Source organism: Chlorocebus sabaeus, chromosome 29 (genome assembly GCF_047675955.1).
Source record: "Chlorocebus sabaeus isolate Y175 chromosome 29, mChlSab1.0.hap1, whole genome shotgun sequence".
Classification (NCBI taxonomy): domain Eukaryota; kingdom Metazoa; phylum Chordata; class Mammalia; order Primates; family Cercopithecidae; genus Chlorocebus; species Chlorocebus sabaeus.
This window is the reverse complement of record NC_132932.1, coordinates 10,957,397-11,096,437: the sequence shown is the minus strand read 5'-3', so window position 1 is coordinate 11,096,437 and position 139,041 is coordinate 10,957,397. Positions and strand designations below refer to the sequence as shown.

Genomic DNA, 139,041 nt, shown 5'->3' with positions numbered 1-139,041 from the left:
TTCTCTAGGAAGCATTTTCTTCATTTATCTTTTGGCCAACTCTAAACATCCTCTGTGTTCAGGTAGTATCTGTTATAAACATTAATTTGCACATCAATAATACTTTTGGATACTATTTAATTTCATATTTATTCCTAAAACTGCATTAAGCTATTTGATGTTCTGAGTTATCTTTGTATATCCAGAGTCAAGCAACGTGTCAGGTTCATGTTAAGCATTCACTAATCAATCAATCAATGAGTAACTAAACAGATACATAAATACATTCTCAGTTTACTGGCATATTTTTTAAGGCACACGCACTGTAAACGGATGGTAAAGCTAATCATGTTGAGCAATGCCAAAATATTCAATATCTGAGAAGAGGTGGAATTTTTCCTTTTTGTGCTCACTGGACTCCTACTGACATCAACTTCATTTTTGGATAGAGAATTTGAGTATGCATCTATGGTCCTCTACATCAGTCTCTATTTTTGCCCCAACAAGGAGTAGGATCACTGAAGGGAAGAACTCATGGAACAGTAAGAACAATATATAGAGGGCAGTTCTAAGGCTGTGTAACCCAGAGAATAAGCATTTCTCTTGTTTTCATACCCATATGGGCTAGGGCTGTGATGCTAGACTGCCTAGTGAGAAAATATTGGCGATACAGTTTTGTAAAACATCTAACAAGACTGGCCATGGTAAGGTGGCTCAAACCTGTAATCTCAGCATTTTGGTTAGTCAAGGTGGGTGGATCACTTGAGTTCACGAGTTCAAGACCAGCCTGACCAACATGGTGAAACCCCGTCTCTAAAAAAAAAAAAAATACAAAATTAGCCAGGCATGGTGGTGCATGCCTGTAATCCCAGCTACTTGGGAGGCTGAGGCAGGAGAATCGCTTGAACCCGGGAGGTGGAGGTTGCAGTGAGCCAAGATCACGCCATTGCGCCCCAGCCTGGGTGACAAGAGTGAAATAAGTAAATAAAAAAACATATAACTAAATCACTTTGTCAACTATTGAGTCTTTTTGTAAGACTAAATATTTTCTTATTGTTTTATAAACTTGAGAAATTATTGAACCTGAAAAAGAAATGACCAAGTATTAAAAGTCCCACATCTTAAAACTATAATGTGTTTTTCCTATTAAATAAACTGACAAAGGTACTGAGTTGGTCTTATGAAAGTCAATCTTCCTTGTGTTTTCTGTATATATTTCCTTAATAATTGTTCCCTGTATTTAAAGCACTCAAACCCTGCATTTCCTTTCTTCTTCTCTCTTATTAATTCCTCTCCATTGCATTCTTCCTCTAAGCTGTTTGTGCTTCTGCTGATAGACTAACTTTTAAGAGTTGGTTTTCCCATTATTATTATGACTTGCAAGATTATTATTTTCTTGTTTCCTTGCCTTATTTTATTGGTCTTTGGCCAGTTAGGTAATGTGCAAAGAAACAGTAATGATATTATTGGGCATACTGGACCATATATTTCCTTTGTCTAACCCGGAGATTTTCATAGTCTTTCAGTTATTTTCACTGATGGTAGCCTTAAGGATAGAAATGTCACCTTTAAAAATATCTCAAGGATCTAAACTGAATTCACTTTGAAACTTTATTACTGGACATGCACAAGCATGTCAAGTCCTCAATTAATAGATGAAATATTATCTCATTTTTCAGTCTTAAATGTCTTCCAAAGCATTTCATGGACATGCAAAATAGTTGGTTGATATTTTGGGGACTATCCATGGAAGTAATTGAGTGTGCTGGCTAAGAGTATTTTTTGTGCTAATTAAATATTCCAAATTTCTATCAAGATTATTGTCACCTATGTAATGGCTCATTGAGTTTACAGTCTATGCAAGTTCTCTTTCATCAGTAGTGTTAGGACATCCATTCTAGAAATGACAAATTAGAGAGCAAGCTAAAAAGATAAAAGACCTTCTGAAGATTATTTACATTTCAAATTTTTGACATGGACCGTTCTGTTCATTGATGAGATAAAGAATCTGGCCGGCTTGGAAGATTAATTTCCTTCAAAGAGTTCACTTACACTTATTTTACAAAAGTAAGGCATTGAAACTTGCGCTAAAGAATGATTTTGTCCATTTAAATGGATCTATGCAGAAAACTTAATGCCTTTCATATAGTTGGTAAATCTTATCTTTAATAGAAATTTTTATTGCATATACTAAAAATAGTTGAAACATGGACCCATAAATAAAGTTTAACATTTCTGGTATGAAAGAGAATGAGAAAGTTAACATTAGAAGTTGAGCATGCAAATAATTCATGTGTTCATTCAACAAATTATGATTAAGCAATGGCTATATGCTAGGGATTATATTGCACCATAAGTATACATTGGAGAATAAAATGGGGATTAAAAAAACTTATTTTTGCTTAGAGTATAGTTGGAAATATGAACAATAAATAAACATATATATATATGATGACTCTTGAAAAGTGTATGAGAAAATACTGACACAATACCATGAAGGAAGAGCAGAGGTAGGTGAATGGTAAAGATATTTAAACTGAGAGACAATGGAAATAAGGACTAAGCCAGGCAAAAATGGAAGGAAAGTTCAATGGAAATGGCTCTCCTACCACATGACAGAATAAAGATTCCAATCCAGATTTTCAGGCGCCAAATTCAATACCTTATTTCCCCCATTTACCCATACTACTTGGACTGTATTTTTTGCCTTAAATAATAAAGACATAGTAATCTAGATACTTTAGCCAGCAATTATTTTAAATTCTCAGTTGTTATGGTTAAACATAAAAATACAAAGAAGTCATTTTTAAATAGCAGCTCTATCTTTTTTCTTTTAGTAATCCATCCAGATTCAGTGCTAGGACATGGCTCTATGCAGCTATGACTGCAGAATTGCATGGGGTCATACTTTTAGATTGACATGAGTGGTCAAGGCAGCTGAACAACCAATTTAGTTGATTTTGGTTTAATAGCTTGACCGGTCACTGGACTGAATTGACCAGAAGGCACTGGCAAACAGAGTGAGTTATCTTTTTCTAGAAGATGCAAGCTATGCGTTGGAAGCTGATATTAACTATTTCAGATTGCATGGGTAGCTTCTGCTACTGAAGTGACAATACATTTTGAATCACCTTTATATGAAGAATGTGGTAATTTCAGAGAGATAAAGGCAATATCTGTGTTTTTACACATGCACCCCTTGGACCTTTTTGGTTGTAAATGGTAAAAATTAACCTTTAATTTAATTTAATTAAAAAAAATTAACGGTTAATTTTTAATTAAAAATTGATTAAATTAAATATTAAATTAAGCAAAATAGAAATTCATAAAAGGATATTAAATAGTTCATGTTAGGGAAGATATGAGAATAGGGCAAGAGACAAAAACACAGAACACCTAGTAACTAATCAGTGCTGTATTCAGATTGTGGAGACCTGATTGGATCAGGGTAGATTCTGAGTAGTTTGGTTACAGTGTTTCAGAGGCAGAGAGAGAGAGAGAGAGAGAGAGAGAAGCTGTATATTTCTGTTACTACTATTACTACTGCTACTACTACTACCCACTATATTAGTATATGACATTTGATGAGATCTTATTCTCTGGTGGTAAGCATGTTATGTGCCCACACAACCCGGCAGTTAGTAATACGAGTATCTCCATTTAGCATAAGAGGAAACCACAGCTTGAAGAGATTAACCTTTCACAAGGTCACATGTTTAGCACGTGGTAGAATCAGAAATACGGTCTATATAGTGTCAAAGCTGTGTTCTTAATGTCTATTCTAAATAGTTTATCCAGTCAATTTAAAATAAGAAGATGGCTGGTTAGTTAATGGCATTCAAGCAAAACTAGCCAGTAGGAGAGTTAGTTAGGTTTTTTTGTGTGTTTGTTTTCATTTGTCTCCAGGTCATTTCACTCTTTTTAGGCCTCCTATAGGCCTGTGTCAATACATGCCTACGATTCAAAATCCAATCCATGTGGTTTTCAATTTTCAATGAAATCATACCATGTACTACTAAAGACAATAAGTAATTGACCATAGGAAAAAGAGCAAAAGTTTTCCAAGAGTTGCTTTAAAGTATCAGTGAAACTCAGTTAAGAATATGCCATATACTGGTTATGTGTTGAAAGAAGCAGAATACATTTCTTGCTGTGTAAAAATTATAAACACAATTTTAGAAGTAAAAACCCTCTAAAAGACATTTTTCTTTCCATAATGTTGCCAACTCCAACATCTAGTCCTTGAAATGAGAAACACAGGTTTACTGATGACTGAATTCTGGAAAGAAAAATAGTGAAGAGGGAAATTAAAAATGGTAAATTTAATATCAGATTCATGATCAAAATCAGTTACATGAGATTTTAGCCAAAAGAATGCTGAGGTTAATAAATAGTGCTAGAAGTTCTCGTAAGCAACATGACTTCTTCACTGTACTAATTGTAAATCAGTCTTCTACTACTTATATTTAGCTTCTGGTGCAGACAGAAAGTGAAAAAACAAAATGTTTCTTACTATAAATTAATTATCCAGCAAAAATCCAAAAGGTTCAGTGCAATGGACAGGCAGAATATGAATACATTGACTTCCTCGAAGGTAAAATACATAGACAGTCTCTCTTGTTTTTGTTTTTCTTTTTTCTAAAATACACCATTCAAATAGTCAAGTAGGACATGACTGATATAAGGGATATATGCAGTTACTCATTACATTTGTTTAAAAATGTTGCTTCCATTTACCACCAATTGACGGCCCAAATTAAGATGGAAGAAGCTTACCTCTAAAATGAAAGTTATTTACATTTGTTATGTCTCACTCAAAATAAATACATACCTTCTGTCTGTGTAAAATGCAAACTAAAATCATTTAAATGAGGAAAGAAGTAGAAGTGCTGCAAATAATGTTTTGAAAAGTTCTCTGGGAAGTGGTCACAGCCTCTTGAGAACACTTTGAACCGGAGTTAAAATAAATGAGTGTGCTGTAACCTCACACAGACTCCTAATCAGATGGTCTTTGTTCTGCAGCTCATATTTTAACTAGAAGTTTGTTTCCAATACCTGCGCATATTCTTCTATTCATATGTAAATTGCATTAAAGTTGTTATTCTTTCTTCCCCAAATTCTGCTTTTAAAGTAATAATAAAATGTACGAAAGAGTAATGTGAGAGGTGGGTGCTTGTGGACACTCGAGTGTTCTGGCATTGTACCAAGCCCACAGTGGCCAACTTGAAGGAGAAGCTTGTGTCTCTCCTTCCCTTAGGGATATATCTGAACATTAAGGGGTTATCACTAGTGCTGTTATGGGCTTTAGATGTTTCCACTGATATGACATTTGGATTTCAATGGCAGTTTTATGGCTCTCTTTATAGCTGTGATCAGAGCTGAGGTGGTGTGTCCCTGGTTGCACTGCCTATCAGGTGAGGGACAATTGTCTGTTGATTCCCAGAAAGGACTGGGAGCCCAACACCCTGGTTCAGCTCCTAGCTTTGCCAGTCACCTGCTGGATGCCACTGAGTAAGTCACATAAGATTACAGGGACCTCCCTTTCTTCTGTGTGTAGACTAATTGCCTGTGGCAAATGTTGCCTGCAAATTTCAAGGGCAATTGAGTCCTGTGTGCTTCCCCACTTGACTTCTCTTTTTTCCTTCTCCTTTTTTTCCTTTCTTTTTTTTTAAGGCCATGAGTTGCCAATTTTATGTGCAATTGAGTTGTGCATACCCCAAGCTAAGTAGGGCACCTCAGTTGCACTTTAAAGCCATCAATTATAAACATATCTATGATATCTGATATCTGATGTCTTAAGGGAGTAATGCAATTCTGCTTTGATGGAGTCATTTTATAGAGTTGCTTCTTCCTATTTTTATAAGAGTGCTGTAGTTATTAGTTTAACCAAAACAGGACATTTCATTCTTGTGTGGCTTGATTTTTCAATCTCTTAAAGAATAAGGAAATAAACCACATTTATGAGTGTCTCCAGTTGTTAAAGAAGGAGAAGGGTTAGATGCAATTTCAAATGTATAAATATAGGACATTTGCAGCTCTTGCTTAGAATATGCACCGAGTTGTGTTTGCTATTTAATTATCTTATAAATTTATTTATAAGATATCTAAATCAACTACTTTCTTTCAGGGAGGGAGCTTTGTGTTAAGAGGGTCACCTGGGTTCAGACAATTATACATTTGAATACCAGCTTTGTCAACTAACAACTGTGATTTTGAGAAAGTCACTTTTCCCTTTGCCTCAGTTTCCTTTCATGGAGGAAAGTTACTTTGTCCTACACCTTAGTCTCTCAAATGGGGGAAAAAAATACTTACTTTGTAGAATTGTTATACAGATGAAATTGGATACATGAAAAACCCAGCCTCTATCCGGAGTTCAGCAAACAGTGACAGTCAATGTCCACAGTTGCTCAGAAGTTCTCATTTGGGGAAGATCGTGTGCTTAGTACCGTTGAATAAATACTAGAAGTACTCAAGGAAATTAACTAGGTTATCTAACACTAGGTTGATCAATAAAATAAATGTATATTTCAGCTTTTCAACCATATATTGAGCTCATGTAGGCAGAGTTGGTGGTTTTCATGCCGGTTGCTTTTCCTTTCCTTACCAGCACTCTCGCCCTATTAGAAATCCACAGGGGTGGCTAAATAATCCTTCCACTGACGGTGGCAAAGATCCCTCTATTAGCGCTCTGTGGAGTCCATCCATCTACTTCCTTATCGGCATTGCCTCATTCCTTCTTCAGTAGCTTCCTTTTTCGTATACTTTATATCATTTGCATAGTGTGAAATTTAACAAGTGATGTTAGAGATAATAAATCCCACAACTGCTATTTCTGTTTGAAAACCATGACACAGTGTGGTGAAAGCGCCAAATAGTCTGGGGTTTGTTCATGTTTGCAGGGCTTTTTCTTCGCATATTTTACTGTCAGTTTCTTGACATTTTTGTCAGCTCAGGACTGGAGGGCATAGGTGCTGGCGGCAGGTCTGACCACATTTTTATTCTCCATTGCATTTTCAGAGACTACGGAAAAATAAAATAAAAACTGGGGGTGGGAAGGGGGAGTGAGGAAGAAGGAGGAAGAGAGGTGACCATGTAAAAGGCAAAGCAGGACAGGGTGAGGCTGTGAAAGTCAGAATGTGTAGCTTTTCATTCTGCAGGCACTCACCAGGGAAGGTGCTCCAGGCACCCCTACCCCCACCCCACCTCCAAACCCTGAGACACAAATACGAAGAGATTTGCTATGAAAGACATGCCATTTTCTCATTTCCTCATTATAAAAGGCAGGTAGGAGGCAAATATTTGAATCTGTTTGCAGGATAATTTTTTTTTTTTCTTTTTTTTCTGACTGACTGCATTTCCGAGCTGCGGAGAAAGTGCACAAAACAGTTATTGTTTTTCCTGGAACATCACCTTTGGCTCTAATCAACTCTTATGGTTTTCTGCACTTTACAAGTGGGAGATTTTTCTCTTTTTTTATTTTTTATTGGTAGAAAAAATGTACGAGGCTCCAATGCCACTTGAACACTTTCAGGAAGTGTTCATGTAGGTGGCGTCTTTTGTCATCACCTCCCAGCATTTGCAAACAAAGAGAAAAAAAGTGAACACATTGTCATGAGCATCTATTCAGCTTAACTAGTATAATAACAACTTAAATAGCATAATAGCAACGATAACAACTGTATCACAGTACAGAAAACCATCCTCCTAAGGAAGACTTCTTACAATTTATTTTAATTTCCCTAAGAATGTATTACCGAAACTGTCCATGAAGGAATAAAAAAAGTTTTCTTATTAAATAAGTTATGATAACACGCATTTCCAAATTTAATCTAAAACGGAGTCCTTTTTTTCATCAGAATATTTATTAATATGAAAAGGGGCTACAGTTTCAATGCCAAAAGTACACAGTTTAAGAAACAGAGTTCTAATAGTTTAAATTTTTACCTTTCTGAACACATTGTTTTACTAAACAATTGTTTATTATTAAAGCTTTTACTTAGCGAATTTGGCTACTTACGTTCATTGCAAAGGAAGTTCAAGTGTTTGACAATTTCAGGGAAGGTCAAAAATTGATTTTTAAACCATTCCTAAAATATGCTGATGTTCCCTTGGATATTAGAACAAAACAAAATATTTATTATGGCTTAAAAATAGCTTAAAATAGAGCTCAAAAAAGAGAGATAATATAGAGATATAAAAATATAAATGCATATAAAATATATGCTATACAAAGAATGGAAATATAAAAATGTATAAAATAAATTTAATAGCCCACATACATAACCCCAATGATATTAAAATATAAACAAATTAAGATATGAACATAGAAGAGCCAAACAGAACAAATATCTTGGTGAACATCAGCAGATACATCAGTCATGTAGACTACTATCAGGAGAATTATTACATCAGTAAGTTCCTACTTCAACAAATTTGATACGGGTCACCAAGTGCCTTCCAAGCAGGACGCATTGATTTATACTTGCACAAAACTCTTTTTAGATGTATATGATTCTTTTTTGTTAATCTGGCCTTTCACATTTTTTCTTCTTTTCATTATTGGGCTCTAGAGGAATTTAGTTGGTCTTTTAAAATGATTGTAACAAGTTTGTTAATTAATCTGAGTAAATTGACATTATTATTGGATGACTGCTTAGGGTTAAGTGGTTGGAACAGAGACCCTATGACCTGCAAAGCCTAAACTATCTCCCAGCTGCCCCTTTACTGAAATGCTGACTCCTGCTTTAGATCATTTGTTTTTCTTCATTGTTTTTTCAATATTTATTTTCATAAGGAAAAATTATCATTTTTAATCTGAATTTTATAAATTCTCTTGTTTTAATAATTTCTGATGACTCACCTGAGATTTCTAGATATATAAGATATTACATGAAAATAATTATAATTTAACTTTTATGTTCTCATATGTATGTTTACTTCTTTCACTGTCTAGGTCTATTGATACATATATGCACATATATAATATGTTGCATTTCCTTTACATAGATATTTCTTTATATATATTTGTTTAATTCATTCCTATTTTATTAAAATACATTTTAATCAAAATGGATATTGAATGTATTCAAATGTTTTCCCACAACCATTGAGCTAGTCATATATGATGTTCTGTTTTGACCTTTAGAAGGTTGTGCATTTTATGAATAGATATCCTATTTTGGACCTCTGGGGGAGAACTTTACTTCGTTAGAATACTTTATTCTTTCAATACCCAGCTGAATTTTGGGGGTAGTATTTTGTTAAGATTTCACATCCATAGTCAAAAGCAAAATGTGTCTATATTTTTCTAGTTTTGTGGTTTGCAAATTTAGGATGTTAATGTTATGTGAGGCCGAGAAAAATAATTTGTATGTTTCCTTTTTTACCATGCTCTGGATTAATTAAGAGTATCACAATTGTTTTTTCTTGAATTATTAAAAGTATGCACCTGTGAATATATTTGGACATTTTGGTTTACTGGATATTATTATTTTAATACATCTGTCAATTTAATTCAACACTAATGGGCAAAATGTTTCTGTATTTGTAGAAAAAATATAGTGTCTCAAATTTATATTAAAACTCATCCAGTTTGTTCAGAGTGACAAATTTATTTTCATGGAATAAAATATGTAGAAAATGCTTTATTTCTCAGATTGTTAAGGGTTAAAAAAATAGCTTTCATGCATCATGGATGATATTATTTATTACACTTCAAGAAAATGAGGATGGTTACCAAAAAAGAAGGGATACAATAAAAAAAATTGTGGAAATATCCCTATAAGTTTTACTTTAAATAATTTGCAGAATCATAGCTGCCTGAAAACAGCAACTGGAAGCCAGACATGGTAATGCGTGACGGTAGTCCTGCTACTCTGACAGATGAAGATCACTGGAGCCAGGAGTTCTAGTCCAACCTGGGCAGTGTAATGAGACCTCCATCTCTGAAATAAAAGAGAAAGTATCTGGCCAAAAATAAAAAAGGAAGTCCGTGGATTTCTGGGGGAAAAATACCACAGAATTAAGTAGTAGTACAAATAATACCAAAATAGAAGTTATAAATAAGAAAGTGAAGAAGAGGTAAAAAGATATCATGAAAGAAGTCATTTTTCAAAAAAATACAAAAAGACAATTACTTAAAAATAATGAGCTAGACCATGGGATAGTTATGAAGCACACCTTAAAATAGCATAATTGTGACCATGTTATTCAAAAGGAGTGTAAGCAAAGAGAATAACTTCAGCCTAGAAATTAGGGTCATTTGTCATTTGGAAGGGCATCATAATACTGAATCAGTGGAAAAAAACATGACTCTAGCACCGTGTTGGTTCTGAAATGGACAATATTTATATACTCATAATGTGTACTAGGTTTTCAAATTTTTTGATCAGTCTACAGACAAACGAGAATGATTTATATATAGTCTGAAAGTGATTTGCCTGTGTTTTCTTGTGAAAGGGGAGAGGAATGAAGTTTATGGGGAGGAATATCCAAAGAAAGTTAGCGGCTTCCGTATCCCATCTTATACGGAAGGGAACAAAAAGATGCCTTAGGAAATAATGAAACATGAAGTAGACTTTTAAGGATGGCATTTAAAATTACAAAACAACAATGAAAGATCTAAAAGATTCAGTGTATCTGTCAAAAGTTGATGGGGTACGGAAGTGGGATATTTTACATAGGTTATATCTTCTTTCCTAGTGAGAGTAAATTATTAATGTTTGATATCGTTTGGCTGGGTCTCCACCCAAATTTCCTCTTGAATTGTGGTTCCCATAATCCCCACGTGTTGTGGAAGGGACCTGGTGGGAGGTAATTGAATCATAGTGGCAATTTCCCCCATGCTGTTCTCATAGTAATGAGTAAGTTCTCATGAGTTTTCATGGTTTTCTAAGGGACTTCCCCATTTGCTCAGTTCTCATTCTTCTTTATTCTGCCACCATGTGAAAAAGGACACGCTTGCTTCCACTACAATTGTAGGTTTCCCAAGGCCTCACCAGCCATATTAAACTGTGAGTCAGTTAAACCTCTTTCCTTTATAAATTACTCAATCTTGAGCAGTTCATTACAGCAGCATGAGAATGGACTAATGTGTGTTGCTATAAAGATACCCAAAAATGTGGAAGCAACTTCGGAACTGGGTAACAGGCAGAGCTTGCAACAGTTTGGAGGGCTCAGAAGAATATAGGAAGGTGGGGGAAAGTTTGGAACTTCTTAGAGGCTTGTTGAATGGCCTTGATCAAAAACAATGGAGTTTAGGCTGAGGTGGTCTCAGATGAAGATGAGGAACTTCCTGGGAACTGGAATAAAGGTGACTCTTGCTATATTTTAGCTAATAGACTGGTGGCATGTTGTCCCTGTTCCAGAGATCTGTAGAACTTTGAATTTGAGAGAAATTATTTAGGCTATAAGGTGGAAGGAATTTCTAAGTGGCAAAGTGTTCAAGAGGTGGCATGGGTGCTCTTAAAAGCATTCAGTTTTATACATTCATCACAAACACAGGTTTGGAATTGGAACTTATGTTTAAAAGGGAAGTGGAACATAAAAGCTTAGAAAATTTGCAGACTGACAATGTGATAGAAAAGAAAAACCCATTTTCTGGAGAGAAAGTCAAGCTGGCTGTAGAAATTTGCATAAGTAACAGGGAGCCAAGTGTTAGTCACCAAGAAAACGGGGAACATATCTCCACAGCATGCCAGAGACCTTCAGATCAGCTCTTCCTATCACAAGTCCCAAGGCATAGGAGAGAAAAATGGTTTCCTGGGCCAGGCCCAGGGCACCCCTGCTCTACACAGACTCAGGACATGGTGCCCAGCACCTCAGCTGTTTTAGCTCCAGCAGTCACTAAAAGGGGGCAAGGTACAGCCTGGGCCATTGCTTTAGAGGGTGCAAGCCCCAAGACTGGCAGCTGACACCTGGGGCTAGGCCTGCAGGTACACAGAAGTCAAGAATTGAGGTACAGGAACCTCCACCTAGATTTTAGAGGATGTATGGAAATGCATGCCAGGAAAAAGTTTGCTGCAGGGACGAAGCCCTCATGGAGAACCTCTAGTAGGGCAATGAGGAAGGGAAATGTGGGGCTGGAGCCCCCAGGCAGAGTCCACACTGCCGTATCACCTAGAGGAGCTGTGAGAAGAGGGCCACCATCCTCTAGACACAAGAATGGTAGATTCACTGATAGCTTGCACCGTGCACCTGGAAAAGCCACAGAGAATAAATGCCAGCCCATGAAAGCAGCTAGGAGGGGGACTGTACCCTGTAAAGCCACAGGAGCAGAGCTGCCCATGACTTGGTTGTCAGACATGGAGTCAAAGGAGATTCTTTTCAAGCTTTAAGATTTGACTACCCCAATGGATTTCAGACTTGCATGGGGCCTATAACCCCTTTGTTTTAACCAATTTCTCCCATTTGAAGTGAGTGTATTTGCCCAATGCCTGTAGCCCCATTGTATCTAGGAAGTAACTAACTTGCTTTTGATTTTTCAGGCTCATAAGTGAAAAAAATTTGCCTTGTCTAAGATAGGACCTTTAACTTGGACTTTTGGGTTAATGCTGGAATGAGTTGAGACTTTGTGGGACTGTTAGAAAGGCATGGTTGTTTTTTGAAACATGAGGACATGAGATATGGAAGGAGCCAGGGGTGGAATGATATAATTTGGCTGTATCCTAACCCAAATATCATCTTGAATTGCAGTTCCCATAGTTCCCATGTGTCATGGGAGAGACCTGGTGGGAGGTAATTGAATGATGGGAGAAGTTTCCCCCATGCTATTCTCATGATGGTAAGTTCTTGCAAGATCTGATGGTTTTATAAAGGGCTTCCCCATTTGCTTGGTTCTCATTCTTCTCTCTCTTGCAGCCATGTGAAGAGGGACATGTTTCCTTCCCCTATGATTGTAAGTCTTTGGATTTTGGAGGCAACACGTTCTTCATTTGGGTGTGTTACTCCAGTCCATTTATCAAGTGACCCAAAAAGCTGCCAGTTTTGAGTGGAGTCCAGAATAGAAGAAGGCTCTGCAACCAGTCCAGGCTGCTGCACAAGCTGCTGTGCCACTTGGGCCATATGACCCAGCAGATCCAATGGTGCTTGAGGTGTCAGTGGCAGATAGAAATGCTGTTTGGAGCATTTGGCAACCTCCCATAGGTAAATCATGATGAAGGCCTCTAGGATTTTGGATTAGGCCTTGCCAACTTCTGCAGATAATTACTCTCCTTTTGAGAGACAGCTCTGGGCCTGTTAGTGAGCTTTGGTAGAAACTGAACATTTGACTATGAGTCATCAAGTCATCATATGACCTGAACTGCCTATCATGAACTGGGTGCTTTCTGATCCACCTAGCCATAAAGTTGGGAGTGCACAGCAGAATTCCACCACCAAATGGAGGTGGTATATACATGATCAGGCTTGAGCAGGTCCTGAAGGCACAAGTAAGTTACATGAGGAAGTGGCTCAAATCCCCATGGTCCCCACTCCTGCCACCCTGCCTTTTCTCCCCCAGCCTGCACCCATGACCTCATGGGGAGTTCTCTATGATCAGTTGACATAGAAAGAGAAAACTAGGGCCTGGTTTAGAGATGGCTTTGCACGATATTCAGGTATCATGCTAAAGTGGACAGCTGCAGCTCTACAGCCCATTTCTAGGACATCTCTGAAGTGGCAAGGGGAAATCTACCCAGTAGGCAGAACTTCAAGCAGTACACCTGGTTGTGTATTTTGCTTGGAAGGAGAAATGACCAGATGTGTGATTACATACTGATTCATGGGCTGTAGCTAGTGGTTTGGCTGGATGGTCAGGGACTTTGAAGAAGTATGATTGGAAAATTGATGACAAAGAAATTTAGGGAACAGGTATGTGGATGGACCTCTCTGAGTGGTCAAAAACTGTGTAGATATTTGTGTCCTATGTGAGTGCTCACCAATGAGTGACCTCAGAAAGGGACGATTTTAATACTCAAGTGTATAGGATGATTAATTTTTTGGACACCACTCAGCCTCTTTCCCCAGCCACCTTTGTCATCACCCAATGGGCACATGAGCAAAGTGCCCATGACGACAAGGATGGAGGTTATGCATGGGCTAAGCAACATGGACTTCCACTCAGCAAGGCTGACCTGGCTACAGCCACCACTGAGTGTCCAATTTGCCAGCAGCAGAGACCAAAACTGATCCCTCGACATGGCACCATTCTTAGGGGGTGATCAGCAAGCTACTTGGTGGCAGGTTGAATATATTGGACCTTTTCCATCATTGAAAGGGCAATGGTTTGTCCTCACCAAATAGACACTTAGTCTGGATATGGGTTTGCCCATCCTGCATGCAATGCTTCTGCCAAGACTACTATCCATGGACTCACAGAATGCCTTATCCACCATCATGGTATTCCACACAGCATTGCCTCTAACAAAGTCACTCGTCACTCACTTTACAGCTAAAGAAGTATGACTGTGGGCTCATACTCATGGAATTCACTGGTCTTACTATGGTCCCCATCATCCTGAAACAGCTGGATTGATAGAACAGTGGAATGGCCTATTGAAGTCACAATTACAATGTCAACTAGGTGACAATACTTTGCAGGGCTGGGCAAAGTTCTCCAGGAGGCTGTGTATGCTCTGAATCAGCATCTGATATACTGTACTGTTTCTCCCATAGCTAGGATTGACTGGTCCAAGAACCAAGGGGTGGAAGAGAAAGTGACACCACTTACCACCACCCCTAGTGACCCACTAGAAAAATTCTTGCTTCCTGTTCCCATGATATTATGTTCTGCTGGCCTAGAGGTCTTAGTTCCAGAGGAAGGAATGCTGTCTCCAGGAGACACAACAATGATTCCACCAAACTGGAAGTTAAAATTGCCACTTGGCCACTTTGGGCTTCTCCTATTTCTAAATCAACAAGCAAGAAGGAAGTTACAGTGTTGTCTGGGGTGATTGACACAGACTATCAAAATGAAATCAGTTTACCACTCCATAACTGAGGTAAGGAAGGGTATGTGTGGAATACAGGAGATCCCTTAGGGTATCTCTTTGTATTACCATACTCTGTGATTAAGGTATACAGGAAACGACAACAACCCAATTCAGGCAGGACTACAAATTGCTGAGACCTTCAGGAATGAAGATTTGAGTCACTCCACCAGGTAAAACTCAAGATTTGCTGAGGTACTTGCTGAAGGCAAAGGGAATACAGAATGGGTAGTAGAAGAAGGTAGTCATCAATACCAGCTACTACCATGTGATCAGTTGCAGAAACAAGGACTGTAATTGCTGTGAGTATTTGGATTTCCTCCTTATTTTGTTAATATGTTTGTGCAGGTATGTGCTTGTATTAAGAAATGATCTTCATTTTATTTATTTTCTTTTTCCTTTATCATGTGACATAAGATTTATTGACTTCATATCAGCATTTAAGTGTTGTTAACTTCATGTGTTAGCATTTATGTTAAGAATTAGCTTTCAGCTGTACAAAGGATAGCTGTATTATGTTAGGCATAATTATGATGCCATTATTGTCTTTATTTGAAGATTATGTATGATTTCAGGAGATACGTATGGGCTCAAGTTGACAAGGGGTGGACTTGTGATGGTTAATACTGAGTGTCAACCTGATTGGATTGAAGGATGCAAAGTATTGTTCCTGGTTATGTCTGTGAGGGTTTTGCCAAAGGAGATTAACATATGAGTCAGTTGACTGGGAGAGGTAGATCCACCTTCAATCTGGGTAGACACCAGCTAATCTGCTGTCATTGTGGCCCGAATAAAGCAGGCAGAAGAATGTGGAAGGACTTGACTTGCTGAGTCTTCTGGTCTTCGTCTTTCTCCCATGCTAGATGCTTCCTGTTTCTGAGCATTGGACTCCAAGTTCTTCAGCTTTTGGACTCATAGACTTACACCAGTGGTTTTCCAGTGACTCTCAGGCCTTCGGCCGCAGATTGAAGGCTGCACTGTCAGCTTCCCTACTTTTGAGGTTTTGGGACTTGGACTGGCTTCTTTGCTCCTCAGCTTGTAGATGGTGTATCGTGCAACTTCACCTCATGATCATGTGAGCAACTACACCTTAATAAATTACTCTTTATATAAATATTTATCCTATTAGTTCTGTCTTTCTAGAGAACCCTGAATAATGCAATGTTAAAAACTGGCAAGCCAAATATTTCTGTGGATACACACTGAAGTTATGAAGGGTAGCAAATGAAGAACCAAGAACAGGAAATAATAAAGATAGCTGCTGATATGGCTTGGCTGTGTCCCCAACCAAATCTCATCTTGAATTGTAACTCCTACAATTCCCATGTGTCATGGGAGGAACCCAGTGGGAGGTGATTAAATTATGGGAGCAAGTCTTTGCTGCATTGTTCTTGTGATAGGGAATGAGTCTCATAAGATGTGATGGTTTTAAACATGGGAGTTTCCCTGCACAAGCTCTCCTTTTGCCTGCTGCCATCCATGTAAGATGCGACTTGCTTCTTCTTGGATTCCACCATGATTGTGAGGCCTCCCCAGCCATGTGAAACTGTAAGTCCATTAAACCTCTTTGTTTTATAAATTACCCAGTCTCGGGTATTTCTTTATCGACAATATGAAAATGAACTAAGACAGTAAATTGGTACCAGGAGTGGGGCACTGCCGAAAAGGTATGAAAAATATAGAAATGACTTTGGAACTGGGTAATAGGCAGAGGTTGGAACGGTTTGGAGAGCTCAGAAGAAGACAGGAAAATGTGGGAAAGTTTGGAACTCCCTAGAGATTTTTGAATTGTTTTGACCAAAATGCTGATAATTATATGGACAATGAAATCCAGGCTGAGGTAGTCTCAGATGCAGATGAGGAACTTGTTGGGAACTGGAGTAAAGGTGACATTTATTATGTTTTAGCAGAGACTGGTGGCATTTTGCCCTTGCCCTAGAGATTTGTAAAACTTTGAATTTGAAAGGATTTAGGATATCTGGTGGAAGAAATTTCTTAGCAGTTAAGCATTCAGGATATGACTTGGGTGCTCTTAAAGGCATTCAGTTTTTTTCTTTTTGTTTTGTTTGTTTGTTTTCTGAGACAGTTTTGCTCTGTTGCCCAGACTGGAGTACAGTGGTGTAATCTTGGCTCACTGCAGCCTCTGCCTCCTGGGTTCAAGTGACCATGCCTCAGCCTTCTGAGTAGCTGGGACTACAGACATGCACCACCACACCTGGCTAGTTTTTGTATTTTTAGTAGAGACAGGGTTTCACCATGTTGGCAGGGATGGTCTCGATCTTCCGACTTTGTGATCTGCCTGCCTCAGCCTCCCAAAGTGCTGGGATTACAGGCGTGAGCCACTGCACCTGGACAAAGTCATTCCATTTTAAAAGGGAAATAGAGCATAAAAGTTTGGGAAACATGCATCCTGACAATGTGATAGAAAAAAAAAAAAAAAATCCCATTTTCTGAGGAGAAATTCACGCCAGCTGCAGAAATTTGCATAAGTAATGAGGAACCTAATGTTAATTACCAAGACAATGGGGAAAATGTTTCCAGGGCATGTCAGAGACCCTTGTGGTAGTCCCTTCCATCAGAGGCCCAGAGATTTAGAAGGAAAAATTGATTTTGTGGACCAGGCCCAGGGTCCCTCTGCTTTGTGCAGTCCAGGGACTTGGTGTCCTTCATCCCAGTTACTCCAGTTGTGAATAAAAGGGGCCAAAGTAGAGGCTCAAGCTGTTGTTTGAGAGGGTGGAAGCCCCAAGCCTTAGCAGTTTCCATTTAGTGTTGAACTTGCAGGTGCACAGAAGTCAAAAATTGAAGTCTGGGAACCTCTGCTTAGCTTTCAGAGGGTATATGAAAATGTATGAATGCCCAGGTAAAAGTTTGCTGCAGGGACAGAGCCCTCATGGAGAACTTTTCCTAGGGCAGTGCAAAAGGGAAATGTGGGGTTGGAGCCCCCATACAGAGACCCTAATGGGACACCACCTAGTGGAGCTGTGAAAATGGGGCCACCATTCTCCAGACCGCAAAATGGTAGATCCACTGACAGCTTGCACCATGTGTTTCACTCAATGCCAGCTCATGAAAGCAGCCAGGAGGGAGGCTGTACCCTGCAGAGCCACAGGGGCAGAGCTGCCCATGACCATGGGATCCCACCTCTTGTATCAGCATGACATGGATATGAGGCATACAATCAGAGACGATCATTTTGGAGCTTTAATATTTGACTGCCTTTCTGGATTTTAGACTTTCATGGGGCCTGTAGCCCCTTTGTTTTGGCCCATTTCTCCCACTGGGAATGACTGTATTTACCCAATGCCTGTACTCCCACTTTATCTAGGAAGTAACTAGCTTGCTTTTGATTTTACAGGCTCATAGGTGGAAGGGACTTGCCTTGTCTCAGATGAGACATTGGAATGCAGACTTTTGAATTAATGCTGAAACTAGTTAAGACTTTGGGGGACTGCTGGGAAGACACGATTGGTTCTGAAATATGAGGACATGAGATTTGGGCAGGGCCAGGGGTGGAATGATATGGTTTGGCTGTGTCCCCCATCCCCCAAATCTCATCTTGAATTCACATGTTTCATGGGAGGGACCTGGTGGGAGGTGATTGAATCATGGGGGCTAGTCTTTCCCATGTTATTTACATGATAGTGAATAGGTCTCATGTGATCTGATGATTTTATAAAGACGAGTTCCCCTCTCTCTTTGCCTGCTGGCATCCATGTAAGACGTGACCTGCTCTTCCTTGCTTTCTGCCACGATTGTGAGGCCTCTCCAGCCATATGGAACTGTAAGTCCATTAAACCTCTGTCTTTTATAAATTGCTCAGTCTCATGTATGTCTTTATCAGAAGCAAGAAAATGGACTGGTACAGCTGCCTTAGAAAAGGAGGACTCTGGGTAGGATAAATTACTTTTGAAGAGTATAATTCCTTCCATTTTACTTGACATTTTTTTCTACCATGTTCATGTTATATAACTGTAGTAGTGTGTATATTTATGATAATTATGAAATGTGTATCCAGATAATGATCTTTTACGACTTTTTTTTTTCCCAAGAACGACAAATCCACAGATAGGGACGATTCTTTGAAATCTAAAAAATACCTAGATTATCTTGAAGACAATCTTTAGGCAAAAAATCTACACTGTCATGCAACTTTCTAAAACTTATGTTTTTTCTTTATAAAATTGTTTTTCTCATTGATATTTTGGTTTAATTAACTCAACTTCATTCAAAGCATCTGAAAATTTATTCAATGAAGTTTACCATACTGAACACAGTGTTGAATATATCTTGCCCCATAACGCTTTGAGCTATACGACCTAAATTAGGTGAGTCTTCTTAAAGGACATATAAGTGCTGGTATATTTTGCTTCTCTTGAGGAACTGATTTCTTAGGAAAAATCAAAAGCAACTCATTTAGACCACTGATTTCCAGACTTGACTGATAATGAGACTCATCTGGTGTAAAACGCACACATATGTTGTGTTCCCATGACCATGGGATCCCACCTCTTGCATCAGCATGACATGGATGTGAGGCATAGAGTTTTGTGCTCTTATAACAGAATAATCCAGACTGAGTAACGTATAATGCAAAGAAATTTATTTGGCTCAGTTCTGGAGGCTGGGAAGTCCAAGACTGAGGTTCCACATCTTGTGAGGGCCTTCCTGTTGTGTCATAACCTGCTGGAAGTCATCATGTGGCAAGAGAGAAGGCTACAGAGGGCAAGAGGAAACTCACTCCTGAGATACCAACATTAATCCATTCATGAGGCTGAAGCCCTCATGACCTAAACACCTCCCACTAGGCCCCACCTGCCAATATAGTTACACTGGGAACTAAGTATCCAACACATGAATTTTGGGAGACACAGTCAAACAGCAGCAGCTGTCTCCTGAAGTGTTTGATTGAGTAGGTCCAGGTAGAAACCCAGGAATCTCATTATTTAGAAGTCCTCCTAGAAATTCTGAGGCATATTCAGGTTGAGAGCTGTTAACTCTGCTGATCTTGTTTCTTTTTTCCTGGTCAATATGGAACTTGGGACAAAATTGACTCTTGTGCTTTAATAGATATATGTGACTCCACAACCCCTGTATCGTTTCCCCTTGACCTTGCTCTTTTAGTTTTACTTGGATATATTCTGGTCTTGATTTAACAAAAAATAAAAAGATAACTAATTGCATAAAGTTTATGAACTTTCTAAACAGGTGGCTTGTATGGAATTTGTTTTAATGTTACTTCTGAATTTTTTTTTTAATGTACTCTATTAAGTTCTGTCTGAGATGCAGGGACTTAGTAGCTGATCTTACATGTTTCACCAGGACTGTAAAGAAGACCTATGTTGTGGATATGGCATGTTGGCTATATCCCCAAGGACAGCAGTGTTTGAGAGTGGCTTCATTTACCAAGAAATATGTATCTGTGTTGTGTACACCTTGCAAAGAACAAAAACCTTAATAACGTGGAAGAGAGGCAGAGTTCTCCTGACAGGATATTCAGTGAGAATTGCATTGAGGGTAAGAGCACTTAGAGTCTTATGGTATGTTGCTAAGATGGTCTGAGTAGAGGGAAAAACTCATGTTTTGAACTTTTCTGTGGTATCTGCTTTTGGTATTGTGGACAATTTTTTAAAATGCAGATGTTGAGAAGTTACATGTCATGAAATTCTCACTTTGGCAGACTCTCAAAAGTCAGGTAGCAAAAAATTCAGGAAGTGACTGGAAGGAGTTACGCCCCTAAGACTAGCCCTGGCTTCAGAATTCTTTCTCCCTTGATCTTCAAACACAAGTTCCTTCTAATTAGTGTGTTTACAAGACATAAGGAAGAACAGAACTGATGATCAAGAATTCACCTTGATGTAGGATTGTCTAATCCACAAGAGTGGCTGGTGTTTTTTTTGTTTTGTTTTTTGTTTTCTATCTTAAAAGGCATTGGAGGTAGGAGGTAAGATGGGGGTGGCTAGGACACTTTCAAGTCCTGAAAGAAGCTGTGTGGCAAGTCAACTGGGACAATGTGAACTATTCTGGAATCACTGATCTTCAACTGGACATCAAAGGATGGCTACTAGATTTGAATGATGACTCAAGTCTTCTGCAGTCCATTAGCTATAAGACCATCAGGCAGTTGTCTTCTGAAGTATGAAGAGAAAATTAAGCATGAAAAGTTTGTTGCATGTCTTGTTTGTGTTATAACTGAGACTGAGACAAAGTGAGTTTTGTGGAGTCTTACCCTCTCTTCCCTAGTGAGCTTGGAATTGGCTATTAAAGGAAAAAACAAAGACATATTTGTCTTAGAGCTTAGAGCACTGAACAAAACAGAGAGAGAGAGAGAGAGAGAGAGAGAGAGAGTGTGTGTGTATGGGTGGGCAGTTAACTCTTTTGTGCTTCAAGGTAGCTGTTGCTATGCATTTTATATATACATACATGCTCATAGAAAGCAGCAAAAACATAATATTCATAATAAAGTGTACAGGGGAAATTGACTTTATATGTATATATATTGTGCCCAGTAGTATAGTTACAAAAAAAAAAAATAACGAGTTCATGTTTTGGCTTCTTCAATAAGAAATGCTTTCTTTCTATGTAAATCAAGGTAACAAGATCCAGATTTTTAAAAAAATGACACCACTTAGAACAAAATAGCATTTTTTTCTCACTGTTTCTAGTAATGTGTGAGGGAGGAAGCAGGGGTCCTCTTCCTGACCAAATTATATAATTACTGAAAGTGTCAATGGTAGAAGAATTCTGAAGAGGCATATGCATTTAGGAATATTTCTAAAATTTCTAACTTAAAAAAATGAAAAAGAAGAAGAAGGAGGAGGAGGAGGAGGAAGAAGAGGAGGAGAAGGAGGAGAAGGAGGAGAAGAAATTGTGAAACAAATAGGTTCTTATATCACCAAAATCCCTCCCCTCATCTCCACTTCTTTTCGTACATACCCAAATGAGAAAAAAGGTAATTTAAAGTATCCTCTAATGTTTGAAATACTAAAAACTAAGAAACTCTAAGAGAATTTAGATAAATATTTTTCTGCCTTTCATTTCCCAGATCTGTGTACTCCATACCTAATTTAAAAATTAGGTATGGAGTACCTAAAACATAAGCAAGACCTATGTGCATTATCCATTGTGAACCCTCCTCATCCTCATTCAGTCTCAGAGACCAGCATTTTCAGAAACAAATAAACCTTTAAGAAAATAAGAAGCCAGGAAGGGATGAGTAAGGGGTGTGTGTGTGTGTGTGTGTGTGTGTTTTCACATCTATAAGCAAAAGCAGCTTTCTACAACAAAAAGCAATGCAATCTTGTTGCCTTGAATGGCTATAGGGGGAAATCATCTTTTTCCCTCAAGGAGAAATTTTTAGTCACTCATCCAGTACAATAAGTGACAGTTTTTCTGTCAATGTAAGGTTTTTTTTTTGTTTTTGTTTTTTTAACTTATTACACAAAAAACCTAAAGCTTATATATTGGTAGGAATGGTCTTCTTTTCCCTTCCCCCGCAAAATTGCCCTGCCCCTCACCCCATTTAACTATGGGAATGTTAAAGACAATTACATGAACTTTATATCTGATGGCAAGATATTATATTTATTTTACATTGTCAAGAAGAATCTTTTGGTACTTTTTTCTGTTGAACCCTTAGGCCCTGTGAGAATATCCAGGTATGGGCACTCTGAGGAGCCATAGCTGACATCCTTCTTTTTTATTTTTGTTTTGTTTTGTTTTGTTTTCTACCACTTTCTCAATGAGGACAAGTCCAGGGTTATGATATACATATGTCATCACACATGTATATCACATGTACATATGATATGCATGTGCCCCCACATGTCACCTTTAGACTTCAGTAGTTATTGCCAAAGCAGGTTGATTGTTCTTCATCAGATCAGTAAGACTGAACATTAATTGACAATCATGGTATATAAAAGTTCTGATTTGCTTTGTCTATGTTCATTAACAAGGTCTTGGTCCAATAATGAGAGCTTCCATTTATTGGCAACTTGCCCTGTGCCTGGCATTGTACTCATAGCTCTCATACATTTCCCATGTAATGTTTTCAACAATGTGCAAAAAATGGTGGTTGTCCATATTTTGTAGTTAAGAAAGAGTAATTATCATTACATTTTAAATATGCAGTTTCAGCCATAATATGCATAAGAAGGGTATTAAGTTTCCACTGCCACTGTAACAAATGACCATAACTGTAGTAACTTAAACCAACCCCCATTTGTTACCTCCATCCTGTAGACCAAAAATCTGGCCAGGGCTCCCTGGGTTCTCTGCTCAGGTTGAAATAAGATGAAAATCTTGTTTCTGGGTTCTCATCTTGTTTCTGGCTGGGTTCTCAACAGGAGCTCAAAGTCTTCTTCCAAGCTTATCAAGATTTTTGACAGTATTCAATTTATTGTGGCTGTAGGGACTCATGGGGACTTACTTCTTTAAAGAGAGCAGGTGAGTATCTGTTGTCATTCAACTCAGCCAACTGATTAGGGACCTTAATTACATTTGGAAAAACCTATTTTGCTTTATAAAGAAACATAATCACTGAAATTATATTCTATCATATTCACTGTTTCTACTCCCAGTCAATTGGAAGAAGATTATAATGAGCATGTACACCAGAAAATGAGGATTTGGGGGCTCATCACAGAATTCTACCAATGCAAAGGGGGTTGCCATTTTTCCCCACTGGCAACCATATGGACATTTCCTAGAGACACTGCGAACAGTTTTATTTTAAAAAAATATTTAATAGTGTGAAATTTAATTTTTAAAACATAAATTAAAATGTTTAGCTTTATTAAGAACATTTTATTTATTTTTATCTTGATATTCATTTATGCTCATTCAGATCTTTTTATTTTTTAGATACTTTAAAAATTAGGTATGGAGTACCTAAAAAATAATTTGAGTGGTTTGATATTTTTTTACATTTCCTGATTTACATTTACTCATGTGAGAGGCTGTGCACATGGGTCCCAAGTGTCCCTACACATAATTTCTGAGTGTGTCAAACCAGAAGGCCTAACTGCCCTCCCTCTGAGTGATCCTATAGCTAGAAACATCAACAATTCAGTTAATTAAGGTCACCACAACATGAGTATCCTGCAACTTACTTCTCAAGATTGAGGCTATTTAGGATATTTTCTTACATTGTCTGCCATTTGAATATCTTTCAAATAAATTAGAAAGTAACAGACTCATCTAATTTAACAAATGGGAAAAGAACAGTCACTTCACAAGAGAGCCATGATGCAATTTATGCATCTTAAAACGGGGATATGCTATGGTTAATTAAGAAAACTAACTTCACAGCATCAAATTCCACTAATTTGGGACCCATCAAAATGTAGGTTAGGAATGCTAACATGTGACAATGCTAACAGCTGCTGAGGCTTCAGTCTACTGAGTTGATGAGTTATCTAATGTACAATGTAGAAGAACATACAGGTACTAGTTAACCTGAAGATGTATCACTTCATTTCATCTATAGTTCTCTAGCCAGGCATGGTGGCACATGCATGTAGTCCCGGCTACTTGGGAGGCTGAGGCATGAGATTCTATTGAACCTGGGAGGCAGAGGTTTCAGTGAGCTGAGATTCTGCCACTGTACTCCAGCATGGGCAACAGAGCGAGACTCTGTCTCTAAATAAATAAATATAAACATTGTAACATTAGTGATGTAGTTTGGGTAGTTGTCACCTCCAGAACTCGTATTGACATCTGCTCTCCAATGTTAGTGGTGGAGGCTAGTGGAAAGTGTTTTGATTTTAGGACAGAGCACTCACGAATGGCCTGGTGCCATTATGGCAGTAGAGTGAGTTCTTGCTCTAGTAGTCCCAGGAGAAAGGACTGTTATAAAGAAAGTGGAACTTCCCTCCCCTCTCTTGCTTCCCCTCTTGCCATGTAATCTCTGCACATGCTGGCTCCCCTTTCCCTTTCACTATGAGTGGAAGTAACCTGTGGCCCTCACCAGAAGCAGATGCTGGTGCCATGCTTCTTGCATAGCTTGCAGAACAGTGAGCCAAATAAACCTCTTTTCTTTAGTTTCTCTAACACCAGTGTCAGATGTTCCCTTACAGTAATACAAATGGCTATCAAAATTTACAGATGAATCCAGAGAAACATATGACTATTTTATGTGTTTATGTATGTCATATTCCACAAACTTGATAAAATAACTTTGTCCTCTTATGAACTAGTTATACCTGTGAAATTATACCATAAAGTAAAGAAGCAAAGTAACATGACAAAATGAGCTAACTAGTAGAGTTCTAAGGAGCTAAATTAAGCAGTAAAAAACAAAAAAATTAAATAAAGTAAGTTTCAAAAATTAGTTTTTCTTCTCTTCCATTGGAATTTCAGTTGCTTTTCTCTATGCTACTTAATTAATTTTGCTTTTATGATAATACTTTTCCCTGAGTAATAAAATGCTGGTAAGTTTGAGTCTTACTGGCAAATATGTTTGCAGCAATTCACGCAGATCATAGTTTGTGAAACATAAAACAAAGTCAACTGCAAATGAAAATTTCACTTCTCCAACTTCTTGCACAAACATATACAATCACCGTGGGGTTAAAAATATATTCCTTTTCTCACAAAGACAGCCACCCTCCTAATGTCCCATGCCCAATCAAGTTAAGAAATAAAGCCCTCTTGGGTAAATGATTGCTATGCTAATGAAATCCAGACAGGCAACTTGAAACTTGAAACAGAAAAAACAAAATTATCCAGTGGAAATCATTCATTAGCAGTCCCTGGTTCACTGAAACTAACAAAATATGGAAGAGACATGACCTGAATGTGTCACAGATGATAATGATCTTATGCCTATGCTGTACTTTCTATGCAGATGGATCCAAAACACTTTTCTGAGTGGGAAATAGACAGTTGACCATTGCCACAAATTAATAACTTCTGGAATAACTAACAGCATAGGCTGACAACTAGATTCCATTATTACCCAAGAGTTTTAAGAAACATAACAGGACTATCTCACTCCAACCTAACCAAACCACTAGAGGAATTGAATAAAAAGAATTCCCTAATAGCAATTCATGTTCACACGAGACCTAATGTTTGCCTTTAGAACCAGTTATGGAAATAACTAACAATTCCTATTCTCTCTAGTATGAACAATATCTACTTGTTGTTATTGTTGTTTTTATCTTTTAAGCTCTTTCTAGAATTCTACTTACAACAATTAAATAAACTTCCTCAGGGTGAATCAAGTAAGCAGTATCAATCCCATGCATTTTTCCATCTTGTATGAATGCTGACCTATAGCTGCTCCTTTGTTGGCAATACACACACACTATCACAGAATTGCGCTCAATCAAGGGAGTACGTTTAGACAAATTACTGAGGCAATCTCATTCTCACCTCCAAAGAGAGAGAGGAGATATAAGAACTGGTTGCATAGTTCAAAGGCATCTTTGGTCATTTTTTCTTATTAATTGACTCCTGCATACTGCTGTCTTTGCCGGCTAGCATCAATCCAACCATCTTTTGAAAACATACACCAATTGCCCTCTGTAAATTAGTGCACACATTTTAGGTGGTGTCTGATGAGACTGTTAATTAGGCGCCCTGACCTTCCTTAGGGACAGGCAGGTTCCCTTCCTAACTTAGGCCAATTGAGCACTCTTTCTTTAAAAACTTTAAACAGGGAAACAAGACTGAGAATATTTGAGGTCATTTATTGCAGCAGGGGTGCAAATCTGTTGAGTTTCTGGTACCAAAGTCCTCTGGTGCTGCTCCAGTCTGCTACTTTGCGAGTGCGATCCTTAGGTTTTTCTTTCTCTTCTGTAAGACTCTCCATACATTTCCAGTAAAAATCCTACTGCCTTAAGTTTTTCAAAGTTAATGTTGCTTTCAATCAAAAGCAAATCCAGTGTCCAAGTTCTATTTCTGCTACTCACAAAAAATACAGCTAAAAACTTCATTTCAAACTTTCAATTCGAAAGGCATTGGTTTTAAATAGACTTTTTATCGAAGTAAAACATATACAAAGAACGTGCATACATCATAAACACATAGTTTAATGATATTTTACAAATAAACTTGCATATACACCATTCAGAAGATATCAAACTTTGTTTCTCAGCATGTGATTCATTTACCAGTAGCCTTGGCATTGCCTAGGAGCTGTTATAAATGCAGAATCTTAGCTCGTACCCAGACCTATTGAATCAGAATCTTCATTTCAAAAATATTTCTAAGGAGATCTATATGTAGACTGAATTTTGAGAAGTACAGATATAGAACATGACCAATTCTCTAGAAATCTCCCTTATTAATCTACTCTGGTCACTACCTCCTCAGAAGTAGCCACTTTTTTGATTAACCATGCCTTAGTTTTGCTATGTTATTGAACTTTCTATAAAAGGATTCACGTTATCTACTTTCTGCAGGTCTGTACTCGATATTATGTTTAGAGATTCTTCCATGCTATTGCATGCAGAAGTTTGTTCTTCTTTTATTATTTTAATTGCTGCATGAACACACCACGCTTTATCTATTTCACTGTTGGTAGATATTGGGATTCTTTCATTCAGGGACTGTTATGAATAATGCTGGTAGCATCATGGCCCTTGGAAAACATATTGATGTATTTCTATTGAGTAAACTTTTAAGATTAAAATTGTAAGGTCACAGATATGTGTGCACATGTTCAGTTATAGTAGATAATGACAAAGAGTTTCCAAAGTAGTTGTACACATTTACAATCCCAACATTGGAGTATGAAAATTATAGTTGTCCTAAACGGTAACTAATAATTGACATTGTCAGATGTTGTTTGGCCAGCAAGATGTGTAGTTGACTAAGCCATTCTGGTGGTTGTGGGTTAATATCACACTGTGATTTTATTTATTCATTTATATATGGACAGAAATCATTGTACTTAGCAAGTCCATGATGTTTTGAAGCACATATACATTCTGGAATGGTTAAATGTAGTTAATTAACAAACGCATTATCTCATATAGTTATCAGTTTTATGGTGAGAGCACTAATCCACTCTCTTTGCATTTTTTATGAATACAATATATCACCATTAACTATAGTCACCTTGCTATACAATAGATCCCTTAGATTTATTTTTATCTATCTCACTGAAATTAACACATCTTTTAACCAATATCTACCCATAACCTTTCTCCTAACCACCCCAGTCTCTGGTTACCGGTATTCTACTTCTCTCTACTTCTATTATACTGTTTTAGATTCCACAGATGAATAGATCACATGTTATTGATCTTTCTGTGCCTTATTAATTTTAAGTAACATAGTGTCCCATAGGTTCATCCATGTTGCAAATAGAAAATGACAAAATTTCCTTTTTGTGTATGGCTGAATAGTATGCATTGTGTATATATACACCGTATTTTCACTATTCATTTATCCATTGATTCTGTATCTTGGCAATTGTTAATACTGCTACAACAAACATGAGAGTGCAGACATCTTTTTACAGATAATTTTTTAAAATAAGCCCTCAAAAGCACAGACAACAGAAGCAAAAATAGACAAATGAAATTGCATCAAACAAAAAAGCCTCTGAACAGCAAAAGAAAGTCAACAGAGAAAATAGACAATCTAAATAATAATATAAAATATCTGCATATTTCTTATACATTATATATATATGAAAAAGAGTTAATATCCAAATTATATTTAAAAACTCAATAGCAAAAAAAGCCTGATATTAAAAATGGGGGCAGGACCCAAACAGAATGGGAAAAAATTTTTGCAATCTATCCACATGACAAAGGGCTAATATCAAGAATCCACAAAGAACTTAAACAAATTTACAAGAAAAAAAAAGCAACGTTATCAAAAAGTGGGCAAAGGATATGAACAGATACTTCTTAAAAGAAGACAGTATGCAGCCCACAAATATATGAAAAAAAGCTCATCATCACTGGTCATTAGAGAAATGAAAATCAAAATCACAACAAGTTACCATGTCAGGCCAGTTAGAATGGCAATCATTAAAAAGTCAGGAAACAACAGATGGTGGAGAGGATGTGTAGAAATAGGAACGCTTTTATCCTGTTGGTGGGAGTGCATATTAGTTCAACTATTGTGGAAGACAGTGTGGCGATTCCTCAAGGATCTAGAACTAGAAATACCATTTGACCCGGCAATCCCGTTACTGGGTATATACCCAAATGATTATAAATCATTCTACTATAAAGTCACATGTGCACGTATGTTTATTGTGTCACTGTTCACAATAGCAAAGACTTGGAACCAACCCAAATGTCCATAAATGATAGACTGGATAAAGAAAATGTGGCACATATACACCATGGAATACTATGCAGCCATAAAAAAAAAGATGAGTTTCTGTCCTCTGCAAGGACATGGATGAAGCTGGAAACCATCATTCTTAGTGAACTAACACAGGAACAGAAAACCAAACACTGCATGTTCTCACTCATAAGTGGGAGCTGAGCAATGAGAACACATGGACACAGGGAGTGGAACATTACACACCGGGGCCTGTCAAGGGATGGGGGGTTAGGGAAGGGTAGCATTAGGAGAAATACCTAATGTGAATATTGGGTTGATGGGTGCAGCAAACCACCACGGCATGTGTATAGCTATGTAACAAACATGCCTGTTCTGCACATGTATCCCAGAACTTAATGTGTAATAATTAAAAAAATTATCACCCAGATTAATGTCATAAACCTTTCCCACTAAGTTTTCTTATACTTCTGTTAGATCAAGTTTTTTAGATTCCACAGATAAATGAAACTGCACTTTTTCTAGTAGTTTCATAGTTTCAGGTCTTACATTTATTCCTTTAATATATTTTGAGTTGATTTTTGTATATGCTGACAGATAACAGTCTAATTTCATTATTTTGCATGTGAGTATCCATTTCTCAACACCATTTATAGAATAGTCTCCCCTTTCCCCATTGTGTGTTCTTGGTGCCTACATCAAAAATCAATTGTCTTTAAATGTGTGGATTTATTTCTTAGCTCTCTATTTTGTTTCATTGGTGTATGTTTTTGTTTTTATGCCAGTACCATATTGTTTTGGTTACTATAATTTTGTAGTGTATTTTAAAGTCAAATCACGTAATGCCTCCAGCTTTGTTCTTTTGATTCAGGGTTGCTTTGACTGCTTGGGGTCTTTTGTGGTTCCATACAAATTTTATGATTTTTTTTTCTCTTTCTGTGAAGAATGTCATTGGTATTTTGATAATGATTGCATTGAATCTGTAGATTGCTTTGGGTAGTACATACATTTTAACAATAGTAATTATTCCAATCGATGAACATAGGATATTTTTCTATTTATTTGTGTCTTTTTACATTTATTTTATCAGTGTTGTATAGCTTTCAGTGTAGATTTTCTTCACACATTTGGTCAAATTCATTCCTATGTATTTTATTTTTATAGCTATTGTAAATGGAATTGTTTCATTGATTTCTTTTACAGAGAGTTTGCTATTAGTGTATAGAAACACAAGGGATTTTTTATGTTGATTTTGTATCCTGCACTTGTACTGGATTTGTGTATTAGTTTTAATAGTTTTTTGATGTAGTCTTTTGGGTTTTCTGTATAAAAGATTCTGCCATCTGCAAACAGGGACAATTTAACTTCTTGCTTTTCAATATGGATGTCTTTTAACTTTTTTTTTTTTTTTTTTTTTGCTTGATTACTGTTGCTAGGACTTCTAGTAGTATGTTAAATGAAAGTTGTGAAAGTGAATATGTTTGCCTTGTTCTAAATCTTAAAGGAAAAGTATTCAGCTTTTCCCTGTTCAAGATAATGTTAGCTGTGAGTTTGTCATATATGGCCTTTACAGTATTGAGATACATCTCTTTTATACCTAACGTGTTTCAAGTTTTTAATTATAAAATGATGTAGAATTTTGTTAAATGATTTTTCTGCATCTATTGAAATGATTATGTGGCTTTTGCCCTTGTTTTTGTTAATGTGATGTATCCTGTTTATTAAAATTGCGTATGTTATGCCATCTTTGCATCCTAGAGATGGATCCCACTTTATCATGGTGGACTTTTTTTTTCTGGACAGAATCTTGCTCTGTCCCTAGGCTGGAGTGCAGTGGCACGATCTCGGCTCACTGCAACCTTCGCCTCCCTGTTTCAAGTGATTCTCCTGCCTCAGCCTCCCGAGTAGCTTGGACTACAGGCGCACTGCTACGCTCAGCTAATTTTTGTATTTTTAGTGGAGATGGGGTTTCACCATGTTGGCCAGGATGGTCTTGATCTCTTGACCTCGTGATCCGCCTGCCTTGGCCTCCCAAAGTGCTGGGATTACAGGCGTGAGCCACCGTGTCCAGCCTAGATCTTCTTAATGTTATTTATTTTGGTAATATTTCGTTGAGGATTTTTTAATCTATATTCAAAAAGGATATTGCCATGTGTTTTCTTTCCTTGTTGTATCCTTCTCTGGTTTTATTATCAGGGTAATATTAGCCTTGTAGAATGAGTTTGGAAGTGTTCCCTTCTCCTTAATTTGTTGTAAGTGTTTGAAAAGAATTGGTATTGGTTCTTCTATAAATGTTTGTAGAATTCAGAAATGAAGCCACGAAGTCCTAGGATTTTCTTTCATGGGAAACATTCTATTACTGATTCAATCTTCTTACTTATTATTAATTTGTTCACATTTTCTATTTCCTTATAATTCAAAATTGATAGATTATATGTGCCCAATAATCCATTTCTTTGAGGTTATTCAATTTATTCGTGTATACTTGTTGATAATAGTCTTATAATTCTTTTTATTTCTACAGTTGTGATGTCTCCTTTTTAATCTCCAATTTTATTTGAATCTTCTCTCTTTTCCTTAGTATAGACAGATTTGTCAATTTTGTTTATCTTTTCAAATAACCAACTTTTTCCTCAATCTTTCATATTGTTTCATCTTTATTTACTTTATTTCCAGTCTGGTCTTAATCATATCTTTTCTTCTTATAATTTTTGGTTTAATTTGTTCTTGTTTTTCTAGTTCTTTGAGGTGAAATGTTTGATTATTTGACATTTTTCTCCTTTTTTAGATAGGCATTTATTGTTATAAACTTTTCTCTCAGTAATGTTTTTGCCATGTCCCATAGGTTTTGGTATGTTGTTATTCCTTTTTCATTTGTCTCAGTAAGTTTTTAAATTTTCCTTTAATTTCTTGATTGACCCACTGCTTAGGAGCATGTTGTTGAATTTTCTTGGTTTGTGAATTTTCTAAAGTTTCTCCTGTTATTGATTTCTAGTTCTACCATTCTGGTCAGGAAAAAAAAAAAAAAAAGAAAATCTGATTTTGATCTTAAATTTGTTAATTCTTGGGTTGTGGTCTAACACACAATGTACTCCAGAGAATGTTCCATGTGTAGTTGAAAAGAATGTATATTCTGGGGCTGTTGAATGAAACATTCAGTAAATGTTAGGTCTGTTTGGTCTTGAATACAGTTTAAATCTGATGTTTCTTTATTGATTTTCTATCTGGGTGATCTGTTTGTTGCTGAAAGGTGGGTGTTGAAATCCCCTACTATTATTGTATTCAAGTCAGTTTTTCCATTTAGACCCATTAATATTTGGTTTGTATATGTATTTGTTTCAGTGCTGGGTGCATACATAATTGTTATATCTGCTTGTTAAATTGACACCTTTATTGCTATATAATGATCTCCTTTGTCTTGTTTTACAGTTTTTGACTCGATGTCTATTTTATCTAATATAAGTAGAGCTATTCCTGCTCTCTTTTGTTTTCATTGGCATGGAGTATGTCTTTCTATCCCTTCACTTTCAGTCTACGTGTATTCTTAGCAATAAAGTGAGTTCTTTTAGGCAGCATATAGTTGGGTCTTTTATTGTTAACTATTTGGCCACTTCATATTTTTTAATTAGATAATTTAGTACATTTACATTCCAGGTAGTTATTGATAGTTAAGGACTTACTGCTGCCATTTTGTTAATTGTTTTCTAGTTATATTTCACATTCTACCTTTCTTTCATGTTGTCTTCCTTTAAGTTATTTTCTTTAGCAATATATTTTGATTCCTTGCTTTTTATTTTTAGTGTATTATAGGTCTTTGCTTTGTTGTTAATATTAGGTTGTAAGAAGCATCTTATAGTTCTAATAGGTTATAAGCTGATAGCACTTAGCTTTGATCACAAAAAAACAAAACACTACACTTTAACTTCACTCCCCTCCCCTACATTTTGACATTTTGGTGTCATAATTTGTATCTTTTTATATTGCATGCACTTTCACAAATTATTGTAGTCATTATTTCAATAGTTTTGGCTTTTAACCTTCATACTAAAGCTATCATTACATATAACAATTACACTACTATACAACAGTATTCAGAATCTGACTATGTACTTACTTGTATCAGTGAGATTTATACATCCAGATGTTTTTTACTCATTAGCATTCTTTTCTTCCAAATTGAAGAACTCCCTTTAGCATTTCCTGTTAGAAAGGTCTAAAGGTGACAAACTTCCTCAGCATTTGTCTAGAAAAGTCTTTATTCTCACTCATTTCTGAAGAAAAGATTTGCTGGGTACAATATTATTAGTTGGTAGCTTTTTCCCTTTAGCATTTTAAATATATCATTCTCTTTAGTTTCTGATTTGTAAGGTTTCAGCTGAGATGTCTGCTGCTAGGCATGTTGGAGTTCCATTATATGTGATTTGCTTATGTTATTTGCTTCTTTTCTCTTTATACTTTTAGGATGCTCTCCTTAACTTTGATCTTTGAAAATTTGGTTATAATATATATTGAGATAGTCTTATTTGAATTGAATCTGATTGGTGACTGTTGACCTTCTTGTAGCTGAATATTTACCAGGTTTGAAACATTTTTTGTTATTATTTCTTTAAAGAACTTTTCTACCTCTTTCTCTTTCTTTACTCCTTCTTGAACTCTAATAACTAATATATTTCCTTTTTTAAAGCTATCTCGTCAATCCTGTCAGAGTTCTTTATTCCTTTTCATTATTTTTTCTTTATTCTTCTTTGTACGTGTATTTTCAAATAACCTGTCTTTGCATTCAGGTTCTTTCTTTTGCTAGATCAGTTCTGCTGTTAATGCTTTCCACTGTATTTTTTATTTATTTTATCTTTCATCTCTATAATATCTGTTTAAATCTTTTATTATTTTAATTTTTCTGTTACATATCTCTAATAAATTTCTAGGTTGTTTCTCTGTATCTTCTTGAAGTATACTGACCTTCTTTAAAACAGAAATGTTGAATTCTTTGTCAGGCAGTACATTCATCTCTGTCCCTTCAGGGTCAGTCACTGGCTTCATATTTTTTTTCTTGTGATATCATGTTTCCCTGATTGTTCTTAATCCTTGTGGTCATATGTCAGTGTCTTCACCTTAAAGAAATAGGTATTTATTATAGTCTTTTTAGTCTGGCTTTGTCTGAGGATGTTTTTCAACAGTAAGCCTAGCAGAAATTCTAAGCAGACTGTTATAATTTCTAAGCCCAAGACTGCTGCAGTGTTAGTGGGTACCCTAAGACCAGGATTACCACAGTCAAAGTAGCCAGGATTGGAGTTCCCTGAACTCCAGGCCTGCTGCAGCACCTTGTAGGAATCCCATAGCCATCAAGGGACACCCAAAACCCGCAGCCAATGAGGCCTGCCTATCTCTGAGGTTTATCCAGAACCTAAGACCACAGCAGTTGGCCAGTGGCGATACAGTTCAAAACTTGAATGCATTTTGGTGAGGTTCACCTAGTACTAGGGCAGGTCTAGAGGCTCAGTCCATCAATACTGGTCTGGAGTCAGAGGCCATGGTTGGGTTGTGTGTGTGTGTGTGTGTGTGTGTGTGTGTGTGTGTGTTTTCCCGATTTTTACTGTCGTAGGCCTGGTATTGGGATCCAAGGCAATGTCCTATGCGTATTTTCCTTCCAAAGTGGAAAGCATCTCTCTCCATGCTGTGCCACCTAAGGTTAAAGGAAGGGTAACTTGAGTACTGTAAAACTCCTTTTCACACTCTTCAGTGAATCTTTTCTCATTATTGTGCTATAACCAGGTACAGTGATCTCTCACATGGTTTCCTCGGCTCCTGGAAAGTATTTATGTGCATATATAGTTGACCAAATTGATTTTTCTGCTCATGTACAATCATCAGAGAACTTTATTCTGCCATCTTGCTCTACCGTCTGTCCCACCATTGTGGTTTTTATTTCTATCTCCCAATTGACTAAAGCTATTGATAACTTTCCAAATGAATTTGTCATTTGGATATCCTCTTTTGTGAAATGACTGTTTAAGTCTCTTGCCGAATTATTAAATTAGGTTAGTCCATCTTTTTCTTATCAATTTTTAGAAAAATTTTCTAACATCTGTAATTTAGACTTTATCATAACAAAGACTCTCTCTTTTGATCAAACTTATATCAACCTCCTTGAGTCTTCTTTCTCTCTAGGCTCTGTTTTGAGGATCTGTCCTAAGACTTCTTAGTCCAATTTTAGCAAAAATTCTCCTAAGTATATAAATCCTCCATTTACGATATCTAATCAAATTCCTTATCTCCCACTCTCAATATCTTATCACTTGGCCTCCCTTCTGCAAACATTGTCAATCCAGTTTAGCCAGAATTCTCTATCAGTTTTTATGTTTATTCTTAGAGTTTGTACATCTAATGACACCCACCTTGGTCCTTAGCTATAAACTTTCATATTTCCTTGTATTAGAAGTTAAGCCCAATCTCTCACTCCTACCGCAAAATCTCATTGTAATAGTCCCTCTAGATAAAGTCTGCCTTGCCATCTTTAACAAATGCTATAAATATCTTTTTCTTTAACAGTCGGATATATGCTTTCTTATATCTTCACCCACTCTGTGGCTTGGCTTAATAAATAGAACTTTTAAATTTCAATAATATTCACTTATCAATCATTTTCTTTATGTTTTATTGCTATTTATGTTCTCTTTACAAAGCGATGGCCAGTACAATCCCAGTCTATTTTCCTTTTGTATAGTGGAAGATAGAGAAAATCTGGAAGATAGTAAGTCTTCCAGTCTGGGAAGATAACATGTTTAGCTAAAAAGTATAATTTTTACTTACATCGATATTACTGGTAAAAAGAATAAACTACATTTGTTGCAATCTCTAATGATAAAATGGAGATTCTTCATCTAGATACCTGTGATTCTAGAAATAATACAGAGCCAACCTACCCAAATTATGAAACTACAAGCAAAATCTGCTATGTTTACATTACAAGTGGTTTATCAAACCATGGTGTTATGAGTTGAGAACAATTCTGGTTAGTGGAGACAAGAAGTTAATATTCATAGATTTCTAACTAGGAATTTTCCTTCACTCACATTACACTTGAACAATAAAATTAGGCAACTGCTGAAACAAAGGAATCAATGGCTAGTTTTACCTTTAAAGTGTAGATTGGTACAATTACCTAATCCAAGTAAACACATGGCACTGCTTGGATTAAAAAAAAACTCATATTTTCAAATCTTTATTATGTACCTACAGTGTGTCAGACACACACACACATAACATACATACATTAAGCTACTGAGGTGATTATTCTTTCCTACAGACCACATGCCATCAGGAGTGTCTTCCATGACATGGGAGAGAAGAAGAAACATCATACACCATTCCTCCTATGAGGTCAGTAGAGGCAATGCTGAAAAACAATAATGCAGCCAAGACTTTCTCACATCCTACAAGGAAAAACAAATTAAAATGGAATGTTTTCTTTGCTCTAGTGTATATTGATTTTAAAAATACATATTTTATTGTGAACAGCAGTATAGAAAATAGACACTCTCCATTAAACATCTTTTCACAGAAAACACTTTATATCATATTATTGTACTTAACTTGACGTCAAAGAATTGAGATGGGTGGCATTATTCCTGTTTCACAGATAAGACAACCAGAGGGCAGGAAAAATTGAACAAACAATATGGCTTAAATCGCACAGCTAGGAAGAGACCCCCTCCACCCCCACCCTGACTTGGAGGGTGTGACCTTTCTCCACAATTTCTCTTCTAGTTGGACTATTTTCTTCACTGGATTTAGATCTTTGCCTAAGACGCTGAACACTCCACACCCACCATTGTCCACTCTTCCAATAGAGCATTTCCATTAGTCTGTCCACCACAGCCATTGAAGAACACTGAGAAGCACCCAGATTCAGCAGAATTCAGAGCAGGGGCTGGTGTGACTAGGGAGCTGCAGAGAAAATCTTTCTACAATTCCTTATGCAGTTGGTGGTGTGCCTGAACATATTTCTTAGTTTTGCCCACTCTACCTTTAAGGTCTTTGCCTTGCTTTTAGGTTGCATCATTTGGTTTGCTTATGGAAAAATATTCCATTACATTGGCTCTATTCAATCGGAATCTCCAGGACAAAACATTCTTTGTTCAATAAGGAATTAAATACAGACCATAAGAGCCTTTAAACTTGAGGAAGTCCTGAAACACTGGTTTTAATAATTATGTCCTGTGTGAATAATGAACACACCTGGACTACACCAGACCATATTTCATAAAGGGTCCTATTGTAGTTTCACTGTCTTTGTATAAAAATGAATCATAATCTGGAGTATGAAATAGTGAGAGGAGGGGATTATGGTGGAAACGACACAGGCCCTGCCATCAGATCGCCATCCGTGTTCCAGGCATGCCTTTACTTGCTGAGAAATCTCAGGCAAGTCACTCATGGCACTTGAATCTCAGTTTTTGTTTCTCTGTAGGGTGATAATGGTACTACAAGAACATGTGGTGAGCAATAAAGATGATATATAAAAATACTATGCTGGCATTTCTCTTTTTAAAGACAAACTTCCTGAGGTAAGCAACCGTAGTGTCAAGACACTATGCAAGGGGATTAAATCTTGTCCAGGAGTTTGTCCATCTCCACGTACAGATCAAGCAAAACCGGCATCATGAAGAATCCAGATGGTGTGTGAAAAATAGCTCAGGGAGATATGAGATAAATGATATTTAGATGAACAAGCAGTTAGGCTCATGTCAGAGCATGAAATCAAGTCAGTCCTGTGAGAGGATGGGGGAAGACCATGCAAGTTGCCAAACACGGAATTCAGGAAGTGGAACCCAAGTAAAAAGCCTAATTTGTTACCAGGTTTGAATGTAAATGCTGTGGGCTCCATAACCAAAGAGAATCAGCATCCTCTCTCATACTGCATTGAGGAAAACAACCAGCGCAGCCAGGGTTAGGACTGAAGCATTGCCCCAGCAGCAAAGCAACAAAAAGCAACAAAATGGAAGAATTGTGAAACCAAAAGCTAAATCGCTAGCTGCATTCTTTGGGTAATCTAGATTTATTAGGTTGGTGAGAAGGTGACGGCGATTTTTGTCATTGAAAGTAATGGCAAACACAGCAATCCACTTTTGCACCAATCTAATAGGATAGTTCTCTTTTTAAATATTTTAAGAGACTTACCATGTACTCGAGGATGTAGCCTTCTCCAAGTTAACCATTTTTAGTTTCTGTAATTTGGCCTCATCTTGTGGTTCTGAGTGGCCATTATAGTTACGTTCTTCTGGACATGCCATAATTTATCAGTTTTCAATCTTTAAGTAAAGAGATGTGACCCCTGTGCTATTCCTCTGTATTTCTGGAAGCCATACTTGGTAAAACTCTAAATTGCCTTGGCAAGAGGGGCAACTTAGATCACAAGGTATGCCCAGCCCACCCCCATCTGTTGTTAAGCTCTATCTCTGACCTGCATTTGTGTACTGGTTCACCTGCAAATCTCAGCCTCAGACTTTTTGTGTACATCTAGAAAACGTAGTCTAAAATATTTTAAAAGATTTTCCTGTAAAGACAGAAAAAAAACCCTTTCCATTAGTATTTCTTGTGTCTAATCCATCCAGTCAAGTTGCCAGATTTCTGACTAGGCTCATTAATTTACTTAATTATTAGATTTTATAAATAATTGAACCCTCAATTTAAAAAGCCTCAGGGCATAGCTCAATAAAAGCTTACATTAAAATATCAATGAGCAGCTGCAATAATAACAAAAATAAAACCTATCTGCATAAAACTGCTTACTTTGTCCACGACTTTGTCTGGACAGACCAATTTATAAGAACAAGTTTAGCCTCCTGTAATTAAATAAACTTGTCAGAGCTCCCGTAAGCCTGGCATGCATGGGTTTAATAGACATGTTTTCTGTTGACATGTATTGCCTCTAATATCTTAAAGTAAAAATTGGGAAAGTGCTGAGCCTTTTCTGGAGGGCACTGGTTTAGACATTGTGCCCCTTAGGGGTTAAGCCTAATGGCATCACAAGTCTTTGAGTAGGTCACATAATTTATCATGACCATAATTTTCAAACTTTAAGGTAACGATATTGGAGTCGATTTTTTTCCATCTGAAAAATTCTGAGTCTATGAGAAATGGCATCAATGAGTTAATAATACCAACCACTCAAAATTTTGTTGATATTTTATATCTTGGATATTATTCACTGCAGCTGGATATTCAATTTGTTTTCCAGACTTTAGAATCATGTCACCATTAGCAGTTTATATTCATTTAGAATCCATAGGCCCGAAGTGATTTATGGAATTTTACGGAACACAGAGAAGATGTGATCCTTGCCCTTGATGTACTTACAGCAGAACTTTTGTTTTGCTGTACACTCAATTATAATAACAGACTCCTTTTCCATATGCAGAAATATCTCCCAGAAATAATTAGCTGCAGACACAAAACAATTAGTTGGTTGCAACCTCATAAAATGTGGTTGTTGGTTAATTGGCTCATATTCACATTATGATATTTGCATCTACCACCTCACCACCTGCAAAATTTTAGCTCACAAAAATAGAAATGAGGTTTCAAAAATATGCCCTGGCAAGTGTAGTCTAAATAGTCAATGTGACCTGAATTTTCTATGGACATTCTTAATAGCACTCAAAAATGTTCAAGCATATGGAAACGTAAAATGTTAATTTCTAGACCAAAAACTCTTTTTCAGGAAGAAATATAATAAATACCAAGGGCTTAGAGCAACACCCAGTCATCGCCTCAATTTTCTGTCTAAACCTACTTTTCTCTGTGGGTTCATTTTCTCAGGACTTTTACACCTGAAGGCACTGGGTTGTACTTTCTTTTTAGTTTCTTAACACCTTGCCTATGGTAGGGCCCATGCAAGGTGAGGAGGCTACGCATCAGTAAAGCATATTTGTTTTGAGTAGATTGTTTCCCTTTTCATCCTAGTTTGAACTAAATTCTTCATTTTCTCTCAAAATCTCGCACTATTATATATTAGAACTACCATATACTAATTACTTCTAGTCTGAGAATCCAAAACACATTTTTCCCCTTTAATCTGCATTGCACAATTTGAAACCAGAATCCTGCCACTTAGGTTTAATCGATTAAGTTAACCAACCAGCCCCTTGATATATCCATTTAAATGAAAAAGGGCAAAAAGTGCGCAGAAAGCTGAAACAGTTACAAAAGAGATACCTTGGTCAAGACTCTTATGGACTGGCATCTATCTCAGCCATGACTGGCATTAACATTACTAACCACACCTCTAGAATTCAAAATTACTCAGTGTGGAAGTTCCCACATCAGAGGAAAATAAGGGGAAAAACTTAAACGTTTCCAGACATTTTCAGGTCTGGAATCAGTTCTGCCAAAGCAGGGAGCTTTGCCTGTTTAAGAAACAAGGGGTCTTCACAGCATCTTCCCTAACATTTTCCTGTATGAAGACTGCCTGATATTGGCTTTAAAACCCTTTGACATGTTGCTTAAACTGCTGCAGCTGGTGTTTTCAACACCTATTTTTTCATCAACTCTTTGACTTTTAGCCATTGACTTTCGCCAGTTTTGATAACATCAGGTGACATCTGTGCCCTGTTGAGAACTGAAGCTGCTTATCGGAAACCTGGGTAGCTTTAGTGCCTTGCTACACGAAGAAGTTCACTTCAAAGGTTGAAGAGTAGGAGAAAATGTGTTAGGAGGAAAAGATGGAAGACAAAAGAGAGGAGAAAAGACGAGGAGAGGAGGAGGGAAGAGGAAAGGGGGCAAGAAGAGGGAGAGACAGAAAGAGGAGTAGAGAGATGGCAAAGAAGCAAAAAATATAAAAGTGTGACTGTGGAGTATATCACCCGATTCAGCCAGCCCAAGTCTGTTTTGTTTTGTTTTACTCAATCTAAATACCTTATTCCAGTTTTCCCAAAGCAATGTTTTGGGGGAGGGAGGGAAAAAGAAAAGAAAGAAGAAAAAAAGCAAAAGGAAAGATCTTTGAATATCAGAGAATGCCAATATGGCCTAAGCCAGATGCAGAGGGAATAGATGAAAGCCCAGCTCAGATCAATATGCCACAGCTGGCGTTAAAAATGAATTTAGAGGAGGCTACCTGGGCAGCTGTCCTGGAACTCTAATACCAAGTTTCATTTACCCTTTACAGACCAGAGAACACTGCACTGGTGCAGAAAGAATGATGCTTTCAGACAGTAGCAGACATATTCCATGCTTTCTTAATTGCAAAGTTAAGATTCTTTAAACATATTATGAAATAGATCTAAATTAGATATACTCAGATTTGCAATTAAAACATCTTTTGAGAAGTATGAGGAAAAAAGCTAAGAGATTTGTTTGTGTAGTGTTAGAGAAGAAAAAAAGTTGAAAATCATTTCTCTTAATTATTTTTAGAAAATACAATGGCAGAACCCTCTTTGCCAAAGGGAGGGAATGTGTGATTTGTAAATAGCTAAACTTTTAACGGAGGTGGGATCTGGGTTTCTACTTTATTTCCAATTATAACTTTGTAACATATTATCTATGGAAGTGTAATAACTTGGAAAATCAAAGCAATACATAAAGGTTTATAAAATTAAAATTAAATTCTAGTTTGGAATCCTGACCACATATATGTTTCTCCTCTACTTTCTAAATATCCAATAAACGATGGTAAAGGATAATAAAGAATATAAATACAAATAAATCTACAAAACCCATAATCATCAGAAAACCAGAGATTTTGCCACATTTCTGGAAGGAGAAAGTGTATAGGAGAGTGTTGCCCTGTGAAGTCAACCAGGAAGACACAGCTGTGAGGGTAGACGGGACTAATGAGGGGAGGGGCTGCCAGGCTAGCTGGTGCACTCCAGAGAGGTTCTAGTATTATACTGTGAGAAAGAAGTAAGCCTGAAAGAGAGAGATTAAGTGAAGATCAACAGGTAACACCTCCATCCCAGCAAGCATGATTACTAGTAACCTGTTGTTTACTCCAGGTTTAAATAAAATAAAATAAAATAAAATAAAAAACATATAGTCATTCCTTAAAGAAATTTAACTATCTGGAGAGAATCTGGGACCTGGAGAAGGTTTAGAATTACAGAAGAATGCCTTTCTTGTAGTATTTAGGGGTCTGTGTCCATGACTCTAAATCAAAGTCTATCTATCAACAATACTTACCTATATGCTCTGAGCCTCACATCAAACTTATTCATTCCTCATTCTTGAATGGGAACAGATATGTATCTCCAGAGTTGAGGAATATTTTGGCATGAATAGAAACAAAGACAGAAAGCAAAAACAAAAGAAAACAAAAACCATGAAGAATCAAACAGAATTAAAAACAAACAGGATTTTAAGAAAGCAGGTAAAAGAGAAAAACTCGTATTTATTGTCCTTGGAGAAATGTAAGAAGATACTGTATTTGTCAAACAAGAGCAGTCTACCATGAAAACTGAACTATTGGAGAGCCAGAAGAGTTTCCAGGAATTTAAGTTATAATTGTAGGAAAAAAAAAGAGGAGAAAAAAATTGAAAAAATAACATCTGTCTCAGAACGTGCAGCACAAAATGTGAAAAGGCAAAATGTTAAAGAAAAAATAAGAAACAAAAAAGTGAACTCCAAAAGTTCCGTATCTAGTTAATATTAGAATAATAAAGAACAGAACAAATGAGGCAGGAGACAGTTGCCAAATCAATAGAAAGACTGACTACACTGCATGCAGGAAGGCACACAATTTCCACATGAAAATGCCTGGCAAGGGCCAAAGAAGAGTCATGAAAATGAAGCAAAACATTAATGTGAAATTGCATAACCTTAGATATTAAAAAGGAAGATCTTAAAAGTTACGAGACTGGGGAAAATAGCTTATGTAAAGATATGGAAGGAGGAGGAGGAGGAGAAGGAAGATAAGGAGGAAGAGGAGGAAGAGGAGGAGAAAGGAAAGGAAAAGAAATGATTATTATTATTATTATGAAATGAAAATTCATCCTGCCAATAGTAGAAGCAAATAAATTTGGCACAAGTTAAGTCATTATTCCTAGATCTCACACTTGTAAGCGATGAAAGTTGCTGGAAACATATCTTTTAAAGATCATTGTAAAAAGCAATATAGTAAGGGGTTGTATTATGGAGATGATGAATTTTCTCTTCCAGTTGAATAAAAACTGTATTTGGTAAGTTGCAGTTTAGGATAAAATTACAGTGACATCACTCAATGCATTAAAAAAAAATCTGTATCTGAACTATTAAAAACACAAATGATTCTGAACACAGTCTTTGATGACTTCCCAGATGGTTCCAGAGAAGATGGCAGTGAATGTGGAGACTCTGAGAAGAATTATCCCATAGACACAAGAAAGTAAGAAAATATTTCTAAGTTAACAATATGTACATATTATACACATTCCTATATTTTTACAGTACAAAGTTACTAATTTAAATATAACAGGTAGCCAGTCAAATATTTTACAATACATCATAAACATATATATTTAAGTTAGCCAACTACTCTATGAAAAGCACTCTTCACTTGGAAAAAGTATAGAATCTGCAATGATTCTAGATGCAATAGAATCATGTTATTGATCTTCATAAAGTAAAAGTAATAGTAGAGCTGACCAAAGTTGAAAAGTAGATCGGGGAAGAAGAGGTAAAAGTAGAAAAATAAGATGCGAAGGTTCAGTTTTGTTAAGTAGAACTACAGAAAGATCAACTACAAGTAGAGCACAAATGAAATTCTTACCTATCATAATAGGAATTCAGTAGATAATTTTCAAGTTGCTAAGTGAAAAAATAGAAATGACATGTTAGTCAATAATTCGGAGGCAAGAACCTTTAGAATTTTAATGAAAATGGATAGAAGTGATTGTTTCTCTGAAGAGAGAATGTACTTGGAGAATTGTGGTGTTACTCTTGAGTGTTCCTCATTAAAACTAACATAGTTTAAACTTCATAGATTATATACAAATATACCTGAGTAATTCATCTTTATTATATATGAGAATTTGGTGTTATTGACATGCTTCGTTTATAGAGAGGAAATTGAAATTCACAGAATTTGAATAACTGCTTGGGTTCACAGTCTTTTCAGTGGGAGAAAAGATGTTTATAACCAGATCTTCCAAATGTCATACTCTTTGGAAATCTCAAAATAGGAGTGGATACTAAATAATATTTTTTCCAAAATGTTTCCAATCTCCTGTCATGAATGTATAGAATGTATTTTAATCCAGGTATTGGCAAACGTTTTTCTTGTAAAAGGCCGATTTTTTACTTTGTCAGCTACATGATCTTTGTAGAAATTACTCAACTCTCCCATTGTAGTGTAGCAGCAAGAAGACAATATGTAATTGGATGAGCATGGTCTGGTTTGGCTTATGGGCTACAGTTTGCCAAGCCTTGGATCAATAAATTAATTATTTCTCTCTTTTAATTTTTATTTCTAGTTTCACTTTTGGGGGCAAAGACGGCTATGCGATATTTTCACTGAGCCTATTCTGTAATTTTCCTCTAACCCTGTATTAGTCCGTTCTGACACTGCTGTGAAGAACTACCTGAGACTGTGTAATTTATTTTAATAAAAGAGGTTTAATCATCTCAAGCTGTCCAGGCTTCTGCTTCTGGGTAGACCTCAGGAAATTTACAACCAGGGTGGAAGGCAAAAGGGAGGCAAGCACATCTTCACATGGCAGAGAAGAGAGACAGAGAAGTGGAAAGTGCTACACACTTTCAAACAACCAGTTCTCTTGAGAACTCTATCACAAGAACAGCAACGGGGAAGTCCGCCCCTAGGATTCAATCACCTCCTACCAGGCCCCTCCTGCAACACTGAAAATTTCAATTCTCTATGAGATTTGGTTGGGGACACATAGCCAAACTATATCGTTCTGCCTCAGTCCCTCCCAAATCTCATGTCCCTCTCACATTTTCAAACACAATCATGCCTTTCCAATGGTTGCTCCAAAGTCTTAATTCATTCCAGCACTAACTCAAAAGTCCAAGTCCAAAGTCTCATCTGAGATAAGACAAGTCCCTTCCACCTATGAACCTTTAAAATAAAAAACAAGTTAGCTACTTCCAAGATACAATGGGAGTACAGGCATTTGGTAAATGCTACCAATCCAAAAGGAAGAAACTGGCCAAACCAAAGGGCCTCCAGGGCCCACAATAGTCCAAAACCCAGCAGGGCAGTCATTAAATCTTAAAACTCCAAAATAATCTCCTTTGACTCCATGTCTCACATCCAGGACACACTGATTCAAGTGGTGAGCTCCCAAGGCCTTGGGAAGCTCCACCCCTGTGGCTCTGCAAGGTATAGTCTCAGCAGCTATATTCACAGGCTGGTGTTGAGTGCCTGCAGCTTTTCTAGGTGCACAGTGCAAGCTGTCAGTGGATCTACCATTCTGAGGTTTGGAGGATGGTGGCCTTCTTCTCATAGCTCCACCAGGTGGTTCTCCAATGGGGACTCTTTGTTGGGGTTCCAACCTCACATTTCTCCTTCACACTACCCTAGTAGAGGTTCTACATGAGGACTCCACCCTCAAAGCAGACTTCTGCCTGGACTTTGCTATCTGTATCACTATCAGCATTTTGGTCACAACCACTCAACAAGTCTCTGGGAAGTTCCAAACTTTCCCTCATCTTTCTGTCTTCTTCTGAGCCCTCCAAACTGTTCCAACATTTGCCCATTACCCAGTTCCAAAGTTGCTTCCACATTTTCAGGTATCTTTATAGGAATGCCCCTCTTCTTTGGTACCAATTTTCTATATTAGTCTATTCTCACACTGCTATAAAGAACTGACTGAGACTGGGTAATTTGCTGAAAAAAGGAAATTTAATTAGTTCATGATTTCTGCAGGCTATTTAGGCTTCTGCTTCTGGGGATACCTCAGGAAACTTACAATCATGGCAAAAGGTGAAGGAGAAGCAAGTACATCTTCATGTGGCTGGCGAGAGAGAGTAAAAGAGTGAAGGGGGATGTTCTACATGCTTTCAAACAACCAGAACTTGTGAGAACTCTATCACAAGAACAGCAAGGGGGAAGTCTGGCCCCATGATTCAATCACCTCCCACCAGGACCCTCCTGAACATCAAAGATTACAATTTTATGTGAGATTTGGGTGGAGACACACAGCCAAACCATATCAAACCCCTTCCATTATTACATGCAAGAAAGTAAGACCACAAAACAACACAGGTGTCCCTTCCACTTATTCACTTTCTTCCCCATAACTTGGCTTTGCATCTCATAAACTCTGAGAATTACATATCATTTTTATTTATTGGGGTGGATGGGTTCTTTTGCATATTACTTATTTCATTAAGCCAAATCAGAGTAAAAATACTACATCACTATTTTCAATGCTCAGAGTAGTGAGGCAGTGTTATCCATCAGTCTAGGGACTCTGTGGTACTTAGTGAAGATCATGCAGGGTGAGTAATACCCAGGATGCATGCATGAGACACAAATGGAGGCTAGCAGCAAGAATTAGAGCCAGGAAGGGGCTGTTCATTTGATTGCTTGACAAGTAATGATTCATTTGAGATGACAGAATTGAGGCATATGAAGAACCCAATATATAAGTAGATTTTTGGAATACCATCGAAGTAAAGTAGAAAAAGATATCTATGCTGTGACAATCAGTGGCAGGAAAACTGAAGTATATTTTCTTCCTGCAGAAGAATCAGCTCTTTATTTTTCTATCCAGGTTCTCTATGCTAAGATTCAAATCTCTGAGACAGAGAATTCCATTGGTATAGCCACTGCCCACACCTTGGGCCAAGAAGAATAGATACAGACTCTTCACCACTCTTGGACTCTATGCAGTAGGGCTAAGAATTTCTTCAAAGGAAAATCAAGGTGCTACTACCAGACAAACAAAAAATAGATGGTTGGCAGGCAAAAACAAATGATGTCTACTATAGTTTAGATTCACAGTATCAAATTTCTGAAAATGTAAACATATGCTCATTCCAATAGTCTGTGTGTCTCGTTAGGTAAAAATAAGCAGGCCATTGTTTTCATGTCATGTAAAGAGACCCTTCTCCAAATATAATCTTAATTTTCATCAATATCATTCCTTTTTTCCTTTCTTTGTTCTGTTCATCATTCTTTTATTTTGCTTCCTTTTTTGCACCGAAATTTTCTTTCAAGTGTTCTTTTTTTAGTTTCTTTGATCTGATTGATAAAGTTTTTAACGCTATGGAACTCAAGGCTTTTATGTGGAAAAAAGCGCATACTTAACAATGTCACCACAGTCCAATCTGCTATTCCATATCTTTGTATCAAAGTGGAAAAACAGCTGACCTAACTGAGTCTTGTTTCCAAGCAGAATTAAAGTCACATACACATTGAACTGAATATACATGTTCAAATTTTAGATAAAAATTATGAGGTTATAACAATGAATGTGTTAGTTTTTTAAAGTTTGCAGCAGAGACAACCTACTGACAACATGGCACTTAAATATATGATGATTTGTGAAGGTCAGTAGAATGCATGCTCCTGCTCATATTTACCTCATTGGGATCGGTTCAGTTCCAGAGCTATAACCACAAAGTTTCAAGATATGAATGGAAACTAAATTTTCTAAATTTATTTTCTTCTTGAAAAATGTTTGAAATCCAGATTATTGAAATTTATTTGGGTGTATTAGCTACATGAAGAGATAGGTAGACTTGTTGCATTCTTCGAAGAAAAAAGTGCTGTATTCATACTTTTAAAAAACTTTGGCCAGACGTGGTGGCTCATGCCTGTAATCCCAGCACTTTAGGAGATGAGGGCGGGTGTATGACGAGGTTCAGGAGATCAAGAGCATCCTGGCTAACATGGTGAAATCCTGTCTCTACTAAAAATACAAAAAATTAGCAGGGCATGGTGGCATGCGCCTGTAGTCCCAGCTACTTGGGGGCTGAAGTAGGAGAATTGCTTGAACCCAGGAGATGGAGGTTGCAGTGAGTTGAGATCACACCACTGCACTCCAGTTTGGGCAACAGAATGAGATTCTGTCAAAATAAAAAACAACAACAACAACAACAAAACCAACTTTAAAACTTAAAGCAATGTTTCCCTGATTGAATCCTGGGGGCAGTTAACATGTGTAAAGTGTGGGGTGCATGTGTGTGTCATTATTATTAACTTTGACAGAGACAAGTATCCTTACAATCTAACCTTAATCTCATCAAAACACTTCTATTGGCTTCTTATAATTTGTTTGTGTAAACATGTGCTATTATTTAATTGACTCTAGCACAATACTTACATTTCAGATGATAGTGCTCAACATCTGATCACTCTCTTGTATATCCAGCATTTCCTGAAAGTACCAGCCCTACTCTACCAAAGAAAGCAGTTTTGTGAATCAGTAGTTTAGAAAATATAATTTTTTATAAAATCCAGCTAACTTTACTTAGCTCATCATTTCATAGACGATTGATTGATTGATTGGTTGATTGATTGAGACAGGGTCTTGCTCTCTGGCCCAGGCTGGAGGATAGTGGTGCTATCACAGCTCACTGCAGCCTTGACCTCCTGGGCTCAAGCAATTCTCCTATCTCATCCCCCCGAGTAGCTGAGACTACAGGCATGCACCACAACACCCGGCTAATTTTTTAATTCTTTTGAAGAAATGAGGTTTTGTCATGTTGCCCTGGCTGGTCTCAAACTCCTGGGCTCAAGAAATCTGCCCACCTCTGCCTCCCAAAGTGCTGAGATTACAAGCATGAACCACCGCACCCGACCTCACAGACTTATTTATTATGGGATGTTTCTCCCCTTGTAATTCTTACTAACACATAATAATGTGTTAATATTCTTAAAAACCAAGAATTTGAATATCTCAAATATCTGTTTATTTGATAATATGTAGATGAGTAATCTCAATAACTGATCAAAATTTCTGTTTATTTTCTGAATGGCTTGGAAATGTATAAATAAAACCTTAGCCTCTTGGTTGAGAAGGCAAAATAGAACGTAGCAACAAAATTAAAATGTGAAAAAAAAGATGTGACATGGTTTTTACTTTTAGCATTCTCCATTTTGAGAGAGCAGAATTTTGTTATAATAAACATTTTCCAAATTATGTATAAAAAGATGTAGCCAAGGCAGTTTGGAGTATGACTTTGGAATTTTTGGACTTCTGATCCTGGCACTCCTGTCTGGGTTCAGAAGGTCAGAAGATACTAGAGGAGAAAGGAAAGAAAGAAGCAATGGCATCCTTATCTACTATCTTTGCTTCATAGCAGTCCTTATTTTAGGCTCATAAGCCCAAATTCAGATCACCTAACTACAGACAAAACTTAGCTGTCTGGATAGCACCACAGGTATCTGGAAAAGGTCTAAGGTTTGAAGTAACCAAATACATAGGTGTGTATGGGAGTGGTGGGGGTTTTGAGTAAGTATATAGCAAAAGCATCCCCAATGGTCCAAATAGATCCTTGGAGAAGTCAGTGGGGATACAAACATAAAAAGAACTAACGAGAGGCCAGGACACCAATTAACCAGTTCACTGATCAGAAGGCTCAGCACATTCTAGTTGTTACTATTTCCTTTAGAAAATAATTCTTTGGGGGCAAAGGAAGCAAAAATCAACAGGAAAAGGAGAAAAGAGAAAAGGCAGTATGAAGGAAGATAGTAGAATGCAACACAGAGACAATGACATTGGATACTCTTCTGAAGGTGAGCAGCATCTGACATCAGAGAAGGGAAAGGCAAAGGAGTGAACGCTTATTGAGCCTCTACAGGTTAGCGGTGCTGAAGTCAATTTTTTACTTTGTTAGGGCATTTATCTATTGTCGACAACTTGTTGAGTATTTATTTTTATTCTTACTCTACATATGAGTCAAAGCACTTACAGGTTAATTAACTTGCCTTAATTTCACATAAGTAAGTGAATTTGCAATCAGGGCCTTGTGACCCAAATGCCTACGCTCACTCCTCTATGCCGTTCAACAAAGAGAAACTAGAATATCTGGCCACAACATAAAACGGCTCTGCCTGAGTGTTAGCACAAGGCCACCCACTGGAGTTCAAGTGGGCTTTGGCTAAACACGTATCTGTTCCTTAGGGTTCCTAAGGGTATTCACATGGTATTTTGAAAGGATGTCAATCAATATAGTCCATGGGTTTAAGGTGTAAGGTGGAGAAGAGTTAGATCATTAATATTCTTGATGAAAATAGTCTTCAACATAAGGTCATTTTATGTTATTAAAAACTCAGAGAAATGTGTTAATTAGTTTTAGAATATTTTCTATAAACAGAATTACAAGTAAAACATCTTGAAATGCAAATCGTTTAAACATTCAGAATGCAGATAATTCTTTATGCAAAAATGGCACATTCTCTGTTGATGTTAGGTAAGAGAATTTATTTTTCATGTTTTTGTTTTTTGTCCTGTAAATACTATGTCTTGTCATTCATGGATAATTGATAACAAGATTGTCCACAGGGAAGACACAAGACACTTTATTTTCCCACTAACGCTATGTGAATACAGGGTTTTTGGAACCATTCCCATAGATAGTTCTTCTATCAGCAAATGCTTCTTATAGAAGAGGGAAATTTACAGAGAACAAACATCATTGGCCATTGTGTTTTCCTTAACACCATGTGCCAGATACACAAGAACTGAGTTTCCTGAAACACTGTGACAGCAAAGTTTGCTTTGCCTGTGACAAGAATGAAAGAAAATGAAAAGCAAAGAAGGAAGGAGGGAAAGAGGGGGAGAAATGGGAAAAGAAGGAAGAACACAAGGAGAGAGGAAGAGAGGGAACAAGAGAAAAGGAGAAAGAGGAAGGATGAGAGAGGGAGAGAGTGAAAGAGGGAGGGTGAGATGGAGAGAGGAAGGAAGCAGGGAGGAAGGGGGAGAAGAAGGAAGGAAGGAAGGAAGGAAGGAAGGAAGGAAGGAAGGAAGGAAGGAAGGAAGGAAGGAAGGAAGGAAGGAAGGAAGGAAGGAAAGAAGGAAGGGAGGGAGGGAGGGAGGGAGGGGAGAGAAGAGGAGGGAGGGGAGGGAAGAGGAGGGAGGGGAGATAAATTAAAGAGATGATGTAGAGAAAGAAAACTTCTCTTTTCAATAACTGGTGTTTTTGAATGAGTGAGAGTTGGCCTGATAGATGGCACTGTGCTGTGTGACCTGAGAAGTGACTAGAAGCCAGAAGAGTTGGGTTCTATTCTCTACTGTCTTAGACTCTATCACCCGAAGCAAGTCCCTTCACCTTATGCACTTTCTTTTCCAACTCAAATATGTTAATCTAGAGGAAAGCATGCTGACATAGTCTAAGAATGAGACAATGTGAACACTTGAGAAAGACCTGAAATAGTTAAAGGCATGGTCAGGCTTGGGAAAGGTTTACTGAGGCCCCATGTTTTCCCAGTGTATGACCGGCAGGCACACACCTGGGCTCGGTCAGGTTACAGCCCACTCCCTCCCACCCCAGGTCAGGCCCTGGTCGATGACAGACCTAGGACCCTCCTTAATTAGGCATACCAATCACCTAAAGCAACAAGAGAGTATTTGGGAATATTGGATGTCACTCAACCTCTCTTTAGACTTCCTTTCCCTTTAATTATTTCAAAAGAAAAACACTACCTGTTTTTTTTCTTTTTTTTTTTAAGTTAAAAATAACAAAAGCAAAGTCCCTTAAAGGAACAGATATCTGTGAAGATTAAGTAATGAATGACTGCCTGGACTTTTAACTGCCCTGTATCTGCTGCTAAAGTTGATGCTACATTGAATTTAGGCATCTCTGGATTCTTTAATCCCACCTGCTTGGCCCTACCAATGCCTCATTTGGAAAATGTCAGTGATCAGTTACCATCTGGTTTCCTGAAAAACATAAAGTTTAGAAATTCTTAGTTGATTCATTCTTACTTAAAATCATTTTGTTGCTGTTGTTGATGCTACTTCTTAAATCCAGGGAACCAGGGGCTGTTTAAAAACATGAATGCTGTTTTCCTATTCAAGGAGAGATTTTCTTCAGAAAGGTCCCTAAATCACTAATGGCTTTCAGAAATTTATGACATTCAAGAGAAAAGAGAGATACTTTCACTTATCCAATGGGAATTGTAGGTATACGGCAGGGCCTCCCTCCAGTTCAAAATTTGATGAGTCAGTTGCAAGTTTATAATCGATCTTATACAAAATGTCATGAAGATTTAAATATAAAAGAGGCCTTGCTTCTCCCCTTCATCAGAAAGTAGAGTTCAGAAGATAAACTAATGAAACTTGATTTTTTAAAAATCTCAGTTAGGGACTATTAACCTATATGAATTTCCTTTATTCACCCTCTTGTTTCATTTCGTAGATGAAGATTTCATTTGTGTATATATATTTTTAAATATATTTATATATATTTAGATATATATTTAGATATTTAGATATATTTAGATATATATTATATATTAGATACATAATAAATATTTAGATATATTTAGATATATATTATATATATTTGGATATATATTATATTTAGATATATATTTAGATACATATATTTATATATATATTTGAGATGGAATCTTGTTCTATCACCCAGGCTGGAGTGCAGTGGTGTGATCTCGGCTAACTGTAACCTCCACCTCCCGGGTTTAAGCGATTCTCCTGCCTCAGCCTCCTGAGCAGCTGGGACTACAGGCCCTGAGCAGCTGGGACTACAGGCGTGCACCACCACACCCAGCTAATTTTTGTATTTTTAGTAGATACAAGGTTTCACTATATTGGCCAGACTGGTCTCAAACTCCTGATCTCGTGATTCACCTGCCTTTGCCTCCCAAAGTGCTGGGATTATAGGCATGAACCACCATGCCTGGCCACATTAAAATATTACTGAATGGTATTTACAATATCAGCTCTAGAATATTAGTTAACACATTGCTTTATTTGAATTTTTCAACAACTCACTGATATCTGTATTGTTGTTATTAATAGCCCTATGAGGAAACAAACATTTGGGGAAGTTATGACTTGCTCAAGACCACATGGTGAAACCCATTCTACTCAAAATCTCTAGAAGCTCATTTTTCATTTGTTTGCTAGTACAGAGTCTTCGAAAGTGAAGTCTGAACTTAGTAACTCTTCTACCAGTTCTTTTACTGCTTTGCCCTTTTCAACCATCTTCTTTTTGGTACCCAGTGGCTATTTTCCAAGACATCCCTAGCCCTCTTGGCTAATATCATAACCTTTGAATTTTTACCATGCCTCCTTATTTTTGAGAATTATTTCCAATTCTCTCTTCTTTCCCTCCCTTCAAGATGACAATCATCTAACCTGAAAAACTGAACTGCACTTATATTATTATGTGACAATTGCATAATTGCCGGTCATATCCTATATTTTTGCAGTTTAGCAGAGTTCTCCTAAATAAAAATTTTAACTTAAAGAATTTAATGATGATTAGAATTAAAAATCATTAGGAGAAAGAGAAAGAGAAAGGAGGGGAGGGGAAAGGGAAAGGGAAAGGGAAAGGGAAAGGGAAAGGGAAAGGGAGGCGAGGCGAGGCGAGGCGAGGCGAGGCGAGGCGAGGCGAGGCGAGGCGAAGCCGGGCACAGTGGCTCACGCCTATAATCCCAGCACTATGGGAGGTACAAATCTCATGTCCTTCTCACATTGCAAAATACGATCCTGCCTTCCCAACCATCCCTCAACATCTTAACTCATTCCAGCATTGACTCAAAAGTCCAAAGTCTCATCTGAGACAAGGCAAATGCTTTCCACCTATGAGCCTGTAAAATCAGAAACAAGTAGTTACTTTCAAAATACAATGGAGAGGCGGGGCGCAATGGCTCATGCCTGCAATCCCAGCACTTTCGGAGGCCGAGGTGGGTGGATCACTTGAGGTCAGGAGTTCCAGACCAGCCTGGCCAACATAGTGAAACCCTGTCTCTACTTTAAAAATACAAAAATTAACTGGGCATGGTAGTGTGTGCCTGTAATCCCAGCTATGCAGGAGGCTGAGGCAGGAGTATTGCTTGAACTCGGGAGGTGGAGGTTGCAGTGAGCTGGGATTGTGCCACTGCACTCCAGCTTGGGTGACAGAGCAATACACTGTCTCAAAAAAAAAAAACCAAAAAAACAAAAAAACAAAAACAAAAAAACCCACAAAATACAATGGAGATAGAAGCATTGAGTAAACATTTCAGTTCCAAAAGGGAGAAATTGGGCGGGGACAGATACCAAAATTGTATCACACACATACACACAGATATCCGAATTATATCATACACACACATACCCCCAACATTCAAAGTGTGCTACCCCATATAGTCCTACCTCATTTCTGTGAAGATAACAGGAGTTACCTGTACCTAAATCAAAAAATAGATTCTATTCCTAAAAATAGTAGTAGGGAGATTAGGAAATCGTTTTCTAGAAGAAGAGAAGGAAATTTAAATTATTATTTTTTCCTAAGTGCAAACTAAATGGTTTCTTGTTTAATAAAGATGTCATCCCAGCACTTTGGGAGGCCGAGGTGGGCGTGGTGGCACATGCCTATAATCCCAGTTGCTGGGGAGCCTGAGGCAGGAGACTCACTGCAAGAAGAGGTTTGCAGTGAGCCAAGATCGTGCCATTGCACTCCAGCCTGGGCAACAAGAGCGAAACTCCGTCTCCAAAGAAAAATACGAAAGAAATGAAGATATCAACAGTTTGCTGTTTTATTTAAAATGTAATTAAGTAAAAAAAAAAAAAAAAAAAAAACTTAGGTCCTGGTTAATAAAATATTTCAAGTTATTGAAGTCCTATTAAAAAAATTATTTATTTTTTAACTTTTTTCTGCTTTTAGAAGTATTTTATGCTGATTTTAGATAAAAAGTATAGAAAAATATAGAAAAGAGTAATGAAGCAATACAAATTACTCATTATCTCTCCATTTAGAGTGAAAGGTCATTAATATTTTGGAGTTTGTTTTAATCTCCCTCCCATGTGTTTATGTGTGTATATTGATTTTACAGGAATAGTGACATATTTTGTCATATATGTTACCTGTTTTCATTCATAGAAAGTAATTTCATACACACTTCTTAATGCCATTTAATATCATTAAGGCAGAATATTACTGGCTATATATCAACCAGCAATAGTAGTATATGCCACCCAATTTTTGATAGCTTGCAGTGGTAACATTTTACATCAACTGGGAGAAATTGAATTAATTAAGCACTGATGATAGAAATTTTTGTCAAGGCTGTGGATAGGGTTAAGTCCTCTCCTCACATTACAGACTAAAATAAATCACTGACAATTATGGTTAAATGTAAAAGTTAAAATATAAAATATTTCCAAATATGCAATAAAGCATAAAATGTCTATCAAATTATAATTTGAAGAATATAACATTTTAATCAAATCAGGAAAAACATTTGTGACACATTAATAGCCAATATATGTAAATGGGCAATATAACATATGAAAATAATTACAAATTAGAAAAAGATTAATACTCTAAGGAAAAATTTGTAAAGCACCTTAGGAGGCAAATTTCAGAAAGGAAATGCAAAATATTCAATTTCAGTAGCAATCAAAGAAATGTACTCCTCAAATGCCATTTTCTATTCTTATTGATTTACTTTTTCTTCAAATCAAATCACCACCTGACACTATAGATATAAATACTGTTATTCTATATGTACCTTTTTCTCTTAATGCAGTACAAGTTACATACAAACTGTTGTCATTTTATTCATTGTTGTATAGCCTCAATAACAGGCCTGTTTTAAGGTATGTGTGAGTCAGCTATGACTACGTATCAAATAATCTCAGATCTTAGTGCCATGTAACAATAACTGCTTGCTTACTGTTGAGTCAGCCAGGATGGCTCAGCTTCATAGTGCAAGTTGGCTTATCGTCCTTCTGTGACCAGCAGGCAGCGTGGGGCAAGCGGTGCTTCAGGAGATGGCATAAATACAAGAAAGTATGACCAACTGTGTCCGGAGTACATTCCTTCTGGTGTGTTCATGGTCTTGTTGACTTCCGGAATGAAGCCGCAGAACTTTGCAGTGAATATTACAGCTCTTAAAGGTGGTGAAGACCCAAAGAGTGAGCGGCAGCAAGATTTACTGTGAAGACTGAAAGAACAAAGCTTCCACAGCACAGAAAAGGACCCGAATAGGTTACTGCTTCTGTCTAGGGCCGCTAGCTTTTATTCCCTTATTTGTCCCAGCCCATGTCCTGCTGATTGGTCCATTTTACCAAGTGCTGATTGGCACATTTTACAGAGCATTGATTGGTCCATTTTACAGGCTGCTGATTGGTTCATTTTACAGGATGCTGATTGGTTCATTTTACAAACCTCTAGCTAGCCACAGAGCCCTGATTGATGAGTTTTTACAGAGTGCTGATTGGCACATTTTACAAACCTCTAGCTAGCCACAGAGCGCTGATTGGTGCATTTTACAATCCTAGCTACAGAGTGCTGATTGGTGCATTTTACAATCCTCTTGTAAGACAGAAAAGTTCTCCAAGTCCCCACCTGACCCAGAAGCCCAGCTGGCTTCACCTTTCACAGTCATGAAATCTCATTTTAAGTCCCTCTTCCATATCTTCTAACTGGAAATTCATCAAAGGAAGTCACAATACCAAGCTCAAAATCAAAAGTAGGAAGCTCGAAATCAAGAGTAGGAAAGTATAAACACCTATGTATACACATACATGTACATACATGCATATATATAGAGAGAGACAGAGTGAACACGCTAAAACGAAAAGATGTTACATTTACCTATTATTAATATGCTTAATTACAATAGGCAATGCTAATGAAAATGTGCAAAAGTGAGGTTTATATCCTTCTTTGGTCCAGTAATTTATTTCTATAAAATGGACATTACAACTATAACCAGAAATGCACTTAACATTTTTTCTTTGAATGTCTATTGCAATATTATCTATATTACAAAAAATTGGAATCAATCTACCGTTATTCCGAGATGGCTCTTTCTTTTCTTACTGTATTTAATTTGACCTAACATAGTCAACATTTCTCATTATTGCATATGATTGTTTGCAACTTTGGCCAAATAATAGAAATTCATTTGTTTCCTATGAAATCTTCTACAACTATTTGAGTTCATTAATTTATAAATCATTGATAAGTACTTGATGACTTTTAAGAATAAATTAGTAATATTCCTTCTGTCCTAGAATGGATCAAATAATCAGATTTCTGGGGACAGAATGTGTCTATAAAGCTCACAACAGTTAAAAAATGCACAATGATCGATAAAGAAATATGTTCTGTATATTAAAGGATCCAAACCAAGGACAACTAACTCAACTACAAGAATCAAGGCAGAACCCTCAAGGAGGAAAAGTTCAAATCCATGCTTTGGGTCTAAATGTGATAAGAAATGGTAAACATTCACAAGGGTTAGTCAGTATCAGTAATATCAATAATACATAATACCTTTGAAAATGTCAAGGTTACATTAATGTATTTTACCCATGACTTTTGGTGGACATTTCCAACCCCACTTCTAGGGAGGGAAGGGGGTGCATTTTCTGAGTCCAAACCCTCTGGAGAAAATATGAAGTCAACTTGGTTCAGTGACTCTAAAAGGGTAGAGGGATGGATTCCAGCTACTTCTGGTTCTCGGTCCTGGTTTTACTTTCTATTTTATTGTCCCAAATAAATGAAGTACGGAGAGGAGAGGAGGGTCCATTCATTTATCAAGGTTGGTTGGGAAAAAAAAGTAATTGTAATTGAATAGTCTTCTCCTATTTCATAACATCCAAAATATAAACTGATGGAAATTACTCATTGTCAAAGGCCACTGTGAGAGGCAGAAAGCTATCAAGTAGGTGGCATGGTAAAACCACTGGAAGGCTCACAGGTATTATATTTTATTCTTTCTTTTGTTCACCCATTTATTAATTTGTTTAGCAAATATTGCAACACATATTGGAAGACAGACTCCTTAGTTTCTTAGTTTCTTTAGAATGGTTTAGTACCATAAACATATTTGTTATGATGATCAATTAACACTACATTAATATTTTCAAAGAGGGTAGTAAGCTATCCTCAAACCAAGGCCCATCCACGTCCTTGCTTAATGGGTTAGAAGCATTGCATTTGAGAAACGAGAGTTCGCTCTCCCATCACAAATAATTTAAAAGACCAAAGCAGGAATTAAGTGAATCTAAGTGTTTTCTTCTTTCTAAAAATATAAACAAATGGAGGGTCACTTAATCCGAAGCACCTGCTACTCCTTTTGATTCATTTTGGGTAAAAGTGGACTTTGAGGGATGGACCTGGAACCCTTGATTTGAGCAGCATCAGCAAAAAACCAAAACCAAAACAAAAAAACAACTTATCTTTATCTGGAATTAACTACAAATTCAATTAGAATAAAAATCTTCACCCACCCCGTAGAAAAGATTTTACACAAAGAAAAGCAGATGTTGCAACAACATTGAGAGCACTTTGCTTAGCAGTGTATGGAATTTTCCATCTTGTAAGCCCAATCACCAGTGAAAGATACACAGAGCCAGCTTCTCTAGCTCACAAAATGACTTCCACTTCCCATGCTCCTTTAATTAGATTTACTTCTTTAACCAAAGTAATATTGGGTTGAAAGAAGGAAGGGCGGGGGTGGGGGAGACTCTACCTAATACTGGCTTAGCAAGTTTAGAGAAGGATGCATGGTAAGAGGTGGAGCTCTATTTTGGGGTTATTTTACAGATAAAGCTTTTCTTATTTATTATGAGTTTGTTCTGTTAGAAAAAAAAAATGGTAATAAAATTAATTGCTAAAGGTTATGCTGAGATCATACCTTAGTTCTATTTTCAGCTTTGAACGGATTACAGGACAATGAAGCATAAATGGAAATTAGAAAAGATTTAGAACAGACGTTCTGTAGCACTTTTTCACATCGGGGTGAGAAATGTGCAGAATGGCCTATGAGGCAAGGTTATAAATAGAGAGGAACCAGGATCATGCAGGCCACACATGGGGAATAGAATGTGGGAATAGAAGGGGCCTAGAGGGGCTTCAGTGACCTCTGTTTGGTTTCTGGAAATGTTAAGCTTGTCTTTTTAAAGCCTACCTTAGTTTGTATTTGTTAACCAGAATAGAGAGAGAGCCCTAAAGACAAACCTGAGTTTTTATAAAAGAGAAACAATGAACTTACTTGCTTATAAACTTAATTGCAAGTGACCATTTACTCTTCAGGGTTGTGTCCAATACCACGTAAGGCAAAACAAATCCATATGTGGCTCAGTTTCCATTTCTTTCCGTACTAGGATATTGAAATACGCCATAGTTTTGTTCAGCTTGTTTTGTTCAGCTTCTTCTCGTTAAGGATTATGAGAGTCTCCTAACAGGTATTTGCATTTTTGTCTCCTTAACTCCATTTTGAACTAACTCATCTCCCAAAATTCAGCAAGACTGAGTTTTCTAAAAAACAAACCTGGCTGTGAAAGTCTCCTGTTTAAAATGGATAAGGCTCCTCATCTTCTTAGGGAAAAATATCCTAGCTCCTTGTTTTCTACCAAGTCTCCTTCTCTTTCCTGGATCACTTCCTGTTGCTTGTTTCCACTCTCAATCAAGTTCGTCCCACTTCCCTTGAACATGTTAAACGCTTCTTCAATTCATCATTGTCCATTCAGTTTCTTTTAAACTTTATTTATTTAATGCCTTCTATGTGTCAGGCTTTTTTTTTTTTTTTTTTTTTTTTTGAGATGGAGTGTCACTCTTTTGCCCAGGCTGGAGTGCAGTGGCATGATCTCTGCTCACTGCAGTCTCTGCCTCCCGGGTTCAAGCAATTCTCCTGCCGTAGCCTCCCAAGTAGCTGGGATCACAGGCACCCACCACCATGCCCAGCTAATTTTTGTATTTTTAGTAGAGACAGGGTTTCACCATGTTGGCCAAGCTGATCTCGAACTCCTGACCTCAGGTGATCCACCCGCCTTGACCTCCCAAAGTGTTGGGATTACAGGCGTGAGTACCAGACACTTTCACAGGCACTGGGGTAGGACAGTAAACAAAACAGGCAAAATCCCTGAACTCTTCTAGAGAAAGATGGACTCTGAAGCACATTAGGCCAATAGCAGAGCATGTGAATTGGGAAGAGTACTATGAAAACAGCAAAGATGTGAAAGAACAATGATGCTTGGACAGGGCGGTCAGCAAAGGTCTCTGTGCAAAGGCAACACTGGGTGGAGTAAAATAAGTGAGGGAGTGAGATGATGGAATGGCTGCAGCCTGGGAGCCACCTTATATCATCCATAATTTGGGGGTGCAGAATTCATCCAGAGTGGGGGCTGTCCATTGATATTTTTAAAAATCCTGTCTAGGGTATTCTAATGTTTATCTAGGAAACATACTTTCAAAGATAAAGGCTTTGGCTTCAACTCTGAGTGACGGCCATTGGGTGAAGATGTTGCATGAACTTATGCATTATATCTCCCTCTGAATGACAAGTAAAGAAGACGAAAGATGGCAAGAGTGGAAACAGGGAGACTAAATAGGAGGCTACTGCATGTGGCATGAGGAGAGATAGGAGGGTATTATTGGTTGTGATAACAAATGGTCAGTTGAGCTAAATGTTAAAGATGAAGCCCACAGGATGTCATTCTTACGTATAATGTTACTAGATCCTAGAACATTAGGTCCACTTCTATTCATTTATTCAATCAGATTTCATCAGGGCAGTTCCTTGTACTCTCCAACATAGGAGTTTGTTGTATGCCTGGCCCCTGCAGTCATCTGAGTTTGCCATGCTCTCTAGGTGCCCTGACAGCTCCACAGTGAAGTGCTTCTTTCTCTGTTATGACAACACCTTCATGCCTTGATACACCAGGAAGCATATTTTCATTTTATTGTTTTCATGTGTATCTCTCCAGATTATAGTTTGTTCAGCTTCATATCCCTGGGGTCTACCACAGAGTCATCGGCGAATGCAGGATGAAATGAATAAATGAACGAATCAACAAATGAATGAATAAACGAATAAATGAATTCTTTGTACTAGAGTCTCATAGCAAAAACCAGAAAACAGAAAACAAATTCATGCACAATGTGGAACAGTCATCTCTTTGTCAATTAAACATTTCCTAAGCCTCCTAAACTAACATAGCTGTATGTTCTCAGTAGATGACTAACATTTCCTCAATTGTAAATTGTGATAATACATGAGGTGCAATGTATTAAGAAGAAGACAACAACATCTAGGTGCAAACTCTTCTGTCTTTTCCCAGTCTAATGGCACAATATTAAGGAGGTGCTCTAAAGAGAAAGAGGACCAAGCCCTGTGGACTGATTGTCCTCTAGAAAGCAAGTAGTGCAAAGGAAAAACTGTACAGCAGGGAGGCTGGTTGTTGGTGTAGCTCATCTTTTTAAGCTGTGCACAGCAAGCAAGGGAAAGGGCACTGAAGAACCAAGATGGTAAGTTAGATTTAGCATGTTTAAGGAAAGCAGAATGAGAGGATATCTGAAGTTTCAGAGTGTTGAAGAGGTCAGGGATTAAGAATTTCCTGTAGTCTCTGAACTTGGAAACTCTTGAATGCCTGAGGAAGATATAAAACATGGGAATTCCTTTTTAGTGGTGCTTTGTTAAATATCACATACTCTGCCATTCAACTATGAAACCGTGCTTTTAAAGATTTCACAAAAAATACTAACAAATAGATTATAAAGTAAAAAATGCATTCAGCTTAGCTTAGAGCCTGGCACACAGTTAGCATTCAGCAAAGGTGAGTTCTTTCTCTTGTGGTACTTGGAGAGATAAGAAACCCTTTCTTGTATAAACAATTTGGGTGATCCTTATACTAAAATACCAGACTTCACCAATACCCACCACTACATCCCATCCACATAACAAAACTGCACTTGTCCTTCTTATGTCTACAAAAATAGAAAAAACTTTTTCTATCATTATTATTATTAAGAACAATAATAATAATAATACTGCCACAAATTATGACGGTTTTTCATAGGCTAACCTCATTCTTTTTTTTCTTTTTCTCCTAGAGACAGGGTCTTGCTCTGTTGCCCAGGCTAGAATGCAGTGACACAATCATAGCTCACAGCAGATTCAACCTCCTGTGCTCAAACAATCCTCCTGCCTCAGCCTCCAGAGCAGCTGGGACTATAGGCACACTCCACTGCACCAAGCTAATTTCCCTTTTCTAATAGTTGTTCAGACTGTAAAACTTCTACATATTTTAATACTCATTTTAACACTCATTTAGTCTTAGAGTTAAAAGAGTTAGCGCTCTTTTTTTTTTAAGATGGAGTTTCGCTGTTGTCGCCCAGGCTGGAGTGAAATGATACAATCTCAGCTCACTGCAATCTCTACTTCCCAGGTTCAAGCGATTCTCCTGCCTCAGCCTCCTGAGTAGCTGGGATTACAAGTGTGCGCCACCATGCCCAGCTAACTTTTGTGCTTTTAGTAGAGAAGGGGTTTCACCATGTTGGCCAGGCTGGTCTCAAACTCCTGATCCACCCACCTTGGCCTCCCAAAGTGCTGGGATTACATAACATTCAATTAGTCTTAGTTCTACAAGCAACCAGGTATTTCATGCCCACCACCAGTTCCTGTGTCAATGTCTCTCTAGTTGTGTTGGGAGCCTTGATCTCTAATAGACATTTTAATAAAAGTTCCTAAGAACAATAAAAAAGAAGCCCTTTCTGCTCATTATTTCACTTTTATTTCATCCTGACTGTAGTTGGTGAAATATCAGTAAGTAGGGTAACTATCATTATGCCCATTTAACTGACAAGAAAGTAAGCTCAGACTGGCTGAATACTTGTCCAGGATTACAGGAAGTTAAAGTGACAGTCAAAATTCTTTGTGTCTAAGTCCAGAGTTATGTAGCCACTGAGTTACAAGGCTTGCATAACATTTTTTGTAAATTAAACTTTCTATTTTAAGATAATTGTGGATTTATTTGCAGTTGTAAGAGAAAATGCAGAGTGATCTTTTACCCAGTTCCTTTCAATGCTAACATCTTGCAAAACTGCAGTGTAACAAACAGGATATTGACATTGCTGCGGTCAAGATAAGAAATATTTCTATCAGCACAGGGATCCTTCATGCTGCCTTTTATGGCCACTCCCTCTTTCCTCTTATCCTTCCCCCTCCTTAACCCCAGTGAATCACCATTTCTATGATCTTGTCATTCCCATCATATTATTATATAAACAAAACAATATGTAACATTTTAAAGCTCATTTTTTTTCACTCTCCTTAATTCTTTAGAGATTCATCCAAGTGGTTCCATGTATCAATTGTTTTTTTCTATTAGTATGCATGTATCAGAGTTGGTTTAATCATCTTCCCCTTGAAGGACATCTGGATTGAGTTTTTGTTTTTCTTTTTTGTCTTCAGTTCTCAAAGGTTTGACTATGAGTGTCTTGTTACGAATTTCTGTGAGTTTATCCTGTTTGGGATTCACTCAGCTTCTTAAATCTGTATATTTATGTCTTGTGCTAAATTTGAAAATATTTCAGCCATTATTTCTTAGAATGTTTTTCAGGTCTGTCATCTTCCTGTCTTCAAGGACACAGGAAACGCAAAGGTTAGTTTTTAGTTTTTTGTTTGTTTGTTCGTTTGTTTTGCTATAATCTCAAAAGTCTTTGAGATTCCTTTCATCTTTTTTTTCACTGTATTTTCTCTTGTTGTATAGATGTCCAATTTACATTGTTTCCTCCAGTTCACTGATATTCCTCTATCTCCTCCATTCTCAATGCCCATGCATTGAGATTTTTGTATTATTGTATTCTTCACTTCAAAATTTTCCATTTGACTCTTTTATCTTCTATTTTCAGTCATGACTTCCTATTTCTTTGTTGAAGCTTTTCAAATAAATTTTCATTAGCTACAAGAATGTTTTAGTTGTTCATTGGAGCATTTTTATGATGGCTGCTTTACAAGTTTTGCCAGATAATTTTAACATTTGTGTCATCTTGATGTTGGCATATATTTATTATCTTTTCTCACTTAGTTTTAGTTCTTTCTTGTTTTTGTATGAGTAATTCTCCATGGACAGTTCAGTATTATGAGACTCTGAATCTTATAGAAAACTTTTGTTTTAGCTAGCTTCATCTCACACCATCCTCACAGATGAAGGTAGGTGTCACTTCATTACTGCCAGGTGGGGCAAAAGTCCAGATTTCTTAACTCAGCTTCTGTTGACCTCTGAAAGGGGGCTCCTCATTCCTGCTAAGCAGTAGTGGGAGTTTCAGTTCCCCACTAGGTCTCCAATAAAGCAGTTATCCCTTGGTATACATGGGAATTTGCATCCCACGAATATTGTATTTGGATCTGCCTTTGGTTTTGGACACAGAACTTGTGGAAACAGAGGGCTTGTGGTAAACAGAGATTTAGATTCATATGAAGGAAATTAATTTTCAGCTCAATAAAATAAACTGCACAGGTATGCCCCCCGTACTTAGATAACTTTTGGCTTACTCTGCCTAATTAATTATGTAGATTTTAAATAAATCATTTATTTCTGAAGAAAGTGTTTTCTGACTGCCCTTAGTCAGGCAGATGTGTCTGTTCTATATTCTCACATGCTCACATGCCACCCCTTTATGACCCTTAGTATACAGACAAACTTACTTATTTGTGTGAGTCCCTAAACTAATGCCTCTTCCATTGTCTGTACCTTTCAGGACAGCAGGGGCTTTGCCTGTTTTTCTTTACTATTGTATTCCAAGTACCTAGAAGGGTATCTGAACATGCCAGGAAGTTGCTACATTTTTGTTTAACAAAATCTGCATCTAGGTGGACCTGTGAAGTTCAAACCGGTGTTGTTCAAGGGTCCACTATACTTCCCAGCATGTGAAGGATGGAAGTCCCTTGTTGCTGCTCTCCACATGGCTTCCACTGATATCACAGGGTTAGGGGGCAGGGGTAAAAGTCCCTCCTTCCTATTTAGCCTCCTCTGACACCACCTAATTAGTTTTTGTGGAATTTGGCTAGAATAGAGCGATTATTATCTAAATATTTTTCTGTCTTGCTTGGTTGCCCCTTCCATTGTCTTTGGCTAGAGACAGAGTAGGCGTTCGTTGGGGCTTTTCTTGTCTGTGCCCATTGTTGTTTTGGGGTTCTTGGTTCCTTGAGCTCTAGGTCTGAGATGTATCAGGCAAAGCTAAAAGTCAGGCAACTCACCTTGGTGTTTTCCTTGTATCCTGAGATTCCCTAGTCAGGTAGCCTTCTTCTCTCCACATTTCTGCCTTCTAATGTCTGTTTCTATAAATTATCAGTCTTATCTATACATAGAAGGAACAATAGATGAAATTATGTATACTTCATCCTTAGTATAACACTTTTAAAGAACATTTGAAAAAACAGAAATGTCAATCATAATAATATTTAATAAGAAGATAATCTGCATATCTTATTGCTACCATTTATCTTAAGGGACAAATTCTTTTTCCATGTTGATATGGAGGCTTAAACTTAATCAATATTTTCATTTGAAAAATTAATATATAGGTTATGACAAATCTAAAAATTCACCTCCAATCCCCAAAGAAGCAATTCCCTGGGCTCTTCTGTGTGTGTACTGAGGTCAATATGGCAGCACGTACTTCATGAGGCTGCTTTGTTGAGGGAATCCAGAGGAAAGACAGATCGGCCAATTTTCACATTTAATTTCCTTCTTCATGCAATTGCACAACAGCACTGAGTTCAAAACCTGCTAAGACAAATTTATACCTCACTAGCACTGTTCCATTAATTACAGAAATGGCACTTATTTTAAGCACTAAAATAATACCATCAATGAAAAGATGGACCCAGCATTTAAGAGAGTTTCTGATGATCATTCAGACCATAAAATTGTACTTTTTGTTGTTGCCATTTTTTTATTTTCCCAAAGCTTTAATATTTCTTCCTAAATCAGAATAGCCAAAAAACTTTATTTTATTTTATTTTATTTTATTTTATTTTATTTTATTTTTTTGAGATAGGGGCTCACTCTGTCATGATCTTGGCTCACTGCAATCTCTGCCTGCCAGATAGCGGTGGTGGGCGCCTGTAGTCCCAGCTACTTGGGAGGCTGAGGCAGGAGAATGGCGTGAACCTGGGAGGCGGAGCTTGCAGTGAGCCGAGATTGCGCCACTGCACTCCAGCCTGGGCGACAGAGCTAGACTCCGTCTCAAAAAAAAAAAAAAAAAAAAAAAGGGATTCTCCCATCTCAGCCTTCTGAGGAGCTGACACTACAGGTGCGTGCCACCATGTCTGGATTCTTGTATTTTTTGACAGAGACAGGATTTCATCATGTTGGCCAGGCTGGTCTCGAACTCCTGATCTCAAGTGATTCACCCGCCTCAGTCTCCCAAAGTGCTGGGATTACAGTCATGAGCCAAAGTGCCGCGCAAGAATAGCAAAACGATCTATCATGGATTTAATATAGAACATTTTTAAGTGTGGCAAAACAAGTAGATGATGGTTAAAAGGTGAGATAACCAATAGGTTGGTATGTCATGATGGCATAAACCAATCATTTTAAATGATTTTCCATACTAAATTTCCCAGATGTTGTGGCCATGAGTCAAGAAAATTTATGTCATTAATCCACTAACTAGATTTTAGTTGAGGAGCTAATTCAGAGAGCTTGGAATAAAAACTTTGAGTTGGGTTTTTGGTAACTCACATGTACTATGTTTAAATGAAATATGCTTGCTGCACCACTGACCCAAACTAGTAAGGTGCTAAGGTATTTGAGATGATTACTTATTTTACATCATCAGAAACTAAGTCCAAGGAGAAAAGGTGCCATATTTTTGCCTGCTTTTTCTTTCCTAGGGCTATCTATGCCCTTGACAAATTTGATGTTCAGAATTTTTGTCCTTTAGAAGTTTTTAGTAGAGTAACTTGAAAAACAGGTGCTCATTTAAGTGAAAACAAAATTTTATATATATATGTATATACCTATATATTGCTATATTTTTCTCTCATAAAATTAAAAATGGACATGAGGATTTTGCTTAAACATGAAAAAAATCTTTTTTTTAATGATCAAGAATTACCAAAACGATTGATATGTGTGTTTTTATTGTTTCTAAATATAATAGTGCTGCTTAAAATGGTCATGATATGTATTTACTTTAGATGACACTTTAGGTGACTTATAAAATGCACAGCTCAGACTGCATATGCATTCTGAGTTTGCATTAACATAAAAAATGTGCATTCTAATCCCACTTAGATAACAGATAAAAAGTCTACATATCAGGAGAAAACAACTAAAATGGAGATAGGAGCTTGTTTTTTGGACACCTTTTGGCAGCCACCATCACAGATTTTACAGTCTCAATTTCTCCTGCACAGATCCCACTGACAAAGGGTATTACATCTTGCTGACATCAGTGACCTGGCATCTCTGAATTATTCCCTGCTTCGGTTTACAGAGGAATAAACCGGTAATTAATTATATATCAGAACATGAGAATCGACCTGGCAATAATGTACAGGCTAAGAACGCTCTATTTACATATGTACCTTATTTAAAATATGTCTTGTTAAATAAATATTTTAAACACTTCCTTATTTAGCTTATACACTGTTTGGACTGAAGCTGCAATCCTCATTGCAAAATGTTCGAAAGAGTGAGAGAGTTGTCATAGATTTTCATCTCTGCCTGACCTGCAAAATCTCCTCTTCGTGCACGGCAGGGCATACAAAAAACCTCTTTAACGAAAACAGCAACATAAACTATCTCTATTGGCGCTGACATATACAATGAAAGTAGAAATTCCATCCTGAAAAAAATCACAAAACTTATCTTTAGGCTGAGGGGAAGTAGAACAAGAGGTACAGGCATAAATTAATCACAATCAACGTGACCACCTCAGAGAGAGGAGCTAAAAGTAAAGGAAACAAATGATTTCACAGAAAAATGTTCTCCTCGCTGTGGGTCTTGTTCCCCTTGTAAATATCCAGAATTACTTTTAAAGCGTAGCTAAAATAAAATACAGGACTTAAGACTTCCATATCTCTCAAATCAATACAGAGCCACAATTTTGAAACAATCATAATAATGAGAATACACAAGACAACTCCAATAATGTGGGAAGACAAACTTTGCAGTTCACAGGATGGCCACGCTCAGACTCAGTCAGGGTCCAAGATTCAATGTATTTCTGGGGGCTCAGAAATTAGCTTTATGTGGGAGGATATCTCCATACCTGCAATTGTTTGCTCCCTTCAGAATAGAATCCTGACCATGACGATTTCTGATCCACCAGGGGGAGCAGTTCACCAGCACAAAACAAGCCTTCCCCAAAGGAAGTCGCTGAAGGCGCCTTTTCCTCTCAATTTACACAGCTGACAACGACCCTGATTTTTATCCGTTCTCCTAGATGTGGCACTCATATACCTCACACTGATTTCAAATGCCTGACCTCATGCTGGTGGGATACGTGTTGTTCCAACACGGACACATATGCCCACGAGCATGTTTTTCTGTAGGACTTGACATTCAGTCCTTGTAATTTATAGAAATTCCTTGTTTTATTATAGGAAGTAATTTCGTCCCTGCTTCTTCACCAGCTTTTATGGACAAAACCGATAGATTTATCAAAATGCTTATTTCATACTTATTCTAGTGCAGGGATAGAGTGGAGAAGCTGATCTTTGGGGTGTGTGTAAGAAGGTGTGTGTGGGAGAGATACTCCCCCGTAAGGTCTTAAAGCCAGGCATCTACCACAGCTTGCTGATAGCACGCCTTCTTTCTCCAGCAAGCCTTTTTCCTGTCCTCAGACTAGAGCCCTGGGACTCTAGGAAGGAAAACAGCTGTCAGAAAGGCCAGTGTTGGTGATAAGCCCTTTGTGTGCAAGCTCAGACTTGAGACCAGCCTGTCCAAACAAAACAGCGGTGGACTTCAGTAGAGTTGTGTATGAGTAGAGAACCTCAAGCCTGCTGGCGAAAAAGCCAACCAGAGGAGTACACTAGCCCTTGTTTTGCAAATGGCTCCACAATCCACTGAAAGAATTTCCCGAGGGGAGCCAAGTTTTAACTTTGACGGAGCCAGTCCTTTTGGCCCCTTATCCTAAGTCTCTACTCTGGCACTTCAGCTCACTGCTCTCTGATAGTCCTTACTTCTTAAGGTGTAGACCCTGGTCAGCAGCTTTGGCATCAGCTGGGAAATTGTTAGACATGCAGAACCTCAGGCCCCATCCTGGACTTTTGGAGTCAAAATTTGCCTTTTAACAAAACCCCAGGTGACTAAAGTGCATGAAAGTTGAAACTATGCACAAAGACTCTTGTCTCTGGATAGGTCTGCTTCTATCAGGATGTAGAAAAGATGCATAGCTATGTTGTTGAAATAGAAGTCGTAGATGTCAAGATTATTACATGGCCTTGTCATATACGTAAGCAACTCTCAAAGCAGCAGGACAAAGCAGAGAATTTAGTCTTTCAAGGAAAAGTCTTGGTTCTGGAATGTAGCAGCTTTCTGGTGCCTCATTTGTGCTTCCTAGGTACTGACTCCATTGGGAAGATTAAGTGAGCAACTGACACGCAGAAGTTTCAGTTGATGCTTCTTTTCCTCTAAAATTGAGTTTTCAATCTATGAAAATCATCCAGGGATTTGGCTATTAAGATTTTTTTCTTTAACTTTACTATTTTCTGCTTTTATTATTTTTTTTGAAGGTAGGGTTTTGCTCTGTCACTCCAGCTGAAGTGCAGTGATGCAATCACAGCTCACTGCAGCAGCCTCAAATTACTGAGCCCAAACAATTCTTCTATCTCAGCTTCCCGAGTATCTCAAACTAGAGGCACACGCCAACACACACTGCTAATTTATTTTATTTTATTTTTATAGAGATGGGGATCTCACTATGTTACCCAGGCTGGTCTTGAACTGCTGGTCTCAAGTGATCCTCTAACTTCAGACTCCTGAAGTACTGGGATGACTGTCATGAGCCGCCATGCCCATCTTTGCGAATATTTTATTACTTCTGAATAAACCATGGAGAAAGAAAGAAATCTCAAGACATCCTATATATTTACTCATTAGTTGCTTTGTTTAATGGCTTTGAAGAGGAGAAAGTTGAAAGAGCTAAAATAATCATTTGAGATTTCTTATGAGATTTCAAGACCTACCCTGGACACTGTTTTATCAAGGCTAACTAAATAAGAGGAATTTATTCTAGAAAAAAGAATAAAGAATTATCTCATTTAAAATACCCCCAAAACAGCTAAATTCCAATCACACATCTGTTAATATTGTCACCTGAACACTCACAGCTGGATGGAGTTAGTGACAGGTATTTGAGTTGTCGTATTAGGACACATTGTCCGTATTTCTTTGATGAATGGGACTTAAGGAGCAATATTCTGCATTGCTCATTTTTCCTCTGGCCTTTACGCTATTCTTTTGCAAATGCTGTAATGTGATATTCTGAATTTTGGCACAAATTCATTAGAAGGCAAAACTATCCTGAATATCAACTGCTTGGTTACCAAGTTGGATGTAATCCCTTCCGAAGAAAATCAGTTATAGAAGAATTATGATATGGAGTTTATTTCCTGACAGGGTAGAGTAAAATTTAGCATGGCAGGCAAGAGGGAAGGCTGTTCTCAAATCTGATGTCCTGGTTTTGCCCAGACCTGACCAAGACATTTAAATTCTTCACACATTGAAAATTCTTCACACATCGAAGAAGCTCCTGAGTTCAGGGCCCCTCTATAAGGTCTGGGGTGGGCATGGGGCGGGGGAGGGTAAACATGCAGCTCAATGTGAACAGCGTGGGAGGGAAGACTGGCCTGCATACAGGGAGCTAATATCCAGAGAGTTTTTGACAGCTTCTCCCAAGATCTTCTTTCCTGCCCTTCCAGATGGCCTTCCTCGGACTGTTTTCCTCTCTGGGGTCTGCCATTCAATTTTCAAAGGAAATAGCGACATTCCAAGGAATAAACTAAAGAGCAGTATTTACTTGTTATTCCAGACCCACTTCAAAGGACCTACAGATTTAATAAAATATAAGCAACTTCATTATTTACTCCTCACCCATAAACCAACTTCATTGTTTGACTCAGTAGTCCAGACAATGTTGTTACTATTCAGTTTATATTCCAGAACATCACATTTTATCGGTTTCAGCTTCCAAATATTCAGCATGATGTGCCCCTACCCCAATTAATATTATAAGCTTCTGTAGAAACCTAGCAAGAGGAATGCTGAATGAATATGAATATAACTGATTTATTAAAATTTCATCTTGAATAGAGATAGAAAGAATAGGCAGAGAAAGGGAGATAAGTCTCTTCTTGATGCAGACTCATTGCCAACACCAAAAAGGGTGAGAACCTCAGGACTGGCTCAGAACCTCAGGACAAATATAGCAGCCCCAGTCAGAGCTGGCTCTGCATAGACTGGAAGTTAGAGAACATGAGGGTCTCACTTTCAGGGTGCACTGGATGAATTAGATATAACAACTCAGTGAAATGGGAGCTACTTGCTTTTAAGGACACAGATCTTCCCGTTCCTTCTGGGTTTCTTAATTTTTATAGCCATTATCAAGGGTAATAAAATTATTTTTTTCTTGTTAAGCATTAATGTAAAAGTTGAATAATTAGTATAAGTTATCACTGCTATTTTTTTAAGCCATGTAGCCACATTCACAAATATCAAAGTCCTTTGCAAGATGAAAACAACCTCAGACATGTAGGAGTGGAGTATTGCCAACATCTAGGAGAAAAAATAAAATGTCTTTCATTTTTTCATTCCATCTTGGGCCAAATTTCTTTGGAGACGGACTTTTAATGGAATGTGGTAAAAATATAAAAAGTCTGAATATCATCCATAAGTGCCTTTCATTGGTATCCCCCTGAAATGAAAGAGAGAGAGAGAGAGCAAGGGAGAGAGAGAGAGAGAGCAAGGGAGAGAGAGAGAGAGAGACAGAGAGACAGAATCATAACATTTAAAGGGTTTGGGGATGAAGCCCTTCCCTTATCTTTTAATCTTTTATCCTTATAAACATTTCCAATCTGCAAAGGAAAGAGATGAGTCCTAGAGATGATTCTCATGATCAACCTTGAGGTCAAAAAGTGGTTTTCTGTGGTTCAATTCTGTTGAATCTTATCCAGGCTTATTCGTATCTGCAATATAAGGCAAGAGAAAGAGTTTAGAAAAATGAAGGATTATCAAGAAGAAATAAAGCTTGAATTCTTAGGTAGTTTATCATCAGAGCAGAATTTTCTGATACTGGGTACATATTTCCTATGTCAGTCTTGCTCTGGAATCTTCACTTAATAATAGACCCACAGGAAGTGTCCCTTGTCAAGCTATGGTAAACAGTTAATTGTTTTTAAATCGTCTTAAACTGAGGCAACCTGGATTTCAGTTAGGTTAACTATCAACTTTTTGATAAACACTTCAAAGGAGAAACCAATGCTTTACTCTTCTGACTATCTCACTTTTCAGTTTTTGAAATTTTATCTTATTATTTTATTTTTGTGTGTGTACAAACATACCTTTGCAATAGACCACAGCAGGATCTGTCAACCTCAGCACTCTTGATATTTAGGGCTAGATAAGCCCTGGTTGTGGGGGACTATCCTGTGCATGATAGGATGTTTATCAGCATCCCTGACCTCTACCCACCAGATGCCAGTCGTCACTTCCTCCTCCCCAGTTATGAAAATTACAACTATTTGCAGACAGTGCCAAATGTCCCTGAGGGCAAAATCACCCTAGTTGAGAACCACTTCACTGCTTTTTAGCTGAGTCCATGCTGAAACATTCTGTGGCCAAGTGTCATTCTGTGGAAATGTGTATAACAACTCTTTGGTTTTAATATAATAACAATTATTATTATTAATTATTTATTATTATTAGCATGGTTGGAACTAAGTTTGTGATCTATCCTTAATAGCAAATGCTTTAGTATTTATAGGAGTCAGTCAGCTTCTAAACATATCTCAACTGGTTATGAACCAATTTGCCACCTAATTTTGGACAAGTTATGCACCTCTCTATTCCTGAGTTGTCTCATTGGTAAGACAATTATACTACTCATAATTCTGACAAGTAATAATTCAACTCATCCAAATAATAGGCTAAATGCTGCATCTGTGTGAAGGGGCTACAAGAAGCAAAACTGTACAAAATAGTAACTTAAAAAGCATATGAGAATATGTAAATATTAACTGTTAAGCATTACTGGCATAATGTACAATTGTACTTATCTCCTAAAAGGGTTAAAATGTGTCCTTACTACCAAGAAGAAACTTGGAAAATGGGAACATAACTACATAATATTCATCTCAAGAAATATCTATTATTCAATGTGTACATATTTCTAAATTCAGTTTCAAAATAATTACACTTTTCAAAATAACCTCAGATAAACAGATATTTATGCAATCTAATGTGAAGGAGATTTTCAAAATGACACTTCATGAAAAGGCAGAAGACAGGATTAAGGCGCAAGTGGAAGGATCCATTTTGCAGAGGTTAGATGTGTTCTGAGAAACAGTAAAATCAGGTAATAAAAGTAAGGATGGGGTAACACAGAGGTTGGCTTAACAAAAATAACAGAAGCTGATTCGAAGCTGGTCCTAATACTGTACCTAATTCATTCAAGTGTGCTTGGGCCTAAGCCCATCCCAGAACAGAGTGCTCTGATGTTTAATGTGTGGTACAGCAAGTAGGGCAGAAGTTGGGAACAGAACACCAACCTTACGTCTTTGTGTTTATTAAGCTGTATCGCATGACGTTCACCTCCCTAAACGGTGTGCTTGGTGTGTCATGGGATACTGTGATGTGTAAAGGAAGGTAACAGAGGTAGATTCAATCACTCCCACCAACAAAGACTTCTTTCTTAAGCCCTCTGAAAGGGTCTTTGGACACAGTTTCCTCGTGTAACAATCACTAAATCCTATTCTCTCGGAATGGTGATACGCCTTTGCTCTAGCTACCCTTTGAGTCACTTCTCCTCTTTCACTGTGTGGTAGGTGACCTATTTTACAGGACTTTCACCAAATGTTGCCCCAGTTACCTCCAAATTTAATTCTAACAAGAGCAAGGCCATCTTGTGGGAATCAAAGTACTTATCAGGAAGCCTTATGCAGGGGTATGCCCACTGATGAAAGACTGGTAGCTATGTCTGTGTTCACATCCTCTAAATTAATCCTGTGCTTTAAAATCTCTTTCATTAAAAATAAAGGCTGTAAAAATAAGATAAAACTGCTGTAACAGGCAAGCCTTGATTTCTGAATACTACAAGGTAGGACCACTTGCTCGGAGCTTGGTGAAGGCACGGCACAAAAGTGCATTAAATTCAGCTCTGACTTCATCTCAAGAACTGAAATCACTTTGTGACGCATATGTGCTGTTTCTGTGTGGTGGCTGAAAGGTGAGGTCATCTACTATCTGTAATTTCTTCATAAAAGCAAACATTTTTTACCAATTAAAACAAACTAACATCATTTTTGAATGGACAGTTGAGAACATTTGTTGATCAAATCAATATTTGTTTTTATTGATGGGTCACTGTTACAGTTGCTTAGAATTCCAAATCAAAGTTTGAAAACAAAATACCAAATATTCTGCTGTTGATTTGGGAATTAATAAAAATTAACATGAAGACTTTTGGTTCGTTTATATAATAATAACAAAATCCCAAATATGTCTCCATCACAACTATTTTACTTTCTTCCCTTGTGTAGAAATTGAACAGGTTTAAGAAACTAACAAACTCTCCCTGGCCTCTGTCTTGCCTGTGATTGGCATTTGAGGAGCCAGGTGAGCACTCATGGTGAGACAAATCTATCATTTCGCCCGGATAAAGCAACCCAAGTGTAGCTCTATGGATACGTAAGCAGTCCATAAGATTTATGTTTCCTCAAAATATCATCTTAAAGCAAGGGAATTTGTTGTTGATACACCAATAAACTTTCTTCTTATTTCAATTGAATCCGTCACCCTGGGTGTATTGATTTCAGTTTTCTTGCCCCAGCATGTTTTTTCTTTCCTTTTTGAAGTAATCCCCCTTGAAATTTGTAGTAAAAATGGAATTCATCTCGCTCCTTCCTTGGATCCACTGGTCTTGGAACTGAACTCTGCTTGCATGCAGACGTCCCAGGGCGTCAGAATTTGAACTTCTGTTTCTGGGCTGGGAACTGGATCAGTCGTATCCTAAACTAATAAATGATTCAGGGTTTGAGGAATCTTTTCTTTTTCTCTTTAAACTAATCTCAGAACAATATTCAATCGTAAGGTTGTTGTCAACAGCTTGCTCAATTTGTCCTTTTAAAGAACCATTCCTTCCTGGATTGGCCAGCTGCAGCCTCTTGACTCGAATGTGCTGCCTTGGATCTGCTCCGGAATTCAGTCTGGCCTCACATCTCAGCTGACTTTATAATTCAAATATAATTACTGATGCACATTCAAAAAACTTCAGGAAACTGTAAATGCTTATTTTAGCTTATAAAAGTGGTGATATTTATATTTGAAGAATGTTAACATGACTCTTAGAAAAATGCACATTTATCATGCTCTACCATCTAGGACTCTGTTAGCAGGTCCCGTCTGGGGATAAAGGTTTGAAGAGGGTTTTGTCTATTTATGTTGGATCTTAAAAAGCACAAAGTGCCAAAACAGGGTGTGCAATATAGTTGGTAAAAATAGGAGTCCGAAGTGTGTTTTATAATCCAAGATTTACCGTTGACTAATAGAACAACCATCCTAGTTCTTTTCTCACTCATCCCTAAATAGCTATAAGGTCTGACAGCATGTCCCAACCATCATTGGCCTCCAGTGAGAAGGAGCTACTATGGACCACAACCCACCATCCCTGGGAGTTCACATCCTAGCTTCTGGAATCATCTTCACAGCTCAGGGATTAGCATCTTGAGATTGGACTCTGGTTCATGGACGTAGCCTCCTGCCTCTCACCACCCCATATCTTCCTCTTGCCTGCTGCCTGATATTTGTCCTCATGCACCCACTGTGGTAACCCTTGGGTTGCAGGATTAAGACCAAGTACCTAAGCATAGACCTCAAGGCTCCTGACTACTCTACCCCTTCCCTTGAAGGCACTCTGTGTCTTGGTCACTCAGAGCTACCTAACTTGCCTTGTGTCTACTTTCTCCTCTCACAACTGTAAGTCTTTCCACTGTTACACTTCCAGTTGCTTTAAATTCCCTTCCCCTTTCTCAACCTGATACAGTATCCATACCCCTTAGTTTCTATAACTAGCTTTAGTTTCTATCACTAACTTAGTTCTATAACTAGCTTTTCATTGCAATAAGCCATTTCAGTCTATGGGACAGAGAGAGGAGCTGTCCTCTCATTGCTCGCTGGATCCCTTTACGTAGCTTTCACCACCCTGTGGTTATTGATTTACTCCTCTGTGTTTCCACATCCACCTCCAGGAGGCTGTGATCTTCCTAACCAGAATCCTGTTAATTTTTGTCTCCCATCCTCTATTGCTCAATAAATGTGGGAGGAATGGGGAGAGAGAGAGGAAGTGGAGAGCCCTGGAGGTCTTACAACTTCTGTTTGGAATTAACAGATCCACACAGGGCATCTTGACTCTTCTCATCACCATGCCCTACACACCATATCTGGCCCCACTCTCACGTCCTCCTGGCTTCTGCATTTCACACACCACTCTGTTGAAGCCATATAGCTACAGATCTACCTTAGGTCCTATCTTTTCCCCTCCATGGCCAGGCCCTAACTCATTGGTCCTCCAGGCCCAGCCCAGCATGTATGTGCCACTCCATCATTCCCCAGTCTTGGGTGCTACAGCCACAAGAACTTCTGGCAATTACTCTATAGATCTCTGCACGCACTTCCCACCTCATGACCTTGTATGCACGTGATGGCCACTACGTTCTTCCTCCATGCCTCCCTTGGCTAGATCCTCCTCAGCCACGGGATCTCAGTGTATAAATCACTACCCCAGAGACTTTTTTTTTTTTACTTCTCTGTTTGAAGCATTGACCTCCTTCTGTCTTTCCTTGTTAATTCTCTATAGCAGCCCTTTTGTGGACTTCTTGGCATACCACAATTTTATATCAATACTCTGGAGGTCTTTTTTTTTTTTTTTGAGACAGGGTCTCACTTTGTTGCCCAGGCTGGAGTGCAGTGGTGTCATCTCAGATTACTGCAGGCTTCTACTTCCCAGGCTCAATTGACGGCCAGGTGCGTGCCACTACATCTGGCTAATTCTTAAAATCTTTTTGTCTTACTATGTCACCCAGTCTGGTCTCTGCAGTCTCTGCAATTGTCTTAAGCAATCCTCCCACCTTTCAAAGTGCTGGGATTATAGGCATGAGCCACTGCGCCCGGCTGTGAGATGCCACTTTTAAATTTCCATGATTGAGCTATCTGAAGCAACAGTCCTTGTTTGTTCCCTGTTTGAAACTTTTCCAATTGGTTTTACTTTTTATTCTGTCTTATGGTGAAGCATTACTATTTTAATTATCAAAAATCATAATGTGGTTATAGAATCACATCTGAAATGGGCATGGAATACCAAAGAAACTGTATTTGTATGTGACAAGATTTCTTATGTTCCGCTGAGGAAGGGCATCACGTCTGTCTGCAGGGTTTTACTGTATGGGCCCTGTGTAAATAGATCTGGTTGTACTTCATTTGCAGCTGTTGGTGCTTAACAAAACTAAGATGCTCTTGAGAACACCAGATGGTCCAATCATGGAAGTTTAAAGAGTGGGTCTCCTTTGGGGGTTTTAGTGCCCATTAGAAGTTTACCTATCCCCCTTTCGTATGTGGAATTTTTATCACTATAACACAATCTAAGTAGAATCTTCATTGCTTCTTATGGGTGGACTGCAGAGGAGGGAAATAAGTCTTGATTTTACTTCTTAGTTAACTGTTATGCTGGAAGGGGGCATTTTTGCTCTTTGAAAACCTAGACTTACGATTTTCCCATTAAAAAAAAAAAGAATATTGCTTATGGCATTTTAGATCTCATGATTTTAGGATGAATTCATGAGACAATAATTCAGATTGTATATTAGAAAAATATTCGAGCTGGGAAATAGTACCTCAAGGGAAGAGGGAGATGTCCCACCGCCTGAGTCAGACTAGTTTGGATAAAACTCGGTGGGGGTGTGGGGATGGGGCAGGGAGATCAAGCCAAAGGAAACTGACTCGGTCTAACAGAACATGGTTTTTTCATCTCTAATTTCTCAGTTTGTGACTCTTGTGGGAATTTTTCAACCCATAAAAAGTGCCCTTTTTCTGTCCCTGGTAATGGCCTAATGAAATAAACACTCATAAATATATGAAGTTCCCAGAGATAAGATCTGAACATCGGACGCCTTTCACCTGGCAGTGGATGTTTTATCACCAGTGAATTGGTCATGTGACCTCTTTGAGCCTTTTTTCTCCCCTCAAACTGAAGGTCAGAATTCTTGTGATTGGGTTCTTTTAAACGTTCTGAAGCCTAAGTGCCTAGTGATTAAATAAATTTACATCTTATACACTTTTTAGCACTCAGTAAAGAGATCATGGAACTTTATCAGTTGCTCGTGATGTTCAGCTGAATCTCAGCAACTCTGGCCTAGGACAGACAGACCCTTTAGGGACAAGGCTAGAGGATCATAAACAGGAAGCAGAGGTAGACGGAGCTCCCTGGCTGTCCATGTTGAATTAAAACAACAACAAAAAACATCCAATGGCAACTGTGACATTGCCAACATTTCCTTCTGTGCAAATGGAGCTTTCTTGGTTTCAGAGTTTCCAAGCTGACTTTGTGGTCTTTTGCCAATAGGGTAAGGTAGTACTGACCTGCCCTCTTCTTTCCCTGGTAATTCTCTATAAAGATACAGGCTGAACATTATCCTAAGCCCAAGAATACAGAAACAGAAAAAACAAATATCACATGTTCTCACTTTTATAAGTAATAACTAAACTTTGGGTATGCAAGGACACAAAGTTGGGAACAATAAACAGTAGGATTTTCCAAAGCAGGGAGGCAACAGGTAGAGGGTTAAAAAACTGTCTATCAGGTACTATACTCACTACTTTGTCAATGGGATTATTAGATGCCCAAACCTAAGGATCACACAGTATACTCATGTAACAAACCTGCACATGTATCCCCTGAATATACGTTTTTACAAAAGAAAGAAAGAAGCAGGAAGGAAATAGATTAGATTTTGTTGTATGCTTTTATTTCTTAGCATCTCATAATCAGTCACAATTTTACTCAGTGTATTTTGCTCTGAAAAACATAAAAATGCAGTGGTGGTGTGTTCCTGATCTGAGCAGCCGTGAGTTCAACTTGAGAGCAATAAGGAAGGCAACCTCAAACCTCCCCTGCTATGTTGAGGGCAATGCACTCCTGAAATAGAGTGAATTAGAACTTCCCTTGCCCACTTCCTGTTCCCTAGAGCTAGCTCCCTCTTCCTAGGGAGCTGTTTGAATCCTGAAGAATGTGTGTGCTTCCCATGGCTCTTATCCTTGCTGCCTTTGAGCTAAGACGAAGCCTTCTCTCTGCTTAACAACAGTACAGAGAAAAGTCAAATAAAGTGGATGCCTGAGGACATGTGGAGAACCAGGACAGATTTGCTGTAATTTCGTACTTCCTGGTTCTATTTGTGATTCTAGACAGTATTCATGCTTCCACAAAAGTCTATGCCTTGGGATATGCATACACCTTCAATAAATCAAACACTTAAAAACGTATCTGTTTGTTCATTTGGGCATTCACTAAGTTATCCTAAATGCACTGAGTCCCCACCACAGCCCAAGAGGGCGGAGTGGCGAGAGCTCAATATGAGATCCCCATGCCCGGCTCTACTCCTTGAGACCTCAGACATCAGTTATGGGACTTTGCATGAACCTTTTAACCCCTCCAGGTCACTTTGGTTTTGGATAGAGACTGGAAGTCACATTACTTGCTTTGGGTATTTCGTGGAGGATTGTGGATCTCTGTTACTATGGAATAATGTGTATCCAAAGGTTTGGCATTATCAAATGGCCAGACATATATGTTACCATTATGGAAAGATTACTAATGAAAAGTAAATTTATAAATGGAGTAGTCAATATGCAAGGTATGGTTCTACCTCTTCCAGGCTCAGCCATCATAAAGAAGAAAAAATTCCATGTCATAGTGGTCAGAAAGGCTTTGTTAAACAGATGCAGGATTGAAGAAGGGAAAGGTGTAACCATCAGAAAGGAAAAGTATGGACACTGCCGACGAGGCTCAATCAGTAAGGTCCAAAGGACTACAGCTTAAGCATATCTCCATGACATCATTCATTTCACTGGATTTGAATTTTCCATCTTTGTGTCTACCTGTCGACTTTGTACTGATTTGTTTTCATTTCTTATTGACTTTCATTGCTCTACTGTCTGGTACATTTCTTGGCAGTACAGGTCATATGCAGGATATGTTGGACATATAGTTTTGCTCAACATGAGAATACATAAACAAAGCAATGTACCTTAGAACTGTTTCACCTCCAAAATCTCTCAGAGCTTCTGCTCTCTAACAACAATCTCCTTTCTCTTTATCACTCACAGGTGCAGGACAAATTGTTTCTCACTGTGACCTCTCTTCCACCATTTCTAGCTTTCTGGACTATGCAAATTTGCCTCTTCTCTCACCCGACAGTCAGATGTTGCATCCTTATCCCCCCTACCACCCAACTTTCCCACATCCTCGTCATTTGATCACATATCTCATATCTGTTCTCAGCTGGGATTTACCAGTCATCAAATTTCTTCATCCCATCTCTCAAGATACCTACACACGCTGAATGGGATATGGATGTCATTAATATTTCCATCGGTATCACATCCAGTTAGTTCCTGTTATAGTCCCACAGTAAAGAGTCTCAAATAAATCCCCATAACTCAACACTTTCCCATGGTCTCGGAAGGAGACCTCATTGCTGAGTTACTGAGAAGATAGTGGTCACCTAGTCTACACAACATAATGTTCATTCCTTCAATGCATGTCTGCAGGTCTTCATTAGTTGCTTCTATCTCCATGTAGTGATTTTTCTTTTCTTTTCTTTTTTCTTTTCTTTTCCTTTTGCTTTCCTTTCCTTTCCTTTCCTTTCTCTTTCTCTTTCTTTCTTTTCTTTTTCTTTCTTTCTTTCTTTCGTTTTTTCCTTCTTTCTTTCTTTCTTTCTTTCTTTCTTTCTTTCTTTCTTTCTTTCTTTCTTTCTTTCTTTCTTTCTTTCTTTCTCTTCTTTCTCTCTTTCTTTCTTTCTTTTCTCTCTTCCTTCCTTTTTTTTTTTTTGATGGAGTTTCTCTCTTCTTACTCAGGCTGGAGTGCAATGGTGCAATCTCGGCTCACTGCAACCTCCACCTCCTGGGTTTGAGCAATTCTCTTACCTCAGCCTCCCAAGTAGCTGGGATTAAAGGCACCCGCCACCATGCCCAGCTAATTTTTATATTTTTAGTAGAGATGGAGTCTCATCACATTTGCCAGGCTGGTCTCAAACTCCTTACCTCAGATGATACACCTGCCTCAGCCTTCCAAAGTGCTGGGATGACAGGCGTGAGCCACCATTCCTGGCCCACGTAGTGGTTTCTAATTCAAGGCTCTACCTCTCATCCTCAAGACCTCCCTTTCTGATTTCTTAATTTTTTCCCTTGCTGTCCCCTCAGAAGATCCAACCAGGGTACCCTGCCATCTCCAGCATTCCAAGATTCCCACTTCATTGACTCTTTTCCTCCAAGTAATTCTACTACCAGATGATGCTCCAAGAAATCTGGGCTCTGTAGTCAAATAATCTTAGGAACTATGATATACCATGTCACCATTTTGGATATTTGTAAGACAAATATAGCCAATTAAAGATAGTAAAGAACCTCATTCACTTTAGCTTTATTAAGGTATCCTAAATGGTTTATAACTTTGTCTTTTGTTTTCCTTCAAGTAACAACCATTAATGCTCTACAAAACTTTTGAGATGCAGAACTTATTTAGACTACTGCTTTAACACATAAAATGTCCACATCTCTACTATTAAAACAATTAGACTACTGCTTTAACACATAAAATGTCCACATGTCTACTATTAAAACAATAATCAAACAAGTATGACTTTCATGGTGTTGATAATCCTCAAGATTGTTTTCTCATTAATTCTTCTTACCACTATTTTTATTGAGGAGAAGTTTTTATCTCTAGTTCTCCTTCATACAATTCTCATTACTTTAGCAATCAATTAAATTTAGAGACTCAATCTATAGCTCCCAGCTCTCTCCTAAATTAAATTGCTATATTTCTGACTGTGTTCTTAATGTCTCCACCAGTTGGCTTCTTATAGCATGAGGTGCACATGTTTGTTACTAACTTATTATTGCTACTAACTACCACACCAGCCAGCTCTTAGTTGGTGGTACCAAATTCTTCTTTGTTCTTTGTCCCAGCATTAATATTTTGAACTGAATATGAAAAAGTAGGGATGCATGTTTTTTTTTCAAGCCAAATATATCTCCAGAATTGAACCATGCTCCATCATTTGCTAATTATTGAACCTCAGGATCCTTATCTGTAAAGTAATGGCAAGAACACTTATTTATAGAATAAATAATAGTGGGTGCTTCATGTGTATAGTGTATAGATATAGACATTCATGTGTATAGATATTTCCCTTTGAAATATCTCACAGTTCCATTTATTCTTTCTATTTCTCTTCTACTTCTATAGTTTAGACTCTGATAACTTAACAGCCTCAATATTTGCTTTTAGGACTTTAATATCTCACCCCTGTCCAGAACAACAATGCAGAGTTACACTATACAGTATATTGTGTGTACATATGTAACCACAAATCATTATGTTGTTATACTGTCACAATAATATCCTAAGAGAAAGACACGTATACGATAAATAGTCTTTCCATCATACAGTGTGAAAATTATGCTTTATTTCACTTGGCATTTGAAGTCATGATTTTACTTCAAGTACAACTAAATATTTGGAACAACATGGGCCTTTATAATAGAGTTTGCTAAGTGCATTTTCCACTGTCTCCTGAGAACTGAAAAAGCTGAGAAATGTAGTTTCAGACCAGAGTACATCATCCTGTCGATGTTACTGATTGTTTTACCAACTGGACTCATAGATACATGGCCAACACCCAAAGGAGGGGAGAAGAAAGTGACAGTGGCTGAGAGATATAAAATATCTCCTTCTAACTTCATAATTTGGAATTTTAAAAAATATTTATAATTTACAAGAATAAACAATGAAGTAATGGTCCGTAGGGTTCTCTGTGGCCACTTTGGACTTTGAAACACTGATGGGTCACTTTTAAGTATCTAAAGTTCAAATTCAGTTTGGATCCCAACCAAGGCATTCAAATAGATAGATGAAGTTTTTCAAACCTCCGGAGATTGGAAATGTGAGCTGGAAATCTCATGCCCCTTCATGGTATTTTTGATTCTTCTGGTTTTGGCAGAAGTGGGAAATGAAGTTTAAGTTGAGCAATTTAGATGACTAAAAATTAAACTGATAGTTGTCCAAATATGGACTTTATAGTACAGATATCCATAAAGCACACGCCTTTCCAAAGTTCATAGTTTTAGAAAATAGATAGTCTTCATTATCTGTGTTAATTTCTTTTTTAATTGTTTGTTTTGGATAGTTAATAGTAGAAGAAATTATACAGTTGACCAAGTACTTTCTCCACACACTTGTTTAACTCCCAATTATAGAAGTGGTTTGAAACACAACTCTACTACCTTATTTTTTCTTTCTGAATTTAGAAAACTAACTCTCTGTCTCTCTCTCCACCCGCCCCCCCCCCCCCCCCCCAATTCCTTAGTTATTTAAAGGGCTTAGTTCCATTGCAAGGGATAACACATCTCATTTGGTTTAGGCACATTAAGGCAGGGTCTACACAACCAGAGGTGAAATGAAACAAGACTGAAAAATATTGTTCGCCTGATTTCTGGAAAATACAGATATTGTAACGTCCGGGCAGTAGTTGGGATGACACCTTCAGGTCCATGCTATTTACTTTGGTGGCAGAGATAAACTGTAGCAAGTCAAATCAACTATTTTTTTTGTTTGATCTAAATAAGCTGAAATTGCTAAAATGTACAATGTAACACTCTCTATCATGTAACTCACAGAAAATAAATTTAATTGGATCTCAAGGACAGAAGGACACATCATCTCCAAAAGGTATATTAAGACACTCTCATCCAGGCTCCCTCTTGTAATAAGTTTGAAAACATGTGCCCTACCCTGGAGCTTCTTGTTCTTTCCATGACACCATGCTTTCATTCAAAGCAAAAGCAGCTCATGGAGGAGCAAGAACATACCATGACTGCATTCAATAAACAGGCAGAATAGGCCAGGCCCGGTGGCTCACGCCTGTAATCCCAGCACTTTGGGAGACCAAGGCGGGCAGGTCACCTGAGGTCAAGAGATTGAGACCGTCCTAGTCAACATGGTGAAACCCCATCTCTACTAAAAATACAAAAATTAGCTGGGCATGGTGGCAGGCGTCTGTAGTCCCAACTGCTCAGGAGGCTGAGGCAGGAGAATCTCTTGAACCCAGGAGGCAGAGCTTGCCGTGAGCCAAGACTGCACCACTGCACTCCAGCCTGGCGACAGAGCAAGACTCTGTCTAAACAAACAAACAAACAAATGAAAAACAAAAACAAAAAACAGGCAGGATAGTTTGTGCCAGCTACCCTTTTATTCCTACTAAGTGCAAATGTTCCTTGCACTTAATAGGTGAGCAGTAGTAGTAAATCCTTATTGAATTTAATACGTATCTTTTGGGAATCATTGTTCAAGCTTGATAGGAGAGATGAAAATGCCAACCAAGGTGAACTTACATGGTTTAATTCTTTTTGTGTCCCTACACCACCTTCCAGTCCCATCCCATAAGCTAAACACCTATACACAACAACCCAGGACAGCTTGGAAATCTTCACTGAGACAAGGGAGGGATTTATTCTCCCAACATTTAGAACATGACACAGAAGACCTGGGTTCAAATCCTGAACCTACCATTTACTAGCAGCCACATTATGGAATGTTGCTAAATTACGAAATGCTTGATGTATGCCCTCCTTCAACAAACCTTGCAGCGGCTCCAGAGAGACATGTACTGTTCAAGGCCCTAGAGATGAAGCAGACAGCAAAACATTTCCCAGATGCCAACCTGATTACGGAGTACATCAGTATTGTTGAGATGCCTCTAAATTCTCCCTTTCTCTTACTTCAAACCTACTGTCTGGGATCTCTCTCGTGAAACCTAGGGGTCTATATGGAGCAGGCATGAACCATAGATACAAATATGGTAAGAAGTTTCTCTCCTCTAGGCATTCCCAGTGTGGGAGAACCATATGCATATAATTCAGTGCAGGAATGTATTAAGACCTTTCATAGAGACACAAACCAAGCATTCTGTAGTTATATTCAGAAATATTTGAAATTTGCCTAGAGAAGTTAAAGAATAAGAAATTCATTTGTTTTATATGGGGATAAATTGAGACACAGGATGTGAAAACATATATTAATTGCATCATTGATATAAACATGTAAATATATTTTTGCTTAGTAATATATTTGAATATATATTAACAGGTATATATGATTTTCTAATATCAGATGTATCTTAAACACAGCCAAATATGTTTCAAATTCCCATTATTTGAAAGGATTAAAAAATAAACTCCAAGTTGTTCAACAAATTGAATAATTTTTATATTCTGAAACTGATAGGCCACTGCATTAAAACACTTTTGATAAGTATAATTACGTTTTCTCTGATCTTTTAGTATTCCCTTACTTGGGGATGTATGTGTGTGTGTTTTTGTGTGTGTGTTTGTGTGTGTGTGTGTTTGTGTGTTTGTGTGTGTGTGTGTGTGTTTCTGGCTTCCTTCTTTATTAAAAATCCTCATTCCTATTGTTTGTTTGCCCAATGTATGTAAACAAAAACTCTCTGGTTAAGCCCAATTAATACAATGTAGATTAACATTCATTACTCACAAATTAAAATTATTTTTCTTTCATTTCTTACTAATAGGCCAGAAAAGCAGCATTTAATCTTTTTAAACTCTTAAGTTCGCATTTCACTTGGTTTTTCATGTTAGTCTGTAATGAGTAATCCTTGTACTACAGAATGGAGGGATTCTGGAGTAAGATCCTCCAACTATTCTCCATTCCCCTAGATGCTATGGACATTTGAGTAGCCTTTTGTGCACCCCAGCAGAGGTTTTGACTCACTCCCCACTCACAGCACCATCTGAAAAACAGCAACAAAACCATAAGCACAGAGAAGTTTGACTTCTAATGCTACTGCTGAGTATTATCCTTACCCTTGGAATGTTCATTTTGACATTTTTATCCCTAAGTCATTCACTACTAATGTAAACATGAGAGCTCGTTAAAACAGTTCCCTGAGCTGCCCTGCTGGAAACTTCTTTCAGGCTGGAGTAGTCATCTCACTGCACCTTTTTCTGAGTCCTGTTTTGGTCTCTGAGACTCACTACAGCCTGACGTCTTACTGCAAGCAGTACATTTCGATATGCAGTCTCATCAAATGCTTTTCTTTGATGGTGTACAGAATCCAGCATGTTTCCTGGCTGAGAATGCTATAATATCTGCAGGGAACTTTCACAAGTTCGTTAGGCAAGACCTTCCCCATAAATCTGGCAGCTGGCTTTTCAAGGTGCTCTTTAGCTAAAACCTACTGCAAACATGTCGAGTACTTCTTTTCACACCTGATTTCTTTTCAGAGTCCATGAACTCAGCAACTGGTGAAGCCACACTTGAAAAATAATTTAATGTCACTATTCAGTTGGTTGTCAGTTACAAGGCCTGAAATTCTTCTGGGGGCATCTCAAGATGCCTCACTCTGATTCATTGTCAAGAGGCATTATGGGTAGCTGAAAGACTGAGTTTGGAGAAAAGGCTGTCTTGAGGCTCAATTCTGACTTTGCCACTGGAGACTTTGAGGGAGTTATTTAACCCCAGCAGCTCAGTTGTTCTCATATATATATATGAGATTATATATATGATATATATGTATATGAGAGATATATGAGATATATATGATATATGAGATCTATATGATATATATGTAACATAGATATATGATAGTACATGCTATATGATATATATATGATAGTACATGCTATAGTTAGTGTAGATCTAGGATTATTGTGAGGACTAAAATTATGCATAAACAGTCCAGCAGTAGTGGGTCCTTCATTAAAAAATACAAAACACAAATCTATTAAGTAAAATTTTTATAGGAATTTGCTTTTTAAATCAGCACACCTACAGTCAGTTGTTTTGCTTTAAGTTCTGTCAGCATGAGGCTTTTGGAAATGTCCCTAAAGAGCCTCTTTTCTCCTTCTATTACCTTAAAGTTTGAAGTGATAGAAAGTTTTCATTGAGAAAAGTAGGGCCAGGTTCTCAGGATGGCAATGGTTTCTACCAATCAGACCTGAAATGTATACAAGTGACACAAAATGGACTCTCATTTTACGTAATTAATTGCTCTCTATTTTAAACCTAGACTATGTGTCCAGCTTTCTTTCATTTTACACACCACTCCCTTCTTTCCAGCCATCTTTCAGTATACTAAGAATAGTCATACCCTAAACCTAAACTGAACTGGCCTTGGACTTTTTTCTTTACCCTCCACAGTCTTTTCACTGCTCTAATTCTCTATCATGCCAGAATGTTATAAAGAAGGCGTTTGTTTATTTGAACTAAGTCAATGACCTTTTCAAGCATTCTCATCATGAGTTACATATTACGTAGAGTACCTTCTGTGCATAATGAACAAATAGGATCAAATTCCAGGACTTATGGGATAAAACTAAATTTCCCCTCAGGTTGTCAACTTTTTAAGGAGATGCTCTGCAGAACAGATAATGTTGACCTGATATTATGGAGACACATCATGACAGGGTAGCATTTTGTCACAATGGTGATGTGTGAACTTCAGAAGATCTGGATTCTGAGTTTGGACACACTGCCAAGAATGTGGATTTCTTTTTAAAGCATCCAGATGTTTTATGTCTGTAGAGCTGGGCTTTTGGAAGTTGTTTATTTGTTGGTTTATATCAGGACAAGAAAGAGTACATTGCCTTCTTGAATCTCATTCAAGTCATTTCCAGAGTCTGAGAAACACACCACACCTTCAAATACCTATTCTCGATTCTTTAAATGTTTTGTGTTGGACTTTTGTTGATGGTATCAAAGCTAGATTTATTTTAAAACAAACACACATTTTATTTTAAGCAAAGTCAAAATGTTAAATGCCATTGCATACAAATTAGGGAATGGAATGGAGGACTGGAGGGATTATTAGAAACTGACTTTTTATGACCTTGATATTTCACCACAAACACCAAAGGGAAATCAACCAGGAACTTTATGTCCTTCCGCCTCTGTGTGCCTAAATATGTCACGTGTTAGAGCTGCCTCTGTCATCTGTATACAGCTGCCTCTGTGTGCAGATTCCATGATGACCATCAGTGATGGAGACTGGATTATTGAGGTGCAAGCTAATTAACTTCTGATTCGTGTTTACTATCATTTATCTAAAAGAGGTAAAGCACAGAAGATTTGGCTTCCATGGAAAGATCATGAACCACTTCACTCAGCTACCTTACTTCTGGAGAGATTTGACTAGCTTTAGGTTATAAATAGAGAAACTTAGTGTTTCCATGTGGCAATTCATGTCTCTTAAAAGCAGAGGTTTTTGACTTTGTTGACTGCTGTGTTCACAGTGCCTAGAAAAACACAGCCCATACCTGTTGCTCCTAATATATCTGCTCAATGAATGACTAAATGCTTCAGACCAGTATTATGAATTGTCTCCATTCTGAGCATGAAAATCAGATCCAGATTATCCAAATCACAAATTTTGTTGTTGTCTGTTTGTGCGTTAAGATGAAAAATAGACTTTCCCACAATGGTGAGTGAATTGTTCATAGAAATAGTTTGATGACAACGAGGAAGTACAAGTTCTGTACTTGAAACTTGGTGGCAGTGGTGAAGATGTCTCTCTCTCTCTGATGAGATCCCTGAGTGATACCATGAATTGGTATCTGCCTTCTTATGTATATTGGAATCTGTTCATACATTCAGAGTAGGCAATTTCCCAAAACGTTTTAAGCTTTTATGTGTTTCTGCTAGCTTTTTGGGACGGAGTCTTGCTCTGTCACCTAGGCTGGAGTGCAGTGGTGCAATCTCGGCTCACTGTAACCTCCATCTCCTGGGTTCAAGCGATCCTCCTGCCTCAGCCTCCCAAGTAGGTGGGATTACAGACGTGTGCCACCACGCTCAGCTAATTTTTGTATTTTTAGTAGAGACAGGGTTTCTCCATGTTGCTCAGGCTGATCTCGAACTCCTGACCTCAGATGATCTGCTCCCAAGGTGTTGGGATTACAGGCATGTGCCACTGCACTCGGCCACATTTTAAGCTTTTAAATGTTGTGATTCATTATTTAGTCCATGGGTTGTACAGAGAATAGAGCAGAGTTTGGTTCAATTATTTTGGGGTAGGAAGTAGAAGGCGCAGGAGTTCTTTATTGGTGGTGACTTCTATTTTGTATTATTAAGTAAAACTTGTAATTTGTAGTTAGAATAATAACTACTACCAGTACTGTTATAAAAACAACTACCAATCATTGTGAGTTATGTACCAGGTACTATGGCTTCACAAAGCTTTATGGGACGGGTAGTATTCTTTCGGTTCTACAAAACAGGGAACTATAATTCAAAGACTTCCACAAGAACGTAGAGCTACTAAAAAGACAGAGTTGGGATTTTAACCCAGATATGCTAGATACATGGTTTCCATAATTCTGGTTAACAAATCCTAAGTCCTGCTTTTCATTTTTGTGAATAAGTCATCAAGCATAAGAAGTTATGCCAGCCTTAATGAACTACGTTAATCTTCTCATAGGCTTCCAGAAAACAAAATAACAGAAGTGCACAGGTTACCTTAAAGGTGCACTGTTTACATCCCAGACTAAATCAGTGCTCATACAGCTGCTGAGAAAACCACATAGAGCTTGAAACAGAAAGGAGGGATCTATAATGCTACACTGTACTTAAGTTTAATATCAAATTAAGTTTTTTGTTTGTGTCTTTTTCAACCAATGATATACTTGAAGGCATGCAGTTTCCTAGGGAAACAATAATTCAAGAACTTCCAAAGTTATGCTTAGGTAATGTGTAAAGAAGACTAACAAAGAAGAGATATAACTAGAAGAGATTTTAAGAATCACTCAGCTAATCTTCCTACTTTGTGCCCTATTTGTACCAAGAGACAGGGAGGGAAATAATGTAACTATCTTGTACAGAATGACATTATATAGGCAATAGACACATTTAGGAGAGGATTACAAAAGAAATCTATGGTGTTCCTGAGTGGTACCTCACTTAGTGCCACTTTATTTTGTGCTGTCAACAATGTTGTGTAGCTAAGTTCAGCTCTCTCTCTCTCTCTCTCTCTCTCTCTATATATATATATATATATATATGAGTCAGCCACTTTCCCCATGAAGATTAAATGAGATAATGCATGTAAAAGTGTTATCTCAACCATAATGTGCCATGCAAGTATTAGATATTGTCAGGGCCCAGGAATTTATAAGAACTCTCCAGCATTCTATAAACAGGTTACAAGCCAGTGATGTAAGGCTGCCAGAACTACCGTGCAGGGCATTTGTTACATCATCAAAGAAAAAAAAATGGGCGGAGGAAGGATGAAGAGCTAATTGGTGAAAATTTTTCTAGTTCTTAGAAGATTTCACTTCTATTACTCTGAACTATTGTGTGATAAATCTTTTACTGGCTTCTGGTTTTCCATGACCTGGAAGTCAATCTTCCAGCAGACCGGAGTTGAAACTGGTAGCAGAGAAGAAGGAAAAGTTGCTCTCTCCTCTAAAGGATGTTGTCATTGGGGGGATCTTGGCATAAGAAGCACTTTTTTGAGCTTGAGGCTACCTGAAGAGTTTCCTTAATCTAACTGTGCCCAATTACTAGCAGTTTTCACAGCAGTGCGTTTCAGCAGCTTCTCAAAGAATAGAAGCAGACAGTAAAAAGAGAGGGGCCAGGATGGGTTTCAGTGGTTCATCATGAATAAGTCAGGCTTCTGGCGATCAGCAAAGGAAGAGCCTGGTTTCCATAAATCAGAGAGGTAGTTAGCAAGGGTGAGTTGGGACTTAAGGGAACTTTGCGTTGAAAGCCAAAAGACTTGTACTTGTACCTTAATTATACAACTTAGGTCCTCAAAGAAGGGTGCGACTTAGAGTAGGTGAGGCTGTTCTGTCAGTTGATCAGAGAAGAAAGCGTTGATCTTCTAGGCATAAGAAACTGAGCTTGGGTGAAGATGAAAGTATATACTCCTTTTGGGTTTCCCATTGCTCAGCAGAGCAATGGTTGTGTTGGTATTTAGCTGTCTGAAGATGTAAAGTTGTGTCTTCTATCCTGGTGGAATATTAACAATCCCTGAACCTCTCCTAATCAAGATGTCATGTGTACCCTTACATCAGATGAATTGAGCTCAACAGGTTGGTGGGTGAAACTTGGACATCTATTTTGTTTTTAATTTTATTTTTAAGTTTTCCAAGTGATTCCAATTGCAGTCAAGCTTAAGAACCACTGACTTAAAAGTTTTAAGATGGAAATTTGCAAAGGGCTGCTATTCAAATCACTGTTCCTATAGCGACATAGCTGTTTGTGATCTAAGACGACACCTGGATAAGTGTCAAAGGTCAATTATTAAGAGGGTCTGGCAGTGAAAACTGATACCATCCAGGTGGGCCTTCTAAGATAATAACTTGCTATGAAGCTTCATGTTCGTTTCCACATTAGGAATGCAGAGGCAGCATATTAGGAGGAAGCTGGCATGGTGTGATTCACAGAGCACATGCTGTAGGCTCTATTTCTTTACAGTGCACAAAGGAGCCTCAGGACAAGGCCTTCCTCACTCCTCCAAAAGCCCACGTATCAGACTAGGGGGATACTTCCTTTTGAAATGAGCCAGCTTGTCTCTGTCATTGACTGCTGCAAATGACTACTGAATTCATGTAAAGTTCATTGATGTTCCTTGTTGGGTTCGAGATTATAAATTTTTCTGCCCGACTGTCATTGGGAGTAGACTGGAAAGCTGGAGACAAAATTCCCATAGCTTTGGTAGACATGATGACTGGCATAACAAGTGGAGACTGGATAGTTCCAAAAAAACTCAGGAACTTAAGAATGTTAATATAAGGTAATGAAGGCAAGGGATGTGTGTAAGGAAGCCTATTGAAGATTCCAACAATCTTGATTATAGTTTTGTTGCTTTTTTTCATCTTTCTTTACCCCTTGTGCTAGCATCTCTGCCCAGTTCAAAAGATTATGAGAGAGACCAGCTAGAGCAGAACTGGGCAGAACCTGGAGTTTTGACCAATCACCAGGGGCTGATTTTTAAAAAGTGTGGACTTCTAGGGAAGTCCAAGGGTAGCTGACCGGTGAATAACTAAGCAACAATGCAAAATAGGACTCCAAGGCTGTCTAGCAACAGACATGGGTAGAGATCCAAGATGGAGGGCATCTGGTAAACACAGGAGGTCACATGAATCTCCAGTCTTGAGCCTTAGAAATGGAAGAGCTGGCAGGACTCTAAGAGAACCTATTGTAGGGTGCTCAGAACAGGGGTGCTATACAGGAAAACAAGACAATGAGTTGTACTTGGGCACGTGGGCAGGATGAAGCACATTAAACTGGACTAGGAGTTAAAGCCTTGTCCTATGAAATCAACCTTGAGCCCAGCCTGGAGAAATGAGAAAAGAGTTTGTCCAGGGGCCAAGGGGACTTCACGCTTGGCTGATGAACTGCTGGTCTACAGCTCCCTGAATTCCCCTTACCCAAGGTCAAGATGAGTTCCAGTCATGTCAGGGCTGGACCTGTAGGTTGGGGTTAAGTGGTTCCAGCTTCTATATAGAGGCAGGAAGCCAAAAGGATCATTACCATAAGTATTTTTTTTTTTTCAAATTCACAATTCTACTTTCCTCCCTCAACTACAATTTTGTTATATGGACATGTTCTAAGAGTATGTGCAGAGGATAAAGATTAAATAAACTTTTCCAAGTAAAACACAGTTAAAGGCTACTGCACTGTGGCCAAAAGACTTTCTGTAAAGGTCAAAAGTACTTACTGTAGAGAGCAACTAAAGGCATTTGTTGTTCTTTTATGCTCTAGAATATCTAATACTATGTAGAACACATAATATACTTTAAGTGAGTGCGTATCAATACATACAAGAAAATCGTAGCTATGAGAGAGGTGTATAATTGATATGATATTTGAAATATCACTACTGTCCCCATTCTAGCTTATTTTAAAGCGTGCACTGATTTTAATTTTTTAAGCTTCTGCAAAACTTTATTCTTGTTTTCTCTCTTTAAAATTGTAAATCTTAAATATTTAGAAGATATCTTGCTGTCATATAATATCTGATATTCACACACATGCACATAGGTACACAAATACACACAAACAGAGACTTCCAATGAGAAAACCCTGAAAAAGGAGTTTGGGGAGTGCTGTGTTAACCAACATATTGCTGAGTTAGCGACTAAATAACCAGCTACATACATCCCTTTTGTATCATCGAGTAGTGTGCATTCTTAAAGTGATAATGGAACTAAATTTGGAGAGAACAGGCCCTTAAGTTTCAATTTATTTGTTTCACAATCACAGCCTCAAACTGAAGGGAAAATTACGCTGCAGTTTGATAAATAAAGCACTATACATTCAAAAACAAAATGCAAAATGAAAACTTTTAGAACTTCAAATAATCAAGGATCTTAGATTAATTCCATCAGTGGTTGAGAGTTTTTTGTTGTTGTGAATTTGCCGGAGAATTTAGTATGAAAGCACTCTAACTAGTGTCTGATTATATCAGTGTCTCTATTTCCTTTTAGAACACACATCTGTTGTTGTGGGGGGTTTTTGGAGAGGAGAGTGTGGTTGTGGTTATTATGGAAATACGGCAAAACCAAATATTTTAAAGCAGATGAGAAGAAACCCACAAACAGTTGGCTCACAAATGTTGTAATGCTTTCCACACCCAGGCATAAAGCAAGCCACAGCGGCAGCAGCAGCAGCAGCACTCCTGGTGGCCTCTGTTTTATCTGTTTCAAACACTGGGCTGCTCCTGTTAGTTAACTGACTGGAGATTGTTTTCTCCCTTTATCCCCTCTCTCTCTTTTTAATTGTTGTTACTCTGTTTTGCCTGAAAGCTGCAGTATCTCACTGTTCATTATTCCCTGTTCAGTCAAATCCTGTCCAAAATTAACTCATTGTGTGCTGGAGTTCTTTTCAAGCTCTCTTTTCTTACAAGATGCACAAAATAGACCTCATTGGAGCTCTTTTAAGAAGTTTGCATCTCATACAGATAATTCTTTGAATTCACTCAAAGCTGACTTTACTGGGCTGTGTTTCTTTAATATTTACAACTTCTAACTAGAAATATTTCTAATTACTAATAAGAAATGGTTATGAAATTCTAAAGTTTCAACCATTTTAATCCTTTCTCTCTCTTTCTCTCTCCCTCCCTCTCTCTTAAATAAACCTAGTTCTGCAGACCCTGTTTTGACTTTAGTTTCTCTTTTTTATTTTGCTTGGAAAATTTTAAAAGAGTCTTCGAGTCTCCAAACTAAAGCTGTAAGACAGAAAAAAAAAAAAAGCCATCAGTCAGTACAGCTGGGGAACTAGTTTCTCATATCAGCATCAAATTCCAAGGTATTCAACTTGAATTAAGTGCAGCCATCAGAAAAACCATAGAAATAGGAAAGTTGCTGTTGTAAATTAATGCTTATTTGCTGTGTGCGTTAGAGTTGCTGTTTGCACCACATTTTATTGTGATGTTTTATTCTTATTCAGTGCAACAGTAATTGGGTCCTAAACATGATAAAGTATCTTAAAGGCTGCATTGGTAGCTGAGCTGCCTACAGCAGGTTTTTAACTCTAGTTAAAGAAGGTTAATCAAAGCTAATGAATCTGTTTTATCCATTGCCACGAGTTTTTAAAAAAATGTGCCAGGAGGTGACTGAACTAAAATCCGAATTGTTCAGCTGTGAACGCAAATACATTTTTAGCATAATGATTTTGCAAGCCTCTTGGATGGCCCTGGGTCCGTGGATGGCAGGTACCTGCAAGCTCTGTACTTTTCTTACCTTTCCACCACTGCTCACTCTTCTGCCATTAAAAAATATGAGCCTTATGAAAATACAGGACAGGGAATGCAATCCCACACTACAGCCTTCAGTGTGAGAATATCAAGAGACTGTTGCATTCAGAAGTTCAGAATAGCTCTGCTCTTTATAAAAGAATATGAGGAGCCCCCTAATAAGGCCAATTCATTAGAACAAGTGTTTGTTACTAAAACACACCACGCAGGACCACAGGGATCCGAGCCAGACAGCACGGCAATTAAAGTTGCCTCCCTTCCAAACGCAGGCGGCCCACCAACTCTCACCCACGAGTTCTGCTTTGTTTTCCTATTAGAAATGTGATTGAAGAATGCACATTCATAATTTGTTCATGAAGCAGAGGACAAGTAACTCTCTGGTTGCAACATCCTTTTATACACTTTAAATTGGAATTAAAAAAAAAAATTCAGGTTGCTTGTGTGTCCTTTCTAAAGGCGCGGGAGGAGCAAAACCGTCTTACTCTGGGAATATACCTTGGTGCCCAGAACACATTGCCTAGTTGCATTTGAAAAAATGCTCAGTGAGAGACCATCCTCCAAGTATCTAAAAGCACAGTGGTGGAGGGTTTTTTATTTTAATCCCAGCATTTACAGAAAACACACACACACACACACACACACACACACACACACACACACACACACAGCCTGCAGTGACACCTTTCCCCTCCCCTTTGGTGCTCTGCAGAGCTTTGGAATGAAATTCATAGCGACTCAGGACTGTTGCTGGCAAGGAAAACCCCCTGCCTATGAGACAGAAAGAGGGGCGGGGAGGGCCATTGTGGCTTTCCCTCCTGCTCTCTTTTTAAATCCAAATAATATTTGTACTTTGGGGGGAGGGTGTGAAAAAGGGATCAAGATATGAAGCAAGGCAGAACCCAAAAAGCGAGGGGGAGAATAAAGCTCAAGGAGAGAGACTAGCTTTGGTCCGAGACAGGGCCTACATCACAGGTTTCAAAAGCATCTTTTTTCAGTTTCACAAGCCACAACCCCCTTGATGAAAACTAGTTGCGAAATTCAGTGCCTGTTAGGCCTCAGCTAATTAGAAAAAATGGGCTTTTTTTTCTTTTCCTTTCTTTCTTTAGCACCTTTTCTTTCAAGCATTTAGTCTCAGGAGGGGGATCCAGGCTCTTGGCCGGGCTGTTTTGAAAACACGCCTTTGAATGCCTCTCCCTAATTCACGCCTTTTGTTTTTCAGCTTTTGTGTTTGCCAGTTTGACCATATAACGTTATACATCTGGTGTATAGCTTGTTGGGGGCTTTTTTCTCCCAGGGTTCCTATGCATTCCCTATAGGACCCTCCTGAGCTTCAATTTGAGCGATCGTGTAACATAAAGGGGGTAAAGGAGAGCCTAGGAGGCTGGGGAGTTGGGGGAAGGAGGGAGCAGGAGAGGGGAGGAGGCCCGGGGGAGACAGAGAGAGAAATGAGTGAAACATAAAAAAAAAAAAAAAAAAAAAAAAAGTTGAAAAGAATTCTTTTGCTCTCTTCTTTTCTTCTCACTGTTGCGACTGGACCCTGAGTCAGCCGGCGACAAGGCCTCGGTGGGAAAATGACGGGGCCACAGAATAGATAACTCATTGGAATTCTGGCAACATATTCGTAAATAAAACAAAAGTGGGGAGGCGGGCTGGGGGAGGGCGTGTGTTCCTGGGGAAGCGCAGAGCTGCACAGGGCAGGGCTAGGAGGACATTTCCAGGGCCGGCTCCCTGCCTTGCCTCTTGCAGGGGAAATATAAGATGGTCAAAGGAAAGGAATCCAACAGTTTTGCCCAGGCTTGTTTAGCAAAGCTCTTGCAGCTGGAGCTGTTTATTATTGCAGCTAGGAAGATGCTCTTCCAAACACACTTCCCAAGCTGAGAGAGCAGAAATCATCTATCTTATTTCTTCAGAGCCTGCACGGTCTGTGACTCAGAAAGGGGTTTCTGTTAAAAGAGGAACATACTTGAGCGTGGTTATTTTTTCCCCAGCTCCTCAAGAAGAGGCTTCCCCCAGATTTAGTTTGCAGGTATCTTTCCCAACTCTTACCTCCCATGCACACTTTTGATAAAACAGCTTGGATACCGCTTCTTGGAATGATGATACTGATGTAAGTTTCCTGACTTAAAAGCTCCCAGTCGTCTAGTGGATTTTGTTGCTACTGGTGCTCACTGATGGGTAATCTTGTGGATGAGCTCTCATCTCAATTTCCCCATCTGCAAAATGGACATATCTTAATATCAAAGTCACAATTCTTAGTTTTCACATACCCGGACGGTTCCTCTTCTAATGAGTCTATTTCATATTTTTGTTTAATATACACACTGTGTGTGTGTGTGTGTGTGTGTATCTGTGAGTACATAAAACCCATTATAAAGATACAGTGTATATTTTGGTGGTTGTGATTTTTGTATGTCATCCAACTGCTCTAGAATAACTCTGCAAGCTTGATTTTGGCTGAAAGAAAACCTAGAATAAATAGGAAGACAATATGTTTGTGGCGGTTGTTTAAAGCTAATACCAGCAGCTTTTTCTTTTCTTTACTGCTGAACAATTTCAAAAGCAATACTAGGCATGAAAGCAAAACAAACTCATTTCAGTGCAAAGCTTATGAGTTATTTGTGTTTCCCTGAATTTAAGGAGGGGGTGGATGAGTAGGAAATTTGTTTTAAATATAGAAATGGGGAAAATACAACAAACTCCACAGACTATCTTGGAAGTTCTGCAGCTTGAAGTGCAGAGTTTATATCAGATGTGATGTAACTTGTGAGTATAATTTTCAAAAATAGCTGAAGAATACACGGTGAGAAATCTTACCAAAAATATCATTTTCCCCAATATATTTGTAACTCAGGTTACCAGCTGATTAACCCCTTGAAAAGAGTTTCTCTAGGTGGAAATCTATATCCCTGTCTGTTCTTAATCAATCCAGCCACATGACCAATAACGTGGATGCAAGGGTTAACACAATTAAATTAGCAAATGTTTGGAAGGAAATGGCAAAATTGGTTTTTAAAAAGATGTTTAACAAAGACATTTTGCTGTTCCAATCAGACACATCATTATACAATAGGCTATTTTCAGGAATCTATTTTTTCCTAAATGTTAATCAGACCAGAAGAAAGCGCCTGTTAGTCCACATTGAGATATGCCGTAATTCCCTTGGAAAAGTAACTTACCTTAGGGAAATATTTTGCTTCACAGAAAAGACTGTTTATTTACTCTGAATTCTTTCCCTTGCAAGGTTGTTGTCTGGTTTTTGTTTTTGTTTAAACTGGTCTCAGAACATGGAGAAGTAGGACCATCGTCAACTGAAACAAAAACAAAACAAAACAAAAAAACCATGGACTTGAGCTAAAATTCTTAAATGAATTGTTTAGCTTCAAAATGTAAAACTGTCCCAGCAAGAATGTCACAAAGTGTAAGCACAGAAGGATCTGTATTTTACTGAAAACATTCTTTATATAACACCCAAAGAACACGAAAAGAACGAGCCACCCTTACTTATATTACAATGTCTGTATTTGTTATCTTTTCAAGTGTGCTTAACAAGTTGATACCATTTTCTAAAGGATTTTTTAGTTTGAGACTCCTAACTCATCCACCTGCTCTCCTAGGTCACAACTGTAAGTCCAGAAAAAGGCGTGCTTTATGTTTCTGTGAAAACTGGCTTTATTTCTAGTTATAAGGGAGGCTGAACTTTTAGGCAAACTTGGTGCCAGGTAGCAGCAGCAGGAGCAACGTGAAAAAGAAAAATGGCAGTTACCCACTTAAGAAAATAACATTCTGTTGATCGACAAACACTCTTTAAATTTTAGCTATTAACAGCTCTTACAGAAACAGGAACTGCCAATAACAAACTTGATTTCTAATGTCCCCAAGGTAATAATAATCCACTAATTTGACTATATCCCAGCTGGCCTATACAGCAGTTTCTATTTGTTGCGCTTTTTTTTTTTTTTTTTTTCATCAGGGAAGACTTATCTTTCTTTGGGAAAAAAAAATGCTGGGGGGTATGCTGTAAAGTTAAGAAGGAGTGTGGAGAGGAAACACATGGAAATTTAATGTGAAAGTTTCTTGTTGCAATAAAGCTGTTAGGTTTGGCATGTAGACTGTTATCAGATGGTTCCTTTGACATTACTTGAGCCTTTCAGTAAGTAAGACAAGCCTGAAGGATTAGGTTGTCAACTTCAGCCTGTCATCTTTGAGCGGAAAAAAAGAATTGCTTTTCTTTTTCTTCCTTTCTTTTTCTTTTTTTTTTTTTTTTTTTGTTTTTTTCAGGTTGCATCTTCCTTCACCAGCTTTGAGCTTTGGAGACCGCAGCAGAGGTAGTTAATAGAAGACAACCTCAGGCCCACATTGATCATGGAAGTCTAGCTTTTAAAGATAACTGAGTCAACCAAGCTGTAAGGCTAATCACCCTGTGCAAGTATGAATTTATCTAAAGAGGATTTCATGTGGAACCCCCGGAGCCGGCCGCCAAACGGATGACTGCACACTTTAAGAAAGTTCGTGGGACTTTTCCCAATCAACTGTCAGGCCACATAAAGGGTCTGGAACGTGCTGACTTAAGCAAACAATATTTAGCCATCTAAGGATACCATAAGGCCCAAGATTTTGCTTTGTTGGTGCTGACAGGAAATATTGATACGTATCAAGTAACACTCCTGATGCAAAAAGGGAGATGTGACTCCTTTCGGTACCATCTCTATTTAGGAAACTGTCTTGTGCTTTAAAAGAAAGCACAGGTGGGGGCAGGGACAATGTCAAATCCAGCACTTCACTGGGTACTTTTCCAGCTTTCCTGGGATCACAATTTCATGAAAATAGGAACTGAGCTAAAGTTGTCTCCTTAAAAAAACAAAAAACAAAAAACAAAAAACAAATGTATTGGAATTTGAATTTGCAAAATCTCAGGATGTCTAGCTGACAAGTGGACCCTGCCCATAACCCCAAAACTATTCTTTAAGTTTATTAACCTAGGAAACCTGTCACTGATTAGGTTCGGGTACATTTCTCAGCTTTTACAATAGTCTATATTAGAACTATCTGGTTACAGAGTCTAAAAAGTAAATAGAAATATGTGGCTATTAAGTCGCAAATCCCCTAAACAGGACATATGAGTCAAAACTCGATTTTTTGTGAGAAATAATGTCTGTAATCCTACTGACTCATCACTTCTAGACATTCACGGCTTTAATTACGGGGAAAAATTTTAAGTCCTATCTTGGAAAAATTTGATAGGGAACACTGGGCTGTTACCATAGAATAAAGGTTGGGTTGGAGGATTTAATTTAAAAAGGAAAAAGAAAGAACGCTATTTTATCAGAATACTCTAAACATTCTCCATCAGTAATGTTGTGCCTGAGGTGATATCCTTGAAGATGCTGGAGGTGGCGGTGTTAATGAAATACCCATTGGCATTAAATAGCATTTCTAGAATCCTGATTGTAGTGCTAGAAAAAGTGAATTCTGTAACAGCACAATAAACAAGGGGAACTGAGAAAAAAGAACCCGCTCGTTCTTTAAGGAAGATCGCTTCCAGTTAAACAAAGAAATTTAGGGTCGTCTGCTTTTCATGAAAATCACATACATATGGCCTTTGAAATTTGTCACTGAAGATGGTTTTGCTCTAAGGTAAAATTCACCACTTTATAGCTTTTCAGCTGCAAGTCTCTGGATTTTTTTCTTCTCTCTTTTGGCCTGCAGCCCAATATGAATGTATGATCACTAGCACAATAGTTAAACATCTGAGTCTTTTTGAAGTGTCTTCAATGTTACAATGATGTGATGGTTGATTGCCTAGCAGTCAGTTTAGAAAAGACTGCATTCTGCCCCCTAGTGGTAGAAATTAAAGTTTAATGGCTGCTTCATAATATATAATGCCTTTTTTCTCCCCCTCTTTTCCATACGTTAAGGATATAGAGCAGTGTGGGAATTACTGATGAGTTTTGTCATAATCAGTAAAGTGTATATTTTAAACAGGAAAATTTCTAGACTGAATGGACAGGTTTACGAGGCACAGGGTCATTTGATGTATGTTTTGTGTACTCTGCTGTGCTTTGCCAAACAATATACATTACCACTATAAACAGACATTGTCCCTAACACAGCATTCCTTCTGGGAAAATTTTGGGATTTCTTAATAGAAGCTATTAACCAAAAAGGTCATGGTGTTGCCAAAATTATACACACACACACACACACACACACACACATATTCAAAGAAAGCATGATATATTGTCAGAACTTCACGTCTCTTTTCAGATGACCATTTTTTCGTACAGGAGGCAATAAAAACAATTTGCACTAATCACACCATTTACTACTCCACAGGTCACATTCCCTTTGTGTTCAAGTTCAAAAAAACCACACACACCAAAGGTAAAGAGAGGGTTTGTGACGTCCACAAGATTTTGATGTGGGAAGCATTGATCACGTATAGCTTTTTTTTTCAGCTGACAACAAAGTAGAAGACATTTGCTTGAGTTTTTATCCTGTCCTGGGTTCTTGCTTGTTTGTTTTTCATCTTTAATGTAGAATTCATATATTGCATGCAGGCAAGCATTGGAAGGCACACAAAATCAAGAACCCATGATATAGGCATCATCCCATGAGTGTGTGTTTAGATCTTGCAGAAGTGAAACTCCATGTTGGAGGAAGACGGGACAGACTGAAGAGAAGGAGGAGGCGGCGGCGTCCGTGGAGAGTGGACAGGCGGGACAGCTGGACCATGTGTAACGTGTCAGTTTGCTTCTGTGCCACTATTGTGTTGCTGATGTTGGAATGCAGGGAAGGCGCTAGTTTATTGAATAAGGAGCCATGTAAATTCCAGCTGTCAACATGTGATCACTCCCTCGGACAAAGAGAGAGGTTTTCTCCTCACTCATATTTGATTTCTAGTCACAGCTACACATTTTCCGGAGCCCTCGTTGCCACCAGGCTACATCCGAGTAGCCTTTGGCCAGCCTTCTCTTTTCAGACTGGTTTAGTAGGATTAGTACCTGGCTTGTAAGGGTGTGTTGGCTGGCATTCAAATAACACACAGTGAGAATTAGTTCAAAAAGAATGCTATGGCTGTAGTGATAACAAATAATCAACAGTATTTTTAAAGCAGAATACTTGCTATTGTTTGATTTATTTCAGTATAAAAGGCAAATGCTTTACTCAAGAAGAATAGTCCAAAACAAAAATTCATACACTATGTAGCTTTTCTTATTGTGAGGCATGTCAACTGGGTTGTAACCATGCCAATCTATGCCTTTCTTTAAAAACTGCTCCAGGGAACCACAGGTCCGCAGAGGGACAGAGAGACGCTCACTTCTTATCTTGCTGTCTTGCTATCTAGCTCTGTACTCTCGCCATGTGGTTTGAGAGAGACTGCTGACATTTCTGAGATTTTGAGTGGGGTTCTGGGAATCTCTCTACAGACTGGAAGGGGAGGAGGAAGAGGAGACCGAGGAGCGGGAGGAGAGGAGAAAAGCATTCTCTGAGTAAGATCAACTCCAAAGCAGCTTGAGTCTCATGGGAGTTTAATTAGAGGGAAAAAATTCATCCTTGTTCACACAGGCAAAAATTATTCATATCTAGGCGATCTTGGATGCCAGTATTTTTTTTTATAATGGAAAACATAGAACATTTTGTGGTGTGTGGCAAAATCTCAGTCTTTCTCCTTGCTGCAGAATTTCATTATCTTGAAAGAACTCAAAATGCTACAACATTGGAACGGTAAGGCCCCCTTACCCAGGCACACATTGCTTTTCTGTTGCCATGATATGGCACTCCCTGTAACTCTGCCTATAATTTGCAGTAAGAGGACTTTGATGCCTCTTTAAATATATATATATGTGTGTGTCTGTGTATATATAACATATGTACGGATTATATATGTATTTCACTTTAAGTTACTCAACATAATACCTCCATAAATTTCCATAGGGATATTTTCTAGAAATACATGGTTAAACATTGGATGAAATAGAGAAATTTCTGGTGTCAGGGTTGCCTAGAAAAACTCTTTCGACCTAAAAAAAATACATTTTTTAACCTCCATTAATTTTCTAATAAAAATATTAACTCCAATTTCAAAATGATTTGGTGACATTTAGCTATATTGATTTTAAAAGATGTAAAGGTAGCTTCATATTGAAATCATTCCTTGGTCGTCAAATCATTGCCATGACCATCATCTTCATCCACTACTGAATGGTTTGCTGTTGACTAACACATGCTGTGCTCAACACAGGGAAGGGCACACAGATGTAAAAGAGGATGTTTTCCTCGCCTTGCCTGGGATTAGAGTGAGGTGAGTGAAGCCTATGAACAATTTTTTTTTTTTTTTTTTTTTTTTTTTTTTTTGTGAGATAGAGTCTTGCTCTGTCACCCAGGCTGGAGTGCAGTGGCACCATCTCAGCTCACTGCAACCTCCGCCTCCTGGGTTCAAGTGATTCTCATGCCTCAGCCTCCAGAGTAGCTGGGATTACAGGCGTGTGCCAAGATGTCTGGGTAATTTTTGCATTTTTAGTAGAGACGGGGTTTCACCATGATGGCCAGGCTGGTCTCAAACTCCTGACCTCAGGTGATCTTCCCACCTTGGCCTTCCACCGTGCTGGGATTGCAGGTGTGAACAACTATGGGGGGCCCAAACTTTGATATTTTGTTTGTCATGGATTATTTGCACTCATTTTGATTTTTCAGTATATCTCATTCAAATATTATTTATCTTGATTACTAAGATTTTTGGTGCTTCTTTAAACTCTGTACCCAGAGAAGTGCCTCACGGTCCATCCCCGCTGGCTTGCCTCACGTGGAAAGATGGAGGCTCGCTTGTTTGTTTCTGTCTGTTCAGCTTTTTTAAGATATCACAGAAAACAGTTTTAGCCAAAACATCCTTCGTGGATTCACTAAAAACACTAAATTTATAGATGGTGACTTTCCACATCCTCTCTCAAAGGCGCTTTTTGGGAGCTCCCAACACTCAAATAAAAACTCTTGCTATGTGCACTGCTATTTTTCTGTCTAGGAACTACATTTTTTCAAATTTAGGATGGAATAAAAAGCGATTTTCCTGCACACTTTTTGTCTTACGTCATTCCTCTGATGCCATCCAAGAGCCCTGGTCAAACCTCTTCCCAAGAGAGGGGTTTCTAATCCGGCCCGGGCTCCTTTGCCAGCTCTTCCAGGTAACAATCCATTTCCCTTCATCCTTCACCTGATTAACTGCCCCCATCTGCTGTGGATTCCTGTTCTTAGTCATGCATCTCTCCCCATTGCTGCCCTCTGGGCAGTGGATTTCAGGTTTCCTTGTACCGGGCAACATATGTTCTTCAACTCTGAAGCCTCATGTCAGGCACGGCCACTGCCAAGACGCTCGACGTGGCCTGCTCCAAACTTCTTCCTTGCTAATTCAGCCTAGAGAGACAGCGTGCCAGCATGGAGAATAACACTGTTAACATGTGTTTACGGGCATTAAAGCACAGCTCTACACTGTTATAAACCCCTGGCGTATTTGACCTGGAAGGAAAAAAAAAAAAAAAAAAGATCACCGTAGCACTTGCCTTTTTCAGCAGATTGTGAGTTCACTTGGACGAGTGGAAAAGACAAAGGGATGAGAGAAAGGGAGAGCAAGAGCAAGGGGAGAGAGAAATAGAGAGGAGAGGGGGTGAGAGAGAGAATATACATCTCTATTTGTACCATTTAGCAACAGAGGAAGAAATGCAGAAACCACCTCTCAAGTCAGGAGAATGCTCCAACCAGCCAGGGTGTTATAAATTAGAGCCTGTCAGTATTACAATGTATATTAATAGTCACACCTCTTTTTAATGAGTTTGGCATTGGCAGCTGAGAGGAAATACAAGTCATCATGGCTCTGCTCATGCAAACCCCGACAAAGGAATCCGTAATAAATCTTCCTAGAACAGCACTCACCATAAATATGTATCACATAAGGCATCTGTTTTACATTCTGCATATAAATCAGCATAGCGCTGAATAGCAATGAATCAGCTTCTCAATGCCTGATTTGATAACAAATCGACTTGGATCTTAGGAGAGAGAATTTACAGCCCTCACCCTCAAGACAGATAGTCAATACTTAAGACGAGTGCCAAGTTAACTTTTCTTCAGCAACCAAGTTTACAGAATGAGAGTCCTGGGGCCGGGGGTGGGAGCCCAGCGGGTGGGGCTGGACAGTTCCTGGGGGAGGGAAAGCAGTCACTCTTCCCGGGGAGAGGGGCTTTGAGGTTTGCAGCTCTGGTTTTGAAGGATGTTGTGTGGCCTATCTCTGCACTCTGCATCTGACCTTCTCTCCGCTTTGTCCCCTTTCTTGGGTCTCCCGCAGGTACAGTTTCCGCAGGCTGTGATGATGATGGAGTCATCTTGGTGGTGTCATTTGGGGCGGGGGCGGGGAGAACCCAAGGTGCCCCCCAGGCCGGGTAGGGCTTTCTCCCTGCAGCCTCTTCACCTGTCCCAACTTGGCTGGGGTGACTCCCACGACTAAGGGAGGAAGCAAAGCTATGACCCCTTTCTTTACAGACCGTTGATAATAACTTCCTGTAAAGACCTTTTATTCCAGGCTACAAAATGAGTGAACAGTATTTATGGCATTTTTCCAGTATCAGAGTGTTGATGGGATCAGGTCACAGAGGGAAACTTGAATGGCTCTTTATTGTCAGAGCACTGCCTGATGCAGACATGGCCAGCCACACAGAGATATGAAATGCTTGAAGACTGCACAGGCAGAACAGCCCCTCTAAAGTCTCTGCCAAGATAAAGGCAGCTGTTCTGGCTCACTTAGGTTGGCGGAGCAGAGAGCAGGTACCAGTTGGGCAACTGGGTGTAACCTGGGGAGGGCAGATGCTTTTTTGCAAAATTCTGAAGGCAACGTTTTATTTGCTCCTGGGTTTTTTTTTTTTGGTTTGTTTTTTTTTTTTTTGGTTTTTTTTTTCCACCTCAGCTATGGGTCATCATTTCTTTTTCTTTGCAAATACCCATCTCATTTGTAGTAGGAAGCAGCCACTTATCCTAGTGTGAGCTATGAGTCTTGTTAAACACTGCCTATCTCCTAAGGCCCAGCAGTTGTGATCTCTTTTTATAGGCTCAGCTGCTGTGGCCTTTCCAAATAAATGCCTGTTCAGTGACCCCTGTCCCCACCCCAAAGTGAGAAATGTATTTCAAAATTGCTTCAAATGCTGCCTATATTCAATGCTTTTGGATCTAACTAGATTAATTATAAAAAGCCCTCTTCCATTGGGTTTGGATAGATAACTAGAAAAATGAAGTCTGAGTTTTCACAAAATCCTCTCTAATTTAAACTAACTAATCACAAATCTACTAGCCATTATATTTTTATTCCTTACTTTAGAAGATATGCAGGTATGACTGTTCGTTGAAGAAGCTGTTGTGTTTACAGGCCTCTTAAAATTCTGATTTTATTGTTCAAAATCTCCAACTCACTCTAAAACCAATTATAATAGAAATTGCCCTGAAGTATAATCTATTTCAAGTATCAACTCACTTAACTGTTTTTCTCTTCATGGAACAATTTGGATATATGCAAATACTAGAACTAGGGGTGTTTTTTCCCCTCTGAAAGACATTTTGCAGTGTCTGGAAACTTATAAAGTTATTTTTACGTATCACAATTTGGTGGTGGTGTTGGGGGTTGCCACTGGCACCTGGGAAACACTGGATGCTCTTAAATACCCTACAATGCACAGATGGTACCTCCACTCCCATCCCCAGCCCTGCCCTCATGCAACAAAGAATGATCTGACCCAAAACGTCAATCGTGCCAAGGCTGAGAAACTCTGTGCTGGAAGAGATTGCCCCAAACTGGATTATAAAAGAACTTGAGTTGGAATCCCAGATCTGTGGCTTCTTGGCAGTGTGACCTTGAGTAAGTTACTTATCTCTCTGATCTCTTCTAAAGTGAAAAGTGATCAAACTGTCTGGGTGTGAGAAGAATATAAAAGGATATGTGTAAAATATCTGGCTAGAAATAAGTTCAATCATTACATTTCTCCCTTCTTTTCCCTAACAAAGTATAGTAAAAGGCTCTGCCTCAAAGTGAGTTCTGAGAGAAAGGAGTTTTGAAGTACTCATATTTTTCACTGGTGTGGTAATAACTCAAGAGATATATATATATATGCGTGCCAGGTAGAGTTTGGTGAACTGAACTGAAGTTGTCTTTTTGGTTTGACAGACTGCAGAAAGGATTTTAGTCCTCATTTAAAATTTTCTGTAGTAGTTCCAATGGCATCGTTAATTGTGGGTGAGATAAGCAGAAAAACTCTAGGTTTGGCAATCAGACAGACCTGGATGAAAATTGTGTGTCTCTACTTCTTGACTTTGTGATCTTGGGCACAAGGTATTCTTTCCAAGAATCAGATTTCCTCATTGGTAAAATGGGCGTCATGGCTTCTATATTTCAGATTTTTTGTTGAACAATAAATAATATAAATAAAGCAGTACCTAACACAAAGCCAAATGGTGTTCAGGATCTGCCTAAATCCCAGTAGTTTACAGTAACAGTTCGCCTTGCTTTTGTTCTTGCTCATTACAGAGATGCGAGGTAGGCCAAAGTCAAGCAAGCAAGGGCTGACTACATGGAGGCAGCAAGTCCTATGGAACAGACCAGGGAAGAGAGTTCACCTTTAAGGGAACAACCTGTTCATGGCAATCAACCCTACACATTTGTGCAAGATCTTCCAACTAGAAAAGTCTCCTAATACTCAGCCTGTGGTTTTTCAAAGAGAGGAAGTGGTCAGGTACCACATATTAACAGAAGGGCTCTGTGACAGACTGTATTTTCCAAAGATGGCTGCAACAAACTCCTATCCCAGACCACCCACTGAGAAACTCTGTAAATTAATTCAAGGTATTTTATTTTAATACAATTTTTGATTTGCTCATTCATTTCCAATTATAAATTTTATGCACGCTCCTTATAGAAAATTTGGAAAATGCCATAAAAAAGAGTTAAGATAAAAAAAATCAAGTTAGTAGTGATATTAAGATATCTTTTTGATAAATTTCTACTTTCAAATGGGTTTAGCTACACAGTTTGGATACAAAATTGTAAGTGACCACGAAGCTAAGGCTGCATCATCACATGCAAAATAAAGTGCAAATTAAAATAGTTATTGCAAAAATTTAGGCCCAGAACTTTCTGACCTACATAGTCCCTGTAATTAAGGAAAGGTGTTTAGGATAATTGCCTCCATTTACCACTGTAGTTGTTTGAGGGAATGAGGTATCAGGAATTGGCTGGCATAAATTTTCTTTTCTGATTATATAAAATGTTTAGTCAGACTATTTTTCTCAAAGTGGTTTTTTTGCTCAATGAAAAGTCATTTTTTAAAAAGTTAAATATACTTTGACTCAGTTGTCAAAAAAAATCTTCCTGTTTTCAATACCCAAATTACCAATCAATTCTATCAATTTAGTTTAAAGTAATAATAACAAAAAACCCAACACAGTCATTAATGAATTCAAACACATATTTCAAGGTATAAAATGTTCCTTGGAATTTTTCTTTCTCTTTCTTTTCTTTTTTTTTTTTTTTTTTCTGAAATGAAGTTTCACTGTGTTGCCCAGGCTGGAGTGCAGTGGTACGATCCTGGCTCACTGCAACCTCCGCCTCCTGGGTTCAAGTGATTCTCCTGCCTCAACCTCCTGAGTAGCTGAGATTACAGGTGCGTGCCACCAAGCCCAGCTAATTTTTGCGTTTTTAGTAGAGATGGGGTTTTAACATGTTGGCCAGGCTGGTCTCAAACTCCTGACCTCAAGTGATCCACTGCCTCAGCCTCCCAAAGTGCTGGGATTGCAGGTGTGAGCCACCGCGCCTGGCCAGAATTTTTCTAATAAGTGAAATTAAATATGCTGTTCATATTATGCTGCTATTCCAAATTGAATTTATAGGCGGCAAATAGAGGTGAGCCAGTCTTGGATATGCACTATATTTGCCCCCATGGTGCACGCATGTTGGTGAGTGTGGGGTGAGGAGATGGCTTGAAGGGGAAGTAGACAAGAGAGGTTGTAAATATTTTCTAATTTTTTCCCAATAATTTAGAAGATATTGCAAATATTTTCTCTTTCCAAGACTTAAGTCAGATACAAGCCCTCCCAAGGATGTGTGGAAAACAAATTTTGGGGGTGCTCCTAATTTTACCTCCTGTGTCTTATATTAAAAGATGTTGAATAAGTTTTTAGGTAGCACTCATGATTAAGAGTCACAAGGAAAATTGACTTACTATGAAATCATCAGAGGTGTAGATAATAGGTAAACAAAAACTCCCTTTGACTTGTAGTCCAATCTTGAAGGCAAATACAGATTAGAAAAAAGCAAAGCTGAAACCCTGAATGTCACAGCCACACAGAATATGGGACATAGGACCCACATGGAAAAATCAGGGATCCCAGGGACAGGCAGGAGGTGGACTGGATGTAGTAACTATAATCTGGTGAGGAAGGGAGAGAAAGACTTTTGCCAGGAAACGATGGACTGCCAAGGAATGCAGAGTGAGGCATTTCCTAGCTCTGCAGACTAGCAGGACTAAGGGTTTCCTACTGGTACACTGTCCACATTCCTAAGCCCACATTTCCATTGTCTGTTTACTTAGGGGTTTTCTGTTTGATTGTTTGCTCGTGTATTTGTTTCTTACCTTCAAAATGACCAACTTGAGAGCAGACTGCCATTCTACTAGTCACATTATGCAAAAAGTAAGTGGATCAAAGCACAGGGACCATCTACATTGCAAAACAAAGTCCTTGGTTCATTCAGAGTTGGTTAATTTTCTCAGCGCTTTTCTCCCCCTGGTGGTGTCGAACAATTTTCTTTATATCTATCCTCACTTCCAATATGCTTGTTTTTAAGATCGTAATTTGTTGATGTGTGGTTGTTTGCCAAGACCTGTCTTAGGGTCTGTGAAACACTAAAGTGTATATAATAGGAAAATCCTCAAGCTTCGTTTCAAAGATATATGCTACCTTGACATGTAGCATTTTGTATTTGACAAAAATGCAACAGATCTGCATAATCTAGACAAATAATGAAATCTTGTAATTTGCAGCAACCTGGATGGAACCGGAGGCCATGATGTTAAATGAAATAAGCCAAACACAGAGAGGCAGATATCACATGATCTCATTCATATGTGGGAACTAAAAAAGTGCATCTCATGAAGACAGAGTAGAATGGTGGTTACCAGGGGCTTGGAAGGGTAAAGAGGGATGGAAGGACGATGGGAAAAGCAACCGAACATAAATACTGAACCCTACACTGAAAAATGGTAAAGATGGTAAACTATATCTGTATATTTTATCTCAATAAAAAGTCTAAGATATTAAAAATAGTCTGGGCACAGCGGCTCATGCCTGTAATCCCAGCACATTGGGAGGTCGAGGCGGGTGGATCACGAGGTTGGGAACTCAAGGTCAGCTTGGCCAACATGGCGAAACCCCGTCTCTACTAAAAATGCAAAAATTAGCCAGGTGTGGCGGCAGGCGCCTGTAATTCCAGCTACTCAGGACGCTGCGGCAGGAGAATCCCTCGAATCCGGGAGGCAGAGGTTGCAGTGAGGTGAGATTGTGCCATACCACTCCAGCCTGGGTGACAAGACCAAGACTCTGTCTCAAAAATAAATAAATAAATAAATAAATAATAAGTAACTGTGGCTGGTCTCAAGCATGAGTGGGGTAGACTAATTGGGATCTTTTTGCCAAGATGAGTATCACTGTGGGTGTGGTATGTGAAAGAAGGCTTGGTGTCCAGTTGAAACTCCTGTTCTTCTCACATCATCTGCCTCTCACTCATGCTTCCTGTTACAACAGTAACTGGGGGTGATCACAAAACAGTAGATGTATTTCCTGGTTTTTGCTGATTAGTGAGTATCTAAGAGACACTTGTAACTTCTCTGTGCTTACTCACACTCTGGGATTTCTCTCTCCATCTTGGGTAGGTAGTTCCTCTTCTTTTAAAATCATTCAAAACTATTTTCCCAACTGGCCCTATGCTTAAATAAAGCCCGTAAATGTAACTACGGTTTTCGTTCAGTAACTCAGAGTACATAATAACTACTTGATTATTTAGTTTTAACAAAAGTAGCAAATATGAAAAGATATGACTTCTTTAGGTAGCAAAGATAAACTCTTCTCCAAATGCTGCCAAGAGTAATTCTGAAGTAAGATAGAAAGGGAAGGGAGAGAAGGAAAAAGAATTTACCAAAAATAGACTTTATATATGAAAATCAGTAGATAAACATAATACCAACTTGAGAGTAGAAATAATAATAACAGTAATGACGATGGCAAATTACAAACGGATAGTACTAAATTTCCCCCCCTTTTCACCACCTTACAGGATATCCCGTCTAGCTGCAAAAACAAAACATGGAAATGAATCAGTCGATAAAGGATTTTCTCTCATTAAAGATGTTGGTGATTTTGTCCCGTGTAGGGGAAGTTGAACATTAAGGTGGATGTTCATAATCTAAAGGGACCACGGTCACTCGCTCTCCTTGCTATGGGATGCAAACTGTTCTGCATGTGATAAGAATGTCAGGCTAACGGTAAAAAAACATTTTATCTCAGTATGATAAGAAATCACGCCATAGACTGACCTAAACATTGAATTTTTTGATGATTGCCCCCACTGATAGATTTTGTTTTTCTTAGTAAATCTCAGGACATTAATATCCATGACAGTATCCATAGAAAATAAAAAACAAAATCACATAAAAATTGTGTATAATTTTTCTTAGTGGGGAAAGGGATGGAGCAAAGAGCAATAATTTTGAGGAGGTGGAACCACCAGAGAGAACAAAATAAGTTCTTATATTTAAGAGAAATTCAGAGGTCATTCAGAAACTATTATCGTGATATTTCTCATTTCAAAGAGATATAAGTTTCTCTTAAACAATTTATATTTTTTAAAAGTTTTAAAGGAAAATGAGTGAGGAGTAAAAAGTCCCTTTTATTCCCAAGGTTCATATGACCCAGAAATGAACTTCACTAAGAATCAGGTTTAAGACATTCACTTTCAAACTTTAGAAGGCCTTGAGCTTCATTTTTCCTAGAAAGATAAACTTAGTATTATACATGTTATCATCCTGTTGGGATCAAAATGGAGGATTCGCTGGGATGAAATATTAAAAGACGGAGAATGTGAAGAAAGATTTATGTAATGCTAATTTCAGGCAGCTTTCAAGGTTAATGCTTGTCCAAATTTTCATGGCCAATTCCTCTCGCCCAAGGACCACATGGGCAGCTCTGTACTGCTTGTCACTGTCATCAGCCACTTGTGTGACACGTTGGCTGCAATTCAACAGTAAAGCATGCATATTCTCTACTGAACATTTGGGGAGCCTGCAGGCAGTGAGTTGCGATGTAAATGGAAAAAAAGAAAGTCTGATCATAGTCCTCACCATCATAAGCTATCTAGGTGTCCTGCTCAGGCTTCCAATGTGGGTAGTCACACAGGCCACCCAAACTGCTGACATCCTTCATTGACCTTTTCACAGCAATTGTGAGCCTAATGACTTTGTTTTCGCGTTTTGGAACTGAACTTTACAAGGATTGCTTCCAGTCCTGGGTGGTGCTGAGAAAACTCAGCTTCACTAGAATTTGGCCGAGACCACCAGATGCGTTTCATGTGAGGGCCTTTTCCCATAATCTGACCAGAATGGTTTATGAATGTTCTGGGGAGCAGAAAGCCGGCCCCCGAGGCTGAGAAAGGGCCGTGCCCTGCTCAGTTAGGAGACCACACAGCCGTCCTCTTTCCCCTCTGAGTATTTATAGTTAAGAAACCACACCACCCCTCTCATTCGGAAGCTGAGGGTGAAAGTGGAAAAAACCAGAAACACAAATTGCATCCTACAGCTGAGAAAGCCTCACTCTTGGAAAAGCTAGAAAATAAATAAATAAAGGGGAAAATCCAAATGGGATCGCTCTTCAAACACACAAATGATCTTATGTTAACAGTTGGGATTAAACAGCTGTCTCGTGGTTATGCGATCATAACAGATGCTGTGTGCAAACGTTTCCTGCTAGCTTTGTTTTGGTTATTGCTGTTTGTGCAGTTCATTGGGCTGAATTCAGCTTAAGGGATACAGGTTTTTATTATCCTTCTGTGCTGCGCAGGCAGCTTCATCATCTCTTTAAGAGGAAAGGGGGCGTGTGAGAGGGATAGTTGGAAGGGAAATGGAGGGTGGGCTCTCCCATGTCACATTGGGAATGATGTCATATTGATGAAATTCCAACACACTGGTTTATGACCACTTTGCCGTTAAAGTGGTCCCCAGTTCATTTATGAGCTTTTTGTTGTTGTTGTTTTTTAAATTTTATTTTAGTGGAGGCTGTGTTCAGTTCTAGTGCAGTTTATGCAGCTGGAATAGAATTTATAGAATATAGAGAAAGTGTTTTCTTTCTTTTCTTTCTTGCTTTCTTTTTTTTTTTGGATGACTAACAGATTACAACGTTGTAATGATCCCTATCTTGCCTCTTTCTCCCATGCCCTCCAGAGATAAAATGTAGTGGCTGGTTTTGATTTTTCCTAGAAGTTTCATTTCATCTTAGAAGTTGGGATCGCCTTCTCTGTGTCAGCCAAGTGAAGTGGTGAACTATCACTGTTTTTGGAAATTCAAATTTGGAAGCCATTTTGGCCTGAATTATGTTACTTAGTCAAACCAAAAATATCCTCTTGGCTTAAATTCTTCAGAAAACTGCCACAATTCATAACACACTTTGCCTACCAACGGATTTAATTCTATTACTTATATCCCAGCCTTAAAAAATACAATGTAAATGGCAGAAACAGTATTTCTGCATACAAAAAGCACATGTCTACCATAAGGAGGAAGTACAGAGAACAACACGGGCCATATTTAGGGGTTCTGGCCGAAGCTCTGACTGCCTGTCACCCCCACGAGGACCTTGCTTCTCATCTATAAAAGGCTGATCATTCATGCATTCACTGGCCAGTAGCTCATCTGTGCTTTTGGAAATTTTGAATGGCGGAATGGGAGCAGATTTGATTGCTCAAAACCTTATCTTAGGAATCGTACCCTTTGAGTAGGACCATCCTAACACAGCCAAGTCTGACACCTTTACTGAAGCAGAGCTTTCTATAATGTGTAAACATATTTAAGGATCTGAACTTAAATTGCTATCTTATTCTCATTCATTCAACTCAAAGGGTTGAATGATTACTTTTCAGGTCTTAACAGCTCACAGAATGAAATTCGGCCTTGTCTGATAAGTTGTCACAGTAGTAGCATTTCTATGTTTTAAAGACATTTCAAAATAATTTCATGTACATTTAATGCTTGATCCTACTAACAGTTTCTGGAGGTATTTCTCTAATCTTACAGAAAAGCAAGTCAAGGTCCATCCTATAAGGTGAGTATCGTATCTAAGTTGTCAAGGTTTATACAGGTAGTGATAGAGCCTACATTTGAACCAATTAGGCACCAATGGCCACATGACATAGAGATTAAGAAAAGTATTTACCCACAGACCTCCTGTTGTCACTGACTTTTTGAGTTCGAGACGAGCCTGGGAAACAAAGGGAGATCTTGTCTCTACAAAAAAATAAAAGTAAAAGAAAATTAGCTAGGCATGGTAATGTGTGCTTGTAATCCCAGCTACTCAGGAGGTTGAGATGGGAGGATCCCCTGAATCCAGGAGTTTGAGGCTGCTTGCACCACTGCACTCCAGCCTGGATGACAGGGCAAGAACCCATCTCATGAAAAAACAAACAAACAAACAAAAACAAAGAAAGAAAACCCTGAATATCAGGTCCTTTTGTGGGGACAAACCTCTGGCAACCTTGTAACAAAAGGTCCTTCGAAAGAAGATATACAAATGGCAAAGTAAGCAAATGATGAGATACGATCTCACACCCACAGGATGGCTAATATCAAAAAGAAAAACACAGAAAATAACAAGGATTGGTGAATATGTGAAGAAACTGGAATTCTATAGATTCTTGGTGGGAATGTAAAATGATACAGCCACTGTGAAAAACAGTTTGGTGGTTCCTCAATATATAAAAAATAGAATTACCATATCATCCATCAATTCTACATCAATTCTACATCTGGGTATATACTTCAAAGAACTGAATAAAAGGTCCTGAAAAAATATGTTCAAATCAATGTTCACAGCAGCATAATTTATAATAGCTAAAATGTAGTAGCAACCCAGGGGTCTATTGATGGAGAAATGGATAAGCAAAATGTGTTACATGGATATTTCTTAGTTAGTTTTAGTTGCTATAACAGAATATCACAGACTGGTGGCTTACAAGCAACAGAAATTCATTCACAGTTCTGGAGGCTGGAAGTCAGAGCTCAAGCTGCCAGCATATCAGGTTCTGGTGAGGGCCCTTTACTGAATTGTAGACAGCCAAATTCTTGCTGTGTTCTCTCTTGGTTGAAAGAGAGTTAGCTATCTTTTTGGCCTCTTATAGGGCACCATCCCACTCATTAGGGCTCCACCCTCATTATCTAGTTACTTCCCAATGAACCTACCTCCAAACCATCACATTGAGATAAGAGTGTCAACACAGTAGTGTTCGGTGGACATAAATGTTCAGTCCATGGCAACATACAATGAAATGTTATTTAGCCTGAAGAAGGAAGGAAATTCTAACATATGCTACAGCACAAACTAATCTTGAGGACATTGTGCTAAATAAAATAACCTAGTCACAAAAAGACAAATATGTTATGATTCCACTTATATGAAGTACTTAAAGTAGTCAGAAGCATACTCAGCTTTTCTGCATTGTTGTATGACCAAACACTATAGTGTGCAAATTCAATACCTGTAGAAGAAGTGCAAATCAGGCCATCAGAGCAGTTTGATTTATACCCTTTCCTTGATGATTAGAAGTATCCAGGATCTTCATTCTTTTCTTTTCAAGCTTGCTACCAATTAAAATGTAAATCTCTCCAAGATAGAATGTTTTAAGCACTTTCATCGTTGAATGAATTTCAGATCCTTTAATCTTCTGCCTTTTTTGCTAAAACAAAGATTTTTAAAATATAAAAGTAATAGAGAAAAAAGGTTAATAGCTAATGGATGCCAGGATGGAGATGAACAGCCCAGTAGAAGAATAAGCACAGGTTGTGAGGAGACAGTCTACAGAAATGCCAATTTAGATGGCCCACAAGCAAATAAGATGGTCAAACTCACTTGGTGGCAGGAAAATGAAAGCACCAAAATAGTGAAGTTTCACTTTACATCCATCAAGTTGGCAATATTTTTTAAAAAGTCACCAATTGCAGGCAGAAATGTGCAGAAAAGGGTACATTCATACATCACTTGTAAAAATGTGAAGACTTTTTTTGCATTTTGGAAAAGCAATCTGATAGCATATTGTAAATTTAAAAAATATATGTGCGTATACATATATTTGTATACATACACATACATATTATATATATACATACAAATTCATATTATACACACACACGTGTGTGTGTGTATTCTTCCACTCAGCAGTTCCATTCCTAGCAATCCATCTCAAGAAGTAAAAGCCTTCCTCTTTTAGGCAATATGCAGAATGTGTGTGTGTGTGTGTGTGTGTGTGTAAAATATATATGTATGTATGTATGTATGTATTATTCAGCCTGAAATACTATAGTCAAGAGTGATATAACAAACATATATATATAGCATATAGCATTCTTCATGGGTACAAAGAAAGAAAAACTAAATCAAGCATAATACATTCATATCGTGGAATAGTATGCAATAACTAAAAAGAATAAATTAGAGCCATATCAACTGACTTAGAGAGAACTCCATGAAGAACTACTCAGTAGGAAGACACTTATATAGGAAGCATACAGCCTATTTTTGGAAAACAAGTAATCACTCACAAACATACACGCACACACACACACACCCAATCATGTACACCATCTACATCCACCCATAGAGGATCAAAGGATTACAATTGTATAAGAATGTATGTGCTTGAATATATGAAAGAATAAGCCCTGCGTAATTCATTATTTCCCTGTAGGGAGCTGGGCTGATGTGAGGTGAGAGAGCAGAGAGTGAAGTGAGTTTACAAGCTGAGTAGAGAAGGAATAACAAAAACATAGTGCCAGCGAAAAGGAAACACATTTTTGTATTTTTTTCTATATGTGGGTATAGGTATAAAGAAATTTATATTAAAATATTAATCTCCCATATGGTACTTTTTATAATTAAAAATCTTGAGGACATGAAGCTTCATGAGAGATATTGCCCCTCTTAAGACTATCATAATAGTTTTCTCCGTCAAAAACAAAAATGGAAACCTGAAATCAGTGACTTGGGTCATTCAAGTTTTGATGTGCAAAAATTTCACCGGGCCATTTCCTAGGAAACTAAGTGGTTCTCATTTCATTGTTATGTACATCTTCTAGAAAGCTGAAGAAGGAAAGAAGGTGATAGTTCATGATTAGCTGAGCATTGTTTCCTAAACATGTAGAGGTACCATCTATAATCAAGGCTGAAACTGAGCATCATTGGTTATTGTTTTAAGTAGTGGTCACGCTGAGTTATCAAGTGATACCGTGTTACACCCCTTCCTTGGTTCTGGGAGCTGTGTTAGGGGCAGCTAAGGATAGCAAGGCAGGGCCAATTGTGTATCCTGGTGGCAGAATATAGCTCTCAACACATAATACTCTAAATTGGTTTCCCAATTTGTATTTCTAAGATAGAAATCCAACTTGCAAAAGTGAAGATGGGACCGTTTTATGCCATGTAATCCCTATTCCTGATTTTTTTTTTTTTTTTTTTTCTTGAGACAGAGTCTTGCTCTTTCGCTAGGCTGGAGTGCAGGGGCGCGATCTCAGCTCATTGCAATCTCCACCTCCTGTGTTCAAGCGATTCCCCTGTCTCAGCCTCCCAAACAGCTGGGACTACAGGCATATGCCACCACGCCTAGCTAATTTTTGTATTTTTAGTAAAGACAGGGCTTCACCGTCTTCAGCAGGACGGTCTCAATCTCTTGACCTCTTGATCCGCCTGCCTTGGCCTCCCGAAGTGCTGGGATTACAGGTGTGAGCCACCGCACCCAGCCACTATTCCTAATTTCTTAACTTTGGTTCATCTCTCAGTTGGTCAGTCATAAATGTGAATTTTTTTTTCAACAATTATGGTACAAGGATGATCAGTTTTGAGATTATTTGAAAATGTGCATAGGAAGCCTTTATCTACTGGGGAAAGCTTTATTAGTGACAAAAATAGATGAGTCACTGTCAATTTTCCACAGATCTAGGTAAATGCTTCTCTATTACCTTTAGCATTTCAGCAGAAGTGTCTATGGTCAGCTCATTTTATTTTGTTACAGGTAATTTTTTTCTTTGTTTTAATAAATTTCTATATGTCTATATATTTACTTTAATAATTTAATGATCTTCTCAGCCTGCTTATCTTTTCACTGAGTTTGCTTGAAAAGCTGTGGGCCCATCTGAAATACATATCCAGATTGTTTCTAAATTCAGTAAAGTTTTCTTTAATTTTGTTTTCAACTATTGTTTCTGTTCTAGTTGTCCTGTCTTCTTCTTCCATAAACTGTATAAATTCTAAGAGTCTATCTTCATTTCGTTATCACTGTCTATATACTCTTACAAACTAATACCATATTCTTACCTTTTTTTATAGTTTTCAGTGTATGAAGTTGGTTCATGATATCACTAGTAGAATTTTCTGTCTTTCCTTTCTTCATTATAGTTCCTACTCTTGAATGTGATCAAGTTTTGCTTTAATTCTGCAATTGCATTTTAGTTTATTTTGTGTAACTGATATGATACACCACAGTTAGATACATGCAAAGCTCATAGTATCCAACTCATACTGAGCTTTGCATAGTATTTAACTCTGATGTATCACTGGTAATTACTTTATAAATCAGCATAATTTCTCTCAAACAGTCCTCATTTCCACAGATGCCAAAGCATATAATGTTATTATTTCCTGGAATGCTCCTTAAGAGATGCATTAGTTTCCTATTGCTGCTGTAACAAATTTAGTGACTTAAAACAACACACACTTATTATCTCACAGTTCTGGAGGTCAGAAGTCCTCCAGACACGGTGGCAGAGCTGTGCTTCTTTGGAAGTTCCAAGGGAGAATCTGTTTCCTTGCTTTATTCAGCTTCTAGAAGGCAAGTGCCTTTTTTGGTTCCTGGACCCACATCACTATCACTCCCACCTGTGCTTTAGTCATATCTCTTTCTTTACCTCTGATCTTTCTGGCTCCCTTTTAAAAGGACCCTTGTAAATAACTGGGCAATCCAGTATAATCTCCCATCTCAATAACCTTAATGTAATCACATTTGCAAGGTTACTTTTTGCCATGCAAGGTAACATTTTTAGGTACCCAGGAGTAGGACTTGTACATCTTTTTTTTTTTTTTTTTGGTGGTTGGTGGGGGTGGGGGCATGATTCAACCCACCACAGATAAATTTACATGCTATTATCTTTAGCTTAGTCACAGGCAGGTACATAAATGTCCGCTAGGCTTTTTATTCTAATCTCCCCTTCTAGGTTGCTTAGAATTTTTAAGGATGGTTCCTAGAAAGGGAAGCAGAAGGAACACTGTTGTTGATGGGGTTATAATACCAATTTTTCCAGGCCAAGCCAGCAAGATATTTCAACCAGATCTCACCTCCTAGCTATTTTGTTGATGGGGTTATAATACCAAATTTTTCCAGGCTAAGTCAGCAAGATATTTCAACCAGATCTCACCTCCTAGCTATTTGTCTATTGCTTTTTGCAATTGTTTCTCTCTGCCACCTGAAAATGGTAATTTTCAAACTTGTACTTGATATAGTTTGAATATGTGTCCCCACCAAATCTCATGTTGAATTGTAATCCCTCATATTGGAGGTGGGGCCTGGTGGGAGGTGTTTGGGTCATAGGGGTAGATCCCTCATGGCTTGGTGCTGTCCTTGGAATAGTGGCTGAGTTCTTGAGAGATCTGGTTGTTTAAATGTGTGGAACCTCCCCTCCTATTCTCTGTCTTTTGCTCCCTCTCTGCCACATAAGATGTTTGTTCCCCCTTCACCTTCTGCCATAATTGGAAGCTTCCTGAAGCCTTCCCAGAAACCAAGCAAATGCCAGCACCATGCTTCCTGTAAAGCCTGCAGAACTGTGAGCCAATTAAATCTCTGTTCTTATAAATTACCCAGTCTCAGGTATCTCTTTATAGCAATGCAAGAACAGCCTAACACAGTACCTAATTTTTATTTTTTATTTTTCCCGAGACGGAGTCTCGCTTTGTCGCCAGGCTGAAGTGCAGTGGCATGATCTCGGCTCACTGCAACCTCCGCCTCCCGGATTCAAACGATTCTCCTGCCTCAGTCTCATGAGTAGCCAGGACTACAGGCACACTACCTCGCCTGGCTAATTTTTTGTATTCTTAGTAGAGACGGGGTTTCACCATGTTGGCCAGGATGGTCTCCATCTCCTGACCTCGTGATCCACCCGCCTTGGCCTCCCAAAGTGCTGGGACTACAGGCGTGAGCCACTGCACCAGGCCCCACAGCAATTAATTTTAAGAAACTGACTGACTGGCTTGCATCCTGTAGTAAGCTGTATCCCCAGCTCACAATTTACTTTCCGCTGGGTCCCAAAGGGAAGGAAGCCCCTGGACAGGGTGAAGGAACACACTCCCATAGTGCTGCCCCATCGCCTGCTACGTGTGCAATCCTTTCTCCTGTTATCAGTCTCTCACTCTGGCTTTTCTCACAACTTATACTTTAGTGGTGTATTTCTGTCCTGTTACCCAGTCTATTCTCTTGGCTTTTGCTCCAGTTTCATAAACACCAAGTCTTCTTGTATTTTACTGATTGAGCCAAACTGTTCTGACTTTTTCTCTGGTTCTGACAACAGAGCATACGCCATTTATCACATTTGGCATGTAATTTTCTTTGTCCTTCAAGTTATGGTTGCTGTTGTTCCCTCTGTACTCATGCTTAACCAAAGTGCCCTCCATCCAGAACTAGTATTGAGTAGCGCACTCTGGAGCACCACTCACTCTCCACTTGGGTGCTGACTAAAATCTCTTCTCATAGCCTCAGCTGCTATCAGTTTCATGTCAATTGCCCTAGCCCAATTCCAAGTATTTAATACCAGTGATTCTGCTAGACAAAAATTGGATGTTATCCTAAGCCTACTGCCTGGTATGTGATAAATTAAATTTATACATAAAAACTACACCCCATAGAATTTACCTGCCCTGAAGGACTCTTCTTGTAGGGATCACATCTCCCACTAAGGCGATTCCCCACATCTAATGCCGCACACCTCTCCCATTACATATACTCGACAACACCTGTGTCTTTTTTTGGAAATATAGAATTCCTAGCAATGTTAAAAAGTTAACTATTAATCAAGAGGAAATAGAAGGGAGAAACTAAATTCCGAGAGCCTCAAAAATCTTGCAGGTACATAGTATGTTGTTAAACAGCCTAAAGGGTGATTCTCCTGGGAGGCAGTGGGGGTGGAGAGTTGAGAGGTGGGGCTGGAAGAGCAAAGAAAGCATCTTTTAACTTAAACTCTGATGGCACAGCACAGATGATGGATTGATTTCATCAATACTCCAGTTAGTGGAAATTGTTCCCAATTTGGCTAAAATTTGTCTATGCTAGGGTTCATTTTTTACTTTTTCCATGACTTCATGAGGGGGAAGAGTATCATTTAGATGGCATTTTAAACCAGTCTTTACACGTGATTTTTCTTCAAGGAAATGCTATGCAACACAGGAGAGGAAAGAAACATGGGACAAGCAGAAGGAGAAACACTCTGTTAGAGTGAGATAGCAGGCAGCAAGCCTTCACCAGGGAATGGCTCATGGGGTCTGAGCCTCATTATGTAAACTAGCTCAACGCACCTCGCACCTCAATAGGTGGCTTCAGATTCTGCATACTTCCAGATTTGTTTGTATTCTGGTAACGTAATTGATTTAGTTAAAGTCTCTGGGTTTTCTTAGTTCGTTCTGGCCCACCTTCCTTTCTAGGTCAAAACCCTTCTCTCCACAACCAAAGTCACTTGTTCCCAGTAATTCTATCCTCTGCTTTAACTTGAATATTACCTAGGCCTCTTTATCAAGTCCACTGTTTTCCCCAACCCTACCCCACAATGACATATTCTAAGTGTCTACTCCCTGTTTCCCAGTCGTTTCCATCTGGCTCATCTCTGGGCACTAAATGTCCTCCTAGTTGCCCCTGAAACTCTGCAGCCCTCAGGAAATCATCCTGCTCTTGCCATTAGTTCTATTAAAATCTTGTTTTTTGGTCTCCATCTTGGTTCCACTTTGTTTATTTTCAATTTTTAAATTTTATTTTATTTTTTGAGGCAGGGTCTTACTCTGTTGCCCAGGATGGAGTGCAGTGGTACAATCACAGCTCACTACAGCCTTGAACTCCTGGGCCTAAGTGATCCTTATCCTCGATCTCCTGAATAACTGAGACTATAGGTACATGCCACCATGCCCAGCTAATTTTTGTTTTGTTCTGTTTATGTAGAAACAAGGTCTTGCTGTGTTGCCCAGGCTGGTCTCAAACTGAACTCCTGGCCTCAAACAATCCTCCTGCCTCAGCCTCCCAAAGCACTGGGCTTACAGGAGTGAATAACTGTTCCAAGACTTCCTATCCTACACAGGCAGGTTCTAGTTCAATACTTGTTACAGGACCCATACATCGGACACCTTTTCTAATGACTCTTCCAAAAATCAGCTCATTTACATTGTTTGGGGTTGCTTCCTTCTGTTTTCCTCCAATAAATACACAATGTTTATGAGGGCGTTATTTATTTATTTGCTACAGTCTTCTTAGATTTTGCTTAAATTATTGAGTAAAACCAAGCCAGCCCTACCTACTGGGGAAGAAGAGGGCTTTACCCTCCCTCCCTGAGCCTGATGGATATGGAGACCCTGGCCCCTTCCCAGCCCCTGCTAGATTGGTCTCATGTGCCTCATTTTTGGCTTCTCACAGGCCCCTTCCTCAGCTTCTGTTTTTCTTGGACCTCTTCTTCCCCTAGGAACAGGATACAATCACCACAGCTCTCAGTGGGCTTGTAGTTTCCAATACTACGTTCACAAATTCTCTAATTTTATTTAATGATTTCATAAAAAAGCAATGGGGTTTAGAGTTCTTTTCAAAAGTTGTTTTGCATACCCAAGGTATGTTTGCAAAGTGTATCTGTTTCAAATAAACAGATAAAGAGCATATTCATAATAGCTACTACTAGTTTCCACCTCTTTCTTAGGTGGTAAAGAGCCCTCTGGTTCACACTGCACTCTAAGTCTCAGTTTCTGAAAGTCAAATCTCCTTAATTTTGGCATGGGGAATAAAGTCTGCCTAAACTTGCATGCTAGATGCTGAATTAAGCTACTTGGACTAAAGCCTAAAGCAGGATTCTAGGCTTGGCAAGATTTACATACACTGCCATCCAGAAACTGCTTCCTAGTTTTCCACTCAGGTACGGGTTCCTAGATCATGTACTCTAATTTAACTGTATGGAAGGGACTTCTCAAAAGCTTTCAAAGATTCTTTTCCTGAGCTCCAGATAAATGCAGAATAACATTGTCATACTTTTTGCGTGCTCTCAGACTTTCCAGAGAGTCAGAGATGGACATTTAGCAAACCACCCTCAAGGAATGTGGACTTCCCGCAACCCAGAATGATATTTCTCCAGTGGGTACAACAAGATGAAGCAGAAGCACATTCAGAAGATTATGCCACCCAGAGCTGATGTTATCCCAAAATTAGAAAATTACCCTTTTCCTAGCCTCTACAATCATCTAAATTGGCCTCTAATCATTAGAAGGAGAGATTTGGAAATCAACATAGAGTTAGTTACGATTTGTGCATTTAACAAATACTAAGCTTCTAGTCATAGCAAGCGTTTGCTAGGTACTAAGCACACATTGGTGACAAAACAGGCAGTCAAATGCTACCAGGCTTACAGGTTTAGGAAAGAGATAATACAAATAAGTTTCAAAATGTAATCTCAGCACTCTTGGAGGATGAGGCAGGCAGATTACTTGCGGTCAGGAGTTCAAGACCAGCCTGGTCAACATGGTGGAACCACGTATTTACTAAAAATACAAAAATTAGTTGGCGTGAGGTGCACGCCTGTAATCCCAGCTACTCAGAAGGCTGAGGCAGGAGAATCATTTAAACCTGGGAGGTGGGGGTTGCTGTGAACCAAGATCAGGCCACTGCACTCCAGCCTAGGTGACAGAGAGAGACTATGTCTCAAAAAAAAATATATATATAGTTGAAAGTAGTAAGTACTAGACAGCATAATACATTACAGCCCAAAAGTGGAAGCAATTTAAATGACTACCAATGAATGAATAAAAAAGCAAATGTGGTATATCCATACAATGAAATTTATATGGCAATAAAAAAGGAATGAAGTACTGATATGTGTTATCACTTATAAAATGGATGTGAAAATATGATGCTAAATGAAAGAAGCCAGCCACAAAATACCATGTATTATATGGTTCCGTTTAAATAAAATGTTCAGTAAGGCAAATCTATAGAGATAAGAAGTAGATTAGTGATTGTTCGGGTCTACTGGGGAATGAAGAGTGACTCCAAATGGCCATGAGGGAAATGTTCTAAAATTGAGTTGTGGGCCGGGCGCGGTGGCTCAAGCCTGTAATCCCAGCACTTTGGGAGGCCGAGACGGGCGGATCACGAGGTCAGGAGATCGAGACCATCCTGGTTAACACGGTGAAACCCCGTCTCTACTAAAAAATACAAAAAAACTAGCCGGGCGAGGTGGCGGGCACCTGTAGTCCCAGCTACTCGGGAGGCTGAGGCAGGAGAATGGCGTAAACCCGGGAGGCGGAGCTTGCAGTGAGCCGAGATTGCGCCACTGCACTCCAGCCTGGGCGACAGAGCGAGACTCTGTCTCAAAAAAAAAAAAAAAAAATTGAGTTGTGGTGATGGCTGCATATCTCAGTAAATTTATTAAAATATAAAAACATCAAGGGTTTGCTTAAAACAGATGAATTTTATGGTAAATAAATAATATCTCAATAAAGTGGTTAAAATATTTAAAAATCAATTAAGCCAATAAACCCCAGAAATTATTACTTGAAAAATAATGATTATTGCTCTAGAGGAATAAAAGACCAGGGAGTTGTGCAGGATTAGTACACATAGGTGTGTGTCTCCTTAGGCAAGGTGGCCAGTGAAGGTTTTGCAGAGGCAATACAATTTAACAGGGGGCCTGAATGGAGAGAAAGAGCCATTCACAAGAACTGACATGGGGAGAGACTACTAGACAGAAGGACTAGCTTGCACAAAGGTCCTGGGGTAAGAAATACTTTGGTCTTTGGGAGGAACTTAAAGAAAACCTGTGTGAGGGATAATGATGTTCTACAGGGCCATATGCTCCCTAACAAAGAGCTTAGATTCTGTTCTCAATGCAGCAGCAATCTACTGTGGAGCTTGGAACAGCAGAGCTATATGCTTTATTTCTTTATATTAATCTTAGATTGAACAGGAAAGAGCTAAGTTGGAAAACCAGAACAGATGCTATTCCAGGACCCAGGAGATAGGATGTTAGAAGTAAAGATGGGTAGAAATAAGCAGATGTGATTTTTATGTTTGAGATGGACCTCATCAGGACTGCTTTGAGATGAGGACTCTAAGGAGTGAGGTAGAGAGCAGAATGGGATATGACTCTCACATTCTAGATAAATCAAGTCGGTGAATTTGCTAATATGAGGATGATTGAGGTAGAACCAGGTTTGGGAGGTGAGAGAATCAAGAGTCTCATTTTAGACACATTAGGTTCAAATGCCTGTGAAACCAACAGGGGAGTGAAGGAGCAGACAATTGAAAGGTAGGATTGCAAAGGAGACTGAGTAGTAGTAACCAGAGGGGTCAAGGAAAACTCGGGACAGAGTGATAACACAGACTTCTAGAAAAGAGAGACTTGTGAGAAAGTGGAGGATGCCCAGTGCTGCTGCTCTGTTTGGTAAGATGAGGAGTGGCAGACGAAGGTCAGTGCACCTGACCAATGCAGTTTCTACAGGATGACAGTGGAAGCCACGCTGGACCAGGTTGAGGCATGACAGGAGTGAGGATGTGAAGGATGCACATGGAGATAACTCAAATGCTGTCTGTGAAGAAAAGCTGAGGGGTGAGGCAGTTTTAAGGACGTGAGTTGTAAGGAGTGTTCATTTATCAGCTGAGATTAGATTTGGCTGCAATTGATAGAAAATGTAACAACAGCTTACACTACGTAGATGTCTATTTTTCTCTCCCATTGATAATGTTAGGAGATAAGAAGTCCAGAGCTGCTATGGTGGCTCCGTTAACAATGGAGGCCAAGATCTTTCTCTCTCACAGCTCTGCCAACATCAGTATAGGAGGAAGTGATGAATGGCTCAGATCCCTGCATTGAGGATGCTTCCAAGAGCTTGAAATACTGCATTTGTTTATGCATTCACATGGCCTCACCTAGCTGCAAGAGAAGCTGGGGAACATTGCTCATTCCAGATGTTCATGGACCCAGACAGAAGCATAGATTCTTGTACCAAGAGAGAAGGAAACAATGGATATTGGAGGTCAACTATCATCTTTTGCCAAATAGAAATCAGTTATCATCTTTTGGGCTTGATTTTTGTTTGTTTTGTTTAGGTGTTTATACTGCCTACTGTGTACACTGATTTGGTAAAGAAGGTACATTGGATGTAGGAGAGTCATGACCCAAGGTCTACAGAATCCTTCAGAAGGATGAGAGGATAAGATCTTAAAAAACAAAACAACGAAAACCCCTGACCTTTGAAAACAGAAGCCACCTTTCAGCAGTTGTAATCTTGAAGGAAAAAAGACAGTGTGGATATAGGTGAGTTAAAAAATTTAAAACTATTTTAAAAATGAAGTAAAAGATGAGGTGTTTCTCAATTGATGGCATTTACTTTCCAAGTGAAAGTTGAGGCAGGGTCAGTTTAGTGTAAACCACTGGTTTGAGTAGGGAGAAGACACTGTTTTGGAAAGTCAATTCAATAGGGAAACTTTTTAAAGCTGAAGGATAGTGGTGAGAGTCCACTAGAGGCTTAAGATTTTATTCTGTTTATGTGCTTGGTTGTGTGTTTGTTTATTTTGAGATGGAGTCTCACACTTGTTGCCCAGGCTGGAGTGCAATGGTACGATCTCGGCTTACTGCAACCTCCTCCTTCTAGGCACAAGTGATTCTCCTGCCTCAGCCTCCTGAATAGCTGGGATTACATCCACACACACCATCATGCCCAGCCAAGATTTTATTCTTTCTAGTGAAACCAAGATTAGTCAGGATCAGCCACAATTAGCCAAGCAAAGCTTCCAACACAGGTGTGGAGAAGGAACATGGTGGTGCTAATCCAAGGTTGGGGTTCAGCAAGGCAAGTACTAAGAAAGACTAGAAAGTGCCAAGTTGTTACTGAAACTTGCAAGGAAATAATTCTAATCATCATCATCATCAATCAGTTCCAATAACAGCGGTTTTTTTATAGAACACTTCATTTGCATCGGGCATTTTTGACCTATAAGAATTGCCATTTTATGGTTTCACTTTATTTTTTAGCTTTCACAGTTCATGGAATACATGTAAAATTGCTCCTAATTTAAGCCCATTTCCCCAAATGTTATTACTTTTACCCCTGAAGAAAAATAATCTTGCCATTTCCTCTTCATCATTTCATACTCCTGTCATCTTTTATCTTCTTCCTCTGTAGAACAATTTACTGAACAAAGCTCAGATTCTATGGCTTATATCATTCATATTCCTCTTCTCTGAACTCTCTAGAAGTTCTCCACCCTGCTTTGAAGTGTGGGACCAAATCTGAATGCCGAAGTCCAGCTGAATGAATAAGGGAAAATCATCCCTTATTTAATTTACTCTCCAAAGGATAATGGTATAAGCTTCATTTACACAGTGTGTCATGAAAGGAAAGGTGGGGAAAGATGAAAAGGTAGCTAGCTCCACAATCTCAAATGTTCTCATTATGATGCAGGTTGGGTGGCTCTTAATAAGCTGCTTGGGGGCCCATTGGTATTTCTAGTGGCATTTCATTCTCTTGAAGGGGTTTTGCTAGGGAGACTAGATTCCCAGGTCAACATACCTAGATGAAAACAAATGCCGTTATCGATACCAAAATCCATTCAGTGTGGTTTTGCTGAATTTCATATTTACATTAAAAGCCAATTATTAATTAAACATGTGAGAGAACCTAATAATTCCTCTCAGTGTTACTCTATGGGAAAACGCACCCAAGTTTCAAAATGTGATTTATATTCATGTGGCATTAAGGAGGCAGTAGATGGGCTGAATTGGAGGACTTCTGGCCTTTAATTACCTTATTCCAAGAGTGTCTTCTCATATCTTGAACTGTCTCTTTTTCTTTTCTTTCTTTTTTTTTAATTTCTACTTTTATTTTATTGTGGTAAGAATACTTAACATGAAATCTACTACCCATTAACAGATGTTTTAGTGTACAATACAATATTTTAACTATTGGTACAATGCTACACAGTAGATCACTAGAAATTATTCATCTTGTGTAGCTGAAACCTTATGCCTATTGATTTCCAACTCTCCATCTTTCCCTCCCCACAGGCCCTGGCAGCACCATTCTACTCTCAGCCTCTATGAGTTTGCCTATTTTAAACATCTCAAATGAATGGGAACATGTAGCATTTGTCCCTTGCAACTAGTTTATTTCACCTAATATAACATCCTCAAGTATCATCCACATTGAGTGGAAAATATAAACTCGGTTTCTCTATTGTCTCACAACATGCTTCTGACACCACACGTTGGGGTGGTTTTCCCCACACATCAAGCAAGCAATCAATTCTACAGCGGACATCAGCTGGGCACCCTGCAATTCAACTCTGATGTGATCTACCTGGAGATTGCCTCATATCCCACAGGTTGAGGGTTCCATCTCATGAGACTGCCTCCACTTCAGATGCTAATCACAAGCCCCAGGTTGTTTCACCTGTGCTTCTGATTGGCCAGCTATAAATTGGGATTTATAGCCAGTGACCCCCTCCTTGGGTCTGATTAATTTACAAGAGTGGCTCACAGAACACAGGAAAACACTTACTTACATTTATGGGTTTATTATTAAAGGATATCATGAAGGTTGCATATGAAAAAAAAAAAAGCATAGGGCAAGATATGGGGGAAGGTGCACGGAGCTTCCATTCTCTTTCTAGGCACACCACCCTCCAGGAGCCTCCAGCTTTCCAGAAGCTCTCCACACCCAGTCCTTTATGGTAATTTCATTACCTCATGACTGGTGAGCCATTGGTGACCAATTTCACATTCAGTCCCTCTCTTCCCCTAGGTGGTTGAAGGATGGGGTTAAAAGTCCCAACCTTCTAATCCTCTCTTCATCTTTGCAGCGATAAGTCCCATCCTGAAGCTATTAGGGACTGCCAGCCATTAGTCAACCCTCAAGCATACAAAAACACACTTTTCTCTTTAGCAATTCCAAGAATTTTAGGAGTTATAGGTCAGGAAGTGGGGACCAAGACCAAATATATTTTTCATAGTATCACATATTGTCACATATTGTAGGATTTCCTTCTTTTCTTTAGGCTGAATAATATCCCATAGTAGGTATATACCACATTTTATGTATACATTTATCTGCTGATGGACATTTCACTTGCTTCTACATCTCAGTTATTGTAAATAATGCTTCAATGACATGGGAGTGTTAATACCCCTTTGTCATCTTGATTTTAATTCTTTTAGATAAATACCTAGAGTGAGATACGTGAATCATATGGTAGTTCTAATTTTACATTTTCTAGAAATCTTCATACTGTTTTCCGTAGTGGCTATACCACTTGGCATTCTTATCAACAGTGTTCAAGGATACCAGTTTCTCTACATCCCTCAACACTTGTCATTTGTTTTTTTGAAAATGGCTATCCTAACAAGTATGAGGTACTATCTCATTAAGGCTTTGTTTTGCATTTTTTATGATAAGTGATGCTAAGCATCTTGTTTTTCACATACCTGTTGGCCATTTGTATGTCTTCTTGGGAGAAATGTCTATGCAAATTCATAGCTCATTTAAACAATTGGCTATCATTATTATTATTATTTTGCTATTTAGTTGTATAAATTCTTTGTATACTCTTGACATTAATCCCCTGTTGGATGAATAGTTTGCAAATACATTAATCCCCTGTTGGATGAATAGTTTGCAAATGTAGGTTGCCTTTTTACTCTGTTGACTGTTTCCTTTCCTGTGCAAAAGGCTTTTGTTCCTCTTTGTCTACTTTTGCTTTTGTTGCTTGTGCTTTTGGTGTCATATCTATGAAATCATTTCCAAGACCAGTGTTGCGACATTTCTCCCCTATATTTTCTTCTAGGAGTTTTACACATTCAGGTCTTTACTCCATTTTGAGTTAACTTCTATGCATGGTATAAGATACAGGTACACTATCATTCTTTTGCATGTGGACATCCAGTTGTCCCAACACTATTTGTTGAAAAGACAATACTTTCCCTGTTGTGTATTATTGACACCCTTGCCGAGCTGACCAAAAATACATGGATTTATTTCTGTGCTCTCTATTCTATTCTATTGCTCTATATTCCTGTCTGGACTTCTTCAATTTTTAACTCCTGTTACACTACTCTGTCATCAATTTCCTGGGAAAAATAAGAACTACTAAAACTTTGCTTGTTTTGTTTGGTGATTAAATTTGTTATTGGGATAAAATTATATTTCAAACTATTTCTATAAGAACAGTATCTCAAAATACAAATGTTATTTCATATTTTATTTATAATTCCCAGGCTATGAGTTTAATTTATGGTCATCTGCAAAAGGTAGAAATCAAGGTTTTGAGTCTCAACTTGCCTGTCACTAAATTGTACAGAATAGATGGTAAGCTGGGTTCCTTGTGAGACATAACTTCACAAGTCCCCAGGCAGGAAATTCACCTACCAGGACTTGGTAGTCACCCAAGTCGTATTTGTGCATCCCTTTAAAAGCAAGACTGGGCCAGGCGCGGTGGCTCACGCCTGTAATCCCAGCACTTTGGGAGGCTGAGGCAGGCGAATCACCTGCAGTCAGGAGGTGAGTCAGCCTGTCCAACAATTAGAAACCACGTCTCTACTAAAAATACAAAATTAACCAGGTGTGGTGGTGCATGCCTGTAATTCCAGCTACTTGGGAGGCTGAGGCAGGATAATCACTTGAACCTGGGAGGCAGAGGTGTGGTGCGCTGAGATCGTGCCATTGCACTCCAGCCTGGGCAACAAGAGTGAAACTCTGTCAAAAAAAAAAAAAAAAAAAAAAAGACAAGACTGCCCTTTCCCTAGGCTCATCAAAAAAGTAATTAAAGTAAGTGTGTGTAGTCGGGTGTGGTGGCTCATGCCTGTAATCTCAACACTTTGGGAGGCTGAGGTTGGTAGATCACCTGAAGTCAAGAGTTAGAGACCAGCCTGGCCAACATGGTGAAACCTCGTCTCTACTAAAAATACAAAAATTAGCCAGTCACAGTGGTGCACACCTGTAGTCCCAGCTACTTGGGAGGCTGAGGTAGGAGAATCACTTGAACCTGGGAGGCAGAGGCTGCAGTGAGCTGAGATTGCACTACTGCACTACAGCCTGGGCGACAAAGCAAGACTATCTCTCAAAAAAAAAAGTGTATGTATAAAATATGTGTATATATGTGCATATACAGATATACCATATATAATTTATATATATGTATAAATACATATATATCTTATGTATGTACATTTATAAATATATGTAAATGCAAAGAGGCTCCTGATTTACCTTTTGAATAAAATCTAGAGTCATTAATATCTTAATTTTTGCATGAGTTATCTGAAAAGCAAATGAGAAGTAAAAACAATAACAATTTAAATAGAAAGAAAATCCCCTCTGCTATTTATTATAAAACACTTCATTAATTTATCACCAGAGTTATCGTCTCAAACTCACTAATGTCTTCTCTGGGCTACTTTCCAGTAGATTATTTCTTGTACATTTGCAAGATGTTACTGAGTACCAGGCAATGTCCCAGATGATCAGGGCATTTGTGGTACCTGGTATTTGGCTTCTAGACCATGATCTATAGACTAGATGGGGTGTGTCAAGGAAAGGATGTCTCCATTTGCCTTTGTCCTTAAGAAAGTGAGTAATTGTCTCTTTCCTTGCCTATTTCCTCCATGGAGAATTTACTGGCCCCAATTTTTTAAAAAAGCTCCTACCACACTCCCATTTTCTGTAAGTGCAATTAGTTGCAGGTACAAAATTTGGAGCAAAGAGGCCTCTCGTGGCCTGTTGTGACTGCAGTTATCCAACTGTGGCTGCAGTTTTTCAGTGCACAACTGATTGCACCCACAAAAAGAAAGGCTACACTTTGAAAATGGGTCCCTTTAAGACAGTTGGGGGATTGCATGCCTCCGGTTGGCAAATTGCAATCTTTTATAGAGGCACAGCCATCACTCTGGCTCGCACTGCCAGTCTGAAATCCAGGTTAGGCATCTCGAGTGATGGAGAGGCCTGGCTGAAGAGCAGGTGCACAGGTCTCTCTCCTGTCCGCCCACCACTTGCCCCCCTTTCACCTTGAGCAACTCATGGACTATGCATTAGTATTCAGCATTCCTGGCTCCATCTCCTGCTTAGTTCACCAGTCACTCTCCAAAAGGGTTTGCAGAGAGAAGCTCAGTCGGTCACACTGTCAATATAACACATTTAACCAACTCTAAATTTGCTTTAAAGAGACAGCTACCAAGATTGACTTTTGCAAAGTGACTCACTCCACCATGCGGCAAAGGCGTCCGTTTGCTCTCGACTGTTATTAAGTGTGTCACTGAGTACATAAGAAAGGGTTTTGAAGGAATTCCGGTGTGAATCCACTAATTCAATAATCCAATACCATAAATTCAAGTAATGGATATTAATACTATGTTCAAAACACACTCACAATTTTTATATCTCTCTTTCTCAAACAGACAGAGCATGTATCGTGAGAGGCTCCTGATGAAATAATAAAACCCAATTTTCATCTAGAAAAAAGAATCATTATAGGAGGATGGTAATTTACTTTATATGACCTTCAATTGATTATTCTGTGGCTGCTACACAAATATCACAGGAGCTATTGATCGTAAAACCTACCAAATAGATCTCTAATAGCTTTTACTGGGCAAAAATAATTATGCTTGCACTGTGGTCAAACACACATAAACCAATGTGGAGGTATTAATGTATGGCATTATTACCCATCTGTCTGCTAGGTATGGAGAAGACCCTTCACGGGAACACTCTATGTCTAAGTTCCATGAAAGCTCAATATCCAAGCCAACAATTACAGCCAGTTACACAGAAAAATTGATTACTGTAACTAAAAGCTAGAGCTGGATAGTAGAGGCTGCAGCTTGCTTTAAAAAAGTAAAATAATAACAAGAGAAATCCTAATCGAGGGGGAGTCCTGCTACAGTGACTACCGGGACTCAGAAATTGCATTTCCCTGTGGTGTCGGCAGCAGAGTAACTTTTCAGAGTCAAGAGCTTTCTATCCAGCCCAGATCATGATCAATGATCAACACTCATAAAAGGTCAGGGTGTCTAATCAAAGAACAGATCATCTATCTCTCAAGGTAAAGCATACAACGTAATCCAGAAATGTGGCGCTGCTGGCCATGGAGAGTGAGGAAATCCAAGGGAAAGAGAAACTTCAGTTCCACTTTGGTGACAGGAAGAATGTTCTGCTCATACAAAACGTGCAGCCAGCCTTCTGTGGGCAATCCTCAGTGGCTCAGGTGGGCCTGAAGGAGATGAACAAAGGCCACGCTCTGAAGGGGGAACTTCTCCACCACGCTGGGCTTCCAGATTCTGATAAAAACATTTTAGACTTCAAAATTTCACAGCAAGTCTATCACTTGCTTTCCAATCCCCAAAAGTCAGTATTTTAAATAATAATATGTAAATATAAATGCATCAATAGCAAATAAAAAAAATCCCAAACTGCTATCGAGGTGTTAAAATGAGGACTGATACATTTTAACAACCAGAATGAAGACACTAAAATGGTAATAGAACTGAGTGGTGGATAAGAAAAAAAAGAGAGGTCTTGTTTACCCAATGTGGGTTCTGTGCATATGTTTGAGTGGACAGGGGAGACAACTGTGGGATGGGGGGATAACTGTATCCGGTCAAACAGAACAGAATACTATCCCATGAATCCCATTCATATATCTCATGAAATAGAGTCAAATAACATCTCATGTATTCCATGAAACAGAACAGGGTTGGAATGCACAGCTGGATGGCTGCACATGCCAAGGATTGGAAAGGTTTTCCCAAAATACCTATGTCTAACCCCAAAGTGCTTCTGCCTCCACCACACCCCAGACCAATCAAACCAGAGTATTAATTTTGGCATTTGTATTTCTTAAAACAAAAACAAAAGCCTGTGTGAATCTCACATGAAGACAGGTTTGAGAACCACTAACTTTAAAGGGAGAGACCCTTTTTAGGGAGGGGAAATCCTTAGAGATGAGAAACCTCCAGGTTCCCAAGCGCACCTCTCCTTCTTCTGCAGCGATACAGCTCGCCTGTTTATTGCTCTTCCTTTTTGGCATTAGCAGTTCCAGTTGTTAAAGGCAGGAAAACTGGAGTCATTGTCTCTCTCTTTTTCATGATTTATAACTCAGAAGCAAGACAGGGGCAGGAGGTTGGAGGGTAATGCTTGTGGCTGTGGTTGCTGTTATTTTTATTTTTTATTTTTCTTTAAGAAATACGCTTTTCTGAAAAATCTTGAAGCCTTGAAGCCACCTGCAGGGCTGTTGTTTTCCAAGGCCTTGCACTTACATAATTGACATCTACATAGACACACTCCTGGAACATATCGGGGGAGGCAGGCATTCTGCTTGTTCTCATTTGTTCTCAAATTACATGATAAAATATGTTTTGGACATTTTAAATCAAAGGGAGTTACTGAGCCCACTTACAAAATCCCTAACATGCCAGCAGGACTTATCTAGCTGCCTCCACAGAACAGCCAAGCAACTCTACACCCGCTTTAGCCCCCACAAAAACAAGCGGATTGCACTACAAATAATTCGCCTATTTGGAAAATGAAAGCTCTGTGCTTTGAGGTCCTAGTTTTTCTTTAAGTTGTTACAATCTTTTCACGGCCCTTTAGGTCTAGGTTAGGTTTTGTTTGGGGTAATTTTCGTATCCTATGGATACTATTTAATCTTTAGCGTTGAGTCAATATTTCTCACTTAGGCCTTGGGGGAATACTGCCTGAAGTGTGTAGCGGGCATGCGGAATTCAGACGTGACTTGGAAACTCCACCATGGGTTCACCCAAGAAACAGACCAGAGGCAACACATTCTATCACTAAAACGTGTTCTCAGTTACACTTCCCTTCCAAAGGTAAGCATCTTAATTCTTCAACTTTTTAAGAGACTAAACCCAGTGAGGGCCCGTGTGTCCACACAGAGATGACACACCCAACCAAAGCACGCGTGTGCATTAAGGGAGAGCGTGTCCTCCCACGTTCCAGCCGCCCCCCTGGCTGCCAGCCGCGGGCTCGGCGCACATACGGTCCCTGTCACCCGAGCGTACCTGTCCCGTTCTGGCCTTGGAGAACGCAGTGGCTCACAAGGGCGCCGCTAGCACGCGAGGCGCGGCGAAGAGAGCGGAGGAAAGCGGCGGGCTGTCCCGCAGGTGCGGCCCCACCTGCCGCCGGATTGGCCGCGGCGGCGGCGCTCGGCGGGAGGAGGGCGGATGATGGATGGCCTGTCTGCCGGCCCGGGTCCGAGCCGCGGGGGGCCGCCGAGGGAAAGGCGGGCGCGCGCGCGCCGCTCCGTGCCCAGCGCAGACAGCGAGATGCCTGCACAAAAGGACGGGGCTTGGAATGTTTGGATTTTGAAGATTAGTTTCTATTATATCTCTGTGGGAGAAAGGAAAACGCGCTATGGGAAAGTGGAGGGCGAAGAACCCCCGAATAATTTCGAACTGTTGTTTGACAAATCACTTCGCCAACGAACAACCCACAAGCCTCCCCTTCCCAAATTGCAAACAGTTCAGAAGTCTTATTTGTCGTTCATGTGAATGATGCCCTATCGGTATCTGAGAAACAACAGGAAATCAGACCTGAACAGTTGCATCTCCTTATCTCGGGCAATATTAAACCCATTGAAAATGGGTTAAAAAGGAGGGTCGTGGACAATACACTTTAAATATTCTAGAAAGGCTAAAAATATAACATAATCGGCTAGTAAACGCTAGTAAACTTTTTTTTTCCCCCAAAAAAGAAAAAATAGAAGGATATTCCCGAGATACATATTTTGTGCATTAGGATGTGCAACATTTTCATAATTTATCTAGTTTTTACGTGTTTAAAAGTCATGGGCAATTTGAATATATTTGTCCTTGCAAAAGGATGACAGCGCATTGTTTTAGGCAATTCTATTTAAGAGGTGTCCTTTTTAAAACTCGTTAGGTTGAGAGTGAGGGTCGAAGCAGGCAGACGGATAGCAGGAGAGAATAAGTCGTGAGCCACCATAGAAATGGGATTGATAGAGAGCTATTGTGTCATCCGGGCTCTTCTTTGGCAACTGAAGGACAGACAGGTCCATTCACTGCAAGCGTTTCTCCTTTGCAACCCGCAATGCGGAAGGTAAAGCATCTCCTGTCGGGGAGTCAGTCAGTCCTGCTGGTGCTGATTCATTTACTTCTGAGAGCAACATAGTTTAGAAAAAAACATTGATTTTTTTCTATGAGGAAAATGTTTTTCTGTTTAATTGTGCTTTAGAATTCCACCATCCTCCTCTGCCCTGTCCACTACCACCACGAAGGAAGTGAAAGCCATGTTTAAAATACTAATAAATGAGATGAAAACATGTCACCAAGGTGTATTTTATATAACTGATTGAAGAGTGAGTGGGTGGAGAGAGAAAGCTTAAGTACAAATATTTCTCTTTCAAATATCATATGAACAGAATAGTAAGTTCAGAAAAAAGAAATGGGAAAAGGAAACTAATAATCCTATCAGGCTAACAGGGACAGCATATACAAAAAAAAATGCACATGTAAATTAAATGTATGCATACTTCTTACTAGAATTGTTTATATGTATGCTTACATACTTATAAAAGAGTATATGTGAATTGTGGGATTATGTAGTGATTCACATAGCATTATGTCAAAGGCACTTTTTAATACTATCAGAGAAAATCCATATTAACCAATTTTAATAACTGCATAATCTTTCATTAATTATATATATGATTTGCTCAACTATCTTCCCAATGTTGGATATTTAGGTTTCTTTTGGATTTCACCAGAGTAAATAACACCGTAAGGAACATCTTGAGGCAAAATTTCCATGTTTTAAATGATTAATTTCAGAGAAATGTATTTAAGTGGAATAAATAGGCCATACATTAGAAACATTTTGTTAGTTTTTTTAACAGTCATTTTCAAGCTAACTTACAAAAACAAATATCGTGCCATACCATCCTGCCAGTAGGAAAATCTTGTATTACATTTTTTTCAGCTTTGTTGAGGTAAAATTGACAAATAAAAATTGTATCTATTCAAGGTACACAACGTGATGTTTTGATATATGTATACATTGTGAAATATATCACATTTTTAAAAATATGCTCCATCTTATTGAGACTATTAGGAAAAGTATTTGGTAACGTAGCAAGTGGGAATTATTTTTTGATATTCTTTTTTTTTAGTTGTTAATGAAGTCCTTTTGTTTCTGTAAAAAATTTTTTCCTCTCTTTTGAACTTTGGTTTCTGTTCAATCATTGAAATAACTCTGAAGTTGATATATAAAAAAAATATAGCATTTTTACAAATCACTCTTTCATGGTGTTAATTTTGAACTAGGGTGATAACCCTGGTTAAAATGGTTACGACAAAAAATCCCTCACAAATTGAGCAAAGGTGCAGTATGAAATGATTTATAGAATTTAGGTTTCCAACAAACCTCTCCTTTCCTTCCATGGTGGCACATAAAATGATATTATCCTCTGTGAAATTACTCCGGAAACTTAAGGTATCCGATAGCAAATCATATTTTCTCATTAAGAAACAGAATCGTTGATCGTTGCGCTAGCTTTCTTCCTAGTCTGAAAATGTATGCTGTTTTCTTAGGCTGTGATGTGGTCCTTTAAAAATGCCTTTTTGCGTACTGGCATCTTCCACAAGTGCACCAGTGCCCAGTAAATAAAGTAGCAGCCCATGTCCCTTTTAGCAAAAGCTATATATCTGTTCAGACTTGTAATTTGCTCCGTTTATATCCTTTGCCCTTGAACTCTGGTTATTAACGCAATGTTTCTCCAAATGATGCCATATAACTCTGCTCCGAGCACATTCACGGTGACACCACGCAAACATTCTAAGGGCCAGGGCCGGCTGAGGAAGGGAAAAAATGACGGCTGAAATGTGGAAGTTGCAGTGCATTACTCAAAATGGAAGGCCTGTAAAACTATGACTGTTAATATTCAAATTGCGACAAGGCCAGAGCCAGACTTTGACTACAAATATTCTGAGGTCTGCTTGGAAAGCAATTTAGCAAAGCAGCTTTGATTAAAAAAGAAACAACCAGAACACTTCTCCCAAGAAATGAACTAAAAACCTATCAAAGGATTCGAGGCAAGTGTCCTAATTATACATCTTAAGAAATTATTTGTAGTGGGTTTGGAAAGGAGGTTTTTTC

The 139,041-nt window shown here is 38.5% G+C and overlaps 1 long non-coding RNA gene across 6 annotated transcripts; it reads right to left on the bottom strand.

Annotated features, from left to right (window-relative positions):
• Nucleotides 1–36,389: 36,389 nt before the first annotated feature.
• LOC103231236 (uncharacterized) lies at nucleotides 36,390–136,694 on the bottom strand. Of its 6 annotated transcripts, none has more exons than XR_012091791.1 (8): nucleotides 135,930–136,694; nucleotides 114,811–114,881; nucleotides 98,484–98,615; nucleotides 97,354–97,520; nucleotides 67,780–72,237; nucleotides 65,650–65,827; nucleotides 65,299–65,399; nucleotides 36,390–36,628 (listed from the first exon to the last, which is right to left on the bottom strand). It is a non-coding gene; the product is annotated as an uncharacterized lncRNA (long non-coding RNA). The 6 variants fall into 6 exon arrangements; XR_012091794.1 differs by having other exon boundaries at nucleotides 114,819–114,881; XR_012091792.1 differs by lacking the exon at nucleotides 135,930–136,694 and adding an exon at nucleotides 116,129–118,633.
• Nucleotides 136,695–139,041: the final 2,347 nt, after the last annotated feature.